Source organism: Antechinus flavipes, chromosome 3 (assembly GCF_016432865.1).
Source record: "Antechinus flavipes isolate AdamAnt ecotype Samford, QLD, Australia chromosome 3, AdamAnt_v2, whole genome shotgun sequence".
NCBI lineage: Eukaryota > Metazoa > Chordata > Mammalia > Dasyuromorphia > Dasyuridae > Antechinus > Antechinus flavipes.
Window position 1 is genome coordinate 566,575,140 of NC_067400.1, and position 121,712 is coordinate 566,696,851.

The window sequence follows — 121,712 nt, forward strand, 5'->3', positions numbered from 1 at the left end:
CAACATTTATTATCTTTTCCTGTCATCTTAGACAATCTGATAGGTATAAAATGATATCTCAGAGCTGTCTTAATTCGCATTTCTCTAATCCATAGTGATTTAAAGCATTTTATCATATGATTACAAATGACTTTAATTTCTTTTATCTGAAAATTGTCTGTCCTTATCCTTTTACCATTTGTCAATTGGGGAATGGCTTATATTCTTATAAATTTGAGTCAATTATCTTTATATTTTAGAAATGAGGCTTTTGTTAGAAATACAGGCTGCAAACATTTTCCCCAGCTTTCTGTTTCCCCAAATGATGTAATCTCAATTCATCAATAACCAATCAGAAGAACACATACTATATTGCCCAAGATTTTACTTTCTCATCCTGCTAATTTTTATAAAAGACCCTGTTAGCCTTCATTCAAGAGGCTATTGATCCAATTTGTTGGCTACTGCTTTGTTGTTCAGTCATTTCAGACACCTCATTTGGGGTTTTCTTGGCAGAGATATTAAAATGGTTTGCCATTTCCTTCACCAATTCATTTTATAGATGAATAAATTGGCAAATAGGGTTAAGTGACTTGCTCAACTTCACACAGCTATTAAGTGTCTGAAGCTGTCTTTGAGTTCACAGAATTTTTGTGACTTCAAACATAACACTATCTAACTGTGCCATCTAGCTGCCCTACTGGTTACTGCTAGCCTAACTAATAAACTGATCATGCTCAGAATGAACTTTGTCTTTTAGTTTATCTGGATTTTCAGACTTAACACATAGATAGATGCAATATAAGGTTTTACCTCGCCATCAAGAAATTTGAGAAGAGCAGTCCCTTCATTGCCATAATGCTAGCTAAGGATAGAGAGAGAAACAAGACCTAGTGTAGCCAAGTCTGCACAGTCTCTCCTACATCCTTTAAAAGAGATATTGGACTGGAATTATATCTATCATCTGCTGCCCCTTAAAATCTTTAGTCTAGGGATACAATAGGTCTAGAACAAAAGATGCATGTCTGATCTCCAGAGAAGAAAGGTATTCCCAAACTTATTATACCTCATCACTCCTCATCAAATGTTAGTTGTATAAAAGTCAATCACAAATAGCCTACTATGCCATTCCTCAATTGATAAATGGTAAAAGGATATGAACAGACAATTTTTAGATAAAGAAATATGTCATTTCGAGTCATATGAAAAAAAATGCTCATAAGCATTATTGATCAGAGAAATACAGATTCAGACAATTCTGAGGTACTACTTCACACCTCAGATTGGCTAAGATGACAGGAAAAGATAATGATAAATGTTGCAGGGGATGTGGGAAAACAGATACTAATACATTGTTGGTGGAGTTGTGAGAAGATACAATCATTCTGGAGAGTGATTTGGAACTATGCCCAAAGGGCTATCACATTATGCATAGCATTTGTTCCAGCAGTGTCTCTACTGGGTCTATATCCTGGTCATAAAAAAGACCCACATGGGCAAAAATGCTTGTAGCAGCTGTATTTGTAGTGATAAGGAACTGGAAATTTAGTGGATGTCCACCAGTTGAGGAATGGTTGAATAAATTATGGTGTAAGAATACAATGGAATATTATTGTTCTGTAAAAAATGATAAACAGGCTGATTACAGAAAAGCCTGCAAAGACTTACATGAACTGATTCTGAGTGAAGAGAGCAGAACCAAGAGAACATTGTATTCAGTAAAATGATTCTGTGATGATCAATTGTGATCAACTTGGCTCTTTTCAACAATGAAGTGATTTAAGGCAATTCCAATAGATTTGGGATGTAAAACGCCATTTGCATCCAGAGAGAGAATTATAGAGACTGAATGTGGATCAAAACATAGTATTTTCACCTCTGTTGTTGTTGTTATTGTTGTTAGTTTGCTTGGGTTTTTTCTTTTCTCTGGTTTTCCCCCCTTTGATCTGATTTTTCTTGGATAGTATGACAAATATGGAAGTATGTTTAGAAGAATTACTCATGTTTAACCTATATCAGATATCTTGCTATCTTGGGAAGGGGTGAAGTGAGGAAGAGAGGGAGAAAAATTTGGAACTCAAAGTTTTGCAAAGGTGAATGTTGAAAATTATCTTTGCAAGTATTTGGAAAAATAAAATACTACTGAAAGAAAAACAATAGCCCACTATGCAGGAAGGTCATCTGTTCAAGCCAAATAGCAAACAGAATTTGTAGAAGTTATGCAGATTAAAATATAACAATTAAAGATACAGAAATAAATGAGTTCTTCACATCTGGAAGTGAGATAACATCTCAGCTCATCCAGGAAAGAGGGCACAATCTCAACCATAGGATGTTATTTCTGAGCATTCTTTAGAATTTCGAACAAGTCTAGGGACATGGCCAGGCTAGCTTCTGATAAATATCCATCATTCCAAATCTCTCTTTCTCTACTGCATTTCAGAACATTCTGTTTCCTATGTGACTGCAAAGGTTGCCTCAAATCAGTTCAGTTTTTTATAGATACATATAGCATGTACTCAGAATCTTCTCTGTCAAATTCATGCTTTCCTTTGTACACGGATCTTGTTACACAGAGCTGTGCCCATCCCACCTAGCCTGGATGGGAGCGGAACTACAGTAGTAATATAAAGCTGGAGGTTTATATAGATTCTGTTCAGTCCCCAAAGTAGAAATTACTCTGAATAAAGTTAGAGCTCATATTCTAGGACATAGGTTGAGTTCTTTATCAAATAAGTTACTGATTTAAGACTAAAAGGCTAATTTTGCTTGCATTCAAAAAGTAGATCTTTGCTATTAATCGTCCTTTTTTTTTTTTTAATAAAAAGTAATCAGGGATATATCTTTTCCCTTTAGGATTCCTTTGATGTCTTGACAAATTTTGTCAAAGTGTCTCATTGTTATTCCATTTCATTTGAATTTTTTTAAATTGGTATTTGACCCACTCATTGAGATGTTATTTTAATCTCCATTTAAGTAATTATCTTTTGTTCATATTTCTTTTATTGATTATAATTGATCTGTAAAGGAAATGTTTAAGATTTCTGCCTATGCACATTTGTTCATAAGTTTTTTCCCCTACCGCAAAATCAATTTTTGAATAGATGCTATTGGAATCTACATTGGAATACATATATATTCTCTAAGAGTTTGAATCTTTGAATCTCCAAAATGTCTGCAAAATTAACTTTTTCCAATATTGTTCAAAATTGTAATATCTTCCTTGTTCATCTTCCTTTGGGATTTATTGTACTCAGAACATTTGGGTCAATTAAAATCAGTGAGTTAATAGCTTAGTCTTTATTCATTTCAAATAGCTTTGCCCTTAAGAACTTGATTGCTCTGCTATGCGATTTATGTGTTTAACATTGATACTGTTTCATTGACTGTGAACTAGTTTCTACATTTGTTTCTCTTCTTGGAATCTATGTTTGCTATCATCTTACTTGAAATTATGATTAAAAACTTCTATTTTTTAAAGATTCTGTTGACATAATGGATTTTGAGCCCTTAATTGTGAATCTGCATTATGTTTTATATACCCTTGTCACTGGGAACAAAGTCTAGTGTTTTTGTTTTTTCCTTATCTATTTTGTTGTTTAAAATTGATTTTTAAAAGGTAAGAGTGAGTGATGTGTTTAGAATTGATATTATTAACTTCATTTTATTTTATATTCACATCTTGCTATTAATTGCTTCAGCACTTACAGCAGGATCAACTTACAACAGACTGACTTCCTACTGTGTCCCCTTGTATCCTTTTTTAGATAGGTGACACAGTGGATAGAATAACAGCCATAGAATCAGGAGGACTGATACTCCTGGCTTAAAATCTGTCTTCAAACACTTACTATCTGGACAAGTCATTTAAGTCTGTTTGCCTCAGTTTCCTCATCTGTAAAATAAGTTAGAGAAGGAAATGATGGACTACTCTAGTATCTTTGCCAAGAAAATGGGCATTCCCACAGTCAGACATGATTGAAAAACAACAAATGGCAAAGGAAGACTTTGATAGCAGCCCTAGGAAATCTGCTTCTTTTCTTTATCTAGTCTCAGAAAGGATGTTTAGTTCCCTTTGATCTAAGCTATGCTTTTGAGCTCTGTGTACAGAGATACATTTCTGCTCACTCTTGTAATAAGAAGGCTTCCTCCCTAGTGATCAAAACTATTTTATAAACAAGTATACTCTTCACTTCATTAATTAATTTGGTAGAATGGAATAGTTCTTACTAGTTGAATTATGAGACACACATGTCCAACAATTTCTGGTCGAACATGTCTAGCTCTGAGTGAATTAGGGGCAGTTTTCCTGGTTTTGTCTTATACTGATTTATTGATTGAAACTAGTCAATGAAAACTCATGCAACATTGAGCCAGGAGAGCAGCTCACTTAGTAGATTTTAAAAGGAGAGACAACTTTTATCCTCACATTTTCTTTTTCTGTCAGCCAAATACTTGGTAACTGTGAAGCTGTTAAACTTCCCAAAAAAATTGGCTATGCTTTCCCCTCTCTCCCGGAGACTATGGTTTGTTGCTCATATGTGGCAGTGAGTCTGTGTGCTTGTTTAGGTGAGGCTGAGTCAGGATGGCAAGGCTCAGGTTTACCTTTCTGCTTGGTCATCATTGTTTTTAATATTTTTCTCAATACAGATGACTGAACAGTGATCCTTAGATGGATGTTTCTAGTCTTGAAGGTAGCTTCATGAATTCAAGCAGACAAGAGTTCCTGAGCTCCTTAGGCAGAGCTGTCAGCTGAAAAGTTTTCTCCAAATGTATATTGCAAAAGAAAATCATCACCAGAAAATGACCCTAGCTCTGGTCTGACTTGACAGAAGACATGGACCTGGAAGAACTGCTTGGACAGTGGTGAAACCAAGATGAAAGTAAAATGGCTGTTTTGTGATATGTTTCATGTTTAAATGTGTATTAAATATTAATTTTAATTAATACATATATATAATATTTAATACATATAATACACAATAATAATTAATACACATATATCAAGTATCCAACTCCATGAAGAGTGTAAAAGGAGTTATAGGTTATTGTTTCAAGTTTTTTTTTTACACTATATGTCTATTGTATTTTGATTGGTTTTGTATTTGGGGGGGTATTGTGGGTGTGGGTGTGGAGAAAATAAAGTCTTTTTTTATTATAATTTTTTATTGACAGAATAATGGGTAATTTTTTTTTACAACATTATCCCTTGCACTTACTTCTGTTCCAACTTTTCCCTTCCCTCCCTTCACCCCCTCCCCTACAGGGCAGGCAGTCTTATACATGTTAAATATGTTATAGTATATCCTAGATACAATATATGCATGCAGAACTGTACAATTCTCTTGTTGTACAAGAATTAGATTCAAAAGGTAAAAATAACCTGGGAAGAAAAACAAAAATGCAAATAGTCCACATTCATTTCCCAGTGTTCCTTCTCTGGGTATAGCTGATTCTGTCCCTCATTGATCAATTGGAAGTGAGTTAGATCTTCTCTTTGTCGAAGATATCCACTTCTATCAGAATACATCCTCATACAGTATTGTTATTGAAGTGTATGATGACCTCCTGATTCTGCTCATTTCACTCAGCATCAGTTCATGTAAGTCTCTCCAAGCCTCTCTGTATTCATCTGCTGATCATTTCTTGCAGAACAATAATATTCCATAATATTAATATACCACAGTTTACCCAGCCATTCTCCAGTTGATGGACATCCATTTATTTTCCAGTTTCTAGCCACTACAAAAAGGGCTGCCACAAACATTTTGGCACATAGAGGTCCCTTTCTCTTCTTTAGTATCTCTTTGGGGTATAAGCCCAGTAGAAAAACTGCTGGATCAAAGGGTATGCACAGTTTGATAACTTTTTGAGTATAGTTCCAAATTGCTCTCCAGAATGGTTGGATTCGTCCACAACTCCACCAACAATGCATCAGTGTTCCAGTTTTCCCACATCCCACATTCATCATTATTTTTTCTTGTCATCTTAGCCAATCTGACAGGTGTGTAGTGGTATCTCAGAGTTGTCTTATTTTGCATTTCTCTGATCAATAGTGATTTGGAATACCCTTTCATATGAGTAGACATAGTTTCAATTTCATCATCTGAACATTGTCTATTCATATCGTTTGACCATTTATCAATTGGAGATTGATTTCTTATAAATTAGAGTCAATTCTCTATATATTTTAGAAATGAGGCCCTTATCAGAACCTTTAACTGTAAAAATGTAAAACAAATAATCTTATTACTAACCTGCATTGAATATCCTTTTGGGAAGATCCTAGACATGAGCTAAGCCTAAAATTGTAAGTGATTTTTCCTGGGGCTCCAGAATGGCAGCCTAAAGACAATGAGAAATCTAATCCCTCTCACGAGAAACTAGGTCCCTCAGAACTGAACACTGCCTTCTTATGAATCAAACAAAAGTTGGAGCCCTTTAATAAAAGAGGGTACACAAATACTTCCTTCACCCTCAAGATTACCAGTAGTATAATGTTGCAGAGGGGAGTGGAGCCAGCTCCATTACTAGCTAGTTAGTAGTATTGTGGAAGCCCATGGAGAAGAGGTAGTTGGTATTGTCAAATTCTGTAAGAAGGCAAAAGATCTTGAGGACCAAGAAAAGGTCATTTGGATTTGGCAGCTGAGGTTTCTGAAAATCTAGAGAGACAAATTTCAATAGATTTTAAAAACCAAATTACAAGGAGCTGAGGGTTATGGGAGGAAGTAGAGGTGACATTTTCAGAATATGGCAGTGTAAATGAAAGATCAGTGAGGATGACAATGTTAAAAAAATTTTTCTAGGACCAAGGAGATCTGAATTTGTTAGCCATAGGGAAGTTCTTAATGGGTCATGAGAGAGCCGGAATGATAAATGGAGCAAGCTCTTTAGAAGACCTGATGAGAGGGGATCCTTATCATAAGTGGAGATATTAACTTGGGCAGGAAGGATAACCTCATCCTCAGAGACTTCAAGAACAGAAGGATAGATAAAAATATAGAGGTTGAGGTGTTGAAGAACAGAGATAACAGAAGGCAGTATTGGTTTCAATTTTCTCAGTAAAATAGGATGGAGGTTGTCTGCTGGGGTAAGGCAAAAAAAGAGTTAGGGGCTTGGAAAAAAAAGGGGCTTTGGAAGGGCAACTGTGAAAATATGATAGAAAAACAGAATAATGGAAGAATTGCTTTTTGAACAGGACCAAGTGGGGTATATAACATGAATTTGTGGTGAGCCTAGTCTAGAGGATTTTATGACTGCCCCAGAAGCATTTACTTGCTCAAGAGAGCTATAGAGGCTTATAGTAGAAGTGGGACAAAAAGGAAGAGAATCAGAAATGGAGATGAGTGTCCCCCATGTTCTCTGCTGATTTGATCAATTATAAAGCCACAACTGGGAACTAAAAGAAGTGGGGCTAATGCCTGAGAGAACTGGATGCTTAAGGTTCTTGGTGAGTACTGGATTTGAATTGAGAAAACCTGGATTCAAACCCTATTGAAAGTTATGCAGACTCAGGCACCCTTTCATTATTCTGTCTGGCTTGGCAATCAGTATTGGAGAAAGTGTCACTTAATCTGCAGCTATGTATTACCGGCTATTAGTCATGTAGCGAGTCAACTTGTACATGTTTATATCTGGCAAATTGCCGTGTACTTGCTACTTTGGGCAGGAAAGGAGATGCAATGGTCCACCCCCTTTTATTGACTCAGACCTATCCTATTTATCTTTATCTCATTATGTTATCAATAAAACTTGGCTCCGTCTTGCAGTCATTGCTGATTTCCAATGATCAGCCCATCCACATGTTGCTTGTATTGTTGTTCAGTCATTTCCAACTCTTTGTGACCCATTTGGAGTTTTCTTGGCAAAGATACTGGAATAGTTTTGTTATTTCCTTCTCCAGTTCATTTTACAGATGAAGAAACGGAGGCAAACAGAGTCAAGTGCCTTGCCCAGGGTCACACAGCTCATAAATCTCTGAGGCTAGACTTGAATTTAGGAAATTGAGTTTTCTTGACTCCAGGCCAGAGCTCTATCCACTGTGCCAACATGTTGCTACTTTGATGCATTTAATAAACTCCTTTTAATTATCTATCTTGAGTTTTGCCTCATTAATCAGGACAAATAATTTCCTTTTAATACTACTTTCTTTCCATGTAACCATAAGCAAGTCACTTTCCTAATTTCAGACTTTGGACCTCACTTCTTCTTTTTAGACATCTGCCTTCTTACCCTGAAGAAACCTCCACACTCTCCTAATTGGCGACTTCTTGCTTAGACCTGTATTTCAGGAAAAACCACTTTCATGGTTTGGTTTACTTCAGATTCAACTTTCAGAATTTCACCTTCTTACCATCTTCCTACCTCCAAAGGAGCAAATCTTTGCCTTTCCCTTTTTCAATTTCTCTATAGGTGTTGTCTTCCTACATTAGAATATAAACTTGAGGGAAGAAACTTTCTTAGTTCTATTTGTACAGTGCCTGCACATAGTAAGCACTAAATAATCTCACTTCTGTATGTCAAGTCAAGAAACATTTTTTTTTAATTTTTAGCTTATACATATACATTTCTTTTCTTTCTTTCTTTTTTTTTAAACATATTTCCATGTGAGTCATATTGAGATGATATTTTCTATTTTATTGGAATTGTCTTGGATCACTAAATTGCTGAGAAGAGCTAAGTTCTTTTTAAAAATTGTTTCTTTTTAACAGAAATTTTAACTAACATTTTCTACTTTAACATTACCTAGATTTTTTACCATATCCCTCTCTTCCCTCCTTATGTCCCAGAGAATCAAACTTTTTTGGGAAAAAAAAGGATTTTAAAAAGAAAAGAAAAAGCAGAGAAAATCAACAAATTCAATCAATTCATTGAAAAAATATCTGACATTATACACTATATTCCACAGCCACAAAATAATTACCTATGTAAAAGAAAGAGGACAGGTGATTTTTAAAAAAATTTTCAATAGTATTTTATTTATCCAAATATAAAGATAGTTTTCAATATTCATTTTTTAAAAATAATTATCACTTTTTATTGACAGAATCCATGCTTGGGTAATTTTTTTACAACATTATCCCTTGCAGTCTGTTCCGACTTTTCCCCTTCCTCCCTCCCTCCACCCCTTCCCCCAGATGGCAAGCAGTCCTATTCAATATTCATTTTTGTAAGACTATGTTCCATATTTTTCTCCCTTCTTTACCTCTCTCCTAAACAATCTGATATTAAATGTGTGTAATTTTTAAACATATTTCCATATTTGCCATTCTGTACAAGAAAAATCAAATCAAAAGAGAAAAAAAAATGAGAGAAAAAGCCAACAAACAAAAATAATGAAAATATTATACTTCAAATAACATTCAGTCTCCATAATTCTCTCTCTAAATGTGGATGGCATTTACCATCCAAAGTCTTTTGGAATTTTCTTGGATCACAGCATTGCTGAATACAGCTAACTCTATTATAGGTGATCATCACACAATCTTGCTGTTGTTGTGTACAATGTTGGTTCTGCTTACTTCACTCACCATCAATTCATTTATCTTTCCAAGCTTTTCTGAAATCAGCCTAATCTTTCTGGTTAATCTAAGATTTCTATTAATAGAATAATAATATTCTACTACTTTCATATGCCATAACTTATTCAGCTATTCCCCAGTTGATGGGCATCCATTCATTTTCCAATTCTTTGTCATCACAAAAAGAACTGCTATGTTTTTTGCACATGTGGGTCCTTTCCCCTCTTTTATGGTTTTTTTGGGATGTAGACCCAGGGGGTGACATTGCTGGATCAAAGGATATGCATAGTTTTATAACCCTTTGCGGTATATATTGCTCTACACAATAGCTGGATCAGTTCATAATCCCACCAACAAGGCATTAGTGTCCCAGTTTTCCCACACCCCCTCCAACATTTATCAGTATCTTTTCTTGTTATCTTAGCCAATCTGATAGGTGTGAGGTGGTATCTCACAGTTATTTTAATTTGCATTTCTCTAATCAATAATTTAGAGCATTTTTTCATATAAAGAGAAATGGCTTTGATTTCTTAACCTGAAAATTATGTTCATATCCTTTTGATGGGGGTAAACTCTAAAACTGTGTCCCCTTTAATTTGTAAAATAATCATTATGAAACTGTGTCCCCTTTGATCTGTAAAAGAAGGGAGATTCGGGTCCTCAGAGGAGGGGGCATACTTTCCACACAGGACTTTTCTAAGATAAACGGTCATTCAATTGGAAATCTTGGGCAAATCACCCCCTATTTATCTTTTGGGGTAGCCAGATCCCCTTTCAGGAAATTCTAGGCTCTGGAAAAAAGCCTTCAAAGTGATTTCATTCATTTGGGAGATCTTGGTCAGTTTATCAACTCAAACTACCCCCAGCCCCCAAGATTTGTTCATAAAATAGGTTTCTGTTAACACAGTCCTTGAAAAATTTCCTCATTAAGAGATTTACCTGCTAATCTTAGCGAAAAATAAAACTTCCTTTTGCCATTCAGATTTCATGTTTGTGAATTCTTTTACATTAGACCTGCACTGAGACCAGAGGGGATTCTCACATCAATTCTCATGCCTCAATTCCTTACCACTATACCTGCATCTCTTTGACTATCAGTTGGGGAATGACTTGTATTCTTAAAAACTTGACTCAGTCCTCTATAAATTTTAGAAGTGAGATCTTTATAAAAAATACTGACTAAAAATTGTATACCAGCTTTCTATTTCCTTTCTAATTCTAACTGCATTGGTTTTCTTGGTGCAAAAGCTTTTTAATTTAATGAAATCAATTATCCATTTTGCATTTCATAATGTTCCCGATTTCTTGTTTGGTCATAAATTCTTCACTTCAAAGAGCATTTTTTTAAAGGCTAAATACTAGGATACAAATCCTTTTTTTTTTTTTTAATTTTTATTTAATAATTACTTTATATTGACAGAATCCATGCCAGGGTAATTTTTTTACAACATTATCCCTTGCACTCGTTTCTATTCCGATTTTTCCCCTCCCTCCCTCCACCCCCTCCCCTAGATGGCAAGCAGTCCTATATATGTTGGATATGTTGCAGTATATAGGATACAAATCCAATGGAAAGATAATACCTGCCCTCAAGGCTCTTACATTCTGATGGTATTAAATAAAACATAAAAAAGAAGCTGAAAAGGGAGGGTGGGACAGAGAAGGAGAGGAATGAAGACATGGTTCATCTGGACATCCTCTTTAAAATGCAGGCTTGGTGAAGACCAACCAGTCAATTAGAGGGCAAGATATCAGGGGTGAAGAGTACTTCTGATGTTTTAAGTCTAGGAGTCAAGTGAGCTTCTAGAATGAAGAAATTTCTGTATTATGATAGAGAAAATTTATTGAATCAGTAGTGAATCTTGGAGAGGAATTCATCTATACTAACCCTTGTCCCAAAGCCCATGGACAGGGCACTCTGCTTATTGGTGATGAAGCCTTTGCCCCGTGTGAGGAGTCAGGAGAATATGGCAAGAAGGGAGCCTTAGTGTTCTTCGGGATTCTTCAAGTGACAGTCCTCTTAGGGACTCTTCAAGGGTCAAGTTTCTTTGAGTGTTTCTGCCTTATACTTTGAGGTGGACTATGGAAAAGGCCATGCCAATTTAGGATGCTGAAAGACTCTTCTGCGAAGACACGAGAAGAGCCAGAGGTTTCCATTGTGTCCCTGTCCCCAGCTTGCTACACCAGAAACTTTGAAGAGTTTCCCCTTGGATAAGATCAAAGACACTGCCTCTCAGTTGAGTTGAGTTGAGTTATCTCACTCCCAGTTGGGGAGCTACATATCTGGTATGTATTCTATTGTGCATACCTTCTTGGATTCCTGTTTTACTATGGTTTGGATAAATGGATTTCTTTGTTAAGTGCTATGTGTGTTTACTGTTGAATTGGTATTTGGTGAGAAAGTGGTTAAGCCCTCATGAGTATAAAGCTTCAGCCCTCTCTCTCCATGACAAAATGATCAGAAGTTAAATTGAACCCGATTATATTTCCTAGACTAATAATATTGAAGGGAGAAGACAGATATATGATTCAAAAGGAAGGAAATCAGTCATCTCCACTGTCTTTGCCACCTTTCTCCAGGGGAGACTTTGGTGGGTGTGGGAGGAGGAGAGACAATGGAAGTTGGGCAGGAGATTATTCTGTTCTCAGAGAGAGGTGTACCAGGCTTGAAGTATAAAGACAACTCTCTCTACACTTGTGGGGTCCTTTTCTTACACATGTGGATTCCCCTTCTTTCATTATCTATCTGTTGTTCAAGAGGACTAGCCCATCTGGTAGGAGGGCTTGCTGATGATCCCTTCTCAGGGCAGCTCATCCATCTTTGATGTCCACCCAACTCTTACCTGTGGCTCCAATAAGTCAGAGCATACATAGAGATCACACCCTGATAAACCATCCCAGCTAAACCACATCGAGGGTAACAAACTGGTCTCAAATCTGGGAGTTAGATATCTACCCTAAGCATGTGAAGACTTCCCCTGGGAAAATGGACGGATGAGAACAATTCCCTCTAACAGCCTCGAAGGCCGCTGAACCGGAAACTGTGAAGCAATCAGAGCTGGTCAGACATAGAAGCCACCAGAAACATTGGAGTAATTCTATTTCTGACTGTAATAGCAACCGCATTCATAGGATATGTACTCCCCTGAGGCCAAATAGCATTCTGAGGCGCTACCTAATTACGAACCTCCTATCAGCCGTCCCATACATCGGTACCACCTTGGCCGAGTGAATCTGAGGGGGTTTCGCTGTAGATAAGGCCCCCCTCACCCGATTCTTTGCATTTCACTTCATCCTTCCTTTCCTCTTTATAGCACTAGCCATTGTTCACCTCCTTTTCCTTCATGAAACTGGCTCCAACAACCCCTCAGACATTAACCCAGACTCAGACAAAATCCCCTTCCACCCATGTTATACCATCAAGGATGCCTTAGGCCTAATCTTACTGCTTCTTGTACTCTTCTTACTAGCCCTATTCTCACCAGACTTGCTCGGAGATCCAGACAACTTCTTGCCAGCCAACCGCCTAAACACCCCTCCCCACATCAAACCAGAATGATACTTCTATTTGCTTCCGCAGCTCAATTCCCAACAAATTATCTGATGCATCCCTGGCCATCAACATTCTTCTTGACTTTTGTCCTACTTTGACTTTGATGCTGGAAGGGAGTTAGGTGGATGACCTTCTCCCTTAACTCCGGATCACCTGCCACTCTAGATGTCCTGGGTCCTCTTGGAAAACAAAGATCTGTCCATTTCTCTCTCCGTCTCTTTATCTCTCCTTCTACCTTCTCTATCCCTCCATCTGCTCCCTATCTATCCTACCTCCCCTGACTTGTCCTCAGAGGACTTAGGGACCTCCAGTTTCTCTCGCTCTGGATCTCTGGTGTGCTGGAGCTCTAATTCAAAATATTTCCGAGTGAGTGACAAGGCTGGAAGGAGAGGGCATTGTGGGCAGGGAGGCGGGGTCTGAGGTCAGTCATGGAGAGGGCAGAATTGGGGGCAAGTAAGAGGTGTCCACTCCCACAGGGAATGCTGCTCAGCCCGAGGAATTGGGTTGGGGAGGGGAAGGGATAAATGCAGGTGTGTCTGGGTAGGAAGACGGGGTTGGGCCAGAGGGGAAGACTGAGCTCGGGGCTCAGATTGGTGCTGCAGTGGATGAATGAGGTCGCGAGCTGAGGGCCCCACCTGGAAGAGCACAAGGGTTCACAAGTCCTAGACCTAGGCCTTGGAAAGGTCAGCCATGCGCAAGTAAAGTGACTACACTGAAGAGGGTCCGGGGCCGCGCTTAGGAGAGCACAGGCGTCGGGGGCGCGCGGACAAGGAGCAGGAGCGTGATCCCGCTCGGAATGCCGGGTTCCGGAGCGCGCACAGGAGCAGCTCCGTTTAGAACTAGGGCCAGGGTGGGGCTCAGCGGAAGTCGAAGGGCTGCCCGCGCTTTCTTGGCTCGGCTTCCGGGCCTTTTCCTAAACCTCGGGGAAAGGGTTAGATGTGACACCGCAAGCTCAGAGGGGATGTGGTGGATGTCAGCCAGACACTGCAGTGGGCCTTTTTAGTTATGACACAACCGGCATAGTGGAACTAATGTGAAGGTGACACCTCCGACTTGCCGAGGAGCCCGGATAGTTTGGATGTAACACCGATCGCAGGGCTGCGGAGACGGATGTGGCTGAGAAGACGGGGACTGATGTGGTTGTGACACCGGGCACGCGCAGAAACGCTGGGGACTGATATGGCGGTGACACCTCCGAGCCGAGTGACGAGACGGATGTGGATGTGACTCCCCGCCTTATCCCCGGCGGGCGTGCTCGCGGAGGGGACGGAGGAGGCCGGGACGCTGCCGGCGTGTGGGGGCGCAAGGAGAGCCGAAGGCCGCGGGGATGTGGACGCCGCTGTTGGACGCGCTGTGGGCGCTGCCGCTCGAGAAGCGCATCTTCGGCTCGGTGTTGCTCTTCTCTTGGACCATCTACCTCTGGGAAACCTTCTTGGCGCAGCGGCAGGTGAGCGGAGCCGCTAGGAGGAACAGGCGGGGGGTAAGGCCGCGCCCCTCCCTGCCGGGCGGGGGCCTGTCGGGGCCTGCCCTGCCCACGTGGGCTGAGGATCCGGGCGGACCGCGCCCGGCCGGGGGGAGGGCACCTGGCACTAAGCCCCCAAATTCCCCCGCCCAAAAACGACTTCCGAGGCCTCCTCAATTTCTGCCATCGCTCCTCCATCCTTGGCATGCAGCAGGCGCTTAATAACTGTTGGCTGAGTGCTTGGATTGAGTGACTTTCCTCAGAGGCTGGCTTTGGGGACTAATCTGGGGTTCAAATCGCTGTCATCTTCCTCATTTCCTCCTGATGTGACCTTGGCCAGTATCATCTCCATGAGCCTCTGTTATGTAAAATGAGAGTCGTACCAGATGCCCCTCCCTCTTCTTCCCCCCACCATCCCCCCCAGATCGCGTCTGGCTGTAAATCCCAGGTCCTCAGCGACCTGGATCTGGCTCCTTCCCTGCTTCCTATTCGCCCTACGTCGTCATACCCATTTTGATGGAGTTTTAGGATTTTCGACGCTGGTTTTCTGGTTATCCTGAGAGATAGTTAAAGGGAATATCGCATTTTCGAGCCCCAAATCTGTATCAGATTGCTTATCCCCAACATGGTTCTTTTCCTGTAACAACATTGTGAGTTTGGTAGGGTCAAAAATAGCAAGTCCATTTTCTGATGAGGAGATTGAGGACAGGAAACTATTTGGTGTAAGGCAGAAAGCCTCTGAATGCTACCCTGCTATAATCCTGGGGTCTCCAGAACATTTATAGTCCTGATTTGGGAAATTGGGGTTGAATCCTTTCCCTGCCACTTACTTGCTCTTTGATCTTGAACAGTTAAATTATTCTCTGGGTCTCATTTTTCACATTTGTAAAGGATGGAATATAAAATTGTACGGTTATATCTCTGAAAGATATAATGACTTGTCCAAAGTCACAAAGTAATAAATTGAAGAACCTGGTTTGGGATAATTCCAAGTCTTTCTTCGGTGCAGCTTGGGAAATTGAGCCTGATTGGCTCCGAGTGAATGTAAATAGCTGTTGTTTCTGTTTTGGCCAGAAACTCTGAGTTTATTTCCCTTCCCAGATTGATTTTTTTTTCCCCCACTAGATAAAAGAAGTCATTCTCTGCCTCATTTCTCACCTAACCCTAATCATCTATGGGGCTTGCTTAAGTCAAAATGAGACCTGTTCGATTTAATGAGTCCTTAGCTTAAAAGGCCAAGGTTTCCCCACTGCATCCAGGGCATCTTTAGTCCTCCTGATCTATATCTGATCCAGCTGGCTTTGTTGGAGAAAATGAGGCAGGTGACCTTGTCCAGCCCTACCTTACTGAAATCCAATTAACTTGTATGTCATGGCATCACTTCTCTGATATCATGGTCTTCTAGGATTTATTTATTCTTGGTTTATTCTTTAAAATAACCTTGGAGACCAAAGAACAAACATTTACAACTTTCTGCTGTGCAGCCCTGAGGATTGTGATTGGATGACCTCTGAGGTTCCTTCCAATTCCTCTATTCTTATGCTCTTGTGAGTTTTTTTGCTTTTCATCTCATTGAACCATCATTTTTTTCCTTTTGTTAATGGGATGTCATAAGATTAGAAAAGTATTTCTTGAAGCCTGATGCATTTCATCTGGAAATGTAAAGAATTAGGTTCTAAATGGAGTATAATGGGAAAAGCAGTAGAATCTGAGTCAGTGGATTTGGTTTTGGATTTGCTTCTCTGCTCTGCCACATTTTGTAACTTTAGACAATTTCTCAGTTGTCTTTCAGTTTCACTTTATTCTGTAAAATACACCTGGCTTTAGCTACTTCACAATTCAATTCAATTTAGCGAATATTTTTTAAGAGCCTACAATGTGCGAAGTATTGTAGATACAAAGGCAAAAAATAAAATTATCCCTGCCCTTAAGAGTTTACATTTTATCAGGGAGGTGTGGATAGTAGATGTTAGTAGATAATTTGAAGAAGTTGATAACACTAACAACTGAAAGTATCCAGAAAGATTTCATAGAAGAAGTTATATCTTAAGCTCAGCCTTTAAGGAAGATGATAATTCTAACTTGCATAGATGAGAAGAGAAATATGTTCCAGATCTGGGGAGCAGCCTAAATGTATTTAAATAAATACATGGATAGGAGGTTGAAGGCAAATTGGCTAGAATTTAGAGTTTATGAAGAAGGATTATATGAAATAAGTGGAAAGGTAGGCTTGAGCTGGGTAGTGGAAACTCGTCTATCAGATAGCTGTCTCCAAGATCAGGTGGTGTAATGGATAGAACACTGACCTGTAATCTAAGAATTCAAATCCTCCTTAATACACTTCCTGTGTGACCCTGGGCAACTCACTTAACTGCTCTTTGCCTCAATTTCATCATCTCTAAAATGGAAATAATAGTTCTATCTACCAGTGTTGTGAGGAACAAATGAGAAATTTTTTTTTAATTTTATTTTATTTAATAATTACTTTATATTGACAGAATCCATGCCAGGGTAATTTTTTTACAACATTATCCCTTGCACTCGCTTCTGTTTCGATTTTTCCCCTCCCTCCCTCCACCTCCTCCCCTAGATGGCAAGCAGTCCTATATATTTAGATATGTTGCAGTATATCCTAGATACAATATATGTTTGCAGAACCAAACAGTTCTCCTGTTGCACAGGGAGAATTGGATTCAGAAGGTAAAAATAACTCGGGAAGAAAATCAAAAATGCAAATAGTTCATATTTGTTTCCCAGTGTTCTTTCTTTGGGTGTAACTGTTTCTGTCCATTTATCCATTGAAACTCAGTTAGGTCTCTTTGTCAAAGAAATCCACTTCCATCAGAATACATCCTCATACAGTATCATTGTCGAAGTGTATAATGATCTCCTGGTTCTGCTCATTTCACTTAGCATCAGTTCATGTAGGTCTCTCCAAGCCTCTCTGTATTCATCCTGCTGGTCATTCCTTACAGAACAATAATATTCCATACCATTCATATACCACAATTTACCCAGCCATTCTCCAATTGATGGGCATCCATTAATTTTCCAGCTTCTAGCCACTACAAACAGGGCTGCCACAAACATTTTGGCACATACAGGTCCCTTTCCCTTCTTTAGTATCTCTTTGGGGTATAAGCCTAGTAGTAGCACTGCTGGATCAAAGGGTATGCACATTTTGATAATTTTTTGGGCATAATTCCAGATTGCTCTCCAGAATGGTTGGATTCGTTCACAACTCCACCAACAATGCATCAGTGTCCCAGTTTTCCCGCATCCCCTCCAACATTCATCATTATTTTTTCCTGTCATCTTAGCCAATCTGACAGGTGTGTAGTGGTATCTCAGAGTTGTCTTAATTTGCATTTCTCTGATCAGTAATGATTTGGAACACTCTTTCATATGAGTGGTAATAGTTTCAATTTCATCATCTGAAAATTGTCTGTTCATATCCTTTGACCATTTATCAATTGGAGAATGGCTTGGTTTCTTATAAATTAGGGTCAGTTCTCTATATATTTTGGAAATGAGGCCTTTATCAGAACCTTTAACTGTAAAGATGTTTTCCCAGTTTGTTGCTTCCCTTCTAATCTTGTTTGCATTAGTTCTGTTTGTACAGAGGCTTTTTAATTTGATATAATCAAAATTTTCTATTTTGTGATCAGTAATGGTCTCTAGTTCATCTTTGGTCACAAATTTCTTTCTCCTTCACAAGTCTGAGAGATAAACTATCCTATGTTCCTCTAATTTATTTATAATCCAAATGAGAAATTTTAAAAGCACTCGATAGATAGTAGGTGGTCTATACATACTTATTTCCTTCCCTCTAGAGCTGTAATACCTTAGTGATTATTTAGTCTAACTTCCTTGTTTTGTTTTGTTTTGTTTTTCCAAATAAGGAAATAAAGTCCCAAAGAAGTTAAATGACTTGCCCAGCATCATTTGCTTAGTACTAAATAACAAAGACTTTGTCCAATATCATCAGGTTATTTTGTAAAACTATACAGTACTCTGTATTAGTAAGTTTCTTGTCAAAGCCTTATCTCATATGAAATGTTTTTCTCATCAAATTTGTTTTTCAGGAGTAGGCCATCTTTCCAAAAGCATGTGTGTATCCATGAAGTCCATGATGTATCAGTCTATTACAATTACTATACAAGTCCAAGCTTCCTTACACAACTCCTAGTGGCAAATCTATTCCTCTGCTTTGGGACTATACTGGTCTGACAGTTCATGCCTAGATATGCTAGGTAGGAACTTGTGGGACCAGGTATAAGGAAGAACAATTTTCACCAAAAATCTCATCATGTGCTATGTATTCTGAGATCATACACGCTATATTTGATTATTATGTCACATTCTGGTTATAGGGTATATTTCAGTTAAATCATATATGCTTAAATTATGTAATTTGATATAATTATATATAATGTATTAATAAGTAGAATTATAAAATTATAGAATCTTGGATCTAACAGAACATTTGTGCAATACATAAACCCTTTCTTATCTATCCAGTTAGTTTTCAACTCTTCCCCTCACCCTGTTACTTTGTTTATATGTATTGCTTTAATAAAAAACCCTGGTCTTTTAAGACAGAACTTTTTTCCTTTTGTTCATGGATTCCCATTTCTTAGCAAAGGGCTTTGTGCTTAGTAATTAATAGATATGTGTTAAATTGTCTTAGTGTCCCTAGCACTTAGCACATATTAGCACTTAATAAATATCTCTTTGTGAGATTGTGAATTAATAGCATAACAGAGCATATCATCTAGTTCAACCCTTTCAGTTTATGAATGAATTGGCTGTTGAAGGGGAAAAAAAAGACCATTCAGTGTTTTAGTATGACATACTGATAAGTCAGTTTTTTCTGCTAGAAATTATTTTTTTTAGTTTGACATTAGTTTAAATACAAATATTTATTTTCAGAGAAAGAAATATCCAAACTGCAATAATCCCACCTTTCCCTTAAGACATTTTGAGCTAACAATTGTAGGACTTGAGCCAGGAAAAGATCACAATACATTAAAATTTAGTTTTAGGTTAATTTACTATTTTACCTAATACAACAATACTCATTTACATCTTTTCCTAATACTTTTTCTCTGCTATCAATACTTTTATTATTAATAAAATGAGCAAAAATCAAAAGTGGAAATTTAGGCAAAGAGGAGATTAAAAAAAATTATTTTTTTTGCTGATAGAATGATAGTTTACTTAAAAGTCCCACAGAATCAGTAACAATATTAATTGAAATAGTTAATAACTTCAGCAGAGATTCAGGCTAGGTAAACTCACACAAATAAAAAGTATTTCTAAATAAGAATAACAAAATCTGAGAAGCATTAACAGAGAGGGAAATACTGTTTAAAATAACTATAAAATGTGTAAAATATTTGTGAATTAATCTACCAAAATGCAAAATGTTTGCACAAGTTCAGTAATAAAATGCTCCTTTAAAAAAATAAAGAACACTTTTTAATAGGTGAAGAAATATTTAGTGTTCATGACTAGGCTGAATTAGTATTAGAAAAATGATAGTACTGCCAAAGTTAGTTTATGATGCTGGTCTTATTGCTATATCAGTCATGTTATCAAATTATAGAACTTCATAAAATAATAATTCATTAGGAGAAACAAAAGCATATTAATAGAAGTAATGAAAAAAGATATGTATAAAGGATGAATAACATTTTGAGGCCTCAGACTACATTATAAAAGCAGCAGGCATCAAAATATTTGATATTGTTGAGAAAATGGAGGAGATTAGATTAACTAGACAAGTATAATATAGTGAAAATCCATATTGGATTGTTGAAAAACCAGAAAGCATAAATTATGTAGGAAAAAACTCCTATGTTTGGGGCAGCTAAGTGACACAGTGGACAGAGCACCAATCCTCAAGTCTGGCCTGAGTTCAAATCAGACCTCAGACACTTGGTACTTATTAGCTGTGTGACTCTGGGCAAATCACTTACCTCTGATTGCCTTGCACACACACAAAAAAACCCCAAAAAATTCGAGATAAAAACTGTTGGAAATCTAGAAAGTAGTCTGACAGAAATTAGGTGTAGCTCAGCATCTTTTACCCTAATTCACAGTAAATTCTAAATGCATACATGACCTTAATATTAAAAATCATACCATCAAAAAAAATTAGAAAAGTAGATCTTATACTTTTTGCATTATTAGTAATGAGGCTAGGAGCTAGCTACTATTATCAATATGCTATACTTATATGTTCTTATGCAGGCTAGATTAAACAGATAAAGTTGATTGAATCTAGTCTTGCTGTCAAGATATGACTTGATTATTTTAAAGGAACCAATGAACTAAGAATCAAATGTTTTATTAGTTACTTTTTTTTTTTTCCCCTAAGGCAATTGGGGTTAAGTGACTTGCCCAGGGTCATACAGACAGGAAATATTAAGTTCTGAGGTCAAATTTGAACTCAGATCCTCCTGACTTCAAGGTTGGTGCTCTATCCACTGTGTCACCTAGTTGCCCCATTACTTTTTTTTAAACTTCATTTTGTTACTTCATTTATTTTCAGAGACGTATCTACAAAACTACTACACATGTACCAAAAGAATTGGGACAAATCATGGATTCAGAAACATTTGAAAAATCTCGACTGTATCAGCTGGACAAAAGTACTTTCAGCTTTTGGTCAGGATTGTATTCAGAAACTGAAGGCACTGTGAGTATTTTTTTTTTCTCTTTTTAAAATTATAGCTTTTTAAAATATATATACATGGATAATTTTTGACATTGTGACCATTTTAAAAAATTAAATAATTTTAACCTAATTATCACATTTGATTTCACATTTATATAGCAAAAATTCAAGTAAGAGTTTACAGATGAGAAAATAATTGTGCAGTGCTATCTTCTGAACTAATTTGGTTTGTGTTCCTCTAGTTCTTGAAAATCAGAAACTTTGAAGGAATCAACCAGAAATACATTCTTCCTATTTTTAGTCTGTCCTGATAACAGCTCCAAATGGGGGTTTTGGGAAAAATTTTCCTGTGGTACTCTGAGTCAGTTTGCTAATATTGTCTGTAAGCATTTTCAGTTAATTTTTTTTATTTGCTTGGCTCATTAGTAATCCTGAGAGTTTTCCTTTCAAGATTACTGGGCCATTTATTTTGTTGCCTCTAAAATTGTTACCACAGGCGAGTGACATAGCTAGAGAGGTTAGAAATGTCTCTTAAACAAAAAAAATCTAAATAGTACATCAGGAGCAAGGAAAGCAGAAGCATGGTACTTTAGTGAAAGACAAAACCTGGAAAATACTGTGTTTACACTATTCTTATGGAATTAGAGCCTGAGTAAAAGAGAGAAACAATATGCTAATTGTATAGTCATTTGTGAGTTGATTTTGAGACCCAGCAAACATAAGAACCTGGCATTGTTAAAATACCTTCTGCTGGATTTGAGAAAAATTAGAGCAGGGGAGTTCAAGGTACACTTGCCATGTATAAGCATTGGGAAAGTTTGGTCTTTTCTAGAAAGCTGAAGTTGACTTCATTCTAGTTTTGGGGATAGGAGTTCACAAAAAATGAATCATGCTAACTCCATCTGTTTCCAAACTATCTAGAAATGACAGAGGAGAAAGAGAAGGCATATGCAGATTTATAATGGTGTTTTGGGACTGTGTGGTAAGCCAAGAAAACCCAAGAGTCTTTGCCCGTCTATTGTGAGTTTGTAATAGTGGGTGAGTAGGGAGTAGAAACACAGACTATGAGTTCTTTTTGATATGTTGAGATTGAATAGGAATTTTGTGATAATGTTTAGATGAATGTTTAGGAACAATACATTAGTTAGGAGAGTTGAAAAGTGTAGTTTAGGGAAACAATGACTTTTAGGTTAAAGAGACATTTTCAGATACACAAGTTTTTTTTGTTTTTGTTTTTTAAATCTTTAGTAATCTGGGCCAAAGGGCCAACTCGCCAACTAATATGCTCATATAATTTAAGCTGGTATCAAGGAATAACCAAAATGTGAACAATATTAAACATTGATTCATTTATTTGGTTTAAGAGAAGGATGACATGCTCAAGGAAGAAATAGGAAAAATCAGGATTAGAAGCTTTAAAATTAAAGCAACTAATCCACCCTCTTATTGTGCAGATGGAGAAACCAAGACCCATAGATTGAGTAATTTGCCCAATGTTCAGACATTGAAGTTAAGGCAGCAGACCCAGGATTCATGTCCAAGTATTTTGACTCCAGATTGAGGAATATTTTGTGATGCCAAATTCCGGGATTTTCCTATGTTCCTTGGATATGGAATCAGAAGAGCTGGTTCCCAGGAGCAATCAATCCACAAGCATTTTGCAGTTCCTAATAAATGTCTGGTATTGTGTTCACAGCTGAGGGTACAGATGCACAAAGAATAGAATAATCCTGACTCCCAGGGGATTTATATTCTGGTAGAGGAGACAAGAACGTATATACAGAGTAAATAGAAAGTCAATACAAAATAAATGCCAAGTAGTTAAATACAATAAAGGTGGGCATTCACACTTAGGAAGAGCTTCAGGTAGAAGGTGGTACTTGAGGTAGCTCTGGTCATACAGCTGGCAGAATGTCCATTTCTTTATCCATTGCAATATACTGCTTGTCACATATGTTGCTTTTCACAAGTAGCTAAGGATTCATTAAAACTCTTCTACTTGAGTATTTCTCTCGGACAATTGGTAAAAATTTTCATTGTGTTGATTAACTTTTTTTGTTAAAAGCAGTAACAAAAATATTTTTTGGAATATCTTTGCCTCTCCCTGAGGAATCCTTTGTGCTATTGAAATTAAGGTAAATTGAGGCACAGTTTCAAGCGCCTTCAATTTATTGGTAAGATTAGCAGTTCTTGGGATTATTAAAAAACAAAAAAATCAACAACTCCCAAAGTGGATGGGCCATAGTTTGCTAACCCCTGGATAAGATGATCAGGGAAGTCTCCAGGTAAGAAGTTTCTTAGGTCTAAATAATAGAATTTGTCAACCTAGCAGGCGGATAATTAAAAGTTAACTTTATTTTGTCCTTCATTTCTTCATATGTACTTAAGATGAGGCTTTTGACATTTAGTACATTGAGGTGTAGCATTCTGGTTTCTAAACATATTCAGTCATAAGGGAATGATTGTTTAAAAAGCTTGGGTTTTAGTAATAACATAATAGTGGTGCTTTGCCCAACAAGTTCTTTCTATAAGCCAGTATTGCTTGGCTCTGGAAATGAAAAACAATGTAGTCTTTTCCCTCAAGAACTTTTTAGTCTAATGGAGAAGTTGACATTTATACAAGTAAGTCTGACTCAAAGTTGATAGTGTGCCCTAAGAAGAATTGAGGAAAAGATCACTTTCAGCTTAGTGGGCATTAGGCAGGAGGAGGTCAAGATGACATATTTGTGAGATGAGGAGGTGAGTTAATAACCCCTGTAGAGATCAAGGGTGTGTCCCCTTTCCAGGCTGTTTTCCATCTCTCCCAGTGGGTACTTTTCTAGAGCAGGAATGTTAAATTTGATGGAGTGATCTTAACTGTCAGAACTGACTGGAGTCTTCCAAGAGGAGGAAGTTCCACCTAGCAGCTAAGAGGCTTCAGATGTCAGTCTTCTCATTTCCAGGTGGGAAATGTGCCATATAGAGGTGGAGAGACTAGGAGTGGGTAGTAAAGCCCACTCCTTGGTCAGGGTCGGAGACTAGCTCTGCAGAGCTCATTCCTAGAAGCAACTGCTCAGAACCCTAGAATGTCCATCATTGTCAAGATCCTGACCTGGTCTTAACCTCTGTGTTCTCCACATTTCAGTCAGACTGGCTCACAGTGAGCCCCCCTGCCAATCTTGTTTAGCTCACCTCCTAAGTCAAGCAAACAGCTTGATATTTTTCCTGGAATAAGACTTAATTGTCTGTGGAATTCATGACTTTAAGAGTCCTGGATTACAGTCTGCCCACTGGATTTAGAATCAAAAGAATCCCAGCACTATTATATACTTGTTGTGTGACTTCAGATAAATGAGCTCTGAACACATCTGTAAAATAAAGACATGGACTGGATAACTAAGGTCAGTCAGACCATCAGTGAACATAAAGTAAGCACTCAGCTGGGAATAAAGACAGAGTGAAGGATTATGTCCCTGCAGAGAGCTCTTGTTCTAATAGAAAAGTCCACCAGACTTAATGTAAGGATATTGAGAGTCAATATAAAGAGAATACATTTGAATAAATTGACCTAGTTAAACATAGCCAGTAGTAGTGATTAGGAAAGCCTTCACATAGAGGGTGGTACTTGAGATACATCTTAAAGGAAAACATTCTGTGAAGTCAAGTCAGAAGTCGGTGAACATTTATTAAGCATCTTCCTTATGCCACACACTGAGCTAAGCTGGGGCTCCAAATAGGAAACAAGGCTGATTGGATTGTACAAAATATCATTTTCCCACCACTGAGCTTTCCCATGCTTAGTGGAGAAGTCAGGGAAGTCTCAAAGAAGTACAGCCTGGGTGAGGTGAGGAGCAAGTATAGCTCAGGTATGGGTAAGGAGAGTTGAGTCAGAACAGAGACAAGGCCTGGATTGGCTAGATCTCAATGTACAGGAGGGAGGACTTTCAGGCTGGAAAGATATATTGGAATCAGGTTGTGGAGGGAGTTAAAATTCAGATAAAGGAGTTGTTACTTCATTTTAGAAGCCAGAGGCATCCACTGGAATTTATTGACTACAGGAATGACATAGTCAGAATTGTGCTTAAAGAAATTTGCTTTTGTAGCAATGTGGAGAATGTATTTGAGTAGGAAAATTTTTATTTTTTTTTTTAATTTTTATTTATTTATTTATTATTATTTTTTTTAAAATTTTATTTTATTTAATAATAACTTTGTATTGACAGAATCCATGCCAGGATAATTTTTACACGACATTATCCCTTGCAATCACTTATGTTTTGTTTTTTTCCCCTCCCTCCCTCCTCCCCCCCCCCCCCCAGGATGGCAAGCAGTCCTATATATGTTAAATATGTTGCAGTATATCCTAGATACAATACATATTTGCAGAACCGAACAGTTCTCTTGTTGCACAGGGAGAATTGGATTCAGAAGGTAAAAATAACTCGGGAAGAAAATCAAAAATGCAAATAGTTCACATTCATTTCCCAGTATTCCTTCTTTGGGTGTAGCTGTTTCTGTCCATCATTTCTCCAATGAAACTCAGTTAAGTCTCTTTGTCAGAGAAATCCACTTCCATCAGAATACATCCTCATACAATATCGTTGTCGAAGTGTATAATGATCTCCTGGTTCTGCTCATCTCACTTAGCATCAGTCCATGTAGGTCTCTCCAAGCCTCTCTGTATTCATCCTGCTGGTCATGAGTAGGAAAATTTTTAAATCAGGAGACCAATTAGGAAGCTGCTGTTAGAATTTAGGCCCAAGTTTATAAGGGCTTGAATTAAGGTGCTCACCGTGTGAGGAGAGAAGAGACTGAATTTAGGAGATTTGAATGTAGAAATGACAAAATTTGGCAATTGATCAGATATGTGAGTCAAAGAAGAGAAAGCAGTGGCATTGCTGAGAATCCAGAGAACTGAAAGAATGGTGGTAATTCCAGTAGAAATGAAAGTTTAGAATAAGAAGAGGATTGAGTTCCACTTCTGTCTTTTTTTTTTTTAATAGATTTTTAAAGTTATTAGTCTACTTCTTTGATAATAGACCTCATTTCTCTGGTTCTACAGAGCTTCTCTAGTTACTTTTTTTGTTTTTTTTTATTTAACATGTGGCTTCTGGATTCACACATAGTATTAGAAGTTGCAGAGAATAACAGGATTTTCATGGATAGAAAAGTGTTTTTTCATTTGTTTACTATTTTTATTTTTATTATATTATTATTTTTAAAGGTGCTCAACATGCTCCTTACCAGCTGTTGTTCTATATCTCTTCCTTTACTAGGCTAAATGCTTTGCAAAAGTTGTCTACATTAAGTATTTCTACTTCTCTAATTTCTTTTTCTAAATAACTCTTCAACTTGACTTTAAAAAAATTTTTCATAATAGTTTTTATTTTCAAAATACATTAAAGATTTCAGCATTATAAAACTTTGTGTTTCAATTTTTCTCCCTCCCTCCCTTAGACAGCAAGTAGTCCAATATAGGCTTAAATATGTGTAGTTCTTCTAAAGATATTTCCATATTTATCATGCTACATAAGAAAAATCGAGTGAAAAAGAAAAAAATGAGAAAGGAAAAAAAAGTAAGCAAACAACAAAAAAGATGAAAAGCTATGCTGTGATCTACATTCAGTCCCCATGATCCTCTTTTTGGATGCAGATAGTTTTCTCTATTACAAGTTTATTGGAATTGACCTGAGTCAGCTCATTGTTGAAAAGAATCACATCCATCAGAATTAATAATCGCATATTCTTGTTATAACTGTTGTTACAATGTTCTCTTAGTTGTATTCACTTCACTTAGCATCATTTCATATAAGTCTTTCTGAAATCATCCTGCTGTTGTTCCTTATAGAACAATAATATCCTATTATATTTACATACCATACCATTCAGCCATTCCCGAAATGTTGGACATCCCCTCAGTTTCCAGTTCCTTGCCACTACAAAAAGAGCTGCTACAAACATTTTTACACAAGTGGATCCTTTTCCTTCTTTTATCATCTTTTTGGGATACAGGACCAGTAATAACACTACTGGATCAAAAGGTTTGCAATTTGATAGTCCTTTGGGCTCAGTTCAACTTGATTTTCAAAAGCTTTATTATTCAATGGATACTGCTCTCTCCAAAGTTATTGGTGAACTTTTGCCAAATCTAGTAGCCTTTTCTTTTAACCCCTTAAAATCTCCAGATCTTTTGGACAAAAGTTTTTTTTTTTTTTTTTTAATAACTTTTTATTGATAGAGAACCCATCCATGCCAGGGTAATTTTTTACAACATTATCCCTTGCACTCACTTCTGTTCCAATTTTTCCCCTCCCTTCCTCCACTCCCTCCCCCAGATGGCAAGCAGTGCTTTACATGTTAAATAGGTTACAGTATATCATAGATACAATATATGTGTGCAGAACCGAACAGTTCTCTTGTTGCACAGGGAGAATTGGATTCAGAAAGTAGAAATAACCCGGGAAGAAAAACAAAAATGCAAGCAGTTTATATTCATTTCCCAGTGTTCTTTCTTTGGGTGTAGCTGCTTCTGTCCATCCTTGATCACTTGAAACTGAATTAGCTCTCTTTATCAAAGAGGTCCACTTCCATCAGAATACATCCTCATACAGTATCATTGTTGAGGTATATAATGATCTCCTGGTTCTGCTCATTTCACTTAGCATTAGTTCCTGTAAGTCTCACCAGTCCTCTCTGTATTCATCCTGCTGGTCATTTCTTACAGATGGACAAAAGTTCTAACCATGACTTCGCCTTTTTGTTCTGATGAAGTAAATTTCTTATACTCCAACAGGAGATTTTATTCTTGTTCCTTTTAAATTTCATTTGATTAGGTTTAGCTTAGTTTTCTGGTTTACTGAGAAATTTTTATTGTCCTGTCATATAGTATGTTAGCTATCCTTTTTTTTTTTTATGTTTATTGTTATTTTATTTTTTAAATTTTATGTTTTATGTTATTTGTTATTTGAAAATTTGTTAAGGCCATGTATTCCTTTATCCTAGTCATTGATATAAATTATAAATGGCTTAGGGCCAAGCATAGAATCCAGGGCATTCTGTTAGAGATCTTTTTTAAAGTTTATATGGAACTATTAATAGCTTCCTCTTTAGGGTGGCCATTCATTCAGTTCCAAATCCATCTAATGGTACTGTCATATAGCCCACATTACTACATATTTTCTACAAAAATAACATGAGCTATTTTGCCAAAATTTGAATAAACTGTAGCTACAGTGTTTGCCTTATCTAGCACTTAAGAAAAGGAAATAATGGTTTTTCTGACATATTGTGTTCTTGATGAAGCCCTGCTTTTGTGTTCTCTTTACTTTTTTAGATGTAGGCAATTGAGAACTCCTGAAGATTTTTTAATTAACAAGAGATATGACCAACTTTATGTATTAGTAAGATTAGTTTAGTCTTGGTATGAAGGGCTAATTGATTGGAGAAGAGATCAGGTCTTGGAAGAGCTGGTATGAGACAACTGAAATAGCCCCAACAGCTCTATCCATGAGTGTGGCAGGGGGGATGACTACCATAGAGATAGAAACAATTGTTAGCCTTTTAGAGCACAGCATTCTTTATAATTTGGATTTTTTTCTAACTACACATCACTGTACTTGCCCACACTGAAACTCATTTCTTACCTACTCGTATAACCTTAAAAAGTCTCTGTACAGTTTATTCCCATATTTCTGGCTTATATTACCTGGAATGTCATCAGTGATCTTGAACCTTTTGCTGCATAAACCCTTTCCCAGAACATTTTCTGAGGATTTCAAATTAGACCACTTATTTTTGAAGATGTCTTTTTAAAGAAAATTTTTTTTTTCACTTAATAGTATTTTATTTTTTAAATTACATGTAGAGATAATTTTCACCATTCATTTTTGTAAGATTTTTGTTAAGGACCATGCCTAGGTGAAGAGGCAGGTCAATTATCCGAGAGCCTCCACAGCTGTGAATCATAACATCTGAGGGAATTGCAGGGTAGCCTTTGCTGACACAGGTATTGCAGATTAGGAATAAGATAAATTGTAGACAGAGGGAAGAGGAGAGAGTCAAACAAGCAACGGCCTTTTAGTCTCCTTGTATTCTCCTCCTCCTCCTCCTCCTCTTCCTCTTCCTCTTCCTCCTCCTCGTTCTCTCACATGAAGAGATCCATTCTACAGATCTGAGGTAGATCTCCAGCAGCCACTGGCAGATGGCTCCCGTATTACAACAGATTTTGAGTTACAAATTTTTCTCCCCTCATTCTCTTCTCCTCTGCCCAAGATAGCAATCAATCTAATATAATACATATGTAATCATTTTAAACATATTTTGGAGATGTCTTTTTATCCTACTCTGTTTTATATATCTGATTTGTTCATACTTTCTTAAAAGTCCATAGTGGGGTCAGAGTACTGAATATATTTTCTTCCCAGTGCTATTTTTCTGGATTTACTGCCAGAATAGCACTTAATGTGGGTCTTTTTTCTATATGCTATTTGGTAAACTTTTCCCTATCTTTTCTCTGTATCAGCATGCTTTAGAAAAACATTTCCTGCTTTTGACAAATTTATACTATGTATACACACACAGAGGTCAACTCCTTCATCCGCTACTTTACGCTCTATTATCACCACACCACCTTCATGCACAAACTTATCTACTCTCAGGGACTATCTAGCCTACTCTCGTATAAGAAGCCTTTCCTGATGCATCTACTCTATAAAAAACTTTCCTTCTAGAACTTACACTAAACTTTTTAAATGCAGCTATCATCTAATATGATTTATTATTGGGGTCAGTATTTATATTAGTCATATATTAGAATGACCATTGGGGCAGGAGTATATCCGAGCTAAACATCTCCTGCATCACTGAGAACAGTGCATTATATGAGGAAGATACATAATATTTTGTGTTTTCTGTGCCTGGTGTAGAGAATGTAAGCTCCTTGTGAATAGGAAATGTTTTGTCTGTTGTACCCATTCTCAGTGCCTAGCATAGTACTGTTACATAGTATTTGTTTAATAAATACTTGATTAATTTGTCTTCATCAAAAATACTTTAAAATTAAATGTGTTGTCCACTAATTTCATATTAGTTTGCATGTAAATTTACTCTCTTGATGAATTCAACAGATAGGGTTTCCCTTTGTGGAAGCCCAAGTTATCTTCTCTCTGTGATTGGTTTTTAATATGATAGTTTCATATGCTTTTGAAAAATAACTAAATTATATTTTCTTTTACAGATTATTCTTCTTTTTGGAGGAATTCCACATCTCTGGAGTTTTTCTGGAGTATTGTGTAGGCGTGCTGGTTTTGGGCCAGAGTATGAGGTACCTTTTCTTACATCTAAAAAATGTTTTTCCCCATCTTGACCTGCAGAGATTTATTGTAAATCTTGTTGGTAATTAAATTGTTCATTATTTATAGTTAGTACCTTGCATGGATTGATAGTGGCATGTAGAGTATTTTGCCATGAAATAACTGTTTGAATTAGCTTTGCACCATAGCTGTGCAGGGATATGGGATTCAGTCTGGAGTAAAATGGGAGGAATTCTTGGAGGAAGGAACCTCCTGGAACAGAAGCAGATCTTCCCCTGCAGATTCACACTGGGATTCAGGAAGGAGTGACTCAAAGGGCTTGTAAGCCCAGCTTGTGGATTACAGCAGCCATGAGAGCGCAGGGTCATTGCTGTAGAACTAGAAGGCTTCTCAGCAGTCATGTGGTCAAACCCACACATCTTACACTTGAGGAAACTGAGGGCCAGAAAGGCTAAGTGCTTTGGCTGCTGTCCCATAAGTTTTGAATTCTGATCCTTAGACTCCAAATTCAGTGCCCTTTGCTGTATCATGGAGCCTTCCTATGGCACTAAGGAAGTCCCATTAGCAACAGAGGCAGCTGTTTCTTATCAGTCTTTGTCACTTTCAGAAGCTAGACATTCATGGACTGGGTCAGAGGACATACTTGAACTTAGGAATCCAAGGACAAAGAGAATGAAGAGATTATTGAACCACTTAGCAGAAGTGGTATCAGAGTCATATAATTCTGCAACCACTTTGCAATTCAGTTTTAACTCTACAGAAAAGAAATACAGAGGTTTATTCATTTGGCATTGTGGGCAAATTTCTGTCTATCATAGCAATTCTTGTGCAACACTGCGGGTTCAGATCTGAATGCATACTCTTTCCCTGATCTCATCAGAATTATTATACTAGGAGAGAAGGCAATGATAGGGGATGGAAGAGGAAAAACTCCCGAGTTAAGATGTTAAATATTTCTTTTTTTTCCTTGAATACCATTTTATTTTTTCAATTATATTTAAAGATAGTTTCCAGCAATCATTTTTGTAAGATTTTAAACTCTAGATGTTTTCTTCTCCCTCCTCCCAAGACAGCAAACAACCAGATATAGATTATACATGTATGGTCATGTTGTGAAAGAAAAAAATCAAAAGGGTAAAAACCATGACAAAGAAAAAGCAAACCAAAAAAAGGTGAAAATAGTATGCTTGGATCTGCATTCAGGCTCTACAATTCTTTTTTCTGGATGCAGGTGGTGTTTTTCATCTCAAGTCTATTGGAGTAAACATTAAATATATTGACTGGAATGAATAAAAACATTATTAACTTTGTAAAGATAGTGTGCACACACATATATATTTAAATATAGATATGAGCATACCTAGATATGAGGAAATAGTGATAATATTCATATTTCCAGTATAATACAAATGCTGAGTTTATAATGTCATCTTATTTTTGTAAAACAAAGAACTAACCCTGAAGACATTCTTGTGGGCAAAGTTGGGAGCAGTTGGTTTTTTTTTTTTTTTTTTTAATCTTCCCTAAATAGGTATCTTCAAGCCACTTTCTCAGAAAGGAAGAGCAGAAATATTTTAACAGAGGAAGAGGATTTAAAATACCTGTTCCCTTGCTAATATACTTAGGCTTTTAATAAGAGAGGGCTACTGACAGTAATGTTTCACATTTCTATTTTAAGTAGTAATTGATAGAAATAACATCTGGGGAACTGCCTCTTCTCTTAGTAAGGTCACAGTTGCAGAAACAAAGGTTTTTATAGCAAGACAGGATATTAGAAAAAGCAATAAGATGTGCAGTTTTTGTTGACAGAATTAAAAGGGATCTTTTCAGATGGAAGAGGGTGTGCATTTGCATTACTTAATATGAGCTAGTGTATATGTGCGTCCCTCTGTCCAGGACAGGACTACTGCAGCAAGATCTTAGGTAAAGTGACCTCTTAAGTAATGAGGTTCATTGATCACTTTTTAAAAAAAATCACTTTCTTAATTAATTATCTTTAACTCTTGTTTATCTTAAGCTAACTTGTATTGAGGCATGTTGAAATAGGCTTTATTAGTACTGCAAGTACACATTTTCAGAAGGAGCCCTCTTTATTTGTGAAGCAAATGTATATCTATGCATGTGTATGTCTGTATATATATGTGCATGTGTGTGTGTTTGTGTGTGTATAAAAACACATTTGTACACACACATTTTTGCATCTCAGGGATCAAAATTAGAAAAAAAATTCTCCTGCTGCTGCTAGAGAAATAAATATTTAACAAGGATTTATTAAGTACCTACTATGTAAATTGCCAGGCATTTTATAAATATTATCACATTTGATCCTCACAACAACCATGCGAGATAGGTGCTATTGTTATCCCCCTTTCACAGGGAGTGGCTGAGGCATTCAAAGGATACATGATTTGTCCAAAGTTACCCACCTAGTTCCTGAGCAGTCTGGGGCTGGATTTGAACTTAGGTCTTTCTGATTCTCAGTGCTCTATCCACTAACACCCAGTGGCTGTGGGTATGTGGGCTGGCTGCTGTGTAGAGAATGTGGCAATGCCATGGAAGCGCTTTGCTACCCTGTTGGCATGCCAGGTTAGGGACACAGCTGTAACCAGACCTTGAGTCTGCGTGTCCCTCCTTTAGTCTCAGAGAGAGCGAGCTTCCTTTTTAAACTTACATTCCTCACCTGTATTAGTGACCACCTCATTCTTGTTGCCTCTTGAGTTTGCTTTTCCGACTCTGGACTACTCTTTTCAGCCCCCTTTGCCAATTTCTTTTCTTCTTTGCCTCTCCCAGGTGTGAAGCTCTGCCCTCAGTTCTTTTCTTTCCACTCTGACAATCTCATCCACTTCCTTTTACTATAACTGGCTTTACTGTATTACCTCCTATATCTTTATCTCCAACCTATCTCAGTTCTGAACTGTAGGAAGAGGATTCTGAAGGGAAAAGATGGGGGAGGGCAGGCTTCCAGGCGTGGAGGAGGCTTTGATAAGAACTTAAGAGAAAAGCAGTGGAGGCCTGAACAAGAGTGAGAGAGCTATGAGTAAGTGGAAAGAAGGGGACATGTATAGGAGGTATTACGGAGGTAAAATTACTTGTATTTAGCAACTGATTGGATGGTGGAAGCAGATTGTTGAGGAAATGACTCCAAGGTTTTGTCCCTTGGAAACCAGTAGCAAGGACCATATTCCTGTCAGTAGAAACAGGGAATTGGAGAAAGTTACTCACTTAGCAGAGAATAGGAACATGGAGTGACAGTAGGATATAAAGATGTAAGTACACAGCAGACAATTTAAAATGAAAGATTTACACTAAGGAAAATTGAAGGGCACATAGTTAGATTTGGACTTCTTTGTGTAGAAGTGTTGTTGAACCATGGAAAAGATTAGAGCATGCAGAGAAAAAGAATGGGGCCTGGACCAGAGCCTTGGGAGACATCCTCTCTCAGGTAGTAGCAAAAGGAAGATGAACTAGCAAAAGATACTAAGAAGACCAGTCAGTGGAGAAAGAGAAGAGAGAAATCTGGGGAGGAAAACCTCTCCTGGAGAAGGAGGTATTAAAGATTGCAGAAAAGTTAATGGAAAATGAGGGCAGAATGAGCATAGGATTTAGGTAATATTTGGTGACCTTTTTGGAATAGAGTAGGAAGAAAAGTTGCAAAGGATCTATAAGAAGCAAAATGATTAGGGAAATGGCAGAAGGAGTAGATTGTGGTTTGGTTTGTTTTTTCCCCTGGAATTTTAGCTTTGAAAGAGTGGAGAAATATATAGAAGTGGTGTGAAGAGATAAGAAGGTCAAGGAAAGTTTGAGAACTGAGGAGAGCATCAAAGAGAGAGCCAAAGGGTAGGAGAGACTGCATTTAGCAGGGACTGGAAATGATTGTTGCAGAAAATTCCCAAAGGAGAAGGGAGGGTTTAGACTTGAGAACAGAAGTGAAGCGATTGAACTATAGCAAGGAGAAAAAGACCATCTTGTTTTCTGAGACGAGGGCAACTTTGATGTTACTTTGTAGAAATAAATAATATGTCTTTTCATATTGTCTTTAGATCACTCATTCCTTGATGTTCCTGTTTTTGGCCACACTCTTCAGTGCCCTCACTGGCTTGCCTTGGAGTATTTACAATACATTTGTCATTGAAGAAAAGCATGGTTTCAATCAACAGGTATTGTAGAATGCACTGACACTATTCGTTGTCATGTGAAGATGACTTTTTTTCTCATTCTGTCATGCCAGGGGCTTCTACTTTTGCTTATATACATCCATTACTTAACTTATTCATGTCACTTCTATTTACTTCAATGTTTTGAGAAAAATGCATAGTTGGTGAAACAGACAGTGAAGTTTTCTGATTTTTTTTCTGTAAGAACTTTTTGTATTAATACAAATAATTATATTAATTGTAATACAAATATTTCTCAGGTGATGAATTTCAAACTAGTTCTTTTAAAGGTGTGAGGGACAAAAGTTGGATAGGTATATAAAATAGATATATAAATCAGACATTTACTGATAACAAATAAATCATAATAAACCACAGTTTAAGGAGCTGGGCTCTAGAACTAGCCCTCTTTGAGTTTTATTATTGGTTAATGAGTCTACACCCCAGAACTGTTGAGGTGGCATCCCCTCTTATAACACCACTACAAATAAAGAAGTGACCTCAGGAAGGAAGGAACATTCAGAACTGAATCCCAAGGCTTCTTCCTTCCATGTTTTAAAAAAGGTCACCTTTAATTACAGTCATTCTAGTTAGTGATATTTATAAAGAGAAAAGGGATTACTACCCAGGAGGTTGCGGGTACTTAGCTTTAGAGTAAAGCAAGATCATTGTATCTAATTTTTTTTTTTTTTAATGTATTTCATTGATTCTGGATTTCAGGGGTATGGGCATTACTTGTAGAAAATTTTAAGACGTTCTATTGGAAGAAATATTTAGCCTCTGATGGCCTACATTGTGCTCTAAGTTAGACTATTCCTCAGACAAGGGTGGTTCTCCTTTAGGCCAGAAGCTTCTCCGGTTGGTAGGACCTTCCAGAACTTGTGTTTTCCTGTCATGGTCTTAATTAAAAACTTAGGGCTATTTTAACAATTCAGGGAGTCATTGGAGTAGGACTTGAGTGGAAAAGTTATTGGCAATATTTTAAACAAATGGTTGTACTCAGTTGGCTATTTAAAGTAACAGCTTTTTGTCATTTCTTTTTTTTAGACTTTTGGATTCTTCATGAAAGATTCTGTCAAGAAATTTATTGTGACTCAATGTATTTTATTGCCTGTTTCTTCACTTCTGCTTTATATCATTAAAATTGGAGGTGACTATTTTTTCATCTATGCCTGGCTGTTCACATTAATTGTTTCTTTGGTGAGTAAAGTTTCTCTTTATTTTGAGAGTAATATTTAATGTGATTGCATTAAAAAAAATTAAAGTTTTATATTTTATTCTGAATTTGACAAGTACTTCCTAGAGATAACATTTCTATATATGCAATTACAAATATTTACTATGTACAACTTGCTTTTTTAAAAGTATTTTATTAGTGGATTATTATTTTTTTAAAGCCTAAAAAAGATTTTGTTTGTTTTTATTTAAAAAAACAATTAAAAAAAAAGAATACAAAACAAAATGGAATAAAAGAAAACATTGTCATGTGCCCAGCAGAACATCAGGGAAGATTCAAAATATATGACAACAAATTACTAGGCCAAGAAAGTATATATATTAATAGAAGAAATTTTATTCATGAGTGTCCATCTTTTCTTTACTTCTTGCATATTGCTGTTTTGTTTCTCTGCTTGTGTGTCTATTTTTTACTTCATTCTTTTTTTCCCCTCTTTCATTTCCCCTTTCTCCTGTGCCCCCAAGTAGAATGTAATTAAAGGATTTATTTATATCTATCTATATAGATATATATGTACATACACATATATACCCCACCCCCATCCCCTATACACACACATATTTTTCCTATCCCTGCTGACTCATTACTTTAATTCTGCTCCTTAATTTGCCTTGCTATTACTTAATCTCTTGCCACTCATGGATCCTTCTCTTGTCTTCTTCCTTCACTCTTTGCTTCTTTGTCCACCCATTTTTCCTCACTTATTTCTTCATCGTGTATATGTAATGTTGCCTTTTTAATTCATTCCCAATGTGAGTAGTTTTTCCGTACTACAAGCCCTTCCCCCCACCCTCCCACAGTGCCTCTGTCTATTCTTCTTTAGTACTCATTTGTAGAACACAATTACTATTTTTACCTTAACTCTGCCCCATTCTTTCTTTTGAGCTATCCTATTGTTGATGTCAGTCTTAAACATATAGTATACATTTCCCATATAAAGCACCATAAAACAATTTGTCCATGTTGAATTCCTTGAATTAATCTTTGATATTGGCTCTTATATTTCAAATTTTCTATTAAGTTCAGGTTTGATTGATAGAAAGTCTTGAAAATCTGTACTTTTGTTGAATGTCCATTTTTTTCCTCATTCAGTATTATAGATAATTTTGCTGAGTATGACATTTTTGATTGCAGGCCTTGTTCTTTTGATGGTCGCTAGATTTGATTCTAGTTCCTGTGGTCTTTTATTGTGGCTGCTGCTAAGTCCTGTATAATTCTAATTATAGCTCCAGTATATTTGAATTGGGTTTTTTTTCTTTCTTTCTTGCAAAATTTTCTTTTTGATCTGGTGGTTTTGAAATTTGGCAATAATATTCCTATGTGTTTTCCACAAAGGATCGTGTTGAGGTGGTGATTGATTGATTTTTTTTTTTTCCTATTTCTACTTTCCCCTCATGTTCTATCTCCAGGACAATTTTCTTGAATTATTTCTTGCATTATTGTGTCATGGTTCTTTTTTTGGTCACAACTTTCAGTCAGTCCAATTATTCTTATGTTTTTTCTTCTTGGTCTGTTCTCCAGATTTGTTGTTTTTCTTGTAGGATGTTTCGCTTCTCCTTGCCAGATTCTAATTTTCAAAGAGTTATTTTCATCTTTGAGACTTTGTATCTTTGTATCTCCTTTTCTAGTTGGCTAACCTTTTTTCCCCCATAATCTTCTTCTTTTTCTTGAATTTTTTTTTTTTTGGTCAATGTCTCATTTGATTTTTGAGTTCTTCTATGAATTCTCTGGGCAGAAAGCCATTTCTTTGGGATAGAAGCTTTTTTTACTTCAGAGTCCTCCTCTGAAGATGAACCCCAGTCTTCCCTGTCTCCATAGTAAATTTCTATGGTGGAATTCTTTTTTGTTGGCTCTTTTTTTTTAAACAAGAAGTATTAATGTAAACACCTGTAACTGTGGGGTGAGGGGGGAATGGTGCTTCAAGTTTTACTTCAGCTCTCCTCCTAATAAATTATTTTTTTAAATAATGTTTTTATTTTTTCTCAACTGTGTGTAAAAATAATTTTTTTAAAAATTATTTTTGAGTTTCAAATTCCTTCCCCCCTATTTGAGAAGGGAAGCACCTTGATATAGATTATACATGTGTAGTCTTGCAAAACATATTTCCATATCAGCCATATTGCAAAAGATGACACCTCTTAAGGAATAGTTAAGATTTGTTAATCTTATTTATTATTATTATTATCATATAATATATAATAAATAATATTATTATTAATAAGATTTATTAAATAGCCCTCTTAACTCATGTTTGTATATAACACTAAGATTACCACAACTCATCTTAGAATTTTAAAAACTTTCTGTTAACTTTTGCTGTTAGGTCTTTTTTTTTTTTCTAGCTAGGAGGACAAGCCAGTAAAAAAAAAAGTCATGTAGAATTTGAGGGAGGGCAAAGTAACAACAAGAAAGAGTCGTTAAGTGTCAGATGCTGAATAGAGAGGAAGAGGACCGAGAATATGGCTATTTAGATTTGGCAACTAAGAGATCTTGGGTGACTTCAGGGAAAGCTCTTTTAGTTGAGTGATAAAAAGAAAAGCCAGTTTGGACAGGAGTACGGCATAAGTAAGTAGTGAGGTAGAAGATCACTTCAGGCTTTCTGTACCTAGAACCTGAGATAGGCTGAGGAATGGACAGGAGGATGGGGGAGAAGAGCACAGAAGTAGCCAGCACATATCCATCAAGATAGCTTTCACATGCATCCATATGACCACCCAATCACACTCTTTGCAGCCTACTTTCTCACTAGTACCCTTCATCTAGTCTGTTTCAGTTGAACTGACCTACTTCTTATTCTCCAATACACCATGAAAGTTTCCCCCATGAAGCCTTCCTTCCTGCTGTGAAACATCCTTCTGTCGCATGTAATTGCAACTGCAATATGACGTCTATTGTTAAATCATTTTTATTTAGAGTCATGAAATATTAGAGCCGTGGAAGTGACTTTAGCCATTATAATGATGGCTTCCTGATACTTTATAAAAATTAAGAGACTGTAGAGGCCATTTCGTTCAAGCTCTTCATTTTATAGGTGAAGAAGAGCAGATAGGGAAGCAGAGAGCTTTTCCCACACAGCTCTTCGGTGGCAGAGCTAGATTTTTAAACCTTGGATTTGTGACTCTTGAATCTGTTGTTTTTTTCCACTGAGTCTTGCTGCTCTCAGTATTCTTGTATTGCTTTACTTGAAATATGGTTCTCATCTCCTCAGCCAGATTATCCTTAGGATTTCTGTAGCCTATACTCCTTCCCCAAGTTCCTGGCAAGGTATTGTGTGATTGAAGGGGGAGAATATAATAGAGAATCACTTGTTTTCTCTTTCCCTTTCCACTGTGCACTTCTCCATCATCAGGCTTGGAAACATCTGCAGTACTAGAGAGATAGGAAAGATGTTTCTGTATGGTACTGAGATTTTGCACAACCAGTGCTTGTTTAAGGTATGGTTAAATCTGAAAACAGTGGTAGCCCTAAACTAGTCTTTATAATAGATAGTCTTGAGCATTGCTAAAAACATTTATAATATTTATATATATAAACAAAAAATAAAAAAAAAAAACATTTAACATACATAAGTAAATACTTATGAGCTTCCTTTGACTAAAATACTATAAAGTTCAGTGACACACTGGAAATATGATCTCCAAAGTCTAGACTGGCCCGTGATTAAGTGAACACATAATGCATTTCAGCTTCTGCTTGGGCTCTCATTAGGAGACCATAGTCAGGTATAGGGTGGTCACATGTAAAAGTAGACTGCTTGCAGAAAATATCTCAGGGCTACTGCTAACTGCTGGATTCCTGATTCATTGTAAGACTCTGCCATATGCCCTGGATGGCAGCCTGTTTTTGGCACACATTGTGGTCCATCTCTTGGCTTTTGCACATTGCACTTTCCCTCTCTATTCCAGACTGATTTACCCTAGAGACCAACTATGTCCCTGCTTTATTGTTACTGTTGTGATTACCACTGGGCTGCAATAGTCCCACCCAGACTAATCACTAAAGAACTATAAAGCTATAAGATGAGAGATCTCATCTTAATTTTGGAGCAGTTTTAATATTGTCCCCATGAATCCTAATAAATATAGTGGATTCACCAGATTGGCTGAATGTGGCCAGCATCCTTATTTCCTCTGGGTTGAAACATAAACTACTCTGCTTGGCATTTAAAACCATATATTGTCTGGCTCTCACCTTTCTAGATGTTTCATATTATTCCCTTCCACATACTCATCATTGCAGTCCTATTAGACTGCTAGCTAGCCCTTCCCTGAATTCAGTATCCTTTCTCCTGTGCACCTCAAACCTCATAGAATCCCCAACTTCTTTTAATCTCAGCTTGAAGTCCTCTTCAAACCCTATGACACATTTGTAATATGGGGAGCAATAGCACCAGGAGACAGACCAGCAAGACACTTGACCAGGAGTTCCTTGTAAAGGTTTCTAGTTTCCTTGGAACCAGTGATCCACTTTTTCAAGTATTAAAAAACAAAGAACACATTTCAATGATTGTTGGTTCCATATTAATTTTTTTACCTATCTCAAATACAGTAATCTAATACAATATTTCATTGTGAGTGTCATATATTTACATGGTAGGACATTGTACTCATTTACTTACCTAAAAAATAGTTGCAGGGATGTCAGAACCATGGTTGCACTTGCAAGTATTTATTGTATTTTTGTCAAGAAAAGGTGAAATAACTGATTAAATAACTAATATTTATAATCAGTTATAAATTAACTGATAATTTATCTGATAAAATAACTTGCTCTTGGGCAGAATTTTTTTTGGCTACTTGAACTCTAAGGAGGATAGTATATCATTTATTCATTTGGGTTTCTTTGTAGTCAAAGTGCCAAGAAGGAAGTCTGGGACATCTGAAAAATACATTTCATTTCGGATAGAAAGAGTAAGGAATGAGAACACCTACTTTAACAGCCTGACTCTTATTTATGACTTCTTATCTTTAGTAAATCCTTTGACCCTTGGAGTTTCAGATTCCCCATTTGTAAAGTTGGAGGTTGGACTTGATTTCCAAATTGCCTTCCTATTCTGATAATGTATTATGAATCATTCATTAAGTACTTACTATATTTACAGGGATAGGGACTGAAGATAAAAATTTAGTTGTAAATATATTATTGTATAGGAATTTACAGTCTGATTATGGGAAGGGCACATACCTATAAGTTATAGTACCAGAACTCTGGTGGAATATACTAGAGGCTTCTCAAATGCAGTGTTTCCAAATTCATTTCTTAACCTCTAAAATTCAACTTTCTTCCCAACCTTCATTTTTCTGTTAAAGCCACTCCTATCTTTTCTGTTCATAACCTTAGAGTCATCTCTGATTTTTTTTCTTCTTCCTTGCCCCATGTCTAATCAATTTTTGAGTTTAATCTAGTCTGTACCTCTGTAATGATCCCTTTTTTTCCCCTTAATAATAGCTTTTTATTTTCAAAATATATGCAGATAGTTTTCAACACTTGCCCTCGCAAAACCTTGTTCCAAACTTTTCTCCCTTCCAATATATGTTAAACATGTATAGTTCTTCTATATACATTTCTACATTTATCATGTTGCACCAGAAAAACAGATCAAAAAGAAAAAAAATGAGAAAGGAAAAAAGCAAGTGCCCCCCCCCCCAAAAAAAAAAAAAAAAGATGAAAATAATTATGCTGGGTTCAACATTTAGTCCCCACAGTCCTCTTTCTGGATACAGATTGCTCTCTCTACATCACAAGTCTATTGTGATCCCCTTTTCTTTACTCAAGTAACTATCACTCTGGTTCCAGCCTTTATCATCTCTAGTCTGGTTTATTGCAATGGCCTCCTGCTTGGTGTCCCTAATTCCATTTTCTCCCTTCTTCAATCTGTCCCTACATATAGCTGTTCAACTATCCTTTCCTCTAAGCTTCAGAACCTTTCAGTTACTCCTCATTGTTGAGAAAAACAATTTGCTTAGCAATTAGGATCCTCAGTAGTTCGATTCCTTCCTGCTTTGCTATCTTGATTTCCTTTGCCATTCTTTGCTAAGTCTACATTCCAACCGAACTAGATAATCATTTCCTAAATTCATTCCATCTCTACTTATTTGCCTTTTCATGAACAATTCCTCCTTTGTCTAGAATATAATTTCTTCTCAACTCTTCTCCTCAGAATCAGTTTCCCTTAAGAGCCCAATTCTCTGTGAAGTTTTCTCTAATCAATCTATTTACCCCAGGTTTTAGTGTTCTCTCTCTCCCTCAGATTCCCTTGTCTTTTACTCATTTGTGTACATATAGATTCTCTTCCTTGCTCCCCTTTGCAAGCTCTTTAAGAACAGGAACTAATTTTTTTTTGGTCATACTTTTAGCTAGTATATTAAGTAGGAAGGCACTTAAAATTTATTCAGTTAAGTTTTATGGCACAAAGTATAATGGAAACTGTAAGAAGACAAAGATTCTTTTTCTTTAGGCTAGAAAGATCACTTCATGGAGAAAGATACTCATGAGGTAGGTCTTGAAGGGAAGAAGGAGCTTCATCAGATTGGAATGGGAGGCAAGCCCTTGCATGTATGGCAGTAAACTAAGCAGAAGCCCAGAGATGGAAGAAGCCATTATCAAAGTATGAGAGGAAAGTAGGAAGGGAAATTGGAGGAGATCAGGTTCTGGGAGCTTACACTTTGTTAAGCAGATTTTTGGGAGAGGAGGAAAGTGATCAGACTTGTCCATTAAGGAAAGTCCTCGGATTGTGTGAGAAGATTGGCTTGGAGCAGTTGGTAGGAGGGAGAGATAGGGGGTACATTTGTCACAGAACTCTGGTCAGAGGGACCAGGGAGCTGTGCCAAAACCCAGATCATTTCTGGGTACCTAGGCACACTTTATAAACCTGTCCATGCTCTTCCTTCAGGAAACTTCTTAGAGATTGTTCTCACTTTTACATTTCAGGTACTTGTCACCATCTATGCTGACTACATCGCCCCTTTGTTTGATAAATTCATTCCTTTGCCTGAAGGAACCCTTAAAGAAGAAATTGAAGTGATGGCAAAGAATATTGACTTTCCTCTGACCAAAGTGTATGTTGTAGAAGGTAAGGCTTTACTGAGGGTAAGAAGTTCTGGCTTTGAGCCTTGTTATTAATGTTCTAAGATGTGTGTGAAGGAAAGTGCAGTATTTGTTTTTACAGTTAAGTGCTGAAATTTGGAAACTTGTGTTTTCTAAGAATGTTAGTTAGGAAGTGTTGTTAGGAAGTAAGTATGTCCAAGACATTTTCATTATATCACTGTAAAATAGTTAGTAGAAGCTTTTTTAATTCCCATTTTACAGATGAAGAAATTACATCTTAAATTAGTATTAACTTGCTAAACCCTACAACTGTTAGTGTTGACATCATGATTCAAACCAGTCTTTTGATCCTAAAATCTCTTTCTCTTGTGTCATACTCCCTCAGTTTCCAACAATAAGAAAATATATCATTTGATTCTCAAAATAATTCCCTAAGGAAGGGAATATAGATATTGTTATCCTCATTGTATAGAAGAAAAACTGAGGTCCAGAGAGGCTGCCATTTAACACAATAAGCGTAGCATATTTTGTGCCGGTTTCTGTCCTTCACATGGAAAGAGTGGCAAGGTAACGCTTCACTGACTTGCCTGCTGATGAAACCTTGGACTGCCCTGGAACTTCACAAAGTCACCGGAGAGAGAACTGAGAGCATGAGCGCTAGTGTGGGCAGAGCAGCCAGAGGCTGGGGTGGGTGGAAGACTTCACATCCTATTCAGACTTACGAGCTGGGTATTTGCTTAATTTCTCTGGGCTTCAATTTTCTCATTTCTACAGTGAGAGAATTGGACTCTGGTAGCAAAGCTCTATATCTGTGATCCTCTCATCTTTGGGATGTCAAGGCTCGGTGTAGTATACCAGTGTACTCTGTATAGTGGGTAGCCATCTGTCAGTCATCTTCCTGTGACTATCATCTAAAGACCCATCCAAACTGACCCCCTCACACCCTTTCACATGCACTTATGATACAGCCCAGTTAGCCTTTTCACTGTGTCTCATACATGGTATACCAGCTGGACTCTGTGCATGGATCATATCCCGGCGTTGCCTTTACCTCTTAAAGTCTCTCTTCCCCCAAGGTTCAGCGCAAGTTCTTGATGCATGAAGCCTTTCCTGATTCTCTAGCTGGTATGGTCAGTTGTTATGGAACCTCCCCCCGTTTCCCCCATTATCTTGTATCTGTTTTGGGGAGGGGGGGAGAGGAGAGGGAGAGGAGCTAGGTTTGCTCCTCCTGGGCAGGAGCTGCTTTGTCTTGTGTCCTTATCTCTTGCCACATTGCCTGTCACTACTTTGCTTTTCAAGATCACACCACGACTAACATTTTGCAGTTGTTCCGTCAAAGGGCAAATTGTCACACTATATCCTTCCTTAAGGATTGCCTTGCTGAAAGAATTTGTTCTTCACATGCATAATGAGCATCATATTGCTTGGTTTCTCAGTGAGTGGGGAAAAGGTAGGAAGAAGGGAAAGAATTTGAAACTCAAAGGAATATTTTTTTAATAGCTTTTTATTTACAAAACATATGCATGGGTAATTTTTCAACATTGACCTTGCAAGACCTTCTGTTCCAACTTTTTCTCTTTTCCTCTCACCTCCTCCCCTAGATGGCAGGTAGTCCCATGCATGTTAAATATGTTAAAGTACATGTTAAATCCAGTATATATATACACATTTATATAGTTATCTTGCTACACAAGAAAAATTGGATATAGAAAGAAAGAAAAACCGAGAAAGAAAACAAAAAAGCAAGCAAACAATAACAGAAAGAGTGGAAATGCTATGTTGTTTTTCCACACTCTGTTCCCACAGTCCTCTCCCTGGGTGTAGATGGCTTTCTTCATTATTGAACAATTGGAACTGTCCTGAATCATCTCATTGTTGAAGAGAGCCACGTCCATCAGAATTGGTCATCATATAGTATTGTTGTTGAAGTATATAATGATCTCCTGGTTCTGCTCATTTCACTCAGCATCACTTCATGTAAGTCTCTCCAGGCCTTTCTGAAGTTTTCCTGATGGTCATTTCTTGCAGAACAATAGTATTCCATAACATTCATATACTGTAATTTATTCAGCCATTCTTCAACTGATGGGCATCCACTCAGTTTCCAGTTTCTAGAAAGGGCCGCTACAAACATTTTTGCACATGTAGGTCCCTTTCCCTTCTTTGTGATGTCTTTGGGATATAAGCCCAGTTGAAACACTGCTGGATCAAAGGATATGCAGTTTGAAAACTTCTTGAGCATATCTCCAAATTGCTCTCCAGAATGGTTGGATCTGTTCCCAATTTCACCAACAATGTTTTACTGTCCCAGTTTTCCCACATCCCCTCCAACATTCATCATTATCTTTTCCTGTCATCTTAGCCAATCTGAGAGGTCTGTAGTGGTATCTCAAAGTTGTCTTAATTTGCATTTCTCTGATCAATAGTGATTTGGAGCACCTCAAAGGAGTATTTTAGAATTTTTAAACTTTTTTTTTAATTTAAAATTTATTTTAAAAAAAGAATATAGTATAATATTTCTGAGAGAATTTGAACCCTGCTCACTTCAGTACTTACTGTGCAACAGATATCTGTTGAATTTCTGCTTTATGTTCAGTATTGTGAGAGAAACAAATACTGAAAGTGGTTCCAATCTTTAAGATATTTATCATATAATTGAGGAGATATAATTTTCACATGAGAAATCATGCCTAAGCATTGATTGGTTGAAGCATTCATAAAGTAGCCCAAGAGGATAGGTAGTGATGGGTCATGTGGTAAAAGGACTGTAGGACATTCCAACAAAGAGAGCAGCATAGAGAAGTTCAGGAGGTGGGAGTGAGCAGTGCCTGCAGTCATATGTCCATCTCTGTTGGCCCTTATTCCAGGTCTTGTTCCTCTTTAGAGGGCCATCTGCAGTTTGTCTGCTCATTGATAGCACTGCTCCAGTTACCAGTCATCTCAGTTGTCAACTCTAACGGCTTCTTTTCGACTCTGGCCCTGCTCGGCCTTCCTGCAGCTTCTGACCCTCTCAATCTTCCTGGCACTCCTCTGCTGTGCATTCTCCCTATCCAACAGCTCTTTTTCTCTTCTTTTGATGGTTCTTTATCCAGGTTAACTGTGGGCCCAGGAGGCCGGGGGTTGTTAGCATCTCTTTTTAGATGATTTTCAGTTTTATTTGTCCAGCTCAGACCTATCTTTCCTCCAAACTCTCCCTTCTTTCTAATTTGTTTATTACTGTTGACTTCCTTAGTTTTGCCATCTAAATATCATCTTTGATTCCTTCATCTCTTACCTCCCATGTCTAATCAGTTGTCAAGTTGTATCATTTGTACTTTGTCATATCTCTTGAATATATCTTTATATTCAGAGACTTGTAGTCCTCTGAAACTGCAGTCACCTTGGTGTAGGTCCAGATGACCTTATACCTAGACCCTTGCCTTAACCGCTAGTGGGTTTGTTTGCCACAAGACTACCACTCTACTTCATCCTCTATTTCCTGTCAGAGTGATCTTCCTAAAGTGCAATTCTGGTCTTGTCATCTCCCTACTCAGTCAGTGCAGGTGGCTCCATTTTTCCTTCTCAAATAAAACATCCTTCCTTTGGCTTACAAGTCCTTTATACCCTGGCCCCTGTCTTCCTTTCCAGCCTTCTTGTCCCTCACTCCCCTCCACATACTTGGTGTTCCAGTGCCATCAGCCTCCTAGGTATTGCTCACACAAGACTCTTCACGTCAAAGGTTTCACTGGTTTTCCTAAACTCTCCCAGGCATTCTCTTCTTCCTCTCTACCTCCTGGCTCCCCTGGCTCCCTTCAGGTATTGCCTAAAATCTTAGCTTCTGCAACAAGCCTTTCCAAATCCTCCTCAATGCTAGTACCTTCCTTCTGCTCATTCTCTCCAGTTCTTCTGTCTTAGCTTGTTTGTACAGAGTTGTTTCTGTTGTTTCCTGATGCTATATTGTGGCACCTAGAGATCTAGGAGTGTTTTAGCTTTCTTTGTATCCTAGCCTATACAGAGTAGATACTTAATAAATGCTGGTTGACTGATTTGGTAAATGTCTTGAAAAGAATAAGAACATTAATGTTTTTGGAGTTGAATTGTCCTGTTTTTCAGGATGATTTTGTGCATTCTTTCACATGGTAAAGATAAAGGCTTCCAGAAAGTAGCCTAGAAAGTCCCTGGTAGGGTAATGGCATATATGGTCATAATACAATATATCCTGTAATATATAGCCTTGTAGTCTAAACCTACATTTAGGACTTTAGAAAATCCACAATTTCATCACTGTGAATACTCTTCTACCAGTATTGATCACAAACCGATTATCAGGAATTTCCTGACTTGTGGCCTAGAGAACTCATCACCTTTTGGTAGTGAAACTTTTTTTTTATGTGTTGATTTAAATTCATTCTCCTTAGATCTTTTTCTGGTATTTTCTGTCCAAAGTCTATTGGAATTGCTTCGGATCACTGAAACACTGAGAAGAATCAAGTCTGTCATAGTTGATCATCACACATTCTTGCTGTTATTATGTACGATGTATCCCCAGTTTTGCTTGTTTTGCTCAGCATCAATTCATGTAAATCTCTTCAGGTCTTTCTGTAATCAGCTCGTTCATCATTTTTTATAGAACAATAATTATTACCTTCATATGTCACAATTTGTTCAGCCATTCCCCAACTGTCAGGCATCCATTCATTTTCCAATTCTATTACAAACACTTATGCACATGTGGGTCCTTTTCCCTTTTTTATGATTTCTTTGGGATACAGGCCCAATAGACACATTGCTGGATTAAAGAGTATGCACAGTTTGATAACCTTTTGGACTTAGCTTCAGATTGCTCTCCAGAATGGCTGGGTTATTTCACATCTCCACCAACAATATATTAGTGTCCCAAGTGATAAAACTTTAAATTGTGCTTTAGATTTATCCCCTGGTAAGGCATGACCGAGTCTGGTGCCCTGGCCTGGTGTTTAAAAACCTAGGATCATAGAAAATCTCAGTAAAGACCATGCAACTTGTTGTTTAGGTTGTGGAGCATTAAGGAACTCTGGGTGAGGAAATTCTTTCTGCAAAAGCAAGTTCTTAGAGCTCTGTCTGAGGATTTCAGAATTTCAGTGCCTCTCTTGGCTCATGGCTAGTGTGCATGTGAGGTGAGACTCACTCTTTCTGACTGCCAGCTGACCTGTGTGACCACGGTCTATGGATTCATGGAACAGCTATATGCGATGCTCTATATACATAGTCTTACTTAGTCCTCACAACCAGAGTGCCACTATTCTGCCTCTTTGTTCCTCTTTGTTCCTCTTTTCCCCTCTAGCTTCCACTCCTGAGCTTTGGTGTACCTAGAACTGTTTTGATGGAACACTTAACTTGCTCTCATATGCTGTAGTGTGTTTTTCAAATGTGAGTTTCTTGTGTATCCACATTGATTATTTTTTGCCCAAATTTACTTTCATACATTACTATCCCTGGCTTATCCTGTCTAGTACTGATACATTTGTCTATAAACACTTGAGTTACTAAGTTTCATTACTGTCATGTCTTAGATTTTGTCCTTTGTGAATTAGGGGACATTTGTATTACTATTCTTATGTCGTAGGATATTCTGGTTTGTTTGGTAACTATGTACTGAACAAACAGCTATGTATAACTGCCAAGCAGACCAGAACACCTACAACTAAAAAGAAAATAAAAACAACAGCATGTTACAACTTTGACGTTTTCTTGCTGTTTACAAAGCATGCGCCAGTTCCAATGATCTTATGAAGAGAGCCATCTACACCCACAGAGAGTTCTGTGGGAACTGAGTGTGAATCACAACATAGTATTTTCACTTCTTTTGTTGTTTGCTTGCTTACACTTTGTTTTCTTTCTCATTCTTTTCCTTCTTGATCTGATTTTTCTTGTGCAGCAAGACATTTGTGGAAATATGTGTATAGGAATTGCACACATTTAATATTATTGGATTACTTGCTATCTTGGGGAGGGAGTGAGGAAAAGGAGGGAGAAAGTTGGAACACAAGGTTTTATAAGGATCAGTAGTAAAAAATTATCCATGCATATATTTTGAAAATAAAAAGTTTTAATTAAAAAACAAAATAAAGCATCAGCCAATAGGGGCATAGACCAAAAATCTTTTTGTTTTTAATTTTTTGCTTAGCTTCATCATATTTTGGGTATCTGTGGACAAGAGGCATTTTAGAACCATATGCTTATCTGAAATGAACGATATTATTTTGCTAAATCATTATAGAGTTTAACCCAAGAAAGTTAGTATGTCATTTTATATTTTGTGATTTTCTTGCCTTTCATTGTCAGCTCATAGATTTATTATAGAAGAGAATGTCTTACAACTCTGAGATCCACTACACACCTGTCAGATTGGCTAAGATGACAGGAAAAAATAATGATGAATGTTTGAGGGGATGCAGGAAAACTGGGAACTGATGCATTGTTGGTGGAGCTGTGAACAAATCCAGCTGTTCTGGAGAGCAATCTGGAATTATGCCCCAAAAGTTACCAAACTGTGCATACCCTTTGATCCAGCAGTGTTACTTCTGGGCTTATATCCCAGAGAGATACTAAAGAAGGGAAAGGGACCTGTATGTACCAAAATGTTTGTGGCAGCCCTGTTTGTAGTGGCTAGAAGCTGGAAAATGAATGGATGCCCATCAATTGGAGAATGGTTGAGTAAATTGTGGTATATGAATGTTATGGAATATTATTGTTCTGTAAGAAATGACTAGCAGGATGATTTCAGAAAGTCTTGGAGAGACTTACATAAACTGATGCTAAGTGAAATGAGCAGAACCAAGAGATCATTATACACTTCAACAACGATACTGTATTAGGATGTATTCTGATGGAAGTGGATTTCTTTGACAAAGAGAAGATCTAATTCAGTTCTAGTTGATCAATGATGGACAGAAGCAGCTACACCCAAAGAAAGAACACTGGGAAATGAATGTAAACTGTTTGCGTTTTTGTTTTTCTTCCCGAGTTATTTTTACCTTCTGAATCCAATTTTTCCTGTGCAATAAGAGAACTGTTGGGTTCTGCACACATATATTGTATCTAGAATATACTATGACATATTTAACATGTATAAAACTGCCTGCCATCTAGAGAAGGAAATAGAGGGAGGGAGGGGAAAAGTCAAAACAGAAGTGAGTTCAAGGGATAATGTAAAAAATTACCCAGGCATGGGTTCTGTCAATAAAAAGTGATAATTATTTAAAAAAAAAAGAAGAGAATGCCTTAGTTTATGTTTCACCTATTTAGACCTTTATTACCTTCTTGTACCTCCCAGCTTGCACAGATGTTCCCGGACTCTCTCCTCCCCTACCCTATATTAATATTACTTACTTATCTCTTAATCTATTAAGTAATCCTTTGGCTTCCACCTCACATGTTTCTGTAGCATGTGGGCAAGAACTCTGGGCATGGACTCAAGACTTATGTTCATATAGTGCCTCAAATAGTAGTGGGGAAATCTACCTGTGTTGTGTTGGCCTCTGTTTGTACATCTGTAAAGTGAGAAAGTGTGGCCTGCTGTGAGGAGCACGAGATGACAGTGACAAAGTCCTTTGCAGGCCTCTATGTGCTACTGCATAAGGCCTGGTCAGTAGCAGCCCTTCACCTGGACTGCCTTTTACATAACAACCCACATGGGCTCTTTCTTAGAATGTGATGTTCAAATAGATGATCCAGGCTGGGCCTCTGCTCTTTGACAGGCTAATCTCATAGCAGCCTAAGCCTGTCTGCCACTGAGCATGTCTGCCAGGCCTTCCAGACTCCCTGCTGCTGGCCAAGGGTTGAGTATGGAGGTCACTGCTGTGCCGTGTGACAAGTCATTGGAACAAGACTTGAAAGGAAGGTTATTATTGTCCTCATTAGCGAGTTTGTTACATTTAAATATAACAACAACAGCCCTGATTGTGGGATCCTGGGCAAGTGGTTGGGTCCACTTGCCTCCTGACCAGAGGCACTCTCTAACATGCTGATGACATCACAGAGTCTGACAGAATGAATGAACACCAAAGGTATTTCAGCATATAACAAAAATGTTAGCACTCCTCTGTTTAATGACACTGGGTAGCAGCCGGCAGTTTCAGGTCCCACAAGTTTAATGTCTGTCTTCTTGGACTCTCCCACTAGGATCAAAGCGCTCCTCCCACAGCAATGCTTATTTCTATGGCTTCTTCAAGAACAAGCGGATAGTTTTGTTTGACACGCTGCTGGAAGAGTACTCCATGCCAAACAAAGAGCCCCCGGAGGAGGGCTTCTTGGAGCCCCCCAGAGATGGAGAGGGGGAGAGCCCAGAAATGAAGGCCAAAGTCAGAGTGAGTTTGACTTTAATTCTAGTCTTCCGCTGAAATATATGCAGCCCCTGCTTAGAGAATATGCAATGGTTCAGTGCCTGACAACTGCTTATTTAATCATTTTATCTCCCTACCACTGGGGTTCGAGGCTGCTGGGCCACGCTTTGCTTGCTACAAGGAACATGATATAGCCACAGACTATTACTACCAAGTTGGGTTTCAAATAGAGATTCTGTGTTTTGGAGTGATGTCTTTGTCTTAAAAGACAAAGAACTGTCTTGACTTTTCTGAAATGAGGGAATTCTTGAAAACCACAGGAAGAGAAGATAAGTTCCTTCCTAAAAATTTCATTGAAACTGTTGTCAGCCTAATATATTTAACATGATTATACATGTAGAGCTTATTGGCTACATGAGGGAGAAAAATTTAGAACTCAAAAATCTTTTTTTTTTTTTTTTTTTTGGCTTAGGCAAGTGGGGTTAAGTGACTTGCCCAGAGTCGCACAGGTAGGAAATGTTAAGTGTCTGAGGCCAGATTTGAACTCAGGTCCTCCTGAATTCAGGAATTCAAAATCTTACAAAAAAGATTATAGAAAACTGTCTATATGTAATTGGAAAAAAATAAGTGCTATTAAGTGGAAAGAGAGACAGAGACTATATGGCATTATACAGTATGTGGGGAGAGCAATAGAACTAGTCAGTTTAGCTTAATTCTCAAGCCCATAGTGGTGACTAGACTGCCATCATTAGTAGCATGAGAGTAGAGAGGCAGCCCTAACTGGAATGTTTACAGGGGAGAAAGGATGCTACTAGTTCTCTAATTATTGTATTAGGTTAGATCCAGATAAACTAACAAGTAAGGCACTTGGTAGAGCATGAATAGAGCATTAGGCCTCAAAGATCTCTGGCAGATCTCAGTTTCCTCAACTGTAAAATGGTGATGAGTAAAGGAATATTGTGACGGTGAAATGAGATCTGATTTATGAGACTTAGTGCAGTGCCTGGCCTTTTATAGGTTCTGTATTAATGCTTACTTCCTTACTTTCTCCCTATAGTGCCAGGTACTATTTTAATGCTAGAAATATAAAATACAAGCACTTGAGGCTTGGGGTCCCAGAAACCCATTTGACATTTCTTCTCAGGGTGCTAAGAAACAGTGGGAGAAGTAGGGTGTTGTTTCCTTGTGGCAGAGTTTTACTTTGCTAAGTCTGAGATAAAAGCATTAGAAAACAGCCTGAGTCTTCCCCCATTGTGTGGACAGGAGGCAAAGTCCAAAATTAACTCCCTGTTATTGGTGAGTGAGACCAGAGTGCTTTGTGACCCAGGGGAGCGGGAGTGCTCTACAGAGTTAACTGTCTATCTTTGCATGTTTTTCTCCTCCGGTCCCACATATCCCAGCAAGAGAATCACATGTTTTTTCTACATATTTTTCCTGCTGCAAACCAAGAGTGAAATTGGAAGTCTCACCCAAAAACTTGCTTTTCTAGGGAAAGATTTAACTTGTTAAAATGTTAAAGAAAAACTAAATATCTAATTATTTATTTTTTAATCAACTTAAAATTTTATTCTGACATTAGCAAACAACAAATAGGACAAGTTTTTGCATAAAGACAGTAAAACAAAAAGCTGAAATGGCAAGCCTCAGATATGTGCAGTTTGCTTTTCTCTTTAGGTTTATAATAATAAACCACCTTTTGCTTTCAAAGCTGTCTGGCTAGTCTATACTTTTTTTTTTCCCTCTCCATTTATATTCAGACTTGTGTAATTTAGCTTTCATTTATAGTTGTAGACACATACTACAAATGAAACCTTCCTTTAATATCTCTAACTCTATGAAGCAAGGATTTGCTAAGAGAAAAAGGGAATATTAATAGCTCTAAATTCCATTTAGCCTAGCACAGTGCCTATTCTCTTCCCTTCCTATTTATTTGTTGCTACCAACATTCCTATTACACTGTGCTGCTGCTTATCATAGAACATCTTTTCTGCCTTGAAAAACACTTGTTTTCACAGTAGAGATCAGGGTCACAATAGTTTCTGATTTCTTTGAGATGTTCCTCTAGAGTGAATCATGTGGGGTTGGCCCAGCTGTAGCTCTTGGAGAGCTATTATTCTCTGTATCACTTTTTTCATTTAAAATTTGGGGCCTTTGGACTCCCATTCTTCCTGATGAATGAATCCCATACTCTTCCTCTTTTGTTATAGTCCTGAACCATTCCTGCTTGACTCGGTTGTTAAATAGAAGAAGTTTATTTCTAGTAGTTGCCTTTTCCTCTTCCCCTTAACTCCTTTTTGGGAGCTCTTTTTGAGTCTTTTCTCAAGTTAGTGGAGTCTTCCAGAGCTTATGTCTCTGAGGACCATGAAACACCAATATATCATGAGGAAGCAGTAGAAGACTTGAAGAATTTTTAAAAAAATGGTCCAGTTCTGCCTGGGTTTGCCCTTGCACACTGCATCTCAGGATTTTCTCCATCATCTGGCTTTCTAAGTCCCCTGAAAGGAGGGTGGGGGGTGTGAATGCTACACCTAAGCTATCCTGGGTAAGGACATACCGCTAAGGTGCGCAGATAGAGACCTTATTGTAAATAAGCACTGAACAAGTGGCTAGTCTTTGAGCCCACCCTTTCTTTTATTTCCATTCCTACCCACTTGTACTCTTCTGTAGCCCATGTGCTTTATCTTATCCACAAAACTAACATGAGAAACTTAATCAAGTGCTTAGCAAAAAGATAGGTAACCAATTCCTGTAGCATTCCCTTGATCTCCCTAATTTAATCACACTCTCAAAAATGGAAATGAAGTTAGTCTTATATGACTTGTTCTTGATAAATCTCTGCTTCCTCTCATAGTGACTGCTTCTTTTTCTAGATGTTCATTAATTCTGAGGCATCTTTGAAGTCTTACCACAAATGCCTACTCCTTCAGCTGCCTTCCATGAAGTCTGTGATCTATAACAGACCTTTTCCTTAATTTTATTATTATTATTTTTTAACAGTCATAACTTTTTATTGACAGAACCCATGCCTGGGTAATTTTTTACAACATTATCCCTTGTACTCACTTCTGTTCCGACTTTTCCCCTCCCTCCCTCCACCTCCTCCCCTAGATGGCAAGCAGTCCTATACATGTTAAATATGTCACAGTATATCCTAGATACAGTATATGTGTGCAGAACCGAATAGTTCTCTTGTTGTACAGGAAGAGTTGGATTCAGAAGGTAAAAATAACCGGGGAAGAAAAACAAAAATGCAAACAGTTTACACTCATTTCCCAGTGTTCTTTCTTTGGGTGTAGCTGCTTCTGACCATCCTTGATCAATTGAAACTGAGTTAGATCTTCTCTTTGTCGAAGAAATTCACTTCCATTACAATACATCCTCATACAGTATCATTGTTGAGGTATATAATGATCTCCTGGTTCTGCTCATTTCACTTTGCATCAGTCATGTAGGTCTCTCCAAGCCTCTCTGTATTCATCCTGCTGGTCATTTCTTACAGAACAATAATATTCTATAACATTCACATTCCACAGTTTACCCAACCATTCTCCAATTGATGGGCATCCATTCATTTTCCAGTTTCTAGTCATTACAAACAGGGCTGCCAAGACCTTTTCCTTTAGACTTCCCTTCTAGTGCCCAGGTTATGTGTCATGGGCTTTACCTGGAGCAATCTGACTTTAGATTCTGCCTCTACCTCCTAATTGTGGGATCATGAGCAAGTTACTTAGTCTCTCTAATTTCTGTTTCCTTATCTGTAAAGTGGGGATAATACCCAATCACTGCCTCCCTTATAAGATTAAGTATGAATTACGCCTTGTAACCAAATGTTGAAGCTTTATGTGGGTTGATGATGATATATTATAATTCTCTACATCTTATTCTTCTGCCAGATTATAGAAATTCTGTGAAGGCACTGACTCTGTCTCACTTAGCTTTGCTTTCCCTCAGCCCCTGATGCGTGCATGCTTTGTACAAATCAGGCACTCAATAATAGCAGCTATTTATTACTTGTAAAACACTGCTAGGGTCCATCAGTAAGTATATGTTGAACAAAAGATTGAATATGTAGATGGACAAATGTTGCCAAGTATAAAGAAGTCTAAGATAAAGAAATAATCCTTATTTGCCTGCCTCTTGGAAGTTCAAAGGGATTGTCATGTGTATGAGCTAAGTTTGATGAGACTCTCTTTTGGCCATATTCATGCTGTTGATTCAGCAGATATTCCTAAAAATGGATTTTAAACTGATTATTATTATTTTTTAACTCAGAATAAGAAACAAGGCTGTAAAAACGAAGAGGTTCTTGCTGTTCTTGGCCATGAACTGGGACACTGGAAGTTAGGCCACACAGTCAAAAATATCGTTATCAGTCAGGTGAGTGTGTGAATATTCTGGTTTGCTTAGAAGGCCTGTTTTTCCAGATTCTCTGTTACTCAGTATAAGTCAAATAGCTATTTGTACTTTCCTCATAAACAAGTAATCCTTTCCTGGTGGGGATAGGCAAGAATTACTGTTTTGCTTCTTTTCTCCAAATTTCTTTTCAAATGTCTGGTATAATAGAAATCATTAACTTTCAAAGTCTTTGGCAAATACAGCCATTAAAGGTAAGGAAGAGAAGAACAATATATGGAATGAGAATTCTTCTTTTTCAAATTGTCTCCCTATATCACCCAGGCTATAAATGTAGCTGCAGCTCATGGGCCCAGACTTAATATTGAGGGGAAGGTTAAAGTTAAAGTTTTTTTTTTTGTTTTTTTTTTTTTTTCGGACCTGAACTGATTCACCTCTCTTTGGAAGCCTGGTGGTCCTCTGCTTTTGGGAATTTACCATATAGAATTAATGCAGCCACCCTTTCAACTTTATCCTGTTGTAGCTTGGAGCTCCTGGACAATCCCTCAGTCTCGGCCTCCCAGCTAGCAGGGATTTACAGTTATGTGCTACCACACCTTACTGACTCTAGAATATTTGGGTCTTCATTCCAAAATTGAGTTCATAAGATTTAGAGTTGGAATGGACTATAGAGATCCCCTAGTCTAAAGATTCTTAACTTGAGGTCTAGGAATTTAATATTTTTTATAACTATTTCAGTATTATTGGTTTTCTTTGTAATCTTATATATTTTATTCTTATACTTCAAACAAACAAACCAACCTACTATTCTAAGGAGGGCTCCATAAGCTTCATCAGACTGCTGATGGAGGTCATGACACAAATCTGAGAATCAGTAGATTTAGATTCAAGTGCTGACTGTGTAATAGTTCTCTCTGTGATTTTTGGAATCTGTCTCTTTGCTCCCCTATAAAGTGAGCATACTAAGACTTTCTCATTGGATCATTGTGTATGGATCAGGTAGAATCATGGATATAAAATCCTTTTTGATCTCTGAAGTGCTGTGAACATTTTAGCTATTTGTTAAGAATACAGAACTGGGGTGAGCATTCTGTATACCTGCAGACTGTTTTTCCCTTCCTGTCTAAGGCAGAAGTGTCTGAAACCAAGTGTCTGGCAGTTTCTATAATCACCTTTAATGTCATTCTTAAAATGAGAGTATCTAGTATAATTTTTAAAAAAATTTTAATAGTCTTTTATTTATATGCATGGGTAATTTTACAGCATTGATAATTGCCAAACGTTTTGTCCAATTTTTCCCCTCCTCCCCACCCCCTCCCTTAGATGGCAGGATGACCAATACATGTTAAATATATTAGAATATAAATTAAATACAAAATAGGTATACATGTGCAAACCATTATTTTGCTGTACAAAAAGAATCGGTATGTAGTAGAATTTAAAAATAAAATCCATGCTGTTGAATGTTGCTCTGTGCTGGGATCATTCCAACCATAACTTGATATACCTCTTTCATTTCAGATGAATTCTTTCCTTTGTTTTTTCTTATTTGCCATATTAATTGGTCGAAAAGAACTCTTTGCTGCATTTGGCTTTTATGATACTCAACCCACTCTGATTGGACTAATGATCATCTTCCAGTTTATTTTTTCACCTTACAATGAGGTAAAGTATGGTCTTTTAATTGTGTTCATGTAATTTATTAAATCCTGGACCTCTAGAGCAATCTTTGAAATACTTTTCTATTCCTCATGGAAGGCCTTGAAAGCTAATCTATGTTTATTCAACACATGGATTAAATAGGTGGAACAAGAGAAGATGATTTTAATTTGTCAGGTTTTCAAGAGGCTCTTTTTATTGCAGTTGGGGTGTCTGGATTGTGAGCAAAACAGACTCCCACCTGGACCAAAGTAGTAACTAGATGCTGACTGGCACTAAGCATAAAAAAAGACAGCAGAATGACGGGTAAATTTGAGAAAAGACAAAATGTGGGTACAATTAGGAACCCTTTTGGTCAAGAAGGAAATTCTTCAGAGTAACTTGTTAAATCTTTGGAAAAGGTCAAGGAATCCTTTAGCAACTGGGGCTTAAATTGGGGTTAAAATCTGGGCTGAGAAGCAGATCTTCATGTAGTTTTTGACTTTCTGGAAAGAGGAGAATTGTTCCCCAAAAGAAGCTCTCAAACTGTGAAAATGGGGAACATTAGCTGAAGAGGGCCAAAAGTGGATCCTGGGTGACCCCAGCAGTCAGCCAGCTCCCTGAGTCCACTCCCCTTCTGAGAAGATGAGGGACCTACCCCCACAATCAGACAGCAGTAGCAAGCTGGGAGCTAGCCCATCGTTGTGGTTACTGTGCTGCAGAATGATAAGCTGAAAGTTGTTAGGGGCAAAGAACATAATCTGGGGGGGGCATCCCGGAGATCTCCTCAACTAGTAGAACTTGAGGCAAGACGTTCCAGCAATTGCTGGTTAGTAAAGCAGGCTCCTAAGGGTCAGAGGCCGGCCAGCTCTGTGCTCAGCCTTATTTCTACCATACCTACCTACCTCTATTTCTGATGGGTTTTAGATCTTTTGGATGGACCCTGATATTTGGCATCAGTTTATATAAACTTCATTGTTTAGAACTGGAATGACTTATTCTGAGAAAAGGGGCCTCTTTTTTTTTTTTTTAAATGTTAAACGTTGGTAGAAATATATGTTAAATCTAATATATGCATACATATTTATACAATTATCTTATGGCACAAGAAAGGTGCCTCTTTTTGATTGAAAAAAAATGATATATCATGGAAAGGGTCCTGGATTTTACATCACAACCTAATGCTTACTACTTCTGAGATACTGGGCAAGTCATTTTCATGTGTAGGCCTTTATTTTCCCATCTGGAAAATGATGGGAGAGATGTTCTCAAATGTAAGGTTATCATTACTTTATAAAGATACCCACTAAAATTCCAGATCCTTGAATTTCATTTATCTTTATTTAGGCCTGTTTGTCTCATGTGCAGGCCCCACATTATTACTTCCTTTGTGATCTCAACTTCACCAAATATTCAGTGAGAGCAAAAGTCTTGCTTTTCAGTAACTTTTTTATCACTTCCCTTTCTTTCCCTCAGGTACTTTCTTTTTGTCTCACAGTACTGAGTCGAAGATTTGAGTTCCAAGCAGATGCATTTGCCAAGAAACTTGGAAAGGCTAAGGACCTATATTCAGCGCTGATCAAACTAAACAAAGACAACTTGGGATTTCCTGTTTCTGACTGGTTATTTTCAATGTGGCATTATTCTCATCCTCCACTACTTGAGAGACTTCAAGCTTTACAGGATTCAAAACAAGACTGAGATGCCCAGGGTCTGTGCTTGAAGACAAGTTTCTGAACGTTTCCATCCTGGCAGCATGTTCTAGCTCTTAATGTTTTTACTTTTTTTTTTTTTTTTCAAAGAAAAGAATTAAGGTGGAGGTTGGTACCCCAATTTAAATGCATTTAGAGCCCATTTTAAAATTGATTGGAATAATCAATTGTTTTAAAAAGGACAACACTGGATGAGCTTTAAAAACATAATGTATATATAAAGGTATTTTTACTTTACTTTTGATGATATAATTTACCCCCTTCATCTTCATACCTGTAATTGAATCTGCCCATTGAGTACTTTGGGCAAATCTTTGGAGGAGTTGTCCCTTCCTCTGAAGCCTTTCTATAGAGCTGACACCATGGTCCCAAATCATTGTGCTCACACCAAACTTGAATTTTTAAATAGTTAAAATTGTTCATATTTAATCTGACTGACCAATCAGTGTTTTAAATAATGAGGAAGGTATTTGTCAGTACAGTTGACATTGTTCTGATGAAATATGGTTATAAATGTACTTCTGACTTCTGTTCCTATATCCACATTTAGGTGGGCAGTCTAAGACTTTTTTTTTGTTTATTGTTTTTTATTGGGTTTTATTCATCGGAATCTATTTCACAATATAGAAAGTCACAGTTGACAAAAAATTTAATGTCATTTGGGCAAAGTATGTACCATATTAGGGAAATCGGTAGTATTTTTCAAAATACCTTTAGCTTTTTTTGAATTTGTAATTCCTTTTTATCCCTGACTTCAGCTAGATCTTCAGTAAGGAAAGCTATGTAATCCTCTTTTGGGCAGAAACAGCCATATTATGCAGATTTACATATCTATACTAGGAACAGAATTTGGAGAGGAGAGAATAAAATAGGATTTTTAGAACCCCCATCCTCCCCCAGGATGACAGGTTTCTTTTTGCATTTAGGTGAAACCCTCTGAAAACAGTAAAAACTAAAAAGTAATGCCTGTTTTGAGAAAACTTCCTTTATTTGGATTCCCCACTCCCCTTCTTCTGGAAGTAATCAATATGAATCACACTTAACATCCACTTAGATCAGTTATAGTAGTTATCAGTGGCCAAGCTCTTTTCATTTCAAAGTAACTCTCCCACCAAGAGGTTCCTTTTGACATTTTAAAAGAAATGTGTATGGGACTCCTTACACTTATGTACAATGCCTGAGGAAGCCCTAAGTTTTTGTGTCTAGTCTTTTCTTTAGTATATCTGCATTCTGGGTATTTGCTGGGACCAGCCTTCAGATTTCTGTCAGTAAAATTTTGCACAGCTGAGGTTTGAGGTGACTTCTTCACCAGAAAATATGATTGAAGTCAGTATCTCTGTTGTAATGGGTTACTTATTTGTTGCAGAAAGCAAGTGGGCTGCTTCTTTAGTTTTATTCCTCCTGGAGTATACCTCTAGATCTCCCTTATCTTCCTTCTCAGTGACATGGCTTTCCCTTCTTCCTGTGCCTTTAAACTTACATTTAAATCCAGCACAAGTCAACATTAAAAATTGCCAATGGAAAGTTATATATTCTATCTTTAATTTATTGAAAAGGCTTTATATTTTATCCACCTCCCAGACTCAAATCTCTGCACTGCTGTGAAGAGGTGACTACTATCGGAAGAGAAGCAATGGCCCTCCAGGATTTATACCCTTGAGGCTGTCTCTAGTCCCTGTTCCCTGGCGTAGTCTTCCTCTGTAAATTCTTTTTACTTGGCTCAGCCTGTACTGTCTCAGCTTTGATGCAGTGCAAATGATTGTGAGCCTGACTGCTTTCAACATCAAACTTACTAATTGGTGTCTCCACTCAGAACCACTTCATTCTGCCTGGAAGCCAAATTAAGCTTTCTTAGATGTTTTGATCATGTTATTCCCCTGCTGTACAGTGAGAATTGAGTTAGTCAAGACTTGTAAAAGGGAGTTTAGCAGGCAGCAGAAGTCTAAGCAGTTTAGGGATGCAGTCTAGGGATTTAAGCTAATTAAATGTTAAGTGCCTGCTGTACAAACGATTGTTAAAGCATTATGGTAGCTGCTAGGAATACAAATATTTTTTAAAATAGCATACCTCCAAGAAGCTTATTTTCTACTAGACAGATACAAGTAGTATAGAGATAAATATATTACAAGTTAATGTGTGGTGACTGCAAAAGAGAGACCCAAGAGGAGGAGAATACTTGTACCTGTACTGGAGAAGGGAAAAATGAAAGGAGGCTTCATGGAGAAGCAGTTCTGTGAAATGAGTTTTGAAGGAATGTGAGCCTTCAGAAAACAAGAAGTGAAGATGAAGTGCAATAGGGGACAGGTCTGCAGGAAGATACAAGATGGTGAGTTCAGAGAATAGCTAAGTCACTGGACCAGGCTGTAATGTAAGTTACAAAGGAAATTCATGTAATAAGTTTGGGAGAGAAGGTAGGTTGGAGCCTTAAAATTTAAGTCAGACAGCCTTGAAAGAATGATTTTCCTCTAGTGAAGATAAGAAGGCCCCCACGAGTTTTGAGGTATGCTCATTCCCCAGTAGGATGATTTGTGTCATCTCTGGAGGATGGACTGTGGATAATAATGAGTACAACTACTGTAGTGTCTGTTAACAGGGTGAAAGGTAGCAGTGCAAGACATGTTTTAGAGGTGGAAGTGAGATGAATTCACAGCTGATAAATGGAAGAAAGAGGGGAGTCCAAGGTTATGAGCTTGGGTGAGAGTTTTGGGAGCTTGGATTGTGTTCCAAGCTGAGCTTGCTGCACTTATAGGGCCATCCAGGTGGAAATGACCATCAGCATTTGCAGATGAGGAAATTGAGATCACATAGAGATAAGGATTAGATAATATAGATTTTTAAAAACAACACAGGAGCAATGAGACTACCAAAGGGTAGATGTCTTACAGCAGGAATTATGACTCCCCCTGAGGATAAATTTCAGGGTATTCTAGAATTTGAATAAAGGGAGAAAATATATCTTCATTTTCACTGAAATTTAGCATTTCATTAGGAATGTATGTAACAAACACTCTGAGAAGGTGTTTATTGGTCTCCTTGGGTTTATAGAGGAATCAATAGCATAAAAATAAGAGACAAGCAAAGAAAGCCCAGGCCAGAGTTATGGATACTATTGCTCAGGTGGTGAAACGTGTTGGATAACTGGAAGAGGAGCTGAAGCAGTGGTCAGCTAAGTTAAGAGGAGAGCCATGAAAGAACTCTCTCAAAACATTATTTAGAAATAAAGATTAAGACTCACTTAAGTTTGGCAGACATCACTAGCAATATGTGGGGAAATAGTTTCAGTTGAGTTGTGGAGTCATGAATCATATTGCAAAGGGTTCAGGGGAGTGAAAAGATGGAGAGGAAGCAACTCTAGAGATTTGTCAAAGCAAAGGAGTGATACCAGCCTGATTGAGGAGAAAGTAAGGTCAAGGGCAGTGTGTATGACATAATACGTTGGGCCCATCATCCAAAAGCTTTCTGCTCAGAAGCAATTTAAACTCCATCCTTAGGTATATTTCAAAGAGAATTACTTGGATCCCAGTCTTTTTTTTTAAATTTAATTTAATTTAATTTTATTTTATAATAACTTTATATTGACAGAATCCATGCCAGGGTAATTTTTTTACAACATTATCCCTTGCACTCGCTTCTGTTCCGATTTTTCCCCTCCCTCCCTCCACTCCCTCCCCTAGAAGGCAAGCAGTCCTATATATGTTAGATATGTTGCAGTATATCCTAGATATAATATATGTTTGCAGAACCGAACAGTTCTCTTGTTGCACAGGGAGAATTGGATTCAGAAGGTAAAAATAACCCGGGAAGAAAAACAAAAATACAAATAGTTCACATTCATTTCCCAGTGTTCTTTCTTTGGGTGTAGCTACTTATGTCCATCATTGATCAATTGAAACTCAGTTAGGTCTCTTTGTCAAAGAAATCCACTTCCATCAGAATACATCCTCATACAATATCGTTGTCGAAGTGTATAATGATCTCCTGGTTCTGCTTATTTCACTTAGCATCAGTTCACGTAAGTGTCTTGGATCCCAGTCTTTCAGGATTTTGTGCTAAATCACACTGGTGTGAACTTGCAAGAATATGGTATACAACTCCTGTCTTCAGCTGTAATATTATACCCATAGCCTCCTTCATGCCTACTGAATCACTCGATCTTCTTCCCATTCATTCAGTCTGTTGCTCCTGACCTGGCCTTCCCAATCAACTACTTAAGCATAACCACCATTCCCTAAGGTTTGCCCTGTGCCTTACCTCTGAATCCCTTCCCTCTCCCATCTCCCATCCTTAGCCTGGCAGCATGACTGTATGTGACATCTTGTTCAAGACCCCAGCCCAGTCAACATTTCTTTCTTTCTTTTTTTTTCATTTATCAGTTACATTTCTTTAGGAGTTTCTTCTCTTTAAATTTTCTTCCAAAATTTTGTATCTTATCTCATATGCATGTGCACCTGTCATGTGTCTTCTCTCCCTGTCTCCCCATTTAATTGTAAACTTCTGGATAGTAAAGATCCATTTTTTCCAGCTTTGTATCCCCACTGCCTACTATGGGGCTCTTTATTGTCATCACTTCAAAAAGTATTAAATTGAATAGAAATAGAAGTTTCTGATAAAACTTCTGATTGAAAGCTCACAAATACTTTATGGTTAGCAGATCTCTTGGGGAAAAGCAGAATTTAAGAGCCATCCTCAAGGAGCTCATGGTCTAGTAGGAAATTGGGTTGCAAACACAATTATAATAAAGTGTTGAATGATGAAAGCATTGGAGAGTTACCCATGTGCTGTGCAAGTCCCAAGGGGCAATTATCAAGAGAATGAGAATCCAGTGAGATTTGCTGAAGGAGCTGATAATTTGAGTTGGGCCCTCATGGATACCAGTGATAACAGAGGAAGAGATGAGACAGAGGAGCATGTTTAGAGCTAGATGGCACAGTGGATAGGGCTCTGGGCTTGCACACTGATTTGGGAAACCTATGTTCAAATCCTGCCTTAGTCACTGATCCCAGGCAAATCACTTAGCCTCTCTATTTTAATGTTTAAATTTGAGTTGGCAGGCCACTGAAGAGTTTTGAGCTAAGGCATACCATGTCCAGGCCTAGTTAAAAAAAAAAAAAAAAAAAAAAAACCACCATTCTGGCAGTAGGACAAAGATAAGATTTTAGAGGAGAGACTTCTATTTCAATAATTATAATGAGATCTTGACTAATGGCAATGGGAATAGGGAAAGAGTGGATATGGAGTTAGATTGGGGAATTACCTCTATAATGGTTAAAACTGGGAATAAATGAGAGCACAGTAAAATCCAGGGACAGGACTTTAAGGAACACCAAGGAGATTGTGCCATCTCTCATGCTGATATCCAGTGGGAGAGTGTGATTATCAATATAAAAAAAGGTAAGCTAAGTAGTGCAGTGGATGGAGAATTGGCCCTTGAGTCAAGTCAAATCCAGCCCCAGATACAAACTTTGTGACTCTTGGCAGGTCATTGCTTCCAAAAATAAACAAGTCAAGGAATCTCTTTAAGATTTGTTGTTGTTGTTTTTTCCTAAATCTTGGATCTGGCAATCAGATGGTCATCAGGAACCTTAGCAATTTCAGTGGCTTCATGAGGGCAGAATACCAAGGTGTTGAGAAGAGGTTAGGTAGTGGGGAAGTAAATGAACGCATGGTAGACGGCATTCTCATTGCTAAGCAATCGAGGAAGGAAAGCAATGGGATGTTAGTTAGATGATTAGGATGTAGGGAAGGCTATTCTTTGTCATTCAGGGAAGACCACAACCCATAAGATGAAGCCAATAATGAGGAAGAGATGAAAGACTGATGAGACAGAGAAGAATGATCCCTGGAGCAAGACCTTGGAGAGAAGGTGGTGATAGGGAAATAAGATTAGCTTTAGTGAGTAGGAGAAATATTCTGGAGAAGAGAAGTTATAATGTAAGGTTTAAGGAATGGAGGAAGGAGATGAGAAAGCTTGTGTGAACTATCCCTTCAACTGAGTGTTAGCCCTTCTGCCTTTTTTATATTATTTAATTTTACTAATCTCCCCAACATCTTTATGCCTTTGTGCATTCAGGGCAAGGCTAATCTTTAGGCATTTGACTTTGTTTGGTCCATGATTAACAGCTTTGGGCTCAGAGATAACCACAACAGGCAAAACTGAGCCATTCTTACCTGGGTTACTGGCCGTCTTGTGCTGTTTTCAATCAACAAGCATTTATTAGGTGCCTAATAAATGTCAGGTACCATATCAGACTGTAGAGACACAAAGATAAAAATTAAACTGTCCCTGCTTTCAGAGAGTTTACATTTTGTTAGAGGAGACAATATGCTTTTATAAACATAGAGGCAAATGCAAATGGACCAATCACAAAGTAATTTTTATGGGGAAGGAAGCAGAAGCAATTTATGGAATCAGGAAAGGTCTCAGGGTGTAAGATGTTGTCTAAGCTGAGCTTTGAAGGAAATGGGATTCAGAGATGGAGGTAAGAAGAAAACTCTGCAGACATGAGGAAGAGCTAGTGCAAAGACTTGGATATGGATATGGAAGATGCAATCTTGTGTGTGAAAAACAATAAGAAATCCAATTTAGAAGGAGGAGCAAGAAGGCTGGATCAAAGAGTGTACAAAGGGAAAGGATGCATAATAGGTTGAAGCCAGCTTTAGAAAGGGCCGAGATTTCAAATCACGTTTTGTCCCAAATTCACTGTTTTTTCCAGGGTCATTTCATCAACCTAAAGTTGAATCCAGTCCAAACTCCTCATTTCATAAGTCAGGGAAATGAAACTCGGAGAGATGAATCATGATTTGCCCAAGATCACACAACAGGTGAATGGCAAAACAGATTTAATATGGTGGTAATTAAAAAAACAAAAAACTTTTAAGTTAGGAGAAGCTAGTGAGAGAACTCACTCGACAGGTAATTAGAGTTGCCCAAAATAGACCCTCTCTCCTCCTCTTCACAGTTTTATGGCTTCCTCTACCTCTCTGGCTACACATAGCTAGCATCTTTTGATCTTGCCCTTGAAATTGCAATTCAGCCTTTTCTTCTATTCCCCTTCCTCCACTTTCACTCTCATAAATGTGCCTTTTTATCCTTAGAGAGGCTAATTACAGAATCACAGAACTGAAAGAGCTAAGCAACTATCTAGTTCAACCTGTCCCTGAAAAAGAATTCTGGCTACCTGACAAGTGGTCATCCTTTCCCTGAAGTCTTCTATAAAGGGAAGCTCATTACAAAAGAAGACAGGTCCTTCTGGTTTATTCAGCTCTGGTGGTTAGAGATTTTTTGTTTCTTCGGTTTTCCTGATGTTAAGCCTAAGCTTTGCAGCAATGAACAGGAATCCATTGTTCCTGGTTCACTCTTCTGGGGCCAAACAGTGTGTTGAATCCCTCTTCCATGTAACAAACAACCTTTCATAAATTAAAGGCTAAGCTTCATAAACTGAAGGCTAAATTCTTTCAACCAGTCCACTAATGACACACACTCAAGGTCCTTCATCATTCCGGTTGTCCTCCTCTGGATGTTCTGAAATTTGTCCATGTCCTCCCTAAAATGTGGTGCTCAGAAATAAACACAGATGTGATTTCTGGTTTTTTTTAAGGAAGCATAAGGAAGGCACTATTACTTGTTCACAGAATGTGTAGGGGGACATATGATACAAGAAGGTGGGAAAGACAGGAAGGACTTTGAATACCAAAGAGAGAATTTTATATTTGATCTAGAAATGTCTCAAGTAATTCCATGATTTCTTCTCTCCCTTCACTCTTAAGACTATGGCTTTCTAAAATGTGACCTCATATAGCTTCAGTCTTTCCTTCAATAGTTCCTTTCTGAGTGTGGAAAAACTCCTAATTCTAAAAATGCCTTTCGTCAGCCTTTCTATCATCAATCAACTTCTGTCCCATCTACTGTCCTCTTCTCATTCACTGATAACCTCTTTTTTATTTAATAGTTTTCCTCTAATTACATGTAAAAACAAATTTTTAATCTTTTATTTTTTTACCTGGAAAGTACATGTACTAATGAAAAATGAAGTGACGAGAACCAGGAGAACATTGTATGCAGTATCAGCAACATTGTGTAAAATTTGACTATAATTGATTTAGCACTTCTCAGCATTACAGTAATCCAAGACAAATACTGATGACTCTTGATAGAAAATGCTGTCTAGCTTCAGAGAAAGAACTGATAAAAGTCTGAATATGAGATCAAGAATACTATTTTCACTTTTTTGTTTTTTTTTCCTTTTGCTCTTTTTTTCACAGCATGACTAATATGAATATATGTTTTATATATTTTACCTCTCTCAAATCGCTTAGTTTTAAGGAAAGAAGATTTGAGGGAAGGAGAAAATTTGGAACTCGTAATTTTATGTGAAAAAATGAATCTTAAAATAACTGTCTTTACATATAATTGGAAAAAATAAAATTTTATTTAAAAGAAAAAATTCTTAAAAATTTTTTGAGAGAAAAGGATCTATGTGTACAAAAATGTTTGTAGCAGCCCTCTTTGTAGTGGCAAGACACTGGAAATTGAGTGAATGCCTATCAGTTGGAGAATGGCTGAATAAGTTATTGTATATGAATGTTGTGGAATATTATTGTTTTGAAAAACATTTTTTGAGTTCCAAATTCTCTCACTGTTTCCCTCCCCTTTCCACCTGATTGAGAAGGTATACAATTTGGTATAGATGATATAAGGCGTTCAAGGTTAACTTTTGTCATATACCTGATGCCTCTTTAACATCACCACCAGCTACTCTCTCCTTCCACCCCTAAGATCACCATATCCAATGACCTTTTTTCAGTCTTCAGCTTTCTTGACCACTGTACCACAATCGATACTGGTGACCATCTCCCCTACTAGATTCTCTCTCTTTACATGGCTTCCAGGATGCAGAACCATAGAATTTGAACTTTGGAAGGGACTTCAGTGGCCATCTAGCCCCATGTCCCGTGCTTTTGGTTTTGTTTTCCTTAATCCTATTCCTTTCCTTGGAATGTCTTCTCTCTCCCTTTTACCTGCTGGCTTTCTCCGAGTCTCAGTTTTCTCATTTGTAAATCGGAAATAAACAATCTAATGTGTCCTAGTGGTGACTCTTTTTAAGTATAACCTGGATTTGGAGACCAGTGAGGTAATATTTAACTCTCAAATTCTGCGTCAATAATACCTGCTGCTGATAACTCAGGGCCCTAGAAATGTAATTAAGAACAAATCCAAGTTAAATTTTGTTCATTAAATTTAAGAAAATACAATACAATATAGAAATTTTAATTTATGATTTTTTTAGTTAATATACTGCCCCCCAGAATGTGTTTCATCCCACTGCCTTCTAGTACCTACTTCATGAGATGAGGGTGTGTAAGTGCTCTGTAAACCTTCAAGTATAAACCTAGGAATATCAGATACTTGTTTTCCCTTGGGTCTAGACTTCATTATTAGAGAATTTAATTATGAGAGAAAAGAAACTCCCTTCACCAGGGAGCACCAATACCTGCTCTGTAGTTTAGAGTGGAAAGTTGCTGAGGGTCTTTAAGAGGGTAAGTGACTTTCTTGGCCAGGGTTCGAGAGCCACTATGAGTCAGAAGTCAGATTTGAATCTAGGTTCTCTTGAATATGAAGTCAGCTCCCTCTCTACCTGTCTGCCTCACTTGCCCCTCCAGATACTATAATGATAATTCTCATTCATCCTTTAAAACCCAGCTCCCAAAATGACATCACTGTGTTAGAGTCAAGTTACAGCGGGTCAGACCGTGGCCGACCAGAGCAATCCGAGCTCGGAACGCTCTGCCGCAGGTCAGACCCAGATAGTCCCTGTGAACAGTCCAGGTGCTTCTCTAACTTTGCACATCTCCCGATTCTAGGGAGCTAACTCAGTTCTGCTTTGCTCAGAGAGCACAGCCCCTTCTCTGATGGGGGCCGCCATGCTAGGGGTCCTGTGCCAGTGTCTCCCATGTCATACAATCTTTTTTAAGTTCTTAAGAGAAACCTTGAGGCTCTGGTTTGCCCTGTGTGAGTTCTCCATAAAATAATCTTTTTGGCAAGCGTACATTTGGCACTTGAGCCGTGTGCCCAGCCCAGAGGAGCTGTGCTCTCTGCAGCATGGTTTGAATGCTTAGCACTTTAGTGCTGTGTCTGGTTCTCCTCCTGCAGGGGGATCTTCAGACGTCTGAGACCATCTGGGTGGAAGCCATTCAGTTTCCTGGTTCTGCCCAGGTTTCACAAGCAGACAGGGCCAACATGGCGGCTCTGCGGACCTTCAGGCTGGGTCAGTCTAACACTCTCCTCTCCCTCACTTCACTTCAGAACCTCCCAAGCTGAGCCGGCTCCAGCAAGGCCTGTGTCAGCCTCGTTATCAGGGTGGACATCCCTGGAAAGTGTACTGCCCGGCTAAGGGAGCTTATCCACAGCCGTCAGAACTCCGCCTGCTGCCCCCGGAGGTCCCACAGCGGCTGGTGGGGCTGGCTGAGGAGCACCATGGGCCGGTGATGCCTTCCCCCCCACCCCCTGCCCCAAAGCCCACGTTACTAGCACACACGCACTGGCAGAGACATGAGCACACACCAGTTGCTGTCAGACAGGATCTGAGACGCTGGGTTCCAGCTTGGTTGGGCAGGTGGGGCCGTTTATTGTACAGTGTTGCAGGTGTGCACATTAGGAGTCTGAAGGTGACCACTCCCTGCGGTTTTCCGGTGGCTCGGGACTCTCCCCAGTTGTAGCCCCTTACTCTTACCCCACCCCCATTGCAGGCCGCAGCCTTTGGCCTAAGAGCCCCGGCCTCTGCCATCTCATCCCCTTGTGGGCAGGGGAGCCTGGATCTGCAGAGCTCTGGCCAGGTATTCCCAGCTCTGGATGGAGAAGAAGGGGGCGTATTTAAATAATCTCACGGAGCTGGAGGGGGAGGAGGGAGAACTGCTGGTCTGAGGGCACTTCTGCCCCAGAATGTCAGTGAGCAAGAGCAGGGTGACCAGTCTATCCTGGAAAAGGGACCAAGACCAGGAGCCTCCCTCCCTCCATCCAGTGTGTCCAGAGGACGGGGAGTGGAGAGAAGGGCGGGGGAAGGAGATGTTTATCTGGAGTGGGAGTCCAGGGGGGTAAGTTTGAGATCCAAGGTAAGAAACAGTCGCCCGAACCTTTGAGTCCTGGAGTCTACCTGATTCTTCTTCCCCCTCAAGGTTTCTTCATTTGGAATTTCCCAAGATGCTCAAGGTAGACTACCAGTCTGCTGAACCCCTGTGTCCCCGGTGTCCTCTGGGCCAGGGGACTAGGTATCTCCCCGAGAGGGTGGGTGAGCACTGGGCAAGGGAGACAGGGCCCACCCCTGTTGCTCTGGCCTTCTCAGGGCCCCTTGATGGTCCCTGGTTCTGTGAGGCGGGCCGAAGCATAAGCTGAGGCCCCAAGGCAAGCTGCAGGGTCGCAGTAGCCGGGGAGCCCCACAGGGCCAGGCAGACCAGGCCGACCGCCCTCTCCTGGGGCACCCGGTGATCCACGGTCTCCGTCTTTGCCATTGATGGCCTGGCCTGGCCGACCAGGAAGTCCTGGGGGAAGGGGAGCATTAGGATCCCATCAAACCCCAATTTAAGCTGTTCTTTGTCCCCAGATTTCCAAGCACTTTTCGGACATCCCATTGCCCAGAGGGGGGGAAACTGAGGCTGTGGACCCTGCCTGGATAACCGGCTTGGCTAGAAATTTCTCCAGGATTCCTCCTGGGCTGATCCTGCCCTGTCCTTTGGACCCCCTCCCCACCTGCCATGTCCTCTTTCTTTGGTCCTGCCTGACCCTGCTGTGAATCGGAGAAGCCAGACATCCTGGGAGCGAGACAGCTTTCCTACCCTCGGCACTTACCTGGGATTCCTGGAGGCCCTGGCTGTCCTGGATGCCCGCGACCCTCATCACCTCTTTCTCCTTTCTCTCCACGTCTCCCTGCCGAAAAAAAAGAAGTCTCTCTGAGCTCAAGAACCAGGAAGGAACACGACCAAGACCAGGACCCCAAGGAGAGGTGCAGAGCCCAGGGCCCTTCCTGAGGATGAGGGCTCTCCCTTCCAAGCAAGAAGCCCCAGATGAGCCTCAGAGGAAAGCTTGGAAGGAGAAAGGAGAGAAGGCACTGGGGGAGGCCGGGGAGCACAAGGGAGACCTACACACAGGCCCCCCCAAGCCTGGGATGAGCGCAGGACATGTAGCGGCTCTCGGGCCAGCTTCTCTGGTTATTACAGTACGCGGTTATCATCCTCCTCCCCACCTTAATGCTGTTCAGGCCAAAATGACCCTATACTATAATGGTCTCTACACTATTATTGATCATCTTATTGTCACTATTTTTTTTAGAACGCATTTATTAAAGCCCCTATTATATAACATGCATGGTGGGGGGGGAATTGCATACTGTGCGGTGACAGGAATACAGATACAAAAGTGAGACAATTTCTCCCTCGGCAGCTTCAATTCTACTGGGGATACAACATGCCTTATAGTAAATATAGGCTATGCACAAATGAACACATTAGGATTTTGGTAGGTGGGCATTAACACCTGGGGAAATTAGGAAAGACTATTTCTAGCTCCATTTTTTTGGATCTAAGGTTTACAAAATGCTTCCTTCACAACAACCCTGAGAGAGAGTAGTTAGGTAGGAGAGAGGGAATTCTTATCCTCATTTTATAGGTGAGGAAACAGGCCCCAAAAAGGTCATGACAGAGCCAAGACTGGACCAGTCCAGCTGCGCTCAGTTGGCACAGTGCCTGGCACAAAGCAGGCTGCTGACAGGGCCCTTTCCCATATACCCGCCCCTACCTGTGGCCCTTGGAAGCCCATCCAAGGTTCCAGTCTGCAGGGTCCTTTTACTTACCCTTGGGCCCCGTATTGCCGATCTGTCCCACAGCTCCTATGATACCAGGGATGCCTCGGGGGCCTGGGTGTCCATGTGCACCCTGCTTCCCTGGGTATCCAGGAGGGCCTGGGGGGCCTGGGGGACCCATTCCCCCTACGCCACCCAAGGCTTCTCGCTTGGCACTCACTGCCACTTCAGCCAGCTGTTCTGGAAAGCAAGGAGAAGAGAAGGGTGGGGAAGCTGGTGCCCGACTCGCCTTGATGTGGATGATGCCCCCAGATACTCACAGATCACTGATTCCATGAAACAGAAAAAATGGGCCCAAGAGAGGGGCAGAGTCTGCTAGACAAGGCCTTTGCCCAAAGGCACCCAGTCAGAGCCTTCTGAAAGAGAGTCTTAAGCTTTTTCCACTCTCAATTCCTTTTGTCCAAGAAATATTTTACATGACCCCGGGCACATAGGTATATAAAATAGGCATCTAAATAGTTTACTGATAATAAATCAAAATTCACAACCGCCATTCAGTTAATGACCCAATATGGGGTTACAAAGCACAACTGAAGAAACTGGATTATGGACCATTGTGGGAGAGGGTGATAGGGAGGCCTGTCCTTCTGAAGGGCTCAAGATCCCACTCAGTCATCCCAGAGTCAAATCAAATATTGGCGAAGTGCCCAGCACACTGCCAGCCGCATTGGCAGGGAGGTACTCCTCCTCCCTCTCACTCACCTTGCATCATCTTCAGCACCACATCCACGATGTGCTGGTCACTGGCATCCCGGCCCTGAAAACCAAGAACAAAGGAATGGGAATGAGATGCTCCCTTGTTTCCAAAGTTCTCAAGCCCAAAGCCCTGGCAGCCTCCTGGAAGTCACAGAAGCTGTCACTTCAAGGAAACTACCTGTCCCTTTCTGCTTCCAGGCAGACCCAGCCCTTCCTCTACCTCTCCTGCACTGAAAAAGCCCCTTCTTCCAGCCCCTGAAGGAGACCCCACAGTCTTGTTCTCTTCCAGAGGTTCTTTCCATCTGATCTGAGGGGAGGGCTGCAGGGCAGGGCAAAGAGTGCTCCCAGACCAGCCATCTCCTCCTTCCCCACCAGGTACACTCCTTTGGACTGGCCACCATCTTCTTCCTCCAGCTCTCGTCTTCTCCCTCTCTCCTTTTTTCTGCTTTTTATGTGTTGTTTTTCACGTTAGGCTTTGAGTTTTTTGAGGGAAAAGGCTGCCTTTCTTTTTCATATTTGTAGCCCTAGCACTTATCACAGTGTAGTGGCTGTTTAATCAATGTTTATTGAGCAACTGACTTCAGTTTCTCATACCGTAGCTCAAGCCCAAAAGAGATACTGGTGAGGACACTGAAAGAGCAGAGATCAGCTGGGATGCAATATTATCCTCAGGATGGGCTTGCAGGATCTAGCCCTTCCTCTCCGGTGATCTCCAAGCACCTCAGAGACAAACTGCCTGCACTTCTCTATTGCTCTCTATGTAAGTTCTTTGAGAAAGACTAGTGGCTTTGTCCTCGGTTTGTCTTATACTCCCGCCCAAAGATTAGGAGGAAACTCACCGCTACGCCTTGTCTTCCAGGCAAACCTGGGATACCCCTTTCTCCAGTGATCCCTCGAGGCCCTGGAGGTCCTGGGTAACCTTGCACTCCAGGGGCTCCTGCATCCCCTGTGGGACCTGGGAAGCCTGTCTCCCCACGGATGCCTTGCTGTGAGGGGACAAGAAGATGGTGGGGACCGTGAGAAAAATAACAAAGTCAGAGTAGGCTTCAGTGTGACCCTTCACTTTTCATTTCCATCCCCAACACTTGAAGGAAACAAGGTAAAGAAAAGAGACAGAAAGAGGGAAATGAAGGGCTAACCAAGACCCAGAAGTAAATCAGTTGCCTAAAATCATCCTTATTCTATGTGTCACCCTGAACAGGTCACTTACTTCTCTAAACCTGAGTTTTCTTATCTGCAAATTATGGTATTTGACTAGATGTTCTCCAGTGCTCCTTCTACTCTAAATTCAGAAAGAACATGAAACAAGAATGTGCTATTAAATGTTTAACCACCAGCTTTTTAGGGAAGGGAGAAATGTGTATACCATACACTTTTAAGTTTCATTTGCATTATTAACATTTTCTCCATCATTTTCTTAAATCTAGACAATTAACAAAACAATCTAGTCCAGATTTGTAGTGTTTGCCAACTTCTGATGTGTAACTGCTCGGATTCATCATTTAACAACTGACTCTAGTAAGCCATTTTGAGCTGGTGTCAGCACACCCTTATAAGCAGCCAAAGGATATTGAGCAGAAGAGGAAAGAAATAAAGAGAAGAGGGCATAAAAAGGAAAAGACAAGAGACAGAGGAGCTGGCAGAGTGGGCAGAGAGAGGGTCTGATGGGCACCCACCTGTCCCTTGGGTCCTGGTTCTCCAGATTCTCCCTAAAAAGAAACAAACAAAAAAAAAAACACTTTGCAATGGGAGCCATAAGGACCCACTCCTGGGGCCATTACCCTAGTTCCCCTACCCCATCAAACTCCCTCTTCCCAATGCCTTTGCCATTTTGGACCCCAGGACTGAGATGTGGGTCCCTCCTGCCCTCGGGATCTCTCAGGGACCAACCATATCCTTGGACTTGGGACTGGCTCACCTTCTCTCCTTTCTCCCCAGGGAGACCTTCCACACCCGGATCACCCTGAGGAGGAAACACCCAATTAGGTGGCATGGCAGTTGGCGAGGGAATTGGGGCCGAGCTTCCCCTACTCCCACCTCTGCCAGTGCTACCATTTTCCAATACAGCATTTCTGAAAGTAGAGGTGAGCCAGGGACCTGCCTTGGAGCTGCAAGCACTAAAGTAGCGTGCACTAAAGCTCCTCCTGGTGGCAGCTGGAAGTATTGCAGCGAAGAAAACAAAACCATCCTTCGAGAGGAATGGGGACCCCTGGCATCTCACACGACACACTATTAAGGTAGCACTCATCACTCTTCCTTTTTACAATTCATAAAGTCTTTCTTTCATGACCAAGAGGTGGGGAGTACAAATATCTCCATAAGTGAATGGTTTAGAGTCACATGGTGAATAAATTGGAAGTAGAATCTCAAACTCAGGCCAGGAGATTTTCCCTTCATGCTGGTGAATATGGTACCCAAGGAGCCCAGGACAGCCACGGTCAAGGAGGAGCATCTCTAACAAGCAGTAAGAGGAGATGGGGCAAGGGCAATGGATCCGGGCTCTTACTGCTCATCACTGACCCCGAAGGCCCTGAGAAAAGGCACAGACTGGGTGAGGGTCTCATGCCTTCCAAGCCCCCTGCCTCTCCCCTGCTGAGCAGGTACTCACACCACTGCCTCTGGCACCGATCTTCCCTGGGAAGCCCTGTTGGAAAAGGAAAAATGGGGAATGGATGATCCTTGATCCCGTCTCCCCAGCTTCTCTACCAGAGTCCTCCGGGAGCCCTCCAGCATCTCCTGAGAAGCTCCGACTCCCTCTGTCCCCGGCCTCTCCAGTCTGGGATCCTGACTCCATCCCTGCCCCATCTCTTCGCTCCTGGCCTCTGGCTTCCTCATTGTGTCCCCACATTCTGGGGCCCGTTTGTTACCTTGTTTCCTTTGATGCCTGGCAGACCTTGGGGCCCCGGGATCCCTGGAGGCCCCTGCTCCCCCTTGGCACCCTGAAGGGAGAAAAAAATGAAAGGAATGGGTAAGTCCTGGGCCTGGGCCTGGGTAAAGGCCCATGGTAAGAAGGTCTGGGGTGAGAGTAGTTCTGGAAGATACCCCCAAGGCCAGGTGTGCCCCCTCCTCCCCCCACCCTGGGCTGTGCCTCAGGACTGATGTTAGCCCTCCCTTCTCCCTGCTCCGGCCTGGGCAGGGCTCACACTTACAGCTTTCCCTTGTAGGCCTGGCTGCCCCACGGGGCCTCTCTCGCCTTGGTCCCCCTGAGATGATGGAGCAGAAAGGGTCAGTGCCCAAAGGCCCGTCACGGCCCTGCCGCTCCCTCCCTAACCCAGGAGCAGATGCGGCTCAGGGCCCTGCCTGTGGCAGCTCATCCGTGTTCTCCCGGCGGGAGCAACAGGAGTGCTCTGAGACGCTCCCTGCACACCCCACTGCTCCCCAGACAGCCCTGGGAGGAAGCCGCATAAACGGTGGTCCCATTGTACAGGTGAGAAAGCAGAGCCGGGCGCTTCTGCCGCAGCCTTGTGGCTACTAAGTAGGAGCCCGAACCCGCACTCAGATCCTCCGAGGCCCCTCCGGGCTCTCTCTGCTGGGCCTCTCCGGGGAGGGCCTCCCTAAAGACCCCACGGACAGGGGGCCTGACCCACTCCCCCTTACCTTCAGTCCTGGGATGCCTTGGGGGCCGACTTCTCCTCGAGGCCCAGGCTCACCCTGGGGGACAGAGGCGGGGCAGTTAGTGCCACAGGGACTGCCCCCCATGTGCCTGGGCCAGCTCCCTGCTCTGCCTGAGTTCAGAATCCCGCCTGACGGAGTCATATGGAGCTGGAAGGGCCCTTACTGGCTGTTGGGTCCAACTGCCTCAGGGTGCAGAGGGTGAAACTGAGTCACCTACAGATTAAGTGACTCCTCCAGGTACTGGCCAGCTACTCAAAGTCCTCCTGTCTGCAGATTCAGGATTCTAGTGACCGCTAGAAAGCCCTTCCGCACTAATCGGCCCATGCTGCCGGAGGCCAGAGCTCTCGGGGCTGATTTCCCTCCCAGGCTCTACTCAGGGCAGGTAATAATACTCCCGCATCCTGGCCTTCTGCTTTTATTCGTCTCTTTAATGGTTTGTGTGTTGTCCCAAAGGTTGGAAAGGAGTTCATAAAGCAGCAAATCTCTGCCCGCTGGGGACAGTGACGTGGGCAGGGGCACTCACCGGTTTCCCGGGGGGGCCAGACAATCCTGGGAAGCCCCTCTGGCCAGGCTCACCCTATGGAGGAAGCAATCAGAGCAGCTCAGTCCTAGGGCCACTGATCCCACAGCATCCTCCTAGCCCTAGGAACCTTCTGCCTCAGAGTCTCCCAGTGCTCCCAACCTCTCCCTTCCATTCCCAGAATATCCCCAGTGGGGGTCCTCTCACCTTGTCTCCCGGTTCCCCTTTAGTCCCTGGTTGACCTGGCAAACCCTGTAGAGAGAAAGGAGCATAAAGGTCCCACTGAAAGGGAGGCTCCAGGTCATCCCCAAAGACACAACCTTGGGACAAGGATCAGGAAGAAGAGAGAAGGCCAGAGAGACAGGTCAGAATCATGAGATCATCGATAGAAAGCCAGAGGGGACCTGAGGGGCCATTCAGACCAACTTCCTCATTTTACAAATTAGGAAACTGAGTCTTAGAGAACTTAAGTGACTTGCCTTGCAAATAGTAAGTATCCAAATTAGGATTTGAACTCAGATCTTTCTAACTGCAAGTCCAGTGCTCTAGGCCCTGTATTACTAGGGCTGTGAATAGTAGAGATCACCAAATTCAGAGGTTCTTAACTTTTTTGTATCATGGACCCTCCTGGCAGTCCAGTGAAACTTATGGGCCTCTTCTCAATGCATAAAATAAAATGTAAGATTGCAAAGAAAACTCATTATAATGAAATTAAAGATCCTTGCTTAGATATTGTATGAGGATGTAGTCTGATGGAATGGATTTCTTTGACAAAGAGACCTAACTCAGTTTCAATTGATCAAGGATGGACAGAAGCAGCTACACCCAAAGAAAGAACACTGGGAAATGAATGTGAACTATTTGCATTTTTGTTTTTCTTCCCGGGTTATTTCTACCTTCTGAATCCAATTCTCCCTGTGCAACAGAGAACTGTTCGGTTCTGCAAACATATATTGTATCCAGGATATACTGTGGCATATTTAACATATATAGGACTGCTTGCCATCTGGGGGAGGGGATGGAGGGAGGGAGGGAGGGGAAAAATCGGAACAGAAGCGAGTGCAAGGGATAATGTAAAAAATTACCCTGGCATGGGTTCTGTCAATATAAAGTTATAATTAAAAAAAAAAAAGATCCTCGCTCAGGAGCCAGTTGGACTAAATGCCCTCTAAGGTTCCTTCCTCCCACCTCTGAGGGTCCCAATATAGAGATGCAAAAGGAAAGTAGAGGTCATTTAGTCTCATTTCCCAAAGCCAGAGAGGTTAAGGAACTTGTCCAACATCATACAAGTAAGAGGGCCAGGATTTGAACTCAGCTCTCTGGCTCAGTTTCATGGCTCTATTCACAGCTTCCCACCATGCTTTGAGCATAATCCTATGAAAATGTCCAGGTTGTGTGATTTAGTGGAAAGATTTTTGGAGCCTAGAATGTCAGACTTGGGAGAGACTTTCAAGGCTGAGAAGGTCCCTGGACCGTAGAGAACCTGGAGAGGTTTTAGGGGCCTGGTCGGTAAGAGATCCTCATGACCATTCCACCCCATTTCACAGAGGAAAAACTGAGGCTTGAGGCCCGAGCTGGAAGGGGCCCTGACACAGATACTCACCGCCAGTCCCTGGTGACCGGGGTTTCCAGGCCGCCCAGGCTGTCCGGCACTGCCCTGTAGGATGGAATGGCCACAGATATGACTTGCCTGCTTGTAGCCCCTGGCTAGGGGCCCTCCAGGGTGAGGAGGAAGGGTGTTGTGCTTAACGTGGCTGGGCCTGGTCCCCCCTCAAACCAGCCTCGTGAAGGGGAAGGCAGACGCTGACCCAGGCCCGAGGAACCCTCCCTCTCTGTGCCCTGGGCCACATCTCCCCTACCTTCACCCCGGGAATTCCAGGTGTCCCATCCTTGCCATCAACGCCAGGCAGGCCCTGCAGGGAAGGGAAGGAAAGCATTCCCTATGAGCACGCACACCTTAGAGCAACAGACCTTCTCTTGATCCAACCCCCTCATTTTACAGATAGAGAAACTGAGGCACAGGGTGGGGAAGGCAAAGGACAAAAGCCCCACATGGAAACATCGGCAAAGCTGGGACCAGAGTGCAGGTCTTCTGACCACTTTCTCCATATGGATAAGTCTGAGTTCCTTCTCAGATGGGGGGCTCACTGGGTCTGACCCCCCTTCAGAATTCCCCAACTAGAGTACTTACGTTCTCACCCTTGGGTCCCCCACTTCCCTGGGGGCCTGGAACACCTTGACCGCCCTGCAAAAGCCAGGGAAGAAGAGTCTCGTTACCCCTTCTCTTTCCCCCCAGTGCACACCAGGGAGACTCCATGTGACTTCCCGTCCCCTCCCTGTGTCCCCGACCTCCCGTCCCCGCTCTCCTCGGCCTAGGAATGTTTAAAGTCCCTAATCCTGTTACTCGGCTGCGGTTTGATGGCATCTGGAGGGAGGAGCGTGGCTGAGGAGCCCCGAGTCCTGCATTCAGGGCTCCCCATTTGGTCACCCCCCAGGCCAGGAGAGCTTGAGAAAAGGAGCGCCACTACAGGGGAGGAGCCCCTGGGACCTCCGGGTCCTTCCAGCCTGTGCTGTCCAGCTGGGCCCGTGCCTGGTCCTGATGGTGCCGCCCGGCTTCAGGCAGTGACCACACAGAACAAGTGCGGGTAGCTGCAGTGCATTGTGGGTGCACACCTGTGTGACCCCCACAGTCAGGTGTGTCCAGCTTTCCATTCAGAACAGACTATGTATGGGAGGTCCCTCCCAGAATCCATCTGTGCAGGAGAGGGGTCCTAGATCTCCAGCTGGAAGAGACCTCCCCTCGGTCGCTGCCCCCTTTTACAGATGAGGAAACTGAGGTTTATCAGAGTCTGTGACTTGTTTAGGCCTCGCCAGGGGAACAGTTGGTGCTCAGGACTCCAGGCCCTGGAGCCGGGGCTCTTTTCAAATAAAATGCACGTGTGCACTCTGTCATCCCCATTGACCGCAGGTAGCCACAGGGGACACATGCACAGATCTGGGAGGGGAGAGGAGGGGGGAGAGTTGGGGAGGTTGGGCGGGAGGTAAGGGGGGGGGAGACGGAGACAGAGACAAAAACAAAAACAGAGAGAGAGAGAGAGAGAGATAAAAACAAAACCAGCCACAGAGAGAGATGGAGAGAGGGCAGGAGACACCCACGAAGCTGCTGACTTACCACATCTCCCTTCTCCCCAGCTCTGCCTGGCGGTCCCCGGGGACCCTCCTCACCCTGGAGGCAGAGAGAAACAAAGCTTGTCGGGGGGACCTTGCACAGCCTACAGAGAGGGGCCCAGAGTGGGCAGTGCTGAGCTGTCCCCCTCCCAGTGGGCCCCCCCCCCGCCTCCAGCCCTCCCGGTCACCCCCAGAAAGCCTCTCCTAGCCAGGGGCAGGTGTGAGAGTGAGAGCTCAGCGTGTCCCCAGGGGCAGGGGGCAAAGGCCAAGAGCCGAGGGCCGGCAGTGGGGAGGACTTACGGGCTTCCCAGCGGCACCGATGGACCCAAGCATCCCCTTGTAGCCTTGGGGACCCTAGAGTAGGGAGGGGACACATCACCATCCATTTCACTGACATCAACGTGAGTCTAAAGACCAGGGTTAATAACAGCCCGGACCCAGGAGAGCAGTTCAGAACCGGAAAGGTCCCCAGATGGAGCTTCGCCTAATTAGTCCCTCATTTTACAGACGAGGAGGCGAAGGCCATCTAGACATGTTCAGTGAAAGTCCTGAGTTCCGGTGAGTGACTGAGCTGGGATTTGGACCCGGGTCCTCTGCCCCAACAGGCTTTCCATGCGGCAGTAGTTACGAATACGGTTTTTGTTGCTGGGGACACCAGCAGCGCGCCAGCCTTACTGACTCTGGCAGACTTAGTGTGTTTGTGGAGAGGGTCACCATCATTGTTAGTGTTCCTCAGAGCGGAGGGCGCCCCGGCTTTCCCACCAGAGCCAGTGTGGAGGTTCCAACCTGTCTGTGGCCGAGGGAGGGAGTTGTGGGAGGGGCGCTTCTGAAGGGGCCAGGCAAGAATTTAATAAATTCTTGTTGAATGTCATGTTGCAATAACTGTTTATTATTCATTTTCTGTTATGTCCCACTCTTTGCGACCCATTTGGAGTTTTCTTGACAGAGGCCCTGCAGGGGTCGGCCATTTCCTCCGCCATCTCTTTTTACAGGTGGGGAAATTGAGACCAACGGGGTGAAGTGATTGGCTCCGAGGCTGGATTTGAGCTCAAGTCTTTTCGACTCTAGGCCTGGCGCTCTGCATTATGGCCGCCCCATGAAACCTCTATTAATCATGGAATGAGTATTGATGTAACCATCTCTCAGGTTCTTCTCGCTGGCACATCCCTAAGACGCTCCAAACTGCCGATTGGTCAGGGAAGTTTCCCTTTATCCCAAAGAAGTACCCGTAGAGATGAAACAAACCCAGTCGGGATGTTTTCTCTGACAGTATCACCGTGATCAATGATACTGATGCCGTTTCCTAGGCTTCTCGCGGAGCTCTGAGCAGAATCGGACCTGAGGCCGGGGGCACGGATGATCATGATCACAATTTAACGCACCGAACGTGCCTTAAGTCTGTGCTGAGCCCCGGGGGTACAAGAAGGCCCGGATGTCTCGGGTCTCTGAGCACTTACCGTCTCTCCTTTGGCTCCATCTACGCCCGGGTAGCCCCTGACGCCCTGGGGGCCCTGTGAAGACAGAAGGACACAGAGGAGGGGCTCGTGCTGACTTCCTCCGCGCTGCCATCTTCCTGGTCTCGTTCCCCGGAGGAGCTGCCAGTCCCTGCCCTGGGCACCCCCCTGCCCCTTGTGCCAAGCCCCAGCCAGGGTGGGCACAGACGGCCGAACTGAGCGCCTGGTGAAAGGTCCCAAAGGCCGTCCTAGTGCGAGTTACGCCGCAGGGACAGGGATAACCTAACTCAGCCCTCTTATGTTACAGGAGGGGAAGCTGAGGCCCAGAGCTACCGAGTTGTCTCAGGCACGCAGCCAAAATAGGAGCATCACACCCAGGGAGGGAGCCCGGGCTCCTTTTCCCCAGGCGGGCCCTGATTCTAGGGTCTCTAAGCACGGGAACAGCCAGGAAGGTCCCACCAGTGTCCTAGACAGAAGGAAGAGGAGGAGGAATACGTTACCGGGGGGCCAGGAATTCCCTGCTCACCGGAGGCACCCACGTCTCCTTTGGGACCCTGGAGGATGGAAGGAGGATGTCAGGACCTGAGGACCACAGTCCGTCAGTCCAGGAAAGGAAGAGGAAGAGATGCAGACCACAGAGTCCACTCTCAGTGAGCCCAAGAATCAGGGAGGAGCTTCCACATCTAAGTCCCTCGTTATCCTTTCCCCTCCCTCCTCTGGACCCTTCCTGCCATCTCTGCCCTTACCCCATTACTTCTCCATCAGCCCCAGCAGCACGAGCTCCTCCCTGATCCCCAAAGAGAGATCCTCAACAACTCCCAAACTTACTGGCTTCCCTTGTCTGCCTGGCTCCCCCAGGGGTCCCCGGCGGCCTGGATGTCCCTAAAGAAAGAGAAGGAAGTTTAAGCTGCATTCTTCAGCACCAGACTCTACCCCACAATCCCCGGACCCCAAACATGACTGGGTTTCCATTGCTTCCAATGAGTCCCCAAACTCAGCTAAGCCCCTTCTGGACTCACCTTCACCCCCTGCAGCCCCTGTGGCCCCTTCACACCAGCTGGGCAGTTGGTCGGACACTGAAATGTAAATATGGGGTATTTATTCGTGGCCAGATCCAAATCCTAGCGTGGCAAGGATGGGCAGGGCAGGAAGTCCATAAGCATGGTGTGAGGCTCGTTCTTCCAAAGCCCTCAGTTTTATTCCCTCTTTTGGGGTATTCTTGGCCCCAGGACTAGCCTGTCCCTCCCCTCCTTTCCCTGGACACAGCCATCACCCCCTCAAAACTCCAGACAGCACTTCCTCTGGCCAAAGGAGCCTTCTGTGCAGCCCCTGTCTCCCTGCCCACAGACCCAATCCACAGAGGGTCCTTAATGGCCTGGCTAGTTGGGCCCACCCCAGGACTTACCAGGAAGTCAGCACTGCCTTCAAGGCCCTGGATGGTCCCAGGACGGCCCTGAAAGAGCAATCTGAGGTGAGGTTGGGGGAGGCAGATAGCCACAGTGTCAGGAACAGAGCTGGGCCCCCTGTACCCCGACTCTGGAGAGGTGGCTGGTCTGCTCCGAGCACTTTGGGCAGACACAAACGCCAAGGGGAAGAGAGCTCAGACCACACTCCAAAGCGACTTGACTCCTGCTCCCAGGAAATGCAGCATGGAAGAGGATTCTGGGGTTCAGGCCCCCCAGTCTGAGCCTGGCCTCCCCTCAGCCCCACCTCCCACACCGGTGGGTGGACATGAACCCCATATTCCATCCTGAAGTTCCAAGGAGCCAAACCTGAATCTCTGGTCCTCTGGAGACCCCCATTTCTCAGCCACGATGGTCATACCACCTACAGTGGTCACTAAGCTAGCTCTAGGGCAGCAGCGTCAGGGAAGAGGGCCAGTGGGATTGGGATACTCCCAACCTCCCTCACGATGGGGCCTGAGAATACATGGCTGACAGCTCACAGAATCAGTTGTCCAGCCCGTGGTCTCTCTCCCACCCTTATCTCCCCAAGGGAAGCAGAGGAAGGATACTCACGGGCTTTCCTGGAGGTCCAGGAGGTCCTGATGGTCCCTCAGGTCCAGGGTCCCCCTGAAAAGAGATGTCAGTGTCAAGTTAGAGGCCCCCTGGGGACTCAGTCTCCACACTTGAAGCTGTTCTAAGAGAAACTTCAGGCTAATTCAAGGAGGGGTCTCCCTCCAGGGACGCTGTGCCCTCTGCCCCATTTAAAGGGGCTGTGACTATTGGTCTTCACTGCTGAAGCAGGGCACTTATATCCAGGGAGGAGGATGCAAGTGCAACCCCTTCCTGAGCAAAGATGCCATGTCCAAGTGATCGGACAACTAATGAGGTGCCCCGGGGGGAGTCATCCAGCCGACATTTACCTCTCTGCAGCCTCCCCCTGCTCCTGGGCCAAACCAAACTCATCACTCCCTCTTTCACCTGGTAACCCCTCAGATATTTGAAGAAAGGTAGTGCATCTCCCTTGCATCCCCCCAACTCCCAGTCTTTTCCAAATGAAATAATCTCAATTCCTGCAATTATCACCTCATTAGGATATCAAAAACCCTGGAAGTGCTTAGTGTCTCACCTTGGGCCCGGGGATGCCGATTTCTCCAGGAAGTCCAACTGGTCCTGGAGGTCCCTTGGGGGAGAAGAGGAAGAAGTATCATAAATCTGGCCCCATTATCTTAGAATTTAGAATATCAGAGTTCTAAGAGACCTTGGATATAATTTATTCCAATCCTCCCATTTTACAGAGAAAGAAACTGATCTTCAGTGAGAGCTAATGACCCAAGATCACCCAGCAAGTCAGTGAGAGCTGGGATCACATTCTAGTTCTAAGGGCCTTTGTCTTCTTTGACCCCCCCTCCCAGGATTCATCTTGTCACCCCGTCATTGAAGAAAGGAAGGAAATAAGCATTTATTAAGCACCAATTATGTGCAAAACATTTTGCAAATATTATCTCTGATCCTCACCACAACTCTGTGGGGCAGATGCTGTTATTATCCCCATGTTTACATTTGAGAAAACTGAGGCAGGCTTAAGTGATTTGCCCACACAGCTAGTAAATGAATTGAAGTAGGATTTTCTGCTTCTAGACCCAGTTCTCGGCCCACTGTACCATCCAATTCCCTCATGGGAGTGGGTGTTAGGAATCCAAATTCTCTTTACTAGTCTGAACATGTAAATTAACTGTCCCCCAAAGTCTTCTTGTGGTTGTCCAAGCCAAATGGAATTAGTTTTTGGGTTTTCTGCATCTCTAGTCCTTTTAATTAGGTCAGAGAATTAGTTCATATCCCCCCATGCTGACCTTTGCTTAATCCCTTGCTGCAGTTTGAGCAGGACCTGAAAAGCATCACGACTGGGTCTGTGCTGAGGTTTGCCCTTTGAGTGTGCCGAGGAAAGGCAAAAGTATAGCTAAATTCACTGTATTTTCTTTTTCTGTGTTATCTGGCACAGTACGAGGCCCAGGGGAAAGCTCAATCAATCAATGATCAATAAAATGTTTGGGGTGCAAAAGGTTTCTCTGCTAGAATTCTAGTGACATCCATGGCCAAGTCAGAGAAAAAATAGTGAGAGAGCCATCAGTGGAGATAAATGCAAAATGTTCCTGATTTATGCTATTTCCCTAAAAAAGTGTTTATCTCCTTTCCTCTATCTGCCTAACTGATCACTCTATCCTGCTTCCCCACACCATGATTCTCCCCAGTTTCTAAAGTCACACGACATTCTAACAGTATCTCTCTTTCCTTTCTCCACCAGAGTACCCAGTGATACCATCTACATTCAGTGATTTCCTCACTCTGACTTCCAGACTCATTCCTAAACTCAAACAGTTCTGCAAAGTTATTAGTTAATTGTCAGCGTCCTCCTCAAAATCCTTCTCCTTCTCCACACTCTGGGGCCTTTGCCACCATGGGCCAACTTCTCCATCTGGCTCGTGTCTCCCCTCTGGGTTTTCAATATACCATTCCCTAGTGGATCTCCTCCTATCCATGGGACAACTCCTTCTCAGTCTCCTCTGCCGGTTCATTATCCGTGGTGGGCCAACGATCATGTCGGTGTCCCAGATCTCGTTCCTGGCTCTTTTTCTCTGAACTTTCTCTCTGGGTAACTGCTGCTTTCGTGGATTCAATGAGTATCTCTCCGTAAATATCTCCCAGATCCAAGTATTCATCCTCAGTCTCTTCCCCGATCCCAGGCCATTATCACAAATTGCCTGTTTGACCTTTCAAATAGGATCCTAGAGAAAGCTCAGGCTCAACATGGCCAACCCAGAACTCATCCTCGCTCCCCTACAAACTTATCTGTCTTTTCAACTTCCAACTATTACTGAGCTACCATCCTTCCAATGACCACAGTCTCTACCTCACTCTCCCTTCCCCAGCCAGACATTGAGTCTTATTTCTGCCTCCACAACATCATGCCCTGACTTCTCCATTCTCACAGTCATGATCCTAGGTCAGACTCATGAAACAGCCTCCAATTTGGTTTCCCTGCCTCATCCCTCCCCACTCTATCTTCACTCAACTGCCAAAGTAATTTTTCTTAAAGCCCAAGTTTCTTTGAGCATGTCTGGTCCCTATTTAACAAAGTCTGGTGACTTTCTATTGCTTCAAGGATCAAATAGAAACCTTTCTAGTTGTCAACTGGCCAGCTAGGTGGCTCAGTGAATAGTGTCAGGGCTGGGGTCAAGAAGACCTGAGTTCAAATTCAGCCTTAGACACTAGCTATATGATCCTGGGCAAGTCACTTCACTCTGCTGTCTATAAAATGAACTGAAGAAGGAAATGGCAAAACCACTCCAATGTTTTTGCCAAGAAAACCCCAAAGGGATCAGATACAAGTAAAATGACCACATCAATAACAAAACCAATGGAAATCCTATGATAATCTCAATAGATGCCTAAAAAAGCTTTTGGCAAAATACAGTACCCATTCTTATTAAAATTACTAGAGAGCAAAGAGAAGTGAATAAACAATAGAAGATGACATTTAAGTTTTTGATAATCTGGTTTCTTCCCATTCTGCAATCCAGTCAGTCACACTGTTGCACTCGCTGATCTGCACAGGAGATGATACTCTATCTCCTGACTCCAAGTCTTTGCCAAGGCTGTGCCTCATGCCTGGAGTTCATTCCCCTCTCACCTCTACCACTTGGAAAACCGGTTTCTGTCAAACTCAGCTCAAGCATCATCTTTCTCAAAAAGTCTTCCAGACCTCCCCTCCAAAACCTGCTAAAGTCCTCCTCCCCCAAATTCCTTGGGATTCAATTTGTATATTCTGAATACACTTGCATGTACACACACTGATTCTCTTGTTAGAATGTAAGCTTCTTGTGATCAGAACCAGGAGAACCTTGTATATGGTTCTCGCTGGACACAGTAACAGTATGATTGTGTGATGATCAATTATGATAGGCTTGGCTCTTCTCAGCAATGCAGGGATCCAAGACAATTCCAACAGATCTGGGCAGGAAAGTGCCGTCCACATCCAGAGACAGAGCTCTGGAGACTGAATGTAGATTGAAGCATAGAATTTTTTCTTTCTCATGGTTTTTCCTGTTCTGATTTTTCTTTCACAATATGACTAATGTGGAAATATGTTTTAAATGATTGTACGTGTCTAACCCGTATCAGATTGCTTGCTGTCTTGGGAAGGAAAAAAAATTTAGAAACCCAAATCTTACAAAAATGAAGGTGGAAAACTATCTATACCATATAGACATGGAAAAATAAATTACTGTTGAGGAAAATAAAGAAAATGAGCTCCTTGAAGACAGACCTTCTTTTTGTCTTTTTATCTGCAGCTCTTGGCTTAGTTTCTGGCACATGGTGGGTGCTTAATAAATGTTGATTCATTGCTGCCTGCTCCAGCAGGAGTTAAGATTAGGTGAAGGGGGGGAGAAGAGATGGGGGATTGTGAGCCAGTGGATGGGAGAGGCTCCCCTTCTTTATTGACTTTCCTCAGCTTCCCACTACCTGCTCCTTCCTCCCCTCCCCAAGGACTTACCTGAGGTCCTGCAAAGCCAGGGCCCTGTGAAAGAAAAGAGAGAACTTGCTCTGCTTCTCAGCTTCCCCAGTGCCCTCCCCGTCTCCCATGGCTCCCTCTCTTCAGAACCCCTTTTCTCCGGGGTTCTCTCCCTGAGAACCTCCTCTTCCTCTTCCTCCTCTCTCTTACCAGAATTCCTCCCTTAGAAGCCCTGAAAAAGTAGGGCCGAGGAACGGAGCCTAGCCAGCCAAAATACTTACTGGTAGACCTGGGGGGCCGGGGAGGCCGGGTTGACCCTAAAAGCACAGAGGGATAGAGCGTTAGTAGCAAAAGGAATCTGACCATGTGTGTTCTCAGAACAGGCAGCCGCCACCCCCCCCGACCCACCCAGTCTCCCCACATGCAGCCAACTCTTCGGATCCCCAATCTCAGGTCCCCGCCCCACCCCATAGCCCTCTCCTCATCCTGGCAGGCAGACCAGCCAAAGACTGCAGGGAGATGGCTCCATCTTCCTCATCTCCCAGCCCCTGCTCACCTTGACTCCAGGTGGTCCCTGAGGGCCTGGTTCTCCCTTAGCTCCTGTTAAACCCTGGAAGAAGAAAGCAGAAGGGCGAGTGTCCGGCAGAATCCAGACCCCCATTCCTAGATTGGGATTCAGACCACATTCAGACCCCCGGCCTAGATTGTCATATCACAGGACCCTTTCTTACAAGGAAGGGAAGAAGGCAAGGGGAGTAATATTTTTAAGACAATTTGCAAAGCTGAAGCTGGATAGATAGAAATGCATAGAGATACACACATTTTATTATATACACACATATACCTATATGCGTGAGTATGAATGTATGTGTGTGTGTGTATATATATATATTATATGTCTAGATTCACAACAGCCTTGTGAAGAAAAGCAGGGGTCAATTCCCATTTTACAGGTGAGCAAACTGAGTCTCAGAGGTCGCACAATCAATTAATATCAGGCGAGGGATTTGAGCTGAGGTTTCCTGAACTTAGTTAGCAGAGTGCCAGGTACACAGTCGATGCTTAATAAATGATTGCTGAATCCATTTGGGGAATTGTACTCTCCCTCTCTCTCACAAACATTTCTAATTACAGCAGCTTCTCCCCGCTGGGGATGTGCCCCGGGGAGAGATGAGGCGCCTTCCCGCTCTTTTCTGAAGCATCGTTATCGTTTAACAGTTTCCAGCGATGCGACTCAGCCAGTCCTTTTTATCCGCGATGCTTCAGATTCTGACACTGTCCATCGCTGGATCACGCGCTTCTGGGGGCTGTTTTAGTTTATTTTAGCTTTTGCTTCGGGCTTCTCGTTGTTCCGTCGTTTGCGGCTCTTGGGGACCCCGCGGGCCGGGGCGCGCCCCCACCGTGCGGAGCGCTTTCCTGGCGAAGGCCCCGGCGCTCCGCCGCCTCCTCCCGGCGGTGTCACAGCGGAGAAGACCGAGGGAGTCAGGCGAAGGGACTCGCCCAGGGCCGCCCAGCCAGGGAGCGCCGGGAGCTGGGTTTGGATCCGGGGCTCCTTCCCACAGGGGGCCCGCCGGGCGGAACAAGGAGAGAGGGGCTGGGGGTGCCCGGGCCGCTTCCAGCGGGAGTCCGGGGCTGCCGTGGGCGCGCGGCGCGCGGGCGCAGCGCCGGGCCGGAGACCCGAGCCCCAGGGAGATCCCAGGCGCCCACCGTGGGACCCGAGCCCCAGGGAGATCCCAGGCGCCCACCGTGGGCCCGGGGCCCCAGGGAGATGCCAGGCGCCCACCGTGGGCCCGGGGCCCCAGGGAGATGCCAGGCGCCCACCGTGGGCCCGGGGCCCCAGGGAGATCCCAGGCGCCCACCGTGGGACCCGAGCCCCAGTGAGATCCCAGGCGCCCACCGTGGGCCCGGGGCCCCAGGGAGATCCCAGGCGCCCACCGTGGGACCCGAGCCCCAGGGAGATCCCAGGCGCTCACCGTGGGCCCGGGGCCCCAGGGAGATCCCAGGCGCCCACCGTGGGACCCGAGCCCCAGGGAGATCCCAGGCGCTCACCGTGGGCCCGGGGCCCCAGTGAGATCCCAGGCGCCCACCGTGGGCCCGGGGCCCCAGGGAGATCCCAGGCGCCCACCGTGGGACCCGAGCCCCAGGGAGATCCCAGGCGCCACCGTGGGACCCGGGGCCCCAGGGAGATCCCAGGCGCCCACCGTGGGACCCGAGCCCCAGGGAGATCCCAGGCGCTCACCGTGGGCCTGGGGCCCCAGGGAGATCCCAGGCGCCCACCGTGGGACCCGGGGCCCCAGGGAGATCCCAGGCGCCCACCGTGGGACCCGAGCCCCAGGGAGATCCCAGACGCTCACCGTGGGCCTGGGGCCCCAGGGAGATCCCGGGCGCCCACCGTGGGACCCGAGCCCCAGTGAGATCCCAGACGCCCACCGTGGGCCCGGGGCCCCAGGGAGATCCCAGGCGCCCACCGTGGGATCCGAGCCGCAGGGAGAGCCCAGACGCTCACCCTGGGCCCCGGGCAGACCCGTAAGTTCTGCCTCAGTAATAACGGAGTCTAGCTCCCCGGGGAGAGTATTCGTGACGTAAGATCTGTAAGTCTCAACTGGCTGTAAAAACTCGGGCTGTCCCGTAGCTGGGGCTGGATTAGTGCGAACCAGTCCCGCGAAGTGCTCCGAGTAATTCCATTGGTGCTGTTTCAAGGTAGATGATTGGCTGTTGCCCGAGGGATTCAAATAATGCGCCACCCCCCCCCCCCCGGGTGTCACTAGCACTAATCGGGGCGTTTGGATGGGAGGAGTGACTCTCCTCCTGTCCCCTCTCCCGTGCCAAATCTAGAAGTTTCCAGGAAGTCAGTGACATCATCACCCTTTGCCTTCTCCAGTTACCCAGCAAAGCTGGTCAAAGCCAGCCCCTCTCCAAGGCCTTGTAAGACAGTTAGCCTAAGTCTTATTCTCCCCATTTTACAGACATGAAAACTGAGTTCAGGGAGAAGTGATTTTTTTCCCCAGTAAATTACAGACTAGAATCTAGGACTCCTTCAGCTAATTTCTTTTTGTTAGTAGTGAGGTGAGGAGGGTCTCTGAAAAAAAAATCTGAACGTAGTTGCCAAATAAAAGAAATTTTCATAACAAAAAAGGGCTTTCTATAAAACAGCAGATCTCTTATAGACAGCTTGCCTTCCTTTTAAATATAAGTTAAACTCTGCAATCAATTTCTGTCATAAACTGAGCAAGAAAGAGCGCAGAAGGTTGGCCTTGGAGGTTGGCTATGATGGAATCAACTGCTTTTATTATCACATTGTCAGGGGCAGTGCTAGGGGCCTGCTGATCCTGGCCCAGGTGGCTCTCCCCTATGCTCTCCTCCCTCAGCGGCTTTCTCTCAGTTGGAGAAACAACCCGAGTGAGTGGGGTAGGGAGAAGGGGGGCCAGAGTCATTACTTTGGGCCTTGTTAGGGAGGCAGAATTTTAAAAGTGGAAGAACCTGCCAACATCCTGGGTTCTAAGGGCCCTCCCAGCCCTGACATCCTGGGTTCTAAGGGCCCTCTCTGACATCCTGGGTTCTAAGGGCCCTCCCAGCTCTGACATCCTGGGTTCTAAGGGCCCTCTCTGACATCCTGGGTTCTAAGGGCCCTCCCAGCTCTGACCTCCTGGGTTCTAAGGGCCCTCCCAGCTCTGACATCCCGGGTTCTAAGGGCCCTCCCAGCTCTGACCTCCTGGGTTCTAAGGGCCCTCCCAGCTCTGACCTCCGGGTTCTAAGGGCCCTCCCAGCTCTGACCTCCCGGGTTCTAAGGGCCCTCCCAGCTCTGACATCCTGGGTTCTAAGGGCCCTCCCAGCTCTGACCTCCTGGGTTCTAAGGGCCCTCCCAGCTCTGACCTCCTGGGTTCTAAGGGCCCTCCCAGCTCTGACATCCCGGGTTCTAAGGGCCCTCCCAGCTCTGACCTCCTGGGTTCTAAGGGCCCTCCCAGCTCTGACCTCCTGGGTTCTAAGGGCCCTCCCAGCTCTGACCTCCTGGGTTCTAAGGACCCTCCCAGCTCTGACCTCCTGGGTTCTAAGGGTCCCCCCAGCTCTGACCTCCTGGGTTCTAAGGGCCCTCCCAGCTCTGACATCCTGGGTTCTAAGGGCCCTCTCTGACATCCTGGGTTCTAAGGACCCTCCCGGCTCTTCCCTCCTGGGTTCTAAGGGTCCCCCCAGCTCTGACATCCTGGGTTCTAAGGGCCCTCCCAGCTCTGACATCCTGGGTTCTAAGGGCCCTCCCAGCTCTGACATCCTGGGTTCTAAGGACCCTCCCGGCTCTTCCCTCCTGGGTTCTAAGGGTCCCCTCAGCTCTGACATCCTGGGTTCTAAGGGCCCTCCCGGCTCTTCCCTCCTGGATTCTAAGGGCCTTCCCAGCCCTGATATTGTGTTCTAAGAATCCTTGAAGTTCAGAATTCCTCTGATTTGGAGATAATGGGTTTGAAAGTATTTTTTAAACTGCCATTTACTGTACAGAAATGTAACGAGCTATTATTTTTATTAATAAACTGAGATGCTAATGTGTGCATTAAAAATTATATCTTCAACTACATGCATGGAAATTGCTTGTGAGATATTTTTATCTCCAAATTACTCCCTCCCACGGCCCCCCTGCCCAGAATGGCCTCCCAGAGGCCTCCCTCACTGTTAATCAGCATGTGCTGGGAGCTCTGCCAGCACCTATTGTACTACCCACAGTATTAGACAGAATTCTGAAGGCATCGCTCACTCCATCACCGCCTCCCCCTCAAATTGTACACTACATTATCATGGTAGCCCCTCAGACTTGCAAAGGACTAAGTGCCTTCCTCACTACTGTACCTGCACAAGAATCCCCCGGTGGAATAAGTCACTTCCTTCTGGGCTCACCCTTTCCCACCTTGGGTTGGCTCAAATTGTCAGGAAATTTTTCCTGATGTTGACATTAAATTTACTTCTCTACAACTTCTACCCATAGTTCCAGTTCTCCCCAAGCAGAACAAGTGGAATTGCTTTTTAAAGGCTTGAAGACAATTACTATGGATGGTTTCCCCTCCCTCCACACCCTCAGTCTTCTTAATCTAAACAATCTAGCTTTTTCAACTCATCCTCATATAGTGTGGTCTACAATCCTACACCATCCTCGTTTTTCCTTCTATAGCTGTTCCTGCTAGACAGCATCCTTTCTCAAATGTCGCATCAGGTGGAAGACCATGGGGCTATAATCTCCCTGGATCTGACCTCCATGGTTCTCCTACTGGGGTCGAAGTGAACATTTTGCACTGCCATGTTGCATTGCCAAGTCAGCTACTATTGATTTGTTGTGTACTAAGAACTAAAACTTAATAAGAGACATCTTTTGGATTATCTGCACCACTTATTCCTTTCATTATCACAGATAAATGAGACATGATTACATAAGAGTCAGGTTTCACAATTTGTCCCCTAGAGAGAATTCAAAATCTGGAAGATCAGGTTCCTAATCCCTTGTCTGGCTGTCCATCCCCCCACTCCAACCACTGCAGCTTTTCTGGTCAGTACTCACGTCAATCCCTGGCTTCCCATCTGGCCCATTTGGACCCGGCTTTCCTGGGTCACCTTTTTGTCCCTGGGGAACAGACAAGGGGAGAAAAATGAAGTCCGTATATGGTGTGGGTGCAGGGGTCCTCAAACTTGTTAAATAGGGGGCTAATTCACTGTCCCTCAGACTGTTGGAGAGCCGGACTATGGTAAAAACAAAACCTTTGTTTTGTGGGCCTTTAAATAAACTTCATAGCCCTGGGTGAGGGGGAGAAATGTCCTCAGCTGCTGCCTCTGCCCGGGCCATAGCTTGAGAACCTCTGATCTAGAACTTCCAAGGCAGAGTTGTTGGGGAGCACACTCACCGGAAATCCAGGTTTTCCAGGGGGTCCCTTGTCACCCTACAAGATAAAAACAGATGAGATTCCCTTAGTGGGCACCTGAGGGTAACATGACTGCTTGCAGAGCTAGCACCGGTGAGCTGGAGATGCCTTAAGGGCTGAGGAGGAAGCACAGTATCAGAGAACTGGATTTGAATGTCGCTTCTGGTCATTATCTGAATGGCTTTGAGCAAGTCTGTTTCCCTATGTATGTAAACTGAGGGTGTTAGACCAGATAACCACTTGAGGTATCTTCCAACTCTTAATTTGTGATCCTACCAGACAGGTCTATCATTCCAATGTTCGATATCAGTATTAACAACCAAAAAAGTACCCATCCCACCAATCACAATCCAGCTTGGATGGAGCCAGAGCAATAAAAGTAGAATTGGATATCAGTTAAGTTAATACCTGTTCTATCCTGTGTAAGGAGGAGATGGGTTTGGAAATGTGGGTTAGATCTGTGTAGGCTGGAAGCTTTCAAGATGGGTAGAGGAACTTGAGGCTTTTTTTTTTGGGGGGGGAACTAAGTTCTAAAAACACAGAATTGAGCTCAGTAAGAGGTCAAGAGGCTTCTCTTTTGAACAGTTAGATCCAGTAAGTATTTATTTAATGACCACTACATGTCACACATACTAGATATTGGGGACACATGGACCAAAAAAAAGGAGAAAGCCCTCCCTCAATTTCTACTTTCAAGGACCTTCATTCTACTGGCCATTTGAACTGAGCTATTTTGTTGTCCACTGGGAACAGTCAACCTAAAACTCAGTAGGAGACATCTTTTGGATTAGCTGCATTACTGGCTTCCTTCATTATCCCAAATAAATGAGATGTGAATGCCTAGGAGTCAGGGCTCACAGTCTGGGTTTGCTCCCTTGGAGAGAAGAAACAAAGAGAAATATTTTCAGGGAAAATCTGTGATGGAATCCAGGGAAATGTTTTCTTCTTCAGGTTAGAGGTTCCCTGAAATCAGGAGTTGGTCTCTACCCTCTGGGAGTTTAAGACTATTGTGGAAACATAGCATTTCTACTCTTTCTGTTATTGTCTGCTTGCATTTTTATTTTTTCTTCTCAGGTTATTTTTACTTTCTTTCTAAATCCGATTTTTCTTGTGCAGCAAGATGACTGTATAAATATGTATACATATATTGGATTTAACATATACTTTAACATATTTAACATGTATGGGACTACCTGCAGCTAGGGGAGGGGATAGAGGGAAGGAGGGAAAAAGTTGGAACAGAAGTTTTTGCAAGGGTTAATGTTGAAAAATTACCCAAGCATGTGTCTTGTAAATAAAAAGGTATAATTTAAAAAAAAAAAGAAAACTGGAAAAAAAAAAAAGACTGATGGAGGAGAAAAGGGGGCAGAGGAGGGATTAACTGATGGTGAACCAAAAAATCTAGGGAGGTAAAAGGTGCCTGATCTCCCTCAGGAACAACAATAATAATTAATGGGAATAATAATTCTCATTTAGTTTAGAGGTTTATAAGCTTTTTTTCCTCAGAAAAAGCTGGAGATAACAGCTCTTGCTGAGAAACCTGAGGCTCAAAGAGACAGAGAGTCTTTCCTGTTCAGAATTTCTTCTCCAGGTCAGAATTACAGCTACTCTCAAGTTCCAGGCTTTTTCTTCTCTCTCAGGCTTTCCTAGATCCCAGAAGCCACGAAGCCTCTGTCTTCCTTCCAGCCTCCCGAAGGGAGCCAGCTACTGAATGGGCTTGTGTTCTGAATACGGTTCTATAAATAATCCCCACAACCGTCCCCACCATCAGCAGCTGAGGTGGGAGGAGGAGGGGGTATCTGGGACCCTGGCCATCTCACTCTCAGCCAGCTGGGGACCATGCAAGCTTTAACCTGGCGAGGAGTGGGTAGCTCCCTGTTAGCCCCAGAACCCATCTCTTAGTCCCATAACACTTTGCTAAATAAAGGTCCTCCTGTGGAGACGAAGGAAGGAAGGGGTACGTGGCAGATCAGAAGGGACTCTGTTGGAAAGGAGGGTAGAGGGAGGGCATTTGTGAATTGCTCTCTCTGGTCCCCCACCTTTGCTGGACACTAGAGCTTTGATGAAATCGCGGAGTTGTGGTCCAGCCTGGCGTCCTCTTCTGGTGAATAACCGCCCCCCAATCCCCAGGACGCCCCCAGACAAAGTGCCTCTTTGTCCACCTGTCCCGCCTTCTCTATCCCCTCCCCTCCATCTCTAGCTCCCGCCCAGCTCCAGGCTTCCTACTCACGTCAAGGCCGTCTGAGCCTGGCACTCCTGGTGGACCTGGGGGACCAGGGGGCCCCGGTTCTCCTGGCGGGCCTCTCTGGAAATAAACACACACAAAAACTAGTTAGCCGAGAAGCCTGGAAGGGCAGGAGCCTTGAGCCAAGTCGAGGTAGCAGATCCCACTGGATATACCCCGGAAGGGCCTGGAGAGGACCTGGGCATACTGCAGGAATCCCCCTTCCCGATCCTTCCCAGGGGGAGAGTCTGGAGGGAAGCCTCCAGTCGAGGGGCCGGCTCCCACTGTGCAAAAGGCCCCAGTCTTGAGAGAGCCTGCAGGAACCTGGCCCTTCCCAGGGGCTTTGGAGTCTCTGAGCAGGGCTGGACAACCCCTCGTCAGGTGATAGTGGAGATTCCTTGAGAGCCTTTGAGATCCCTTCCAACTCTCAGGATCTTTGACCCTGTGTTTCTGGATGCCTTCCATAGTCTTGTATAAAGGGAGATGCTACTAAGAAGGTTAAGATGAATGGGTCATAGAGCCAGGTGTAAACAAAAGACTGGGGATGATGGTAAAGACTGAAATAGCCTAGGATGTGCCCAGGGGATGGTTCACAAACATTCATGGGTTCACGTACCCTCCTAAGCCCATCAGAGCTCCAACTTTGCCCAATTAGATCTGGGAGACAGGATACAGTGTAAGACACAAAACAGGCTAGTTAGGATGGAATTGAATCACCAACTGTTAGAGCATCTGCTTCACAGCTAAATCCTTCCAATGAGAATGGTCTGAATGGTCTCTTTCCAGCTCTACTTCCCTCCATTGTCCATACAAAGGAGGATGCTGAGATCCAGGTGACTATATAGGGACCCAAACCAGAAGGAGGAAGATTAGGGACCAAGTGTCCTGACTTCCTCCCTGTAGTTCTTTGAACCTTGCCACCTCTCAGAAAGGGCAGCCAGATGCTCTGAGCTGGAAGGGCTTACAGGGCCATCTCATTCAGCCTCCTGATCTTACAGGAGAGGAAACTGAGGTTGAAAAAAGTAAATGACTTGTTAGCAAAGAGGAGATCTGAAACTAGTTCCAAACTCAGTTTTCTTCTTTGAGGGAAGGCTGGGAAAGCCTAGAATGTCCACCTCGGAGAAGTCTTCTAGATGGATTTTTCCCCAAATTTTATCCTCAGCTCTAGGATTGTCATTTAAGGCTGTGGCATAAATTCTCCACCACAAATCCCTCCCCCCCAACAAGGAGGATCTTGCCCTCCCTTAAGGGTTCCTCCCAAGGATAGCCCAAAGGGCCACAGTAGATTACTGCCCATGACTGACTTTGTGACTCCAATCCCAACATGCTTTGCCCAGCTTGGGCACTGAAATCCTGGGCAGAAGCCTAGAAAATGGCTTCTTTTAGACTAGAAAGAAAGAACTATTACCTTGCTTCCAGAAGGAAATAGAAAAATAAACAGAATCAGAAGACCTAGGTTTGGACAAGTCCAGGACCTGTCATGGACTCTCTGAGTGACATTAACCAAGTATCTTTCCCTCTTTGGGCTTCAGTGTTCCCATCTCCACAATGAGGACATTGAGCTAGATGTATCTATGCTCCCTTCCCTTTCTAATAGTCTCTGTTCCAAGATTTCTTCCTGAGAGGTCATGTAGTAGAGAGATTAAAAGGCCAGGCTTGGAAGCAAGAAGACCTTGAGACAAATTGGCCCTGGGACCCTAAGCAAGCTATTTAATCTCCCTTTTTGCTCTAAGACACTGAGTTGTGGATTTTCATCATGAAAAGACTTTCCACTCCAGGAATTCATTACATACGATTCATTACACAATTAGGTCACCAAAAAGAAGCCCCTTGCAGCTGCCCGTTCTTTCCCAGGTCACTCCCTGCAGCCCACACACACCTCAGACTTGAAGTTTTCAAAGCGCTTTCTTTATAACTGCTGTGAGGTGAGTGTAGGTAGTATTAGCCCCATTTTTCTGAAGAAGAAACTGATAGTTCTATTTGTTAAACTGCCTACCTTCTAAGCATCCCCAAACCTAGAGATTGAAATTAACTGTGACTTCTAAACCTGAGCCTCCAGGCTCTGAGAGAGAGGAAGGGAGGGTTCCGGAGAGATCCATGAATGGAGGCTATTGTCCTGGCAGTCCCAGCCTGGCCCAGACACCTTTCCTCCAACCGCTAGACTGACTGACTCTGGGGGCCCCACATCTGGGACTCTTTTCCTGGACAAGCCTCTCTCTCCATAGGCTCAGGCTGTGGTTGATCAAGAAGTGGGGATACCTCCACCTTTAATCCTCAATCCCCAACCAGGAACTGCAAGAACTCCAGAGTTTGTCTGTCTGACCTTGTACATAGAAGATGGTCCACAAACATTTGTGGGCTCTACCTAAGCTCTACTCTCTCCTAACTCCATAGGAGCCCCCTGTGAAATGGGGCTAATAGTGGTCCCAACCTCCCAGTTACCTGGCAGAAACTGAAGCCCATCAGAAAGAGGGCAAAGGAAACCTCTCACCCTCAGGCAGAAAGGAGCCCCTCATCCACAAAATCCCACCCATCACAGGGAGAAGAATCTCATATTTAATCCCGCTCCAAATCTAGTCCTGGGGTACCCTGGTGAATGGGGGGTGCTCTGAGGACTCCATGTTGGGAGTTTTCAGGGAGGACCCTTAAAAGAGAGACTCCCCTTCTTCCTTCCAGCTTCCAACCTGCGCTCCCCAAACCTCAGTACAGGTTTTCAGGGAGGACGTACAAACAGGCTCCCCCAGGGCTGCAATGGGGAGTAAAGGAGAAGTTGGGGATCCCTCCCCCTTCTAAAGACCCCAAAGCCAAGGGGACACTTACAATCTGAGCCAGGGAGAGGCTGAGCGTCTGGAAGAAGACAAATAATCGGAGGCTCCCGATCAGCCCGGCCATGGTGGGGCTTCGGCTTCCCCAAGCGTTCCGCTCTCCGGTTGCCCGTTCCTAAAGGGGGAAGGTACTGGGGCTCGGATGGGCAGGGGGAGAGGCTCTCTTCGGCTCTGGCTCTCACTCCCTGAGCCAGCCCAGGAGGCGGGGCTGGCCGCGGGCATCTTGGGGCAGGAGGGGATTGGCTGAGGTGGGGTCGGTGTCACCTGAGAAGCCCGGGGAGAAGGGGCTGCTTGTCTGGCTGGCAGGGAGGGGAGCCTGGCTTGGGGGCTTCCTCAATAGGATCCCAGAAAGCTGGAAAAGGGCCACAGTCTCCCCTGGAAGGAAGCTAGACCAATAAGAATCTAGCCCCTGTTCCTTGTTACCTCGAGTGACAACCAGGTAAGGCGGTCCGTCCCTCTGTGCCTCAGTTTCCTCATCTGTAAACAGAGGGAACTGAGCTTTCAGAAAGAGCTCCCGACTGGCAGCAGAAGGTGCCTTGTGAACTCCAAGCCAACTTGCTACTGGTATTACTGCTTGTGCTGCTATTGTATGACCTTGGCAAGTCACTTAATTTCTTAGAGTCTCAGTGACCTTGGTGAGTCACTGGGTCGGAACTTTAAGCGTTTGCTAGTGCCAGGCGCTGTGCTAAGTACCAGTGATAGAAAGGAAGGCAAGAACAGCCCGTCCTCAAGGAGCTCGTGTTCTCGCGGGGAAGGCAGCGTGTGGAAAACTAGAAGCTTAGACAGAGTAAATGGGAGCTGATCCGGTCCTCAGGGAGCTTGCGTTCTCCCCGGGAAGGCAGCGTGTGGAAAACTGTAGGGACCCATTGGAATTTACTGAGCGGAGGAAGGCTTTAGAAAGATAAATTTGACAGCGGAAGGGAGAATGGATTGGGGCAGGAGAGATTTGAAGCAGAGAGACCAACCAGAAAGCAATTGTAATAGACTTTGAATGTAGTGATGAAGGCTGTGCCAGGGAGGTAGCAGTGTCAAGGGAGAGGACGGATGCATCTTTGACAGATATTGTAAGGTTAGAAATGACCCGACCTGACACTTGTTAGATATGGGGAGACGGCGTGAGAAGTGGGACATGACCATCAGGTTTTCAGCATAGGCAACAGGAGAATGGGGTGCCTTTGAGAGTAGTTTGGAAGAAGGGAGGGTTTGGTGAGAAAAGAAAATGAATTCATTTGGAAAATCTGAAGGTTAGATTTTAGGATTTCTGAGGTCCTTTTTTACTTCCATTATCAATGACCCATTGATACAAATTGGGGGCGGGGCAGGCCAGGCTGAGGGGATCTGAAAGGCCAGATTTTCCCTGTACCTAAACTTGTGGCCTCAGTTTTTCAGTTTGTGAAGTGAGCCACTTGAATCAGAGGATTTCTGAGTTCCTCTGATCCCAGGAGCCTGCTCCAAGATTCCTCCCCACAGCCGGAACTGCAGCCCTGCTGTTTGGTTAGGGGCTCTGCCTGCTCTGAAGGGCTGGGATAGCGCATCCTTAAGGAGGCCGTCTCTGGGCTTTGGAGTGATCCCCTCCCACAGGCAGCATGGGCAGAGGCTTTGGCTTGAGTCCATTCACAGCTCAGGTCACCCAGGACCAGCCACCTCTGCAGCCCCAGACCAGGACCAGCCCAGGCTCAAGATGAAGCACACAGGGATTGTGTGAGGTGACAATGAAGCCTGACAAGCAATCTCAGACCAACTTTGGAGAATCCTAAACTTCTGGGCCGGGGAAGGAGTTAAGGAGATTCTCAAGTCCATCTAAAGAAGCCTGAGGTAAGACAGTAGATTGAGTGCTGCATCTGGAGTCAGGAAGATCTGAATTCAAATCCGTTGGGCAGCTCAGTTTTCTCAGCTGTAAAATGGGGCAAATAATGGTACCAACCTCCCAGAAAGATACACTTTACAAATCATAAAGTGCTGTGTAAATGCTAGCTATTATTATTATTATGTACCTGGAAGTATGTACAGAGGAGGGCTGGAATAGTTTCACTCTTGTATTTATATCTCCTGTGTCTAACAAATGCTTGACACTGAGTAGCTGCTTATGAATTTATTGTTTAGCCAGTGTTAGGAGAATAATTTACATAATGACTGAAAGCAGCATTGAAAGATAATAGAACTTGATCAGTGCAGTGATCAACCATTGTGAATCATGGTTTCCTCTTCTCAGCAGAGAGGTGGTAGACTGGGGATGTGAAATGAGGCATGTGTTGTCTGACAAAGTCACCGTATTAGGTGTTTTTTTTAAATCCACTTCTTTGTTACCAAGAATACAGATACCCCTTTGAGTGGGTTGTTAATGGAAAGAGATAGTATTGTACAAATAAGCATCCACAAAATGTTGTACAGTGGAAAGAGCACTAGAATTAGGAGCCAGAGGCTCCCAGTGTTGCCATTTACAACTTATGTGACCTGACAAATCAGTCTCTGGACTCCACTCTCTGGAACTCATTTTGCTCATCTGTAAAATTAGGAGGCTAAACTGGAAGACTTTCTAAGTTTTTATTCCATCTCTAGAGCAGCTCATTAAGTACCATCACTAGGTGGCATTAGTGAGTAAGACAAGCTGAGCTGTCAGTTATCTAGAGCCAGAGGACCAATCTGAGCTTCCCTAGAAACTCTATTCTCCCCTCCCCTTTTTGCAAGGATGAAGCTTCCCTATTGACTCACCCCCTTTCCCTTCCAGGACATGCTTTCTTTTCAAACCCACTGCCCTCGCTTAGAATTCACTACTTTGCTCCTTTTTTTTTTTTTTTTTTGGTTCTGTTTTGTTTTTTAAGAAATCTGTTCCTTTGAATGATCCTGGTATCAATTTCTTTGCCAGATATGGAAAATACAAGATTGGCCTCCTCACATCCCCACCCCTCCCCTCTTCTATGTTATAAATACGGCTCCAAGCTCAAAGCGCAACTCATTTAGCAAAATGTCTCTTCTGAAACAGAATATTTCTTCAGAGAGGCAATTCCATTCCCCTGTTCTTAGGAATTTTGAATTAGGGAAGAATTCCTCTCCCCCATTATAATGTTATTCTTTTCAAGTGACAATGTAACATGTATATTCACTATTGTTTCCCAAAGAATTAGTATTTCCATAAATTTGACCCAGTTCTCTATGTATTTTAGAAATGAGGCATTTCCTATAAAAATTGTTTCTTGGTTTTCTGTTTTCCTTCTAATCTTGGTTGCATTGATATTTTTTGTATGCAAAACCTTTTAAATTTAATATTTAAATTATCCATTTTATATCACATAATGTTTTCAAACCTTTTAAATTTAATATTTAAATTATCTATTTTATATCACATAATGTTTTCTATCTCGTTTGCTCATAAATTCTTCGCTTTGTATCATGCTCTAAGAACCCCCCTCCAACTCAAACATTTTGCCAGTCTATGAGTCTATTAATGGGAACTTAACAAAATGAGAACCACGTTAAGATCCTGACACATAGGATGCCCATCAGAAATACAAGCCATTCCCTGTTATGGGCCAGAACTCTGAACTTGAAAGGATTCTTACAAGGTACTAAGTCAGTGGAATTGATAGAGACAATAGTTATCTAATTTAGCCTGGTTCAGTATGATTGATTTAATACTACAAGGAGATGTTATGGGCCAGAACTTGAAACAAGGTACTAAGTGGAATTGAGGAGACAATGGTTAAATCTAATTTAGCACTGATTTAATCCTACAACAAATAATGGTTTCCTAGTGACATAATGATTGGTGTATACTCAGTATGAAATAGCTGAATAAGTTATGGTATATTAATGTTACAGAATATTCTTCTATAAGAAACGATCAGCAGAATGATTTCACAAAGGCCTGGAGAGAGTTATATGAATTGATGCTAAATGAAATGAGTAGAACCAAGAGAACATTGTACACAGCAGAGACAAGATTATGCGATGCTCATCTCTGATGGACATGGTTCTTTTCAACAATGAGATGATTCAGGCTAATTCCAATAGATTTTGATGGAGAGAGCCATCTGCATCCAGAAAGAGCACTATGGGGACTGAATATGGATCATAACATAGTATTTTTTACCTTTTTTGTTGTTGTTTGCTTGCTTTTTTTTCCTTTCTCACTTTTTCCCCTTTTGATCTGGTTTTTCTTGTGCAGCATGATAATGTATAGAAGAATTAGACATGTTTAAGTTATTGGATTACTTGCTATCTAAGGGAGGAAGTGGGGGAGAAGAAGGGAGAAAAATTTGGAATACAAGGTTTTGTAAAGGTAAATACTGAAAACTATCCTTGTATATATTTTGAAAATATAAAGCTATTATAAAAAAATCTTGCCACATAAAGAAGTCACTCTTCAAATCCATGCAAGGAGAAAGCACAGAACCCAGATGTTGTGACCAATCTGAAAGTCAGTGGGCTCTGTTGTTCTCCTTGTTCCTGGCCCTATAATTAAGTCCTTTTTATCTTGGCTGCCATTGTGAGATACTCAGTGCCCAGAATCTACCAGCTCCTTCCTCCTTTGCCCTCTGCTAATGTACCAACAAGCTACATCTCAAACTGTTTAAAGCCAAGTTTTCAATCAGGACTTGAATCCAAGAGAAGTTTGGATGTCATGGGAAAAGAACATTAATTCTGGAGTGAATACACTATAGATTATCTGTGTTCCTCCACTGGACATTCATCAGTGGTATTCCTACCACAGAGACAAGATTTCTTCTTTTCCCCCTTGTTTCAGTCCCTCCTTTTACCTCCTCCACCATTTCCACATAGACTTTCTTTTTCCTCAGAGATATTTTCCTTTATTGTTAATCTTTGACTTGATTAGGATATATCACATTCTCCTCTGTCTTCCTCACCCTTTTTCTCTTTTCATATACCCTTTCCTTCTATAATTTAGTTCCACAAAAAAAGAACATAGATTCACTTATAGGCAGGATGTTGTAAAGTTTAGCCTATGATACTTCAGACCTGTTTCTTCACCATCACTTCTATTTGCCTTCTTTCACCCTTGTCTCTATATACTTATTTACTTGACTTAATGAAACCTATACCTGGGATCGTTGGATCAGATGCTTATTTTTCTCCCAAATGCCGATGAAGTTTGAAGGCTTCCTGCACTGCCATGCAAGCTAGTGGCCATTGACTCTGGTAATCAGGATCCCAGGGTCTCTATGCTTGAGAAACTTTCTGCCATGTGGGTGATCCCCACTAGGGATTAGAAATTGTCTTCCTTGAGCCTCTTGCTTCTGGAGCAGCAGGCTTTTAAGAAACCTGAGCTCTAGCCTTAGAATGGAGATGAAAACCACAGAGATCACTGGGAGCACCATTTCAGAGGGCCAGGGACTATCAGTTGTTACAGAGCCTTCCTATTTAACTTTCATTAGGCAGTAGGGGCCAGAAGGGGAGAGCATGCATTATGCAACGACACACACACACATCCAGAAAAATACCTTTCTTCCTGTGATTAGAGAAAATTAGGAGGAACTGTGGGAGAAAATTAAAGAGGGGTAAGCAGCTGATTTATTTCTTTTCTACTTTCCCCTGTGTATAATAAAGCAAGTGGACTGAGTCTTATTTAGGTGACTATGGAGAAGTTCTCCAGAAGGGGTGTTTTATATATAATTATACAAAATATAAAGTGATTAGAAAAGGGGGTCTTAAAAAAGGAAAGGCTTCTTGGAGAAGGTGATACTTGGTCTGGTCTGAAAGGAAAAAAGGCCACTAGGATAAGGAAGGAGTAAATTGTAGGCCTGAGGGGGGATGGAGCAAAGGCATGGAGGAAGTACCTTCTCTCTCTCCTGAAGAGAAAAGGCCAGAATGGCTGAGCCGCAGCATTCGGGAAAGGAAGTAATCTAAAAGGAGGCTGGAGAGCTTGGCTGTGGTCAGGGGGTAAAAGATTTTGGGTCAAAGAGGGGAGGTTATGTTAGATTCTGGAGACATTTGGTTGGTAGCTGCCCTTCACACACAAAGAGGGCAAAAATGGCCTCGCTCTGTTGGGGCGCGGGGGAGCTCGGAACTCTGCCCCAGGTCAGGCACGACCAGCCCCGGGAACGCCCGAGGGCAGCCGTCTCCGCATTTACGCGTTTCCCCTTCGCTTTCAGCCGCCGCGGCTCCGGCCGCCCCCGGGAAACGGGCAGGCGACCCGACGAGCTTCTCCGGCAGCCCCCTTTAGCTCGAGCTGCCGCGAGCCCTCACAGGTGACAGTGTGGATGGCATGGGTCGGAGCCACAGCTCCGCCCCGGGCATTTCTCCTCCTCGCACGGGACCTGGATAACGAACAAGGCTCTCACGCTGTCCCGGTCATGTGAGGCAAGAGAGCAGGGACTGGCTGTTAGCCCCGGCCACAAGTGCCCACGTGGATGAGAGCACCGGGCAATGTAACGGGGACAGCCCTGAGAGAGGCCATCAGGCGGCAGCAGAGAGTCAAGAATAGCTCCTGCATCTGATGGGCTCCAGGGCGGAGGGATGCTGGCAGGAATGGACCAATCACGTGGCGAGAGGGAGTTAGGGCGACAGGAGGAAGGTCTCAGAGAACACAGGTTGATGGAAAGCAGTCTGCCCCATGGCATTTCCCTCCTTCAGTGGGCTCCCGCACCACGGATGGGGGATGTAGGTTCTCCTGCCCTTTCCTATGGTCTCAATTCTGCTCATACATGGCCCCCCAGCTCTAGCACGATGTCCGCCGATCATGATTGAATCTTAACTCTGTCTCACTCTAAAAATTTGCCTCCCTTTTTTCTTTTTCTTTTCAAAACATATGCACATAATTTGACATTGACCCTTGCATAGCCTTGTGTTTCAGAGTTTCTCCTCCCTCCCTCCACCCCCCTCTCCTAGATGGCAAGCAATCCAATATATGTTAAGCATGTTGAATCCAATATGTGTGGACATATTTATACAATTCTCTTGATGCACAAGAAAAATCGATTAAAAAAAAAGTAAACGAGTAAGAAAACAAAATGCAAGTGAATAACAACAAAAAGAGTGAGAATGCTAAGTTGCGGTCCACATTCACTTCTCAGAATCCCCTCTCTGGGTGCAGATGGCTCTCTTCATCACAAGATCATTGGAACTGGCATCTATCATCTCATTGTTGGAAAGAATCACTTCCATCAGAATTGATCATCGCATAATCTTGTTGTTGCTGTGCACAATGATCTGGTTCTGCTCATTTCACTCAGCATCAGTTCACGTAAGTCTCTCCAGGCCTCTCTGAAATCATCCTCCTGATCATTTCTTGTAAAATAATAATATTCCATAATATTGATTATACCATAACTTATTCAGCCATTCTGAAACTCAGTTTCCAGTTTCTTGCCACTACGAAAAGGACTGCCACAAACATTTTTAAAATTTGCCTCTTAATCTCATTTTCTTCATCCATAAATGGATTAAGTCCCTTCCAATTTAAATCTTCTGATCTCAGGGTACAATAGAAGGAGTTCTGAATCTGGAATAATCAAAGGCTCTAGAAACCCTTGCTGGCAAGTTCGACCTATGTGACCTTAGCCAATTCACTGTAGTAGTCTGAGCTGGAGATTACCAGCCATGACCGACCAGATGACTGTTATGGTTTCTACATGCTTTAATCTAAATTAGTGATTCAGGAAAACCAAAAGCAACCTCTGCCACAATAAGACCTTAATGGGCTCAGGATCAAGGCAGCCTTGTCCTTGGTCACTTCATCCTTGCTGCCTGTTCATTTCATGGAACATTTAAAAAAATAAATTTATCAGAAAATGGCTGAATAAATTATGGTATATGAATGTTATGAAATAATATTGTTCTATAAGGAACAATCAGCAGGATGATTATAGAGAGGCCTGGAGAGAGTTATATGAACTGATGCTAAGTGAAATGAGCAGAACCAAGAAATCATTGTACATAGCAACAATAGGATTATATGATGACTAATTCTGAGGGATGTGGCTCTCTTCACCAATGAGATGATTCAGACCAGTTCCAATGATCTTGTCATGAAAAGATCCATTTGCACCCAGAGAGAGGATTGTAGGAACTGTGTGGTTCACAACATAGCATTTTTACTCTTTATGTTGTTATATTGTTATAAGAAAATTTTATTTTCTTTCTCATTCTTTTTTCCTGTTTGATTTGATTTTTCTTGTACAGCAAGATAATTGTATAAATATGTATGCATATATTGGATTTAACATATATTTTATCATGTTTAACATACATTGGATTACTTGCCATCTAAGGAAGGGGATGGAGAAAGGGGGGAAAATTGGAGCACAATGTTTTAAAAGGATTAATGTTGAAAAATTATCCATGTATATGTTTTGAAAAGAAAAGGCTTTAATAAAAAAGAAAATAAATAAATTTATCATTTATTTATGTTCAACCTTCTTTTAAAAAAAGTTCTGGGGCAGCTAGTTGGTGTAGTGGATAGAGCACCAGTCCTGAACTAGGGAGGACCTAAGTTCAAATCTGGCCTCACACATTTAATACTTCCTGGCAGTGTGACCCTAGACAAATCACTTAATCCCAATTGCCTCAGAAAAAAAAGTTCTAAATTATATCCCTCCCCCATCCACCAAGAAAAGAAGCAATATAATATAAATTATACATATGAAATCTTGAAAAACATATTTAATATTATTCATGTTGACAAGAAGGAAGAAAAATAAGGAAAGTGAAAAAATTATATTCCAATCTATGCTGAGTTTATCCTTTCTCTATTTGGAGGTAGGTAGTGTTTTTCATAATTCTTTTGGAATTATCCTGGAATGTTATATTGACCAGGGTACCTAAATCTACTGCAGTTGATCGTTGTTACAGTGTTGCTGTTACTGTATACAATGTTCTCTTGGTTATGCTCACTTCACTTTGAGTAAATTCATAAGTCTTCCCATGTTTTTCTGAAGCTATGTTATTGTTATTTTTTATAGCATAATACTGCTATTTTTATAGCACAATTACATTCATATAGTATAACTTGTTTGTTTATTCCCCAGTTGATAACCATCTCCTCAATTTCCAATTTTTTGCTGCTACAAATAGCTGCTATAAACATTTTTGTATACATGGCTCCTTTTCCTTTTCCTTTGCTGTCTCTGGAATATAAACCTAGTAATGATATTTCTGGGTCCAAAGGTATACACAGTTTGATAGTCCTTTGGGTGTAGCTCCAAATTGTTATTCATGCATCCATCATTCTGAGTCACTTTGCTTAGACTGCAGTCTGAGGTCACAGATATTTGGTTCTCAGCCTGATTGCCTGCTCTTTTGTTCCTTCCAGCCTTTGGTCTGGGACTCTGGTCCTTATTTCTAAATCTAATGTCTTGTCTTGAAGAGCCCCAGACATTTATGCCACTTACCGACCAATCTCTGTCTGCTGATTTGGAATCCTGACCTGATCCCCTCCCTACCCATGACTTAGAATCTTGCGCCAAGGTCCCAGACAAACTTTCCCCTTATCTTTTTATAGCCCAGGTCTCTAAGTCACTTCATGTCTACTTTAAGCAATGCCATTGCCCAAGGATTCTTATCTCTTCTCTCTCTCTTCCTGTTTCCCTTTATGTGTTGCCTTTTCCTATTAGAATGTAAGCTTTTTTTGTGTTTTTTTTCCCTCAATCATATTTTATTTTTTCCAAATTCATGTAAAGGTAGGTTTCAACATTCATTTTTGTTAGACTTTGTGTTTCAAATTTTTCTCCCTTATTCCCTTACCTCCCTCCCTTCTAAGACAGTAAGCAATCTGATATAGGTGATACATGTGCAATTCTTTTAAAAACATTTCCACATCCATCATGTTGTGCAAGAAAAGTCAGACAGAAAGGCAGAAAACCATAACAAAAAGCAAGCAAACAAACAAAAAGGTGAAAATACTATGCTTCAATCCACATTCAGTCTCCATAGTTCTCTCTCTGGATGCAGATGACATTTTCCATCCCAAATCTATCAGAATTGTCATGAATCACTGCATTGCTCAGTAAAGCTAATTCTATCATAGTTGATCATCACACCATGTTGCTGTTACTGTCTACAGTGTTCTCCTGTTTCAGCTCACTTTAATGAGCATAGATTCATGTAAATCTTTCCAGGCTTTTCTAAAATCAGCCTGTTCATTATTTCTTATAGAACAACAATAGAACATAAGCTTTTTGATGACATTGACTGTCTTGTATTCTAATTACCAAGATTTAACATTATGCTTTGAAAGAATAAAGTATTTAATAAATAACCTTTCTATCCATCTATCTCATGGACTTTCAAATCTCCCCCACCCTCACTCTCATCTTCCCTAGATGCCTGACACCCTCAGACTTAGCCTTCTACTGTTGCTATCTTGACATTGGCCTTGGACTTGACCTGATGCATTTTTTTAAATTAAAGCTTTTTATTTTCAAAACATATATGTTAGGATTCTTACAAGATGCTAAGTCAGTTATCTAATTTAGCATGGTACTTAACAGTTTTCTAGTTCACTGATGTACTTAGTACTTATTAGAGTTCTACAAGATTCATACCTTTAAGAGAGCATATGTAAGCTAGGAGCCTCAACCAGGATTCAGTTCGGGACATTCAGAAGTCAGAAAGGACAAACCCACTTTTGAGGCAGAGACAGATTCATTCCATCTTCCACCTTTGTGCTGGCTGGAGATTTGGAGGGAGCTAGAGGCTGAAGCTGGCAGAGGCAAAAGACTAGCAGCAAGAGCTCTGGGAACCAAGAATAGAATGGACCTCTAAGAAAGCTAACTGGGCCCCAGGAAGGAGATAAGACTGAAAAGGAAACAACAAAGGTTTTGGACTTTAATCCCTGGCTGCACTTGTGGTGATTACTGGCTGTCTCCAGAAGCCCCCCTAAAAATTTGCTCCCAGAGATGATTATATTTTAGAGAAGAACATTACATTTTGGCACTGAACGGGGGGCAGACATGATCCTGATTTCAGTGGAAAAGAAGTCTCTTCCACCCAGAAATTAGAGTGAGTACAACAAGGAAACTTTGTTAAAGAGCTAATGTAGAATTTCAGCTAAAATGGGACAGATGTTTAGAAAATAGCCTTCTTTTCCTCTTCAAGGAAAATGTGTCAAAAGCTTGGTCAGACTGATAAAAAAAATCAAGATTTAATTTTAACTTGGGAGCAGATCATTGATCTTTTAAAAACTGTACAGTACACATCTCCTTGGTTCTCTAAGGAAAAAGAATTGGATCCAAATGAGTGGAAATTAGTAGGAGAACAACTATGTCAATTCTGCAGTGAAAATGGACCTGACTCAATTTTCAAAGACACACTTAATACATATAATTTAATACAACTGGCTTTAGGAAATTATATAAGTGTTAGAATAAGGAAAAAGAAGAAAGAGCAGGAGGGGGAGGTGCCAACTAAACTAGGTGAAAAGGATGAAGAATCAGATAAGAATGGAGTTAAGTACAATTTTGAGTGTGATACTTCACAGCAGAGAAATTAGGTCATTCCACATCCCCTGATCTACCTCCCTCAATTAACCCTTCATGGATGGAGGGAGAAGGAGGAGGGGGAGAGGCAGTAACACAATCACTTATAAAGCAGCCTATGACAAGATTACAAAAGACATTGATCAAGGCTAAGAGAGAAGGACAGGGTGTATCTGATTTTTAAAAAAAGATGCATATCCTGTGATTGAAGAGTTTGACCTTTCAGGTAAACAAAGGAGAAAATACACTCCTTTTGATCTGGAAAAAATTAAGGATTTGAAAAAAGGTCACACTCTTTATGGAGCTACATCGTCTTATGTTAAGATGTTTCTAGATAGTTTGACTTATGAAATCTTAACCCCAAATGATTGGAAATCCATATCAAGGACATGTTTAGAACCTGGACAAAACTTGTTGTGACTTTTGGAATATCATGAATTATGCAGGATTAAAGCCAGACACAATAGGCAAACAGGAGTTAATGTACAAATCACTTTTGACCACTAGCCAGTGAAGGTCAGTATGGAGAGAATTCAGCACAGATTAATTACCCCACACAGCTTATGAACAGATTGCTGCAAAAAAAGCTTGGGTTTCCTCCCAGAGAAAGATGGAGGTAAAGCCTTCACAAAAATAGAGCAAGGTCCCAATGAACCCTTTGCAGGTTTTATGGGGCATTTGCAAACAGCTGTAACAAGAACCATTGGAGAAAATGCAGCTACATAAATAATGACCAGACATCTGGCTAAGGAAAATGCCAATGAGGTTTGCAAAAGAATTATATGGGGACTAAACAAAGATGCTCCTTTAGAGGAGATCATAAGACGCTGTGCTACATTGAGCACAAATGCTTATTATACCCAGACTATGATGAACATGGGAAGACAGGGTCCCTCTTGGCAAGGGAATTCTAGAGAAAGTCATTGATGTTTTCAGTGTGGAAAAATAGGACATCTGAGAACCCAATATAGGTATGGAGATAGAGTGAGAGGACAGGGTGAGAGAAGACCTAAAACTCCATGTCCAAAACACCACAAGGGCTTCCACTGGGCCTCAGAATGTAGATTGACCCAGGAAAATGAGAGGCAGGGCCCAGCTCCAAGATATCATACAAAAGACAGGTGGGGCATGATGGCAGCTGAGGTTACACCCAGAGAGTCTTTAGAAGGTCAGGACTCCGATGTGATCTATCAGCCAAAAAGCAATCACATGGCAGAAAGGGATTACATGATCAGTCATCCAAAAAGCAATCAGATGGCAGAAAGAGATTACAATTGGGGAGAATACAGGCTTTTTAAACCAACAGGACAGTGTCCAGCTCCAATGTAATTGCCAGATGATGAGGAGAGATTTAGAAAGTGGTAAATAGAAGGGACTAGATAGATTAACTGCCTGGGAGAAGAGAGGGTTTGCTTGTATTCCTACAGATAGAGAAGGAAACAGATGGAGAAGGAAACAGATGGGTGGCAATGAGCACCTGAAGAGAGATAGAAAAAGAAAAAAACCTTGAAACAAAGGAGAAGATCTAAGAAACATCTGACACTGAAAGAGCATGGCTGCTAATGAGACTATTGCAGGACTTGAAAACCAGCAGAAATCATTGGATTCCCTAACACAAGATGAGACTATTTCAGGACTTCAAAGCTTGCAGGAATTATTGGATTCCTGGCACATGAACAGGACAATAGATTCCTTTTGGTCTGTTTCTAGGACTTAGGACTTGTATAATTTCCTCATGTTGATTCATGTTATTTGTTACATCCCTACGTTTGTGATATTGCCATGTGCTTATATAAATTATGTAATTATGTGTAATACCTCCCATATTGATGGATTTATGTATACTTGTGAGCCCCTTCAGAAACCCGCAAATATGACTTGATTTCCCATTTCCTTTGGTGTTTTCATCTCCCTTCCTGAGGTGTCAGGCGTGATCACCTCTTTTTATGGTATTTTCACTCCTTTTTTGAGCAGTCAGGGAAGGCGTGATCACCTTCTTTTTGGAGGTTCTCATCTCCTTGAGAAGTCAGGGAGATCATGACCACCTTATGTTCTAAAATCAAAGGAAAGCAGGAGATGTTAAGATTCTTACAAGGTGCTAAGTCAGTGGAATTGATAGAGATAATAGTTATCTAATTTAGCATGGTACAGAGAACTGTTTCTCTAGTTCCGTTCATGTACTTAGTACTTATTAGAGTTCCACAAGATTCACACCTTTAAGAGAGTATATATAAGCTAGGAGCCTCAACCAGGATTCAGTCCTGGACATTCAGAAGTCAGAAAGGACAAACCCACTCTTGGAGGTGGAGACAGATCCATTCCATTTTCCACCTTTGTGCTGGCTGGAGGCTGAAGCTGCAGAGGCAAAGGACTAGTGGCAGGAGCTCTCAAAACCAAGGAGAGAGATAGGCCACTAAGAAAGTTAACCAGGCCCAAGGAAGGAGACAATACTTGAAAGAGAAAATAAAGGATTTGGACTTTAACTCCTGGCTGCATTCGGTGTGATTACACTGAACTGAAACAAAGGCTGCTCCCAGAAGCCCCCCAAGAAACTTGCTCCCAGAGAATATTATATTTTAGAGAAGAACATTACACATATGCACAGATAATTTTTCAATATTGACTCTTGCATAGCCTTGTGTTCCAAATTTTTCCCTCCTTTCTCCCAGTCCCTTCCCTAGATGACAAGCAATCCAATATATGTCATACATGTTAAAATATATGTTAAATATAATATATATAAACATATTTATACAATTATCTTTCTGAACAAGAAAAATCAGATCCAAAAGAAAAGAAAATGAATAAGAAAACAAAATGCAAGCAAAAAACAACAAAAAAGAGTGAAAATGTTATGTTGTGAACTACACTCAGTTCTCACAGTCCTCTCTCTGGGTGCAGATGGCTCTTTTCATCACAAGATCATTGGAACTAGCTTCAATCATCTCATTGTTGGAAAGAGCCAGGTCCATCAGAATTGATTGTCATATAAACTTATTGTTCATGTGTACAATGACCTCCTGATTCGGCTCATTTAATCAGCATCAGTTCATGTAAGTCTCTCCAGGCCTCTCTGAAATCATCCTGTTGATTGTTCCTTATAGAACAATAATATTCCATAACATTCATATACCACAATTTATTCAGCCATTCTCCAATTGATGGGCATCCACTCAGTTTTCAGTTTCTGGCCACTACAAAGAGGGCTGCCACAAACATTCTTGCACATATGGGTCCTTTTCCTTCTTTAAAATCTCTTTGGGATATAAGTCTAGTATTAACACTGCTGGATCAAAGGGTCTGCACAGTTTAATAACCCTTTGGGCATAGTTCCAAATTGCTCTCCAGAATGGTTGGATCCATTCCCAACTCCACCAATAATATATTAGTTTGATCTGATCCATTGAACTTTCTCTCTCTACTCAGAGCTCCTAGACTCCATACCGGCCAGTATCTTCTAAATCTGACCTATCTATACTTTTCTTTTTAGTCTAAATTCTCCAAATCTTGAAAGTGGTCCCTATTCTCAGAATCTACTTCCTGTCTGAATCACTCTCTCTATTAATAATGATGACCAAGAAATCAACATCATTTTACTTTGACCTCACCTTTATCTTTACCTGCTTTGCACCTAGCCTCAAAGTGCTCTTTGATCCTCTTTCTAAAGCCATGATTTCCTCTACTGTGAAAAATAACACATTTACAGGCAGCAAGGTGTAGAGGAAAGAGCATTGTATTTGGAGTTTAAGGCCTGGGTTCCAACTCTGAATTCACTCACACACTAACTAATGGCTAGTATGTGAATGTCCATTAAATGCTACCTAAACTACTCACAAACTAGACTTTGAAAGAGTTCTCATCTTCAGGTTTTCTCTCTCATAAAATGAGAAGGTTAAACTGGATGGCCAATAAGCTATCCATTGGCTCTAAATCCTGAGATCTTATATATCTATTTAAGGATATGTACTTTCCTCACAACAACCTTCTGAAATGGAGAAACTTTACACATGAAGAAACTGAGGCTGGGAAGTTTACATGATTTGCCTAGTATAGTGGGAATAATTAATCCCTAGATGTGGTTTTCTGTATTTTAATTCATACTATCAGGATTATAATTATGTAAAATATGGTGATTGGTTCTGGCCCATTGGACTATTTCAGGGAATTCATTATTTTCACTAATCCAGATGTCCAGAAAAAGCTCATGTGGATCTCCTGGCTCCAGTGTCCTTTCTCTGTTGCCTCTTGCCCATCTAAGATGCTGAACTCTTCAAAGTCCCAGGTACCCAACTGTACCCTGGTCCCACCTTCTTCTCTCCAATTCATTCTGTTTTGACAAGTCCTACCTCTGATTATTGATGAGCCCCAGAATTAAGCCACAGGAAGATACATGATATCTCTTCCTCAGACGTAGTTAAGATAAGGATAAACTCATTTTTGTCTGTGTGGCTTGGAGACTGGGGACTGGGCCTCTCTCCTCATCCAGTGTTTGTTAGGCAGAGAATTTCCTCAGAGGCTGGGGGCTGGACAAGATGACTTCTGTCCTCGTCCAATGTTTGTTAGGCAGAGAATTTCCTCAGAGGCTGGGGGCTGGACAAGATGACTTCTCTCCTCATGCAGTTTTTGTTAGGCAGAGAATTTCTGCCTGACATTTCTGACCTTTAAAGAAGGGCCTCCCTCTGCACAGGGATGATGAGGTAGTACAGGTCTCCTTCCTATCAATGGAGCAGAGGCTCTGGGCTATTTAACTCTAGAGCGTGACAGTTTGTGTTGGAAGTGTCACGCTGGGGGAACCTTCCTGCCTGGCTTTCTCGCTGCATACATTACAGAGGCCTCCAGCGACTCTCCCTCCTCTCTTTGGGGGTGTGATCTTGCGATTATCTCCTCCCTTGCTCAATTCTGAAACACTCGTTATCTCAATGACAGTGAGGTGACATGGCACCTCTGGTAAGGAATTAGGAGTCTTCCCACTGCAGAGAGTCTTGTAGGCAGGCGCTGGGGAGCTAGAGGAGAAAAAACCTTGTCTTGTTCATCAGAATGTTGGCCCAAAGGGAGGTGGACAAGCTTCCTGAAAGCATTCTGACCCCCAGGGATGGGAAGACGGTCCAGAAAGTTCCCAGTAACAACAGAAGGTCAATGGAATGTCAGAATTGGAAGGCCCCTTAAAGCACAGAGCAGGGAACAGGGAGGGCCCTTAGAACACAGGCTGTCAGAGCTGGGAAGGTCCTTAGAACCTGGGATGTCAGAATTGGGAGGGCTTTAGAACCCAGGATGTCAGAGATGGGAGGGCCCTTAGAACCCAGGATGTCAGAGCTGGAAGGGCCCTTAGAACCCAGGATGTCAGAGCTGGGAGGGCCCTTAGAACCCAGGATATCAGAGCTAGAAGGGCCCTTAGAACACAGGCTGTCAGAGCTGGGAGGGCCCTTAGAACCCGGGATGTCAGGGCTGGGAGGGCCCTTAGAACCCAGGCTGTCAGAGATGGGAGGGCCCTTAGAACCCAGGGTATCAGAGCTGGGAGGGTTCTGAAGACACAGGATGAAAAAATAGGTAGGGACTTTTGAAGGCAGAAAACAAGATTTGGAAGTAATCTTAGAATACAGAATGTCATTGTTTAGAGAGATCTCAGAATATCTCTCTATTCTATAGATGTCTATCTATATAAATAGAGATGAAAAGGACTGTTGAGCCCTGATTAGGGCATAGACTATGACAGATGGAAGGTACCCTAGAACATGGAATATCAGATCAGAACATCAAGACTGTTAGCCAGAGCCTTTAGCACATAGAAAGGGATCTCAAGAGACATTTAAAAAAAATTAATTAATTGATTAATTTAATTTTTTTATTAAAACTTTTTATTTACGAAACATATTCATGGGTAATTTTTTCAACATTGATCCTTGCAAAGCCTTCTATTCCAAATTATCCTCTCCTTTTCCCCACCCCCTTCCCTAAATGGCAGGTATTCCAATACATGTTAAATATGTTAAAATATATGTTAAATCCAATATATATATATACATGTTTATACAGTTATCTTGCTGCACAAGAAAAATCAGATCAAGAAGGAAGAAAAGAAAAACTGAGAAAGAAAACAAAATGTAAGCAAACAACAACAGAAAGAGTGAGAATGCTCTGTTGTGATTCAAGAGACATCTTAACTATAGACTGGGAGAGTTGGAGAGGAACTTAGAAAAAGAACATTAGAACTAATAAGTGCTTTAAAATACAAAAAATCAGATCCAAAAGGGACTCTAGGTATCATTTATTCCAACCCTTTTAATTTATAGATATGATATATATATGTAAATATATATATATAAAATTATATATATATATAATATATAAAGTGAGACCTGAAGAAGAATATGTTTTGCCCAAGATGACATAGAGAGCCAAACCTAGATTTCCTGAGCCTCAGTCCAGGATACTTTCCACTTTAGCTGATTGGAGGTCTTTTCCCTCTCCAATAGGGACCTCTCACAGCTCAAAACTCCTAACCCTAGATTAGGTTCAAACATGGCTTCCCAAGAGAAGATGAGGTTCTCTCATTTTCTTACTCTTTGAACCTCTTTAGACTTTCCCTCTTGAGTCCCAGGAGAAAATTACTTCAAGATTTGATTGACCCATATCAAGAGTCTCGCCAAAAAAGAGAAGGTAACCCCTCCTGTGATCCCAGGCCAATAACAACTGGGCCCTGTTTTTATTCCCTGTGTATGTGTCTCATCACCTTAGTTCCCTAACTGGTAACCTAGATCCTGTAAAACTTGCACCCTGACTGATCACCTAATTCTAGTCCTCCTGTAGGCCTTCTGTGGAGTCCCAGCCCCTGTGGCTCAGTTCCAGCTGCCAAACCTCTTTGACTTTCCTGTCAGCCTGCCTTCAGCCTTCCATTTCTCTCTATATCTACCCTTTCCTCCTCTCACCCCCTATAAGAAAAGATGGAAAGGCATTCTTCTTTTAAGTGAGTTAAACTTGGACATTATAATTACACAGCACACAGTTTCTATTTTATTTGTGATTCTTCTTTCCATTGACTTCATTGTGGTCATCGTCTGTTGTTTTTTCCTGGGTCTACTTACTTTACTTTGTATCAGTTGCTATACATTTTCTCATGCTTCATTCTGAATTTCTTCATGTTCATCGTTTCTTATGAAGCACTACCTTATGTTTATATACCACAGTCTGTGTGACTCGTTTCTTAACTGATGGTCAATTATCATGTCTTTTCTGCTCTGTTCACTTAACCCAAAATTAGGAGGAAGGTGTGGCACTTGAGGACTTCTAAGTTCTAAATCTATGGTTTGATGATGTGGTAACCATGTTGACCCAGAAGACAAAAGCAGGAATGATGGGTGGAAGTTAAAATGAGGCAAATTTAGGTATTTTAGAACTCCTTACACAAAAGAGGACTCATTTTCCCCTTGCCTCCCAAGTTCTCTGTCTTTGAGGAAGTTTGTGGGTTGTTACTATCCAAGGCACAATCATCCTTCAAGGCACTGAGGTTTCCAACTTCAGAGTCATTCTTGCCTCCTCACTCTCCTAGATTCCACGTCTGCAGTCACTTGATGAGTCTGCTCACTTCTCCTCTATATCATGTCTTACATGTCCCCCTCTTTTTACTCCCCTGGCCACTATCTTACTTCTCACTTAGCTTATTGAAATAGCCTCCAAATCATTTGTTCTCCCTACCTGAAGTTTCCTCCACTTAGATAACAATGATATTCCTGAGCCAAGATGGAAGTACAAGAGGAAGCAATACGGTCCAGCTCCTTCACATAATTACTTTATTAAATTTAGATCAAGGAAGAGCACCAGGATGAATTGTGATAATCCAAAGAAAAACGGTAATGGCTAGTTTTTGTTTTGTTTTTTTCCAGCCCAGGTTTGACAGGGAGATAGCCAGAGGCCAGAAGGTACGGGGCAATTGGGCAGGGTATCCATTCAGGAAGATCCATGAAGAACCCTTCCAGTATGGGCTAGAGCTGGGGTGTGCAGCTTTATCGTTGGGTCAGGGAGGGTTGACTGGAAGCAAACCTGAAGTTCTCTGACACTGAACCAGAGGAGCCTTCCTGAGCCCTGGCAAGGACTGGGGTCAATAGCTCCATCCAGGGATGAGCTTGCAGTTGTACTGTCTTGGCTCAGGACCATGGTTTGGGAACTTTCGGCAGACCTAGGCTGGGGAGTCTACAGTTGTATATATGGAAGGGGGCTTAGACCAAGAGCAGCTTTTTTTGCTAGGATTTTGGAGACTTCCAGTACCTTGACTAGAGCTGGAAGTCTGCAGTTGTCTACTGGAGTTATGACTAGGGGCAAGTGTGAAGCTTTGTTACCAAGACCCCAAACTAGAGTTGGCAGCCTGCAAAATTCAGAATGGGAAGGCAGTGATTAGATAGCATCCTAGACTAGAGAGCTTACTGTGCTGAAAATTTGGATTTGCTGCTTTGAGCTGCCCCTGAGATTCTTGAAAACATGGTAGAAACCCAGAGGAAGCAGTTACAATATCCTAGATAATGTCAGATTAGGTTCAAATAAGGTGTCACCTTCCCTCCAGAAGCATATAGAATTTGATTTTGACACAAAATTCAATTTCAGGAAGTAAGGCTAAAAAATGAGTAAACAAGAAGATAATGATAAAGAAATATTATGGATCTAAGGGTGATAAAGACAGAAACCCAGAAGAAAAAAGTAAAGGTAGGTCCTGATTAATTTAAATATTAAATCCCATGACGTACTTAAATCATCCAGATTTATACTGCACACTTGTACTGTGCTAGAACCAATAATCATATTTTTATTTACTTATAATTTTGAATGGTACTAATTCAAAAACAACACAACTACTTCATGGACTCATTCACTAATTGTAACTGTAATTCTACAATATTTACAAGCAATGACTCAAACCAAAATATAACTTGACCACAAGGCCAACAATAACTTCTGGAAGAAATGAAAAGAAAGAAATGTGATAAAAATTATATAAATAAAACAAGAGCTCCAAAGAAAAGGCTTGAAAGGAGATTAAAAAGGAGATACAAAACCTTATCCAGTATCAGACATAATTTCATGAAACAATAAGAAATACTAGAATCAAAGTGATACTCCTAGGGTTTAGATTAGACCACAGTGTTCCTTGAAGCCCTCTACAATCTGGTCCCCGCCTGCTTTTCTAGCTTTATTGTACATTTTCTTCTCTGAACCCATTGAGGCCCAGTTTAATTGCTGTTCCACACATATCTCATTCCATGTGCTGTCTTTGTGCTTTTGTCCCCATTCCTTCCTCACTTACAGTTCTTAGAATTCCAAAACTCAGCTCAAATACCACCTTCTCCACGAAACCTTTTTGGACTTTCTCCCTACCAGCTGCTAGTCCTTTCCCTCAAATCATCTTGTACTGTTGCTCAGCCATGTCTGACTCTTCATGATCCCATGTGGGGTTTTCTTTGGGCAAATACTAGAGTGGTTTGCCATTTCTTTCTCCAACTCATTTTACAGATGAGGGAACTGAGTCCCATAGCTAGTAGATTTGAACTCAGGTTTTCTTGATTCCCGATCTAATGCTCTATCCACTATGGCTCCCTCTAGCTCCATCAAATTACCTTATAGCTGTTTGATATTTTGTATACACATGAGCTAGCACAAATCCTCTATTGAATGTTCCTTAAGGGCAGGGACTGTTTCATTTATGTTTTTCTATCTCCTGAGCCTGGTCAGTCCTTAAGCAAGCAAGCAATCACTCATTAAATAAACACTTATTAAGCCTACCATGTACCAGGGTCTGTGATAAGTACATATTGATCTGTTAGGTCTGAAGGAAGGACAAGCACCATGACAACCAAAGATATCCCAAAAGAAATGGGATGCCTTCGGAGTTATGTGACCCCCTCCCCCCTTCAAGGGTCATCAAGCAGAAGGTAGATGGAAAAAGGAACGCCGGGAAAGGGATTCTTGTTCAGGTGCAGATTGGACAAGGCAGTCTCTGAGAGCCCTTCCCTTTCAAAGATTTTGTGATTCAGTGAGATTAAACTCAGCCATTCAAAGAAGCTTAGGAGTCCAATTTGTTACATGCAGACAAAATATTGATGTCTAGTTGCATTTCCTAGTTCTACTCAGCAATCCTATTGAACTCAGAGATGAAATGACTTAAAGGAAACATCCTATCTTTGAATTTCTTATGAGTTGTCATAGGGTAAAACAAAATGCCTTCCTCCAGTTAATTATTCCTGTTTATCCTACATAGAATTTGCTTTGTATATATTTGTTTGAATGTTATCTCTCCTTTACCTCTCCTCTTTAGATTACCTTGAGGGTAGGGACTATCATTTGTTTTTCTTTGTATTCCCAGGACTTTGCTCAGTGCCTGACAGAGTAAAAACTTAACTATTTATTGATTGATTGTTCTGTTAAGAATTAGAGTTAAAGCAGAAGTTATAGTAAGAAAAGCTTTCCTGATTTTTTCTCTTTCTTTCCCTCTTTTCTCAGATTGTTAACTTCTTTTTATAAATTGTCTTTTCTCACTAGAATGTAAACTCCTTGAGGACAGGAATTGTCTGTAATCCCAGTGTTTAGCACTGTGTCTGGCACAAAGGAAGCATTTAATAATTGTTTGTCAACTTGACATTCTTCTAACTATGGACTAAGCTGCTTTTGAAAGGGAGGCTTGCCATCACTAGAAGTATTCCAGTACAGTCACAGTCATAGTTTCAGAGTTTGAAGAACTTTTGGTGGTCATTCAGGACAGTTCTCTTATTTCTTATTTTAGCAGGTGAGGAAACTGAGGCCATAGATATTTTTTAATTAAAGCTTTTTATTTACAAAGCATATGCATGGGTAATTTTCCCTGAAAACCTGTTGTTCCAAATTTTGCCCTTCTTCCCACCACCTCCTTCCCTAGCTGAAAGGTAGTCTAATACATGTTAAATATGTTGAAATACATGTTAGATCCAATATATGTATACATATTTATACAGTTATCTTGTTGCACAAGAAAAACCAGATCAAGAAGGAAGGAAAAAAACTGAGAAAAAACAAAAGCAAGCAAATAACAACAAAAAGAGTGAGAATGCTATGTTGTGGTCCACACTCTGTTCCCACGGTCCTCTCTTTGGATGTAGATGGCTCTCTTCGCCACTGCACAAGTGAAACTGGTTTGAATCATTTCAGTGTTGAAGAGATCAGAATTGATCATTGTATAATCTTGTTGCTGTGTATAATGATCTCCTGCTTCTGCTCATTTCACTTAGTGTCAGTCCATGTAAATCTTTCCAGGTCTCTCTGCAATCATCCTGCTGGTCATTCCTTACAGAACAATAATATTCCATAATATGCATATATCATAACTTATTCAGCCCTTCTCCAATTGTTGAGCATCCACTTAGTTTCCAGTTTCTGGCCACTACTAAAGATCCTTTGGATATAAAAATATTTTCCCAGTTTATTGCTTCCCTTCTAATCTCATCTGCATTAGTTTTGTTTGTACAAAGCCTTTTTAACTTAATAAATCAAAATTATTGTGTGATCAGCAATGATCTCTAGTTCTTCTCTGGTCACAAATTCCTTGCTCCTCCACAGGTCTGAGAGGTAAACTATCCTGTGCTCTTCTAATTTGTTTATAGCATCATTCTTTGTGCCTAGGTCATGAACCGGACCCAGCCATTTCAGTGACTTGCTGGATGGAGGTTTCACAGTGGCGGCCGGGGCTTTCCCCGCAGCTCCCCCGGTTCCACGCCGTTGCTCATCGGCGTGGCGGTACCGTGCTGCCCCGCTAGGCTGAGTGACCACTTGTCAGAGCTGGGACTGGCTGCCGTAAGAAAGGACTTTATAGTGTATGTTTTATAGACGGAGAAACTGAGGCTTAAGAGATGACACAGGCTGCATCCGCAGTGGCCCTGAAGCATCTTCCAGTTCTAAAATGTTGGTCCTCGGCTCTCAGTTCCCGGTTTTCCTGACTCCTCTAAAAACGCTTCCGTTCTGGAGGAATGCATCCACAATCCAGGACGATCCCCTCAGACCAAGGCTCAGCTTCCTGTACCTGCCTCCGTGTCTCTCCCTTCACGTGAAGGGCTTCCTTGAGGTCAGAAGCCTCTCAGGGAGACAGTAGAGTGCTGTAGAAAGATTGATAAATTTGAAGTCGGCTGATTAAGC

At 41.7% G+C, this 121,712-nt stretch overlaps 2 protein-coding genes across 2 annotated transcripts; one reads left to right on the plus strand and one right to left on the minus strand.

Annotated features, from left to right (window-relative positions):
- Positions 1-14,283: 14,283 nt before the first annotated feature.
- Positions 14,284-68,017, plus strand: ZMPSTE24 (zinc metallopeptidase STE24). The gene is made up of 10 exons (XM_051987774.1): positions 14,284-14,500; positions 21,072-21,218; positions 30,412-30,498; positions 34,528-34,644; positions 35,689-35,841; positions 42,809-42,950; positions 51,068-51,252; positions 55,501-55,605; positions 57,103-57,246; positions 58,696-68,017. Exons 1-10 carry the CDS (start codon positions 14,381-14,383, stop codon positions 58,918-58,920), a joined length of 1,425 nt encoding a protein of 474 aa, XP_051843734.1. The 5' UTR covers positions 14,284-14,380; the 3' UTR covers positions 58,921-68,017.
- Positions 68,018-69,525: 1,508 nt separating this feature from the next.
- On the minus strand, positions 69,526-98,663 carry COL9A2 (collagen type IX alpha 2 chain). Its single transcript, XM_051987779.1, has 33 exons — positions 98,557-98,663; positions 98,129-98,248; positions 95,315-95,389; positions 93,067-93,102; positions 92,727-92,789; positions 87,747-87,800; positions 87,472-87,507; positions 87,233-87,256; positions 83,807-83,860; positions 83,254-83,307; positions 82,641-82,688; positions 82,255-82,311; positions 82,064-82,117; positions 81,736-81,789; positions 81,239-81,292; positions 80,082-80,135; positions 79,786-79,839; positions 78,805-78,858; positions 78,473-78,526; positions 78,217-78,270; positions 76,821-76,865; positions 76,617-76,670; positions 76,076-76,129; positions 75,628-75,681; positions 75,346-75,417; positions 75,087-75,122; positions 74,397-74,441; positions 74,155-74,187; positions 73,318-73,464; positions 72,485-72,539; positions 71,774-71,962; positions 70,774-70,851; positions 69,526-70,466 (listed from the first exon to the last, which is right to left on the minus strand). Exons 1-33 carry the CDS (start codon positions 98,608-98,610, stop codon positions 70,267-70,269), a joined length of 2,169 nt encoding a protein of 722 aa, XP_051843739.1. The 5' UTR covers positions 98,611-98,663; the 3' UTR covers positions 69,526-70,266.
- Between the last annotated feature and the right edge of the window lie 23,049 nt (positions 98,664-121,712).

What these genes read in the sequence shown, in the direction of transcription:
- ZMPSTE24 (XM_051987774.1), top strand. Translation starts at nt 14,381, where the DNA reads ATGTGGACGCCGCTGTTGGACGCGCTGTGGGCGCTGCCGCTCGAGAAG. An exon ending in ATTCAGAAACTGAAGGCACT is followed by an intron (nt 21,219 to 30,411) that starts GTGAGTATTTTT and finishes TTTCTTTTACAG; the next exon opens with ATTATTCTTCTTTTTGGAGG. An exon ending in TTTTTTCACCTTACAATGAG is followed by an intron (nt 57,247 to 58,695) that starts GTAAAGTATGGT and finishes TCTTTCCCTCAG; the next exon opens with GTACTTTCTTTTTGTCTCAC.
- COL9A2 (XM_051987779.1), bottom strand. Translation starts at nt 98,610, where the DNA reads ATGAGGAAACTGAGGCACAGAGGGACGGACCGCCTTACCTGGTTGTCA. An exon ending in CTGGACCTCCAGGAAAGCCC is followed by an intron (nt 82,689 to 83,253) that starts GTGAGTATCCTT and finishes TTGCTCTTTCAG; the next exon opens with GGCCGTCCTGGGACCATCCA. An exon ending in AAGGCAGTGCTGACTTCCTG is followed by an intron (nt 82,312 to 82,640) that starts GTAAGTCCTGGG and finishes TTTACATTTCAG; the next exon opens with TGTCCGACCAACTGCCCAGC.